At 41.1% G+C, this 124,244-nt stretch overlaps 1 protein-coding gene across 3 annotated transcripts; it reads right to left on the bottom strand.

Moving 5' to 3' along the window:
• Positions 1–12,433: 12,433 nt before the first annotated feature.
• LOC125452668 (cytochrome b5 reductase 4) lies at positions 12,434–117,533 on the bottom strand. 3 transcript variants are annotated; one of them, XM_048531337.2, is made up of 16 exons: positions 117,307–117,533; positions 103,335–103,488; positions 84,559–84,659; positions 78,341–78,425; positions 71,588–71,638; positions 61,991–62,042; positions 59,212–59,269; positions 49,752–49,845; positions 49,294–49,326; positions 48,659–48,781; positions 47,727–47,867; positions 46,779–46,928; positions 43,178–43,325; positions 36,961–37,047; positions 26,920–27,084; positions 12,434–13,062 (listed from the first exon to the last, which is right to left on the bottom strand). In XM_048531337.2, the coding sequence occupies exons 1-16, from the start codon at positions 117,376–117,378 to the stop codon at positions 13,008–13,010; spliced, it is 1,569 nt and encodes a 522-aa protein (XP_048387294.2). In that variant the 5' UTR covers positions 117,379–117,533; the 3' UTR covers positions 12,434–13,007. The 3 variants fall into 3 exon arrangements, with proteins under 3 accessions (XP_048387294.2, XP_059501246.1, XP_048387295.2); XM_059645263.1 differs by having other exon boundaries at positions 103,335–103,482; XM_048531338.2 differs by lacking the exon at positions 47,727–47,867.
• Positions 117,534–124,244: the final 6,711 nt, after the last annotated feature.

The following is a 124,244-nucleotide window of genomic DNA, read 5'->3' as shown; positions in this document are numbered from 1 at the left end:
AGCTCGTCCCCGCCTCCCTAACCTGTTCTTCCTCTCACCTATCCCCTCCTCCCACCTCAAGCCGCACCTCCATCTCCTACCTACTAACCTCATCCCACCTCCTTGACCTGTCCATCTTCCCTCGACTGACCTATCCCCTCCCTACCTCCCCACCTATCTTCTCCTCTATCCATCTTCGGTCTGCCTCCCCCTCTCTCCCTATTTATTTCAGAACCCTCACCCCATCCCCCTCTCTGATGAAGGGTCTAGGCCTGAAACGTCAGCTTTTGTGCTCCTGAGATGCTGCTTGGCCTGCTGTGTTCATTCAGCTTCACACTTTATTATTTCTCATCATGTGATAGTTCCTTTGAACTGGGCTTCAAACAGAAGTCCTACAAAAAAATGAGGTGCACAGCTTATTTAGTTTTGTTACAACATTGACCTTCTTTTTCAAAAAGAAACTGGTCTGCAAATATTTTAAAATGCATTAAAAGCATAATCATCTCTGACAAAATGTCATGTTGATTTGAGGGCTATAAAATGCCTCTATTGAACTTTCAATAACTAGAAACAATGATTATTGGAACAAAGGAACAGTTCCTTTCGATGAAAGTTTCAAACTTGGCTAACTGTACAAAAATCCCAACTCCTTTCCTCGTCATTTGATTGTTCCTCCCTCAATAGATGCCAATAAGACATTGGCAAATAGTACTGATGGACAGTAAGTGAAGCTTTTACACACTTGAGCCTTAAGTGTGGAATTTTGTGCAACAAGTAAACATTGGATATCTAGCTACAAAGATCAGTGCCCCTTACATTTGAGGGTGGCAAGACTGCAGAATGCTTGCTGGGTGGTAAACGTCAATGTCTGCCACCAAGAGTGACTCAGCAGCACCATTATGTATTGAACTGGTTGAGTTCTAAAAGGGAAGTGCTTTTGAGACCCCCACCATCCTCTAGTAATGAGATGTTACTGGGAGAACATCCCATTGATTTCTATACTTCTATAAATGAACGTATTTTGTCTGCCTGCACATAGGTATGCAGGCACTGCCCTGAAGCTTCCTGCCCAGCTAGGAATTCAGTGTAAGACTTTGTAACTCCTTATCTTCCCACACATCGGTATGCAGACACTGCCTTAAGCTTCCTGACTGAATAAAATTAGAATTAAACTGTCTCAAATAAGGTTAAGCGAGGAACATTTGTAAAAGTTCTGGATGTGAGTTTGCTCGCTGAGCTGGAAGGTTAGTTTTCAGACGTTTCGTCACCATTCTAGATAACATCATCAGTGAGCCTCCGATGAAGCTTCGTCGGAGGCTCATTGATGATGTTACCTAGAATGGTGATGAAACGTCTGAAAACTAACCTTCCAGCTCAGCAAGCAAACTAACTCACATCCAGAACCTCAACCTGAGCTACAAATCTTCTCAAAACTCGCTATTTGTAAAAGTGTGAGACTTCTGAAGTATGTAACTTCTGTCGCTGACAAAGGGGCCAGGGCACTGACTTTGTTCCAGCCAGACACATCAGTAACTTGAAATCACAATCTGTTCCGATAACAACTTGAAATCACCTCCTGCCATTAGCAGCCACTTCACGAACAATCGATATTATATCCTGGTCTTTTATGTTCTTAATGTAATAATTGTTTTGTATCCTGTCTTTGTCTGTTGTAATAATTGTTTCATGTATCATGTCATTGTGAGATGTGAAATTGTTTTACGTATTATGTACTTCGTAAAGTATAAAAAGCGGGGACTGTCCGCTGCTCGGGGAGAATTACTTGCGAGATTCTGCACTCTGTGCCGGGTTAAGTACAGTGATTCTCCACAGCTTGTACTTGCTTGGTAATAAAAGGATTTGTGTTTTTCTAAACAGGTCAGTGTCTTGTTATTGCACCAAGTCCATGAGGGTCTCCGAAAACGAACCTGACACCACTCTCTAGTTGAAAGATTTCTTCCCTCAAATCCACTCTGTACCTCCTGCCTTTCACCTTTAAAATTATTCCCCCTTGTTATTGAGCCTGTAACTAAGGAGAAAAGCTGCTTTCTATCCACTGTGTCCATGCTCCTCATAATCACATACAACTCTATCCGGTGCCCCCCCTTAACATTCTTTAATCCAAAGAATATGACCCGAGCTTATGCAGCTTTTCTTCATAGCTAAAGAGCACCATTGCAGGCAGCATTTTCTTCAGTGTAATTACATCCTTCCCATGGAGTAATGACCAGAACTGCACACAATAGCCCTGCTGTGGCCTAATGAAAAGTTTTTTTTATACAGCTCTCTGCTCTAATAATCTGTGCCTTGATTGATTTAAAAGCAGAAGACCCCATGCCTTCTTAACTCGCTCAAGATCCCTCTGAGCTTTCTACCATTCATTGAATAACCCCTAGTCTTGTTCCTGCTTCTAAAGTGCATCACTTCATGCTTGTCAGGTTTAAATTCTATCTGCCTAACTGATCACTTTGTCTATATCTTCCTGGAACCCAAGACTTTCTTCCTCACTGTCAAACACCCAGCCAATCTACGTATTATCCACAAACCTGTTTATCATTGCTCCCCATACTTTGCAAACCCCAACATTCCTATCTAGATCGTTTATGTACATCACAAATAATAAGGGACATGGCACCAATTCCTATGGAATACCACTGGACCCTGGCCTCCAGGGACACAAACAGCCATGTGCCACCACCCTCTATCTCCAATCCCTAAGCCAAGTTTGGATCTAACTTGCTTCCTAATCCCTAGTGCTTTTACATTCTTTATCAGTCTCCCATGTGGGACCATTGCAAAGACCTTGCTGAAATCCTTGCTAAACCACGTTAACTGCAGAACCCTCATCTACCCCTTGGTTACTCCTTCAAAATTCAACCAGATTTGTTATTCATGACAACCCTTTTTAACAAAGTCCTGCAGATTATCCCTAATCGAACCATGCTTCTTTAAATGGAGGTTAATTCTCTCCTTCAGAATTTTTTCCAATAACTTCCCTACCACTGATATGAGACTCACTGGTCTGTATTTCCCTGGTTGATCTGTTCTGCCCTCTTGAAAATTGAAACCACATTTGCTGTCCTCCAGTCCTTTGGACAGAGAGGAATTTAAAGTTTAGCTCAGGGCACTTCTGATTTACATCATTACATTAGTGTTCCCCACCCTCCCTTCTCCTCTGACGAAGGATGAAGAGGATGACTGGCTTGCTAAAAGTATAAAAGGGAGCAGCCATTGAGAGAGTGGGCCAGTGTTAGAACGTAAGCACTGATGCCTTTGCTGCACAGGTTTTGGTGTGGGAAGGCTGAGCAGGGGTACAAGTAAGGGCTTCTTAACTCTATCTTCAGGGCTTGTGGAATTCATTGCCACGGATTGCAGTGGAGGCCGGGACATTAGATGCCTTCAAGGCAGAGATCGACAAATTCCTGATCTCACATGGAATCAAGGGCTACGGGGAGAGTGCAGGGAAGCGGAGCTGAAATGCCCATCAGCCATGATTTAAATGACGGAGCCGACTTGAATGGGCCGAGTGGCCTTACTTCCACTTCTATGTCTTATGGTCTTATGATTTCCTCTCTCATGTCTCACAGCGGTGTGGAATGCAACTTGTGAAATGAGCTTGTGGCTGACTCAATAGACAGTCTAGTTTGTAGCTGAGATTGAGTCTGTATGATCTGTTGACTCCTGGATGCAAGGATTCAGGATAAAACAGAATGGCTGGATAAACCTTTATAAAGGGAGGGTGAAAAACCAGAGGATGTAGTTCATAGGGGGACCAGCAACATGGGGATGGAGAGCAGGAAGGATTTGCATGATCAATTTCAGCAGTATGGGAGTAGGTTGAAAGGTGGGACATCAGGGTAGGGAGCGCAGAAGCACTATCTGTGCCACAAGCTGCACCTTTTAAGCAATGGCAGATTGGGGGGGTAAATCTGTGACTTGAGGGATGATGTAGAAGGGAGAGGTTTAGATTTTTAGGATATTGGGATCATTGTTGCGAAAGTTATTCAGACGAGCTGGGCAGAAATGGAACTAATCCCCTGGCTGGAAGAGTGAATACTATATTGGGGGTGGACTCAAATTTGTAAGGCTTGGGGTGGGGGGGGGGGTGCAGGGAGTGGGGGTAAATGTGTCTATTTGATCTAGTTTTGGAAATGACAGTGAGAGCAGAAGATGGGGAAATGGGGGGAAAAGGAAATGAGGGAAAGTTTGAGTGTTGACAGTAAAAAAGAAATGGTTGCCTTCCAGTGGACGAGAAAGAGATAAGAGCACAGTTACATTCTATATATGTAAATACATAGAGAATAGAGAACAAAATTAGGCAACTGGAAGCAGAAATTGCTTGAGGGTCATATGATATAAAAGCGTTGACAGAAACATAGCCCAATATGGAACAGGGCTGGATACTTAACATCCCAAGTTATAAGACTTTCAGTAGAAACAGGCTGGATAAAAAGGAAGGAGGGGTATCAGTCTTGGTCAAAGATTATATCATTGTTCTTGAATGAGATGCAGTTCTTGAATCAGGATCTTTCTGGTTGCAGGTGAGAAACAGAAAGGGAGAGGAAGAAGACAGCAGTTGTAGGCAGATTATAGAAATCTGCAGGACAAGTTAGGTTGCGATAGTTCAGAGATAATGGGAACTGCAGATGCTGGAGAATACAAGATAACAAAGTGTGAAGCTGGATGAATGCAGCAGGCCAAGCAGCATCTCAGGAGCACAAAAGCTGACGTTTTGGGCCCAGAACCTTCATCAGGTTATGAAAGTTGGTGATTTCAATTGCCCTATGGTAGACTGGGAGAAGGTAGAATGTGGACATAGAAGGGGAAAAGTTCCTGTAATAATGTGTAGAAGAACTTTATAGAACTGTACAAATCCAGTCCGATCAGGAAGAGAGCTGTGTGGAATCTGGTCCTAGGAAATGAGACATGCCATGTGAAGAATGTCAGAGTGGAGGAAGTGTTTGGCAAATAGTGATCACAATATAATATTTGTTATTAAGTTTGAAAAGATAAATATCATTCAATGATTAAGGTCCTGGACTTGAAAAGAGCAGATTTTAGGTGTTTAAACATTGAACTGGAGCAGGTTGAATGGAAATCCATTTTGGTGGATAAAACAATGGCTGAAAAATGGAAAACTTTCTGAACAGTGATGAATAGGGTCTGAAAATAAATAAATACATGGTATTCAAAGCTAGAGAACCCTGGGTTACTAAAGAAATTGATGACAAAATAAGGAAGAAAAATGAGGTATGTACTGCATACCAGAATAATATCAGTAGCAATCAAGAAAAATATCTCAAGTGCAGGAGAGAGGCTAAGGCTGGAATACGGAAGCCTAAGGGGAAGCATCAACAAAGGATGGCAGACTGTTTTAAGATAAATAATAAAACATTCTTCAAGCTTAGTAATAATAAAAGCTTTGTGAAGGATACAATGGGACCTGTAAGGAACAAGCAGGGAAAGCTGCTCACTGAGACAAAGGGTTGTGACAGACATACTAAATGAATACTTTGCTCCTGTCTTTATGAAATTAGAAAATGATGGTAATGGCTCTGTTGAAAATGTGGATGTTGAGCAACTGAGCAGTACAGTGATAGGAGGTGCTAAAAATGTTGGCAGCACTCCAGGCAGAGAAGTCGCCAGGCCTGGACGGGATGTATTCTAGGTTGCTGTTAGCAGAAATGTTCCGGGCCCTCTGAACACAGAATTAGTTCTGGGGGACTGGAGGAAAGCACTGTTGTTTAAGATTCAGGCAAAGGAGAACCAAGGAAACCATCAATCTGACAGCTAGACATCAATACAGAGATAACTGAGGGAAGCCATAATATGGGTTAAAGTAAGTATATGCTTTGAGAAAAATAAGCTAACACTAGACAGTCAATGTGGCTTTGTCAAAGGCAGGTCATTTCAAAGAACTCCATTACATTTGTCAGACAAGGTGACACAGGCAATGTATGAGGCTAGTGCAGTGGATGTTGTAGATTTGGACTTTCAGAAAGCATTTGATAAAGTGCCAGGTTGGTTAACAAATTAGAATTGTTTGGGATCGATGGTTCTTTGGCAGCATAGATTAGATATTGGCTGAAAGACAGGAAACAGAATAGGTATAGATGGGCATTTGTCAGACTGCAGGCAAGCTGGAAAGTAGTGTTTCCCAGGGATTGGTGTTGGGACACTTGCTTTTTCTGATTTATTTTAATGAGTTGGAGATGGGTGTTGAGGGCACAATTTCTATATTTCCAGATAATACTAAGTTAGGGAGAATAGTCAATTCCGAGGATGATGCTGGGTGACCTCAGTGGTACATTGATAAGTTGGCCAAATGGACAGACACTTGGCAGGTGAATTTCAATGCACAGAAATGTGAGATAATTCATTTTGGTAGAAGAAAAATGGAGAGACAATACTGGCTCAACTTTGACAGGGGTAGAGTAACAGAGGACCTCTGGGCTAAGTACAGAATTCTCTGAAGGTGGCCAAGCAAGTTTAAACAGTTGTTAAATTAGGTTTCTAATTAGAGGCATAGAGTTAAAAAACAAGGAAGTGATGCCACACCTCTACAAATCATTGGTCAGATCACATTCGGAGAATTGTGTTCAGTTCTGGGCAACTTATCTAGGGAAGGATGTTAAAACCATGGAGACAGTACAAGGGAGATTTACTAGAATGATACCAGGAATTAGGGAATTTAGGTACAAGGAAAATCTAGAGAAATTGGCCTTATTCTCCTTGGAGCAGAGAAGATCAAGAGGTGTTCAATATTTGTGAACAATTTTCATGGGGTAAAGAAAAATATCCTGTTTGCACAAGTCTTTATGTCAGTGACTACGGGTCACAACTTCAAGACTGTCAGCAAGAGAGTTACAAGTGAGATGAGGGGAACTTTCACTCAGAGTTGTTAAGATTTGAATTCAGAGCTCAATGGATTTAGAGCTGAAGATTTGGACCACCCAGGTAGCTCTTGTGGAAGCCAGTTTAGATTCAATGGGTTGAATGGGCCTTCTTCTGTACTGTAAGATTCCACATCCCATCTTCACATTACGGAGAGAGTCTGCTCCATCAAGCAGCTAAATGGGATACATCTCAAGCAGATTTAACAACTCAGTTGGGAACCCATGACGATATCAATAGTGCTAAGATTCAGTAATGGTGGAGCCATTGAACCCCAAGGGTTGATGGTTGGGTTCTTTCATGTAGAAGACAGTCAGTAAAACACTGTTTGAAACTTGTCATTTCAAACCTCAAACTGTGCCATCTAGAAGTTGTTATCAAAGAAGTCTCGAAGAGTTGCATGAAACTTGTACGCTAGATTTAAATACATAAATGTTACATGGAAACATCTTAGATGAAATCCCAGATATACATAATACATAATACCAGGCTGGAAAGCACCGCTCCATGCAAATCACCTCTACCTATGTATGTGGGTGCACAGTTGTAAAACTTCTTTTAGATCTAATATGTTTTCCTAAATTCTTTGGTAATTGTAGTGATGCAATCAAAAAATAGTGAGCAGTGTTGTTAGTATTTCAACTAGATCCTTGGGATGAAAAATGTTGTCTGGATGATGAGATCCTCAACAAAATGGATCTATATTCTCTGCAGTTCAGATGATTAAGATGTGATCTCATTGAAAACACACAAGGTTTTGAAGGATCCAGTGAAAATACTAACAACACTGCACACTATTGACAGCAATAGATAGAGGTTGTTTCTGAGGCTAGGGAATCTAGAACACAAGGTTATAGTTTCAAATCAAGGAACCAATCACTTAGTGTTGAAATGAAGAGAAATTTGTTCAGTCAAGGGGTTAAGTGTCTTTGAAATCCTTTGCCTGAGGGCTCTGGATGCTGTACTGCTGACTGTATTTAAGGTTGCAATGGAGAGATCCTTGCCTTCATGGAATTGAGGGAAGTGGGCAAGAAAATTGTTACCTGAAAGGGGCATTCAAACCTTTTTACCCAGGTATTCTTCCCTCGAGTGACAGACATTAGACAAGGAGTCAATTCAGATGTCAATCAAATTATCATGGTAGCCCTATAGTGTGGCCATTCTGCTTAGAGAGTCCAAACCAACACTCTGAAGAACATCCCACCCAGACCCAATCCCTGTAATCCTGAATTTCCTATAGCTAACCCACCTAGCCTGTACATTAAGGGCAATTCATCATGGCCAATCCACCCAACCTGCGCATCTTTGGACTGCGGGAGGAAACTGGAGTACTCGGCATAGTGGGTGACTGTAACTTCCCTAATCTTGACTGGGACTCCCTGAGGGAAAGAGGTTTAGATGGGGCAGAACTTAAATGCATCCAAGAGGAGAAAAGAACTCAAGCAGGGAATTAAGAGGGCAAGGAGGCATCATGAAATGACCGTACCGAGTAAGGTCAAAGAGAATCCCAAAGCATTTTATATATACATTGAAAAAACAAGAGGATCATTAGGGATAAGATAGGACCACTCAAGGATAAAGAAGGGAACTTGTGCTTGGAGGCAGATGATGTGGGTGAGATCCTAAATGAGGGCTTTGTGTCAGTATTCACGCAGGAGAAAGACATGCAGGATAGTGAAATTAGTGTGGAGCATGCAAATATGCTAGGGCATTTTGAGATCAAGAAAGAAGTGGTATTGGGTTTCGTGAAGAGCTTTAAGATGGATAAGTCCCCAGGACCCAATTGTATCTACCCTAGGCTGTTGAGAGAGGCAAGAGAGGAAGTTGCTGGGTCATGATCAAGATCTTTGTATCCTTAGTAGCCACTGAAAAGGACCAAAGGACAAGAGAGTGGCTAATGTTGTTCTTCAGTTCAAGAAGGGAACTAAGAATAGACCAGGAAATGATAGACTGGTAAATCTCGTAGAGGTGTTTGGGAAGCGATTGGAGAAAATTCTTAGGGACAGGATTTATGCACATTTGGAAAAGCATGGCCTAATTAGGGACAGTCAGCATGGCTTTGTGCAGGGCAGGTCAGTTCTTACTGGACAAAAAGGAGGCTGGAAGAACATAGCAGACCAAGCAGCATCTGGAGGAAAGGGCGGACATGTCAGAGGAAAAGTGGCGGGGGGTGGGGGGGTAAGGGAGTTGAAATGGGCAGTGACCAGGAGGTTAAGATGGCCATTACAGGCCAGGCGAAATTCAGCGAAATGGAAACCGTGTCTACCTTTGGTCTTACTGATGTAGAAAAGACCATATTGGAAGCACTGGGTACAATAGATCAAGTTGGAAGAGATGCAGGTGAAACTCTGTCTCACCTGAAAAGACTGTTTAGGACCTTAGGTGGCCATGAGGGAGGGGTGTGTGGTCAGGTATTGCATCTTTTACAGTTACAGGGAAAGGTACTAGGCGGGTTGGAGAGGTTGGTGGGGAGTTAGGCATAAACTAAGGACTTACTAACTTGATTGAATTTTTCAAGGAGGGGATGAAAGTGATCAATGAAGGTAGAGCAATGGATGGTGTCTATGTGGATTTTAGTAAGGCTTTTGACAAGGTCCCTCATGGTAGGCTCATCCAGAAGATTAGGATGCATGAAATCCACGGTGGCTTGGCTGCTTGGGTTCAGAATCGGCATGCCCATGGAAGGCAGAGGGTAGAGGTGGAATGATGTTTCTCTAGCTGGAGGTCCGTGACTGATGGTGTTCTGCAGGGATCCATGCTGTTTGTTATAGGTAAAAATGGCTTGGATGAAAATGCAGATGGGTGGATTAGTAAGTTTGCAGATGATGTAAAGACTAGTGGAGTTGTGGATAGTGTAGAAGGTTGTCAAAGGATACAGTGGGAAGTAGATCAGTTGCAGATATTGGCAGAGAAATGGCAGATTAATCCAGGTAGGTGTGAAGTACTGCACTTCGGGAGATCAAATGTTAAGGGAAAATGTACAATTAATGGAGAACCGTGAACAGCACTGATGTACAGAGGGGTCTTGTGGTTCAAGTCCGTAGTTCCATGAAAGTGACCACACATGTAGATAAGGTGATAAAGAAGGCTTGCTTGCCTTTATTGGTTGGGGAATTGAGTACAAGATTCAGGATGTCATGTTGCAGCTTTAAAGGACTTTGGTTACACCACACTTAGTATTGCGTTCAGTTCTGGTTGCCATATTACGGAAAAGATGTAGAGGCTTTGAAGAGGGTACAGAAGAGGTTTTACCAGCATGCTACTTGGATTAGATGGTATGACCTATAAAGAAAGGCTAGAAAGACTTGGATTGTTTTCTCTGGAGCTCCAGAGGCTGAGGCGAGACTTAATAGACGTTTATAAAATTGAGATGCATAGATAAAGTTTATGAACAGAATCTTTTTCCCAGAATTGAAACGTCTACAACTAAGGGGCATGCATTTAAGGTGAGAAGTGTCAGAGTTCAAAGGAGATGGAAGAGGCATTTTTTTTAAATACAGAAAGCAGTAGGAGTCTAGAACACACTGCTGGGTTGCTGGTAGAGGCAGATATGATGGGGTGTTTAACAGATTCTTAATTAAGCACATCAATATGCAAGGAATGCAAGGATATGGACCAAGGATTGGCACAAGGGTTTAATTTAATTTGGCATCATGTTCAGCACAACATCGTGGGCCAAAGGGCTGGTTCTTACGAAATACTGTTGTATGTTTTAAATGGTGATCTCGAGAGCTCACTCCTGTAAAATTCTTTGTGCTGGTAACTTTTATCCCAAGGTGTGCTCATTTGCCAGAAACATTGCTGTGATTTAAAACAAAAATTAAGCTATTTTTCTAATCAACCTATTACACCCTTCTGGGCTTCCTGATCCAGGGGTAGGAACACTACCACTGCATCACAAGAGAGCCCCAGAAACACTTCTGGCACTCAATCAGTGAATTGACCAGGTCTGATCACAATGTTCGATCCTAGCCAATAAATATTACTGGCAAGCAACTCACGAATGTTCATGTCCAGTCGTAAACAGTCACATACTCTACTCTGTATAAGTTAATAGTGGTGCCAGTATGTCTAGTTGACACTTCCCTTATTTGGGCAACAAAGGAATCTGCAGCTTACAGATTACAGGACAGGTCTGAAAATATCCTGGCTGCAGTTTTAATTTAGATCAGAGTTTAAACCAGCTTGACAAAAGTTTCCTGCATTCTTGATGGTAGCTCTTAACCAGTCTCGTAGCAATTTTTCTGCTGGCCACCTGACCTCAAAATGAAGTTGAAGCTTAAGATTAGCCATAACCATGTCAATGGTGCAGCAGATTTGTAAAGAGAGTTGGTGTATTCATGCTCCTTCCTCTTATGTTGTGTTTCCAGCTCTGGGTCATTTTTATTCTGAACTAAAAAGAGGATAAGGATGACATCTACTTGCCCAGAAAGTGGAGAATAGCCTCTTAAGGCCACACAGAACAAGTAGTCTGGGATTTTCCTGTCTACTTCCGGGCATGCTACTGGCTCCGAGACATGGCCCAAGATCGAACAATCTCCCAGCAGCTCAGTGGGATGGAGAGGATGTGTGTGCAAATGCTCCAATCCACCTGGGAACATCACCACCTCTCACATTTCTCACAGCCATCAAACCATAGCTGCGGCCTCTGTGGTGTTGCCCCTCCATAATGAGGATCTAGCAGCCTTAATTAAAGACAATATATTACCCTCTCCTCAGAGAGTTACTTCATCTAAAGGGACTCTCCTATTTGCATGATTCAATCAGCAATTTCCACCTTGGACAGTTTGGCTGTCAATATGTCATTGCTAGAGGGTCTCCACTGGCCCTCCAGCCTTGAGGGCCTGCTTATTATACTCAATTGGACAGTGAGCGCACTCCCTGGCTAAAAATGAGCCATCTCAATAGAAATCTCGTCAGGTATTTCACATCACTGACAGAGGGCCAGGATGTAGATATTTACCTGACTTTGGACTTCCAGTCCCGAACAAAATTTCTCCCGATCAGCTAATTTTTCTGATTTTTCAGCATTTTGGTTTTATTTCCGATTTCCCAAAATCTGCCATACTTTGCTTTTGTTATGGTGCATATTAGGATGTGTCTGAATTAAAAAGAAACAATCCAGTCCAAGGGATCAATTAATATTGCCTACTTTGTATGCCCACAGCTGAGTTGAACAAGTAAAACCTAGCTACCCTATTCCGTATATAAGTTACGGTTTTTTTTTAATATCACTGGCTTTGTCATTTTTCATCCAATTGGTCTAAGAATTTAGTTGCCAACTTTGTGATTTCCTTCAATGAAATTTTATTTTTTGTTCTGAAAAGAAAGAATTTTTTTCCACCCTCAAATCATGATGTTCACTTCGTGGGTACAGTCAAAATTAAAATCTGAATTTTCAGCCTTGGAAATGTCAAACCCTGTTAAGGCATTCTATTACAAGATGTTTTTATACAACTGGCCTAATGTTTCAAACATAGCTATAGGATTCACTGCGACAAGGCTGACATTCCTCCACTGTGACACTTGGAAAAAAAATGTGCAACACTGTTCAGGTTTGCATAAATATTTTATTGTACTTTTAAGTTTTCAAATTATAATGTTTGAAGAAATGACATTTGAGAGATACTTTATCTAGCCTGCAGTACAAGATTTGGATATCAGTGCACAGTCTAGGCTCAGTTGGGAACATTCTGATATAATCTTCTGTGAAATATAACCCCCTTGTCAGTAGTTTTTCTTCCCCAAAATACAGTAGAAATCTGTCTTAGGCCACAGAATACTGCATCATATTGCATCCTACTGGTCTTTAGTTACTAGTGGTACAATTGGTAAAAACCTACCTGTACATTTAACATAATACAAGGCAAAAATGTAATCCTTTCAAGAGTATCAAACATCATTCTCATGGGTATAAATTATATGTGCAAGTCCTTTTTTTAAAAAAAAAGTTAACGCATTTACAATAACTATATCAAATACAGCACGCAAACCAAAACTAAGGCAGGAGATATGCATAGCGCAGTATGCCAATAATATTTTAATAATTTTTACCAGAACCTGCACAGCAGGTTTTTATTTGCATCAAAAATGACTTTTTACCATTGCAAAATTGTTGCTGATATTCCTGGATGTTAACCATTGAAAACATGAATTTCTTCATTGTTAAATCCTAACTGTTTGCAGAAACTGTAGGGGAAATAAAATGTGTAACAATTAATGTTGTGAATATTTTAGTACTTGGAATAATCAAAATATCACAAGTTTGCAATAGCTTTCTAGCATCTCTGTTGAAAGCACTGGGAGAATGGAACACTGCTCTATTCATAAAACATTGGTTTAGCATTGAGCTCTCTATCTCTGGATAACACTTTATGTATTATATCTCTATTATAGTGTTCCCCACAATAATAATAAATAACTAACAGAGTACAAACAGAAGAGACCAGGTTATTGACGTTATTAGAATTGGACCGATGCCATATTTATCATTTTTGAGCTTAAAAGGGATGAGAATTCTAAGCAACTCATCTTCTCTGAAAATCTTCCTGTGTCTAACACCAGACATAGAGGTAAACCACTGATAAAATTGAAAAGGTTTAAGTATGGATTTAATATTCCATTACAAAGGAGGCAAGGTATAAATTATTTAGGACAGAAACAAAGCATTTTAAACAAAATGAGAAACACTCCTGCTGACTGCCAAACACAGGCCTTCTCCACCACTTGTTTCTAACCCTACCCTCAACCTCATTCTTCATTTATCTGGTGCCATTAACTGTGTGGTTATCTTGGCTGTTCCCACTGACACTGTCGACTTCACTTCTGCTTCCACCAAACACGCCCACTCCTCAGACAGTCTTTATCCCTAATCCCAGCTCCAGGCCTGCTGGGTATTCACCATTTACCCCCCACCCAGACGCCCCTCTCACTGAGGATGAATGGTTAGTCCTCAGCAAAGGCCTCACATTCATTCCCCTGTGCCCACACGTCAACAAATTCCATACATGTCTACCGACTCTTTCTCCCACCTCCAACAAACTCCATCCTCCTGGACACTAACCCACAGCCTCCTACCATCTCTCAACCCCTTTATCTCCAACTGTTGTCGCGACATCGATCGCCTCGATCTCTCCACCCCTCTCACTCACTCTGGCCTCTCCCCACTGGAACGTGCATCCCTCTGCTCGAATCCTAACCTCACCATCAAACCCGCATTTAAGGGGTGTGGGGTGTGTGGTAGTGGCATGGCACATTGACCTCAACATCACCGAGGCCAAGCACCAGCTCTTCCACACCACCTCCTACCGCCCCTCTATTATGACCCTGATCGCCAAATAATCATCTCTCAGACTATTCACAACTACTTGACCTCAGGAGACCTCTCACCCACAGCCTCCAACCCCATTATTCCCCAATGCCGCACAGCTCCTTTCAACCTCCTTCCCAAAATCCAAAAACCTGACTGCCCCACTTGACCCATTGTCTCTGTCTGCTCCTGCCCCACTGAACTCATCTCCACTTACCTTGACTCTGTCGTTTTCATCCGGTCCAGGAACTCCCCACCTATGTTCAGGACACTATCCATGCCCTCCACCTCTTTCAAGACTTCCAATTCCCTGGCCCCCAAAACTTCATCTTCACTATGGACATCCAGTCCCTATACATTTGTGACCCCATGTGGATGGCCTAAATGCTATCTGCTTCTTCGTCTCCCACAGGCCCAACCACCAATACCCTCATCCACCAACACCCTCAGCCACCTAACGGAACTTGTCCTACCTTGAACAACTTTTTCTTTAACTCCTCCACTTTCTACAAACTAAGGGGGTGGCTATTGGCACCCATATGGGTCCAGGTTATGCCTGTCTCTTTGTAGGATATGTGGAACAGTCCCTCTGCATCTGTTACACTGGCACCATCTCTCACCTCTTCCTCCACTATATTGATGACAGTATCAGTGCTGCCTCCTGTTCCCAGAAGGAGATTGAACAGTTCATCAACTTTACTAACACCTTCCACCCCAACCTCAAATTCACTTGGACCATCTCCATTACCTTCCTGGACCTGTCTGTCTCTATCTCCAGGAACCACCTCAACACTGACATTATTTTAAAACCACCAATTTCTACTGCTACCCCTCCCTTACCCAACCTCCTGCAAGAATGTGATCCCTTACTCCCAATTCCTCCACCTTGCCATATCTGCTCCCAAGATGGAGCGTTCCACTCCTGGACATCCCAGATGGCTTCCTTTTTCAAGGACTACAATATCTCTCACCTCTAGCGATTTAAAAAATGAGCTCAACCACATCTCTTGAATTTCCCGCACTTCTGCCCTCAAACCCCCCCCCCCTAACAAAAACAATGACAGTCACCTGGTCTTCACATATCACCCCGCCAACCTCAGCATCCAGCCTATCATCCTCTGCTACTTCTGCCACCTACTATCCGACCTCACCACCAAAGAGATATTTCTCTCACCAACCCTATCTGTCTTTTGTGGGGATTGTTTAGTCTGGAACTCTCTCGTCTGCTCCACACTCCCCACTGACCCCACCATTCCCAGCACCTCTCCCTGCAATGGCAGGAGGTGCTACACCTGCTCCTACATCTCCTCGCTCACCTTCAAACTTTCCAAATCTGACAGGGATTCACCTGTACATCCTCCAACCTGGTCACCTGTACCTGTTGCTCCCAACATGCTCTCCTGTACATCGGTGAGACCAAGCGCACATGCTCGGTGACAATTCATGGAGTATCTACAGTCTGTACGCTATTCTCATCAACACCTTCCAGTCGCTGACCATTTCAACTTCCCCTCCCACTCCCTGGGTGACATGTCCATCCTGGGCCTTATCCAGTGTCATGATGACACCACATGCAGACTGGAGGAGCAACACCTCATATTCCACCTCGTGAGCCTGATGCCTAAACATGGAATTCACAAGTTTTAAAATCTCCCCAACCCCGGCCTCATCCCATGTCCAACTCTCCCTCTCATTCCCGCTTCCTTGACCTGACACAACCTGTACATCTTCTTCCCCACCTATCCACCCAATGACCAATCCCTACGAGCCCCTACCTGCATCCATCTATCACCATCCCACCTACCTTTCCCCAGCTCTATCCATCCTTCTATTTCTCAGCTCCGTTCCCCCTTCCCATTTCTCAAGGAGGGTCCTGAGCTGAAACATCGACTTTCTTGTTCCTCTGATGCTGCCTGGCCTGCTGTGTTTTTCCAGATCCACACTGTGTTGACTCTGACCCCAGCACTAGCAGTTTTTGCTATCGCTGAGAAACATTGCTTACGTGACCTTGGAGAGATGTGAACAGTAGCTAATCTGATCAGGATCTGAATGAGGCTGTAGCCTCTGTTTTAAATAAACATATGAACCTTTGAACAAGGAGAAGAAGAATCCATTTAGCCCTGCTGATGCTGCATTGTCATTCAACAAAATCATAGCAAACTGAAGTATAACTACAATTCCATATTTCCATTTATCCTTGATAAGCTGTCACCTCTTGATTATCAAGGATGTAACCATTTCTAATTTGAAAACAAAACAGCTAAGGACTATGCTTCCACCATCTTTTCAGTGAGAGAGAGAACTCCAAAGATTTGTGATGCATTATGAGAAAGCAAATCACTTTATCCTTGTTTTAAATGGGCACCCCCTTATTTTTAAACAGTGACGCCTTTTCAGATTTTTCAATGAGGAAACATCCTCATCTATGCTGCCAAGATAACTTAGGATTTTATATACTTCAATCAGATGAGCTCTTCCAAACTCCAGCAGACATAAACCTAGTCTGTCCAAACTTTCCTCCCAAGAGAAACTGCCCATTTCCATGTATTAGTTTGGTACACCTTCTCTAAACTGCCATTCATAGGACTGACCTCTGATTCTGTAAGTTGCTATTGTGCACAGACCTCAGAAGTCCATGCACAAGGGGAAAAAAAAATTAACAGGAATACTGCTTGGTCACTATTCTTTAATTTACCAAATCTTGCCAAGTTTGATTCCTTGCACCCACTAGTTAGCATAAAATCCTCTCCCCTTCACCAATTATATGAGTCCCAAGAATATGGGCCCCAACAGAGTTTGGACATAGACTGTCCTGATGGTACAGATCACACTTTCCCCAGTATTGGTGCCAGAGATGCGCAAATCAGAACCTAATTCTCTCATATTGATCCTGGAGGTTACCATTGACCAGAAACTGAACTGGAGTCACCTGACTGCAGTCTTCGTCTCAAACTGCACAGAAGTGAAGAGTATACATGACTAAGAATGCAACATTTCAAACAGTCTCGAGACAGAATACCCCGTAGCCGGTAGCTTCAAAGAGGCCAACCTCAAGAACGTGCTTGTAAAATACCATCAATATGTCTCCTGACCCACCAGAGGTCCAAACATCCTTGACCATTGCTATACGACCAAAGACGCCTAGCTCCCTCTCCCCTGTCTGTATTTTGGAAAATCAGATCACAATGCTGTGCTCCTTTTCCTGCTTACAAGCAGAAATTGGAGCATGAGGACCCAGTACAGGAAGTAGTGCAGTATTGGTCTGAGGCAACAGAAAGGCTTCTATGGGACTGCTTAGAGTTGGAGGACTGGGCCATTTTTTCAAAAACTCCATGGCCAACCTAAATGAGTATGCCACTAACATCACAGACTTCATTAGTAAATGTTTAGAAGACAACATGTTGAAGAGGTTAATCTGAACACTCCCTAAATGGAAACCATGGATGAACTGGGAGATACACATCCCACTGAGGTCCAAGTCTGGAGGTGGAAAGATTGGGCAACCCTGACCTATTCAGAAAATCCAGGTACGGCCTTCATAAAGCCATCAGAGACACCAAGAGGCAATACCAAACTGTTGTTTGTGGCAGGGCTTACACAACCATAATGGAATACAAAGCGAAATTGAAGAGAATTGCCGGCAACAGTATATCCCTAGCCAATAAGCTCAGTGCAATCTATGCTTGCTTTGAACAGAAGGTCAGTGAAATGATATTACCTATGCCAACATGGACGTACCTGTACCGACTGCTGCAGATGTTAGGTTGGCCTTCTTGAGAATGAAGCCAAGGAAAACAACTGGCCTAGCTGGAGTCCTAGGCCCCACACTCATCCCTGGGTAACAAGGATACCTATGTTAGGTTCTTGCTTATTGTCTACAATTCTGCCTTCAACATCATAATTCCAAGCGAACTCATCTCTAACTTAAGAACTCGGTCCTCACTCCCCACTCCGTAACTGGATCTTCAACTTCCTGGCCAACGGACTTTAAGAACAGGCAACAACAATTCCTCCACCACGATCTTTAACACTGTGTCCCCTATTATACACCGGCACGGTGGCTCAGCGGTTAGCACTGCTGCCTTGCAGCACCAGGGACCCGGGTTCGATTCCATCCTTGGGCAAGTATCTATGTGGAGTTTGTACTTTCTCCTCATGTCTGTGTGAGTTTCCTCCGGTGCTCCAGTTTCCTCCCACAATCCCGAGATGTGCAGGTTAGGTGGAGCGGCCATGCTGAATTACCTGTAGTGTTCAGGGATGTGTAGATTAGGTGGATTATAGGGGGATGGGTCTGGGCGGGATGCTCCGAGTGTCGGTGTGGACTTGTTGGGGCGAAGGGCCTGTCCCCACACTGTAAGGATTCTATGATTATACACTCATGACTGTGTAGCCAATTCTGTCCCAACTCCATTTGCAAGTTTGCTGATGACATCACCGTTGTAGGTTGGATCTCAAACAACAATGAGACGGAATTACAGGAAACAGATTGAGGGCATAGCAGCATGGTGTAAGCACAACGATCTCTCTATCAACATCCACAAAATGGAGGAGCTGGTCATTGACTTCAGGAAGTGGAGTGGAGGGCACGCCCCTGTCTGCATCAATGGTGCTGAGGTGAAGCTAGTCAACAGCGTCAAGTTCCTGAGAGTGACGATCACTAAAAATCAGTGCTGGGTCACTCACATCAACTCGATGGTCAAGAAAGCACAGCATCTCTAGTTGCTCAGGAAATCTGGCCATGTCTATAGACACTCTTACCAATTTTTATAGATGCACCATAGAAAGCATCCTAACTGGATGCATCACAGCATGGTGTGGCAATTGCTCTTCCCAAGACTGCAAGAAACTACAGAGAGTCATGAATACAGCCCAGTCCATCATGTAAACATGCCTTCCATCCAGTGACCCCATGTATATTTCCCATTGCCTCAGGAAAGTAGACAACATAATTAAAGATCCTTCCCACCCCATACTGTCTTCAAACCTCTTCCATCGGGCAGATGTTTGAACATGTACAAATAAAGAACAACTTTGCCTCCTGCTGTTATCAGACTTTTCAATGGACCTCTCAAACTTTAATCTGATCTCTCTATCTTTGCACCTTTTTTGTGACTCTGATACTGTATTCTACACTCTGTTCTGCTACCCTGATGAACGTTGTTATGTATGATCTGCCCATAAACCATGCAAAACAATATTTTTCACTGCATCTCGGTACATGTGACAGCAATCAATCAACTCCTTTCTCAACTGTACTCTAAGGTGTTAGCTAGACCAGATGGACTGCAGCAATTTAAGAAGTTAGTTTACCACAAATTTCTTAAGGGTGATTTTGGTTTAGCAGCAAGTACTGGCCTTTGCAGTGATTCTCCAATCACATGAAAGAATTTTAAATTTGTAATCATTTCTGAAATATTAAAATAAGTAGCAAATTTGCAAATGCAGTTTCCATAAACAGCAAAATGGCAGTGATCAGTGAATCCTTGTTAACACTATCACAGATGGACCGATTCACTTAATTCATTTCTAATCGGCAGTGTGTTAGTATTAAAACACCTTACTTGTGTAAGAGACCTGTCCTTTTGTTCAGATTTTTTTTTTGCATACTTTTCTAACAAATATTTTTCATATTTGCTATTCCAATGACTAGTTATTCTGGTATACTCAACTGCTGGAATATCATTGCTTTACAGCACCATGCATTGGGAAGGATGTCAAGGTGCTGGAGAAATTGGAGATGAAATTTCCTGGAGTAGTACTAACGCTGATAATTTCAATAATGTGGAAAAGCTAGTAAAGGCCAGAAAAGAGAAGGTTAATGGAAAATTTAATATAGATGTTCCAAATTATGAAAGATTTGGTGGCAGTAAATTTGAGAAGTGTTTACTCAGTAACCAGCAAAAACAGATTCAAGCTAATTAGAAAAAGGTGAGATGAGAACTTGTTTTACTGAGCTAATTTCTATGTCGAATACAAGAGAGGTGGAAGCAGATTCAATAGCAATTTTTTAAAGGGAACTAAAAATATATTTAGACAAAGTTTGTAGAATGATGGGTAAGCATAAATTATTAGATGAATCCTTCAAAGTGCCAGTAAAGGCATATCTTTGATATGATACCTAATATAAAGTCTGGGTAATAGAACAGTGTGATACAGGTTGGAAACTGACCCTTTCGTCCAACTTGTCCATACCAACCAAGTTTCCCAAACTAACCTAGCTCCACTTGCCTGCATTTGGCGCATATGACTCTAAAACTTTGCTATTTATCTACCTCTTCAAATGTATATTCAATGTTGTAACTGTACTTGCATCCACCGCTTCCTTTGGCAGTTGGTTCCACATATGAACCATGCCTCACCCTTTCCAAATCTTTCACCTCTCGACTTAAAAATACATCCCCTGGTTTTGAGCTCTCCAGCTAGGGCAAAGACCTTTGCTGTTCACCTAATCTATGCCTCTCATGATTTTATAAACCGAAGGGAAGGAAGTCCTGGCCTATCAAGCCTCTCCTTATAACTCAAATCCTCTAGTCCTGGCACCATTCTAGTGAAGCTTTTCTGAACCCTCCCCAATTTAATATATCCTTCCAATAGCAGAGCGACCAGAAATGCACACAGTGCTCCAAAAGTGACCTCATCAACGTCCTGTACAATCTCAACATGATGCCCCAATTTCTAAACTCAATGCTCTAACCAATGAAGATAAGCATGCTAAGTGTCTTCTTAGCCACTGTATCTGCATGGGACATAACTTTCAATGAGCTATGTAGCTGACCCTCAGGATCTCTGTTTGACAACATTACTCAAAGCCCTACGATTAACTGAATAAGTCCCACCCTTGTTTGTTTTACCAAAATGCAGTACCTTGCATTTATTCAAATTAAACTCCAACTGCCATTCCTCAGTCCATTGGGCTCATCTGATCAGGTTCTTTTTGTAATTTTAGACAACCTTCTTTCCTGCCGATTTTGCCACCAATTTTGCTGTCATCACCAGCTTAATAACTATGCCTCCTATTTTCTCAATCAAATTGTTTACATAAATGACAAACAAAAGTGGACCAAGTACCGATCCCTATGGAACACTGCTGGTCAGAGGTCTCCAATCTGAAAAATAACCCTACATCACCAGCCTGTGTCTCCTGCCATCAAGCCAATTTGTATCCATTGGCAAGCTTGTTCTGAATCCCGTGTGATCTAACTTTACTAACTAGACTGCCATGTGGAACTCTGCCAAAGGCTTTGGTATAATTCATCAATCTGTCTCTGCCCTGATCAATTTTTTTGGTTACATCTTCAAGAAAACCTAATCAAGTTGGTAAGACACAATTTCCATCGCACAGAGTCATGCCAACTATCCCTAATAACTCATTGCCTTTCCAAATGTATATAAATCCTACCTCTCAGAATCCCTTCCAACAATTTATGCACTACTGATGTCAGACTCATAGGTGCATAGATCCCAGGCTTCTCCTTACAGCCTTTCATAGATAAAAGCATAACATAATGGATGAAGTTAAATATAAAAACAAAGAAGGTAAAGGAAATTATTAGGAGAGCTAAATCAAAATGTGAAAATGGGTTAGAGTGAACGTTTAAAGTGATCTAATGCATTATAAATGTATGCACAGCAAGCAGCAAAAAAGAAAAAGAACAGACAACTGAGAAAGGAAAGAAATCTCATGTATTCATTGTCCAAATTAGGACTTCTTAAAAATGTGGTCATTTGCCATAAGATAGAGAAGTCTGTTGAACAGTTTGTTCTTAATAAGTGTGACATACAAACGTAAGAGAAAACACCAAATTATTTTTCAGTAATGTTAGTTCAGAGATGAATATTGAGCAAGTTAGCATACCCCTTCAAATACTATCACATGATCTTTTAAGTACTATCAAGGGGATAGATGGGACCTCAGACTAATGTCTCATCTGAAAGAGTTCCAACTTTATAGCATTCCCTCAGCACTGCATTAAGGCCCCAATCAAACTTATGTACTCATGACATAAGCCTGCGACCTTCAAACTCAGAAGTGAAGGGATGTAACTAAACCACGGATGGGGAAGTGTAAAAAAAAAATCACAAAAATAATATTATTGCAGAAAAAAAACATGCACTCTATAATATGATGCTATAGATCTATACTTACATGATATCAGTCAAACAAAACCAAGATAACAAAAACAAAATTAGATCAATTTTTCATGAGATAATTAAACTTGTGCTATTATGGTATAGATCTAAGATATTGATCCGCCTTTTTACAATTATCCAAGAACCACAGATTCATCTTTTATTAAATCACTACCTTCAAACCATCATCATCTAAAGGTTGAGAGATGTCTGATTTACAACACTACCAGATAGAAACATAGAAACATATAATCCTACAGCACAGGAACAGGCCCTTCGGCCCTCCAGGCCTGCGCCGATCAAGATCCTCTGTCTAACCTGTCATTTATTTTCTAACGGTCTGTGTCCATTTGCTCCCTGCCCATCCATGTACGTGTCCAAATATATCTTAAAAGACACTAATGTGTCTGAGTCTACCACCTCCGCTGGCAACACGTTCCAGGCACCCACCATCCTCTGTGTAAAGAACCTTCCACGCATATCTGACCATCAACAGTTTTTAAACAGCACACTGCAACTCCAGAAAGGACTACCAATAGCAGAACTTGAACCTTATAATTTAAGAGCTAATCAGAGATAGAAAGAAAATGAGGGTCTGAGGAAAAAGTGCAAATACAAAAGAAAGTGAAAATTTGCAAAGGATATAATGTAAAGGTCAAAGTAATAAAGTCCACATACTTTCTAATAAATATTTCACTAAATCAATCAAGTATTAATGAATGGCAACAATTTCTGGTTAAATTTGTATCTGATATCTTGAATGGTAACAGGCTGATGGCGATGAAAGGAAGTGCTTCAGATATAAGATACCAAAGTGTGGAGCTGGATGAACACAGCAGGCCAAGCAGCATCTCAGGAGCACAAAAGCTGACGTTTTGGGCCTAGGCCCTTCATCGGAGAGGAGGATGGGGAGAGGGTTCTGGAATAAATAGGGAGAGAGGGGGAGGCGGACCGAAGATGGAGAGAAAAGAAGATAGGGGGAGAGGAGAGTATAGGTGAGGAGGTAGGGAGGGGATTGGTCAGTCCAGGGAAGATGGACAGGTCAAGGAGCCGCCGCCATTGACCATGAGGTTGCCGGCCATGTCCTCATGGTCAATGGCGGCGGCTCCTTGACCTGTCCGTCTTCCCTGGACTGACCTATCCCCTCCCTACCTCCTCACCTATACTCTCCTCTCCCCCTATCTTCTTTTCTCTCCATCTTCGGTCTGCCTCCCCCTCTCTCCCTATTTATTCCAGTTCCCTCTCCCCATCCCCCTCTCTGATGAAGGATCTAGGTCCAAAACGTCAGCTTTTGTGCTCCTGAGATGCTGCTGGGCCTGCTGTGTTCATCCAGCTCCACACTTTGTTATCTTGGATTCTCCAGCATCTGCAGTTCCCATTATCACTGCTTCAGATATAATCTTTGTACAGTACAAATGTGTCCGGGCAGGGAGAAAGGTAAATTGTATTATGTTATTTTTATCCTCCTTTGTTGGTACATAGTTTTTAAAACGTATTTCTTCTTTTCTCTTCTGAATTAGGCTGCTATGTATTTTCCCCCAAAACCCTCCATTGGTGAAGTCCAATTTTAAATTTTGAAAGGGAGGCGATGGCCCAGTGGTATTATTGCTGGGCTGTTAATTCAGAGACCCAGGTAATGTTCTGGGGACCTGGGTTTGAATCCAACAGCGGCAGATGGAATTTGAATTCAATACTAAGCATTAAGAATCTAATGATGACTGCAAATCCATTGTCGATTGTCAGGAAAAACCCATCTGGTTCATTAATGTCCTTCACAGAAGGAAACTGCCATCCTTACCTGGTCTGAACTACGTGCGACTCCAGGCCCATAGCAATGGGGTTGATTCTTAACTGTCCTCTGGGCAATTAGGGATGGGCAATAAAATTCTGCCTGGCCAGTGATGCCCTGATCCCATTAATGAATGAAGAAAGACGTCAAACAAGTGTAACAGTGAATAATCTGTACCTGTCGAGATGGCTATACAATCACTGAACTAAGACCAACTGTCAAAATTCTGAAGCATTATATTGAAGACTTTACTGTTAATTTGTAAACTTTGTCATTTCACTAATTATTCATTCAAACAGGTCAAACAATGTGTGCCCATATGCAACTATGTATTTCTGGTTGGGATACGATTTATCTTTGAGAAAATGCAGATATTGTACTATTTCTCAAAGACAGTATATCTTTAAGAGACATGCTCATAATGTCATTGCTGTATTGCAGCAAGTGAATAAGGATATAAAAGTCTCAAATATCATGTTAATTGTGATCCTTTAGGGAAGGAAACCGCCATCCTTATCTGGCGTGGCCTACATGTGACTCCAGACCCACAGCAGACTCTTAACTGCCCTGTGGACAATTAGGGATGAGCAATAACTGCTGCCTAGCCAGTGACACCCTCATCCCGTGAATGAATAAAAAAAACAAAACAAACACATTTCGAAGTTCAGCATATCCATGCATTTAAATTCAAGTGTGATTAATAGAACACAGATGCATGCAAGAAAGAATCAAAAGAGGTCAAGGGTGTAAAATTAAGAACAACAACACAAGGATATGGGTATTAATTCACATGGTTTTCAACTGAGTTTAGAAAGCTGGTGCCCACTGAGGGCTCTTTTGTCTAAGGATGGGTTCAAATGGATGCATTTGCCAGCTGTTTCAGAAATCCTTTTGAAGTTGACCAAGATGCAGCAAGATTATGTTGCTGTATGGATTTGATCCACTTTTCAACAATAATAAGAATCTTTCACTGAAGTGGTTTTGAGGAGATATCAGACTTGAGGGAGGGTGCACTCAGCCTGGAGTCTGGTTTTCTGCTGGAGGGTCTTGGTCTTAAACAGTGGACTAGATTTTTTTTAAAATCAGACTGAAGGAGAGGTTCAAAAAAAAGTAAAATTAAACCTTCTGTTAAATGACCCGAAGTTTTGTTCATGGGATAATCCATGAATGATGAGTCACTTTAACTGATGGGCCAGATTTTATACGTCTGCGAAACACTGTTGTTAAATATAAACAAGAATTACACATCATGCATAATGTGTATTGATAACACCCTGTTATTAACCAAATCAAGGAGAGAGACAAATGTCTACTGTTCTTTTACATTGTTTTGACTGCAATTACCATGTAATGAAAGTGACAGATTTCAGAGTAGATCTTTCTGAGTTATGTCCTGGCAATTGATAGGTGAAAATTTGCAGACATGTCGTCAACTTGGATCATTTAATCAGTGGCAGATTGGCACATTCCAAGGTCCAGGATTATGTGCTGAGGGATGCACTAAGGCATGGGGAGCTGCTGCTGCTGCCAAGGTACAGTGGGGAAAGACCACTGTCTGCCGTCTTTCTGCCGAAATTATATGGGGATCCACTCAGTTATCAGACCCTCCTAATGCTTCAAAAGCATGTAAGTATAGTTTTGCAGAATTAAGAAATGTCTTTGGCTTGTTTGTGCTCCTGAGATGCTGCTTGGCATGCTGTGTTCATCCAGCTCCACACTTTGTTATCTTTGGTTTGTTAGTTGGATAAAGTCAAACTCCAATGTTTGTTTTCTTCACAACAGAACTGAACTGCTTTAGTAACTAAGTATATACATACATTTTTTATGAATAAAGTATTTTTCGAAATAAGAAAATAATCAGTGGCCAGGTTCTGGGCAAAATTTTAAAGTTTAAATAAGAAAATACATCTATTAGAAAAAAATTATGATCCCTTTCCGGTCTTGGCGTACCTGATAACAAAACTGAAAATCTTTGACAGTAACTCCTAAAAATTAGGCTGTGTTAAATCAAGGAGATGTTGAGTGACTTTGAGCCAATGCAATTTGTAAAAACAGGAATGACAATTCTGCAGGACGCATTGCTGGATAGGATATAGACAACAATGATTTGGATGAGTTGAAATTTGGATGATAGCCTTGCTGAATAGAATTGGAATAATAAAAAAAAACAAAGTTGTGGATTCTGAAGATATGAAACAAACTAAAACAGAATCCCTGGAGAAACTCGGCAGGTCTGGTAGCCTCTGTGAAGCGAAAACAGAGTTAACGTTTTGAATCCAGTGACCTTCCGTCAGCGGAGCCTTGAAGAAAGGTCACTGGACTCAAAACTTTTGCACATGCTGCCAGACCTGTTGAGTTTCTTCAGTGATTTCTGTTTTTTGATTGGAAACTCAATAGGTCTGATAGCATGTGCGAACGTTTTGAGTCCAGTGACCTTTCTTCAAGGCTCTGCTGACAAAGGGTCACTGGATTCAAAACGTTAACTTTGCTTTCGCTTCACAGAGGCGGCCAAACCTGCTGAGTTTCTCCAGTGATTTCTGCTTTTTGATAGGATTAGTCAAGTCTGGAGACGACAAAGGCATAGATAAGGATTTTTGTAGCAGATGGGCCAAGGGAGGGGTAGAGGAAAGCGATATTACAAAATGGGAGCATGGGTTGAAAGAAATGTATAGGATGCAGAGATCAGGATGAGGCAGTCTGCAAAGAAACGATATGCAAGATAACAGAAGCACAGAGCTGGAAGTTAAATTAGATTATGGAAATCTGCTTTGAAGGAGCAGAATATCATCCTAGATAAACTGATTATCACAGTACATACCTAACAGCTTGCTCAGTGAAGGAAGTTGGACCACAAATACACACAAGTGTTTTCAACTCTTCAGCATGCTCCGTCAAATATTCTGAACAAAGGGACATCTCAATCTTTCCACGTTTCCCCATCCATTCGGAGTGAGGCTCTGAGAGGATATATTCAACCTTAAACCTAAGAAGACATATAAAAACATGTTAGACAATGTCATTCAGGGACCTTCCACTGCAGTGCAGAGTTAAATTACTTTTTCGTTATTTTGTATCATACAATTCCAAATTGTAGCTCATTTTACAGCTGTTGCTATAGTTTCTTGGCTGAGCAGGTGCTCCAGAATTATTGCCTTAAGATTATAGTCGGGTATTATTCACTGCACAATATAATGAGCCTATGGAGAATTTCATGGTTGACTACATTTACAAAAACAATAGCCTGTTCACCCTGCAAGCTTACCAGCATCCCCTGGACCCAGAAACAAATCCCAACCCAAAAAATGCACTTTTGTGACACCTTAGTCATCGTACTTTTGTCTTTTTGGCAGTAGCCAGAGCCTTCTGCAAAGTACTGTTAAGTTTGAGTTTACAGGCTTCTGACCAACTGGCAGCTCTCATCGCTCACGTTTCTCCCATAGTCTTCAATATCTTCACCTGTTGATGCAATTTCTCCTCAAATGATTAGAACATGAAATGAGTTAAAGATTCTTTAACAGAATTCCTACATGCACCTGAAAGAAATCCTTTGTTTCTGATTTTCTAATCAGCAGCAAAAATGTTTTCACTGATGAACCTAACTTATTTTAAAAACTGGGATATTTCTGTTAGACTGCTTAACTACCCAGTCCAACATCTTACACTAGAGGTTTCAGATACAAACGTATCTCTGTTTTGCTCTGCCTAAACACAGTATTTCATCCCATTCAAAAGTAAAACTGAGACGTTCTTAACAGTGAGATGGGCAATGTAGATCCAGATAGGACAGTACAAGAAGTGAAAGGGAACAGACACCAGATAATTGAGTGTATGAGAGAGAGATAGTGGGCACCAGATAAAGCAATGTGAGAGAGAGAGATAGAGAGAGAGAGAGAGCAAACATCAGATAAACAGTGCAAAGAGAGAGAGCGCATACTGGATAAAACATCATGCGTGAGAGAGAGCGAGTGAGAGAGCAAGCGAGAGAGAGAGAGCGAGAGAGAGAGAGAGAGAATGGACATCAGAAAAAACACTACACAGAGAGAGTGTATCAGATAAAACATTGTGAGAGAAAATTAATCCCAGGTCAAACATTAGAGGGAGAGAACAACCGATTAGAAAAAAAAAGATAGAGAAACTGCAGACACCAGATCAAGCAGTGCAAGCAGAGAAGTTGGGGGCTGTGTTTGGAACCTTCTGACTTTGGAAAAGGTAACTTTCTAAACTAGCACGGAAAAAGTAAGAATTTATAGGCACATGAGAGGAAGATGATTTGTGAGTAAAGGTGAAAGTGTTCTACTTTCCAGTAATCTCTTTGTAGTTAACGGTAAAGAATAAGGGTAAAGTAAGTAAAACAAAAACGATAAAATGTAAAGATGTGTAACTTCCAAGTTGAAGGTTAAAGTATGGCTGGGCAGCTCAGCCAAGCAGAATGCTCATCTGAGGCATGTAGGAAATTGTGGGTGCTCCTAATGACCAAGATGAGCCTATGTACAGGATGCGCCACTCACTACCCAAGTTTCAAATTTAGGTTTCAGAGTTCAATCAGTGGCTACAGTGAAAGTGCTGCATCCACACTTTGACAGCACATTCACAGAGCTGGTCACAATGCAAGTGAGGAGCAATCAAGTGTATAGCGAATGGGTGACCACTAGGCAGTCCAAGGGAACAAGCAGGTAGTTCAAGTCACCAGATGTGCTGCTCATTAACCACTTTTATGACCTTGATATTGATGAGCGATGGATCCTTGGGGGAGTATAGCAAGAACCAAGCCATTGGCAGAACAGGTGACCAAAATGTACAGGAGAAGAGGAAGAGTGGAAAGGCAGTAGTGACAGGGGATTCTTTCATTTGGGGAACAGATTAGAATTTCTGCATCTACCAGTGTGACTTCAGGATGTTGCGTTGCTTCCTTGAATTTCCCACCTCTCCAGTCGGGGCAAGGATGCCAAAGACAACTGCAGGACATCTTTCTGGGGGAAGGATGAACAGCCAGAGGTTACGGTCCACTTCGTCATCAATGACAACCGTGGCAGACGCAATTTGGTCCGTAGGGAATTTAGGGAGCCAAGTAGAAAATTAGCAAGCTATCTAAAGTGGTCATCTACAGATTACTTCCAGTGCCACATGTCAGTGAGTAGAGAAACAGAATAAAATACATGAATATGTGGCTGGTAATACAGTGCAAGAGGGAGTTCTTTAGACTCCTGGGTCACGAAGAGTGGCTCTGGGGAAATGGCACTTGTATAAGCTGAATGGGTTACATCCAAACAGAATCTGGACCAGGTCCTTGCAGGACATTTTGTTAGTGCTGTGGGGAAGGGTTTAACCTAACTCAACAAGGGTGTAGTAACCAAGAGAAATATTAGAAAGCAATATCAGGGTGCATGAAATGCTAAAGAAAATATAACACTAAAATAGAGAATACCAAGTTATGAGGAGTTGGAGTAAGGGAGAAAGTAATGAATCAGGGTTACATTGAATGGAGTATGTGGATGCATGGAGTATTATTGATAAGATTAGGAACTTTGTAGGATTATGATGTTGTGGTGATAAAGGAAGCCTGGCTTGAAGTAGAATAGGTCTAGGAGTGAAATGAGCTACATGTTCAGCAAATACAGGAAAGAGAAAAATAGGAGGGATCGCACTTTTGGTTAAGAAGAGTTCTGCAGTCCTCAAGAAAGAGATGTTTCAGATGGTTAAAGAATGGAGATAGTTTTGCCAGAGCTAAGGAATAAGAAGGACAGAATTACATTCCTCAGTGTAACGTACACACCAACAACTGGAAAGCATGTACAGGAACAAATCTGTAAGGAAATAACACAGCTGTATAAGCATCAGAGAGTAGATAATATTGGGAGACTTTAATAACCCATCTATAGACGGGACAGTGTCAGTGTCAGTGTAAGAGGTAATGAGAGGACAAGCTTTTGTAGATTGTATTCAGGGGAATTTCCGACAGCAGAATGTGTCCAGCCCGACATGAAAGGAGGCACTGCTAGACCTGGTTCTTGAAAGCAAGGTAGGCAAGTAGATCAAATAATGGTGGGGAAATGCTTAGAGGATTTAAGTTTTACGATGATGGTGGAAAATGACTTTGTTCTACTCTGGAATGATCAATCAACCAGCAGACAGCAGACTTTAATGGAACAAGAACTGCACAAGGATGGACAGACTTGAACCAAAGGTTGGTAGAAAAAGAAGTATCTGAACATGGGCTACCTTTGAAGAGGAGATGTTTCAGGCACAGTAAACATATATTCCCTCAAATGGGAAAGGCAGGCCAAACAAATCTGGGCTCTCTGGAGGTCAGTGGTGGGCAACAGCATTTCCTCTAATTTTCTCGCTGGCTGCGCAGGCCTCTAAGCTTTAGATGTAGCATCTTAGAGCAACTGCATGTTGGTACAGCAATGCAACTTTAGTGGGAACTTTGCAGAAGCTTAAAAGGATAGAATTAGTAGTTACATAGAGAGAAGTGTGAGGTGATACATTTTGGTAGGAAGAACATTGAAAATCATGTAAAACAGGGAGCATAATTCTTACGAGGGGTGCAGAAAGAAAGGGCCCTGGCTGTATATGTGCATAGATCAGTGAGTGAGTGAATAATATTGTTTAAGTGGTTAAGATAGAAACTGATTCGTAATTAAAACAAATAGAATAATAAAAATTAGAAACTGACTTTGACAGGTGGAGTGCACTAGTAATAAAGCTTCACTACTCCACAAGTCCTCCAAAGCTCTTAAGAAATAAACTCATCTCTTATGTCTTAATTGTTGAACACCAGTTTGTAACAAAAACCTTGGATTCACGCTGAAGTTTGCCTTGCAACAGCCTCTGAATTAAAATTGCTTTTTCACTTCACATTTACGTATGGCAGTTGTGCGCAGGCTTGCAACAAAAGAGCAGTGTTCACTCTCTTTCTCTGTCAGCAAGAGGAAAAAAAGCCTTACAACAAAAATCAGTCAAAAAAATGTTCTCTCTCATTGAAGTAGTTTGAAAGAACATGATAAAATTTCAATTGTCAATTGTAACTGTTTCTCAACTGCTTTTGAAATTGGGTTTGAAGATCATCCATCCATCAGTCACTATCAGCAGTCGAATACATTGACTAGAAATAAAAGATCAATTCATATTTATCCACTAAATCTGAAATCTCAATCTACATGCACATTTTTGTTTCAGCCTATTTTTCAAACCCTTGATACATTTGTGCTGAGATGTGCTGTGTTGGCTTGTCTGACTCTGAATGTGTGGGGGAATACATGGAAATAATTTAAAATTACAGAGTAATGTTAGTTAATAAACCACTTTTGCTGTTTGTTTAAATAATTTCTATTTTTAATTTAAAAAAAATTGATAAAACCTGGTGAACAATTTCTTTTTTCAAGATAACAGTGCTAAAGAGAAAGAAGTAGATGACTTTAGTGGTAAATAAAACATCTGCACATTTTCAATGACTTGTAGAATAGTGAGGATTAATTACCAGTGTACTCCTACCATCACAAACAGTTTGTTGTTTTCAAACTTGGATGAAGCTCTGGAGAAATGGTTCAACCCACTAATTGTGACCTTTGGTTCAAAAAGATGAAGAGCTACAATGTACTCAGAAATGTCTTAGATGCTGATACAAGTGTCCTCAATGAAGCACTAGACTTTGATGGAAATTGTGCAGTGTCGAAATACCAGGAGTTGGGGATTGCCATGAATTAATCATAGAAACCCTACAGTGTGGAAGCAAGCATTTTGGGCCATCGGGCCCACACCGACACTCTGAAGAACATCCCACACAGATCCAACTCCTTACTCTATCGCTGTAACCCTGCATTTCTCACAGCTAATCCGCCATAGTCTACGCATTCTGGGACACTGCAGGGCAATGATCCATTGTTCAATCCACCCAGCCTGAATAACTTTGGACTGTGGGAGGAAATCGGACCAACCAGAAGAAACCCACACAGACATGGGGAGACTGTGCAAACTCCACACAGACAGTCTCCTGCAGGTGGAATCGAACCCGAGTCCCTGGTGCTGTGAGACAGCACTGCTAACCACTGAGTCACCGTGCTGCCTGTGTATGCAACCTACTGCACAGCTCAATTTATGGTGCTGATGTCAAAATGGTTATCCGGGCAATGGCTTGAAACCTGGGCCCTCAGATTGAAAGGCTGAAGCTCTATCGACTGAGCCACCCTGGCTCTTATGGTGAGTTTCTACCTTAATCACAAACAGCATCATTCCTTCACTTAATGATAACATTTTATTCTGGTTTTCACAAGTGTTTATTCCACCTTTGAGTTCTGTTTTTGTGAAGTTACCACAAATCTATTGGTGGAAAGATAGATCTTGTTTGGAATATGCGTAACACGTGCATTTTGCAAGTGCATGTGCTACTTGCAGGTTATTGCAGGTAATTTTCAGATGTCAGTGGGCAAATTATTTTCACTATTCACTTTAAAAGGGTGCAGGTGTGTTAATTAACTTTTCAATATCTGGGCGATGAAAACAGCGGCAAAAGAAGTTTTGAAGTGGCCTTTATGCTGTACCTTCTAGGGGCATTTGAACGGAAAATCTGGCAATTTGCGGTAACTGTCACGTTATAATCAAGTAACTCCTGAAAAAAGTCTGGGCCTTGCCTCAGTAGGGTAGAAAATAAGCAAAATAAAACTCTGCCACAATCTAGTAGTATACCCACCATAATGGTAACAAACATTGTGACCAGCAAAGAGAATTTCTTTTACTTAAACCTGGTAATCACATGGTGTACTCACTGAGCAACATGGAGGGAATGTTGACTATGATCACTATAATGGAAATTCTCAGTCATTCTGTTTAAAATAAGTTTACAAAACAATTCACCTGAAATAGAATTTAATTTCCAAATAACACAACAATTTCTGATGGACAACTTTAGAAAAATAATGAGATGGTTAATTTGGTCTCACTGATGCACAGTGGTATGGGCTTCTTCTGGTTGGTCCTGTTTCCTCCCACAGTCCAAAGGTATTACCCTGGGGTCAAAACATTTGCAACTCATTAGCAAACGTCAACCTCGGGGAAGCTTAAACTCAATGGGAGAACATTGGAATTGAGACCTGAACCCTGTCCACAGGTCTGGCGTTACACTTGTATTGATCATTTTGACAGAAATAAGTTTAAAATTAGGTCTTGCCAAACCTGCCATTCCCCTTGGCATAGCAACATTTTGCAAGCTTTCGTGAACTATTTCGTCTGTTAATGACAGTATCAGGAAACATACGTGCTAGGCACTTAAGTATTCAGCATTGCAAAATTATATACTTTAATTGATTGAGCATTCATCAAACAGAATGAAGTCAGGAGTGGGATATAGACAGATAGTATGACAGTACAGTGGCAGCTCTGATAACAATGCATCACTAGGGGTTGCATGATTTGCATTCCAGAACACTGAAGAAAGCTAGACTAATTATATTCTTTTGAGACAGGAATTGGCTAAAGGACTGAAGAGTTACAAATGCTATCAACACTTCAAAAAAAGTTTGACAAAGGATGAGATGCTTTTGGTTACCATTTATCTCTTTTTAAGTCATTGCTGCTAACTTCAGCATTTTGAAATGCTAAAGTAAAATGTGCAAGCAATTTGATTGATCTTGATTCTAAACAATATTGTAAAATTATTTTCCTTTCCACATGAATTGATGGGCAGCAGGAAATTCAGACTGAATGGAGGAAACAAGGGACAAACATTTAAGGATCTAACTACAACATTAAAAACTAGTTTGTGGTGCAAAAGGTTATAAAAATTTGAATGCGTTACGGGCTGTCATAAAAATAAAAATGCAAAATTAAAATACAATGAGTAAATTTGGACCTATATAGAGCTTTGTGCTTCTTATTTAAAATATTGCGTTTGAATGGGGACCAGATTTATTTCAATACTTTGAGATTTCATTACCTGTACATGGAAAGAAAGCAGTAGCAGAGAGCGTCATTGTTATCTTTTCCTCGTGTTTGATCATACGTTTGCTAAACTTCCTTCCATGGGCACATCTCTTCACAGCAACCAAGTCCAAATCTAACTCATTCCAAATTGATTCCAGTTTAAATTCTAAATTTCTGATTTGGATTCACAGCTAATCAGTGTTACTGCTTTCATCATTTTGAGATTCAGCTGAGTCATTACTTGATTTGCTGACTTGTGGCCAAACAATGGACTATCAGTAGCTTAGCCAGGATCCTGTGTAGATGGCTCAGAGCATTGAAGTGATGTGCAGAATTATTGATACAGATAGGTTTATAGAGAGGCAGAACGAGAGAGAAAGCCACTGAGTGAGGCAGTGGATGAGGTAAATACAAAGGGTGCAATATGAGATAGATGGAATTGAAAAGGAAAACAGAAAGATTGACAGAGGGTGCAGTCTTTTTTTTTGCATTCTGCTATACTAATTTTAGTACAAATAAACTGGTATTCTACAAAGTTTTTTCTTTTCATAATGATAGAAAAATGTGTGCTGTCTGTCCCATTGATTCTGATGATGAATCATTCTTTTTATGAGTCACAGTTAGTATGATGACCTTTCCATCTGCAGTTCAGAATTAGTTCTTGCACTCTGTCTCCAAGCAATAAATTTCAATTTAATTTTACAGACAAAGTAAGCAGCAACCAGATGTATAGGAGATCAGCATGTTAATCATCTTGAATTGTATGTAATGAACCAAGTACTTTTCTGTGACAGACTGATAACTAAAATGGAGTACGTACATTGCAAGATAACATCTTCAGTTAACAAGCACAACTACAAACATCTTATAAGCTACACAGAAAACTGCGTCTTATCAAACATACCACAGCTCCGATTTAAGATTATCTGTTACATGGCGATCATAGAATTTTCAGTCTGCAGAATGAATACAAAATTCAACCCGCAAAGTAATATTAAAATATCAGGCTTTCCTGCTGTACTCTCTCTATCACCACTACAGGAATTGATTATACCAGTACATAGTAGTGCAAGGAAATCACAGAATTAAACAAAAAACAAAACAGTTCAAATGCAAAGAGTTTAGACCTCAATTGTTTACAATTGAAATCTGTACTTCTGAGCTCAATTTACCTCTTGACCAGCATATTTACTTTTATTTCCTCGTGAGGCATGGGCTTCATTAACTGGACAGCATTTATTGCCCGTCGCTAGTTGTTCTTAAGAAGGTAGTGACAAGCTGCCTTCTTGAACTGCTGCAGTACATGTTCTGTAGGTTGATCCATTATACCCTTAGGGAAGGAATTCCATGATTTTGAGCCGGTGAAACTGAAGGAACTAGTGAAATTTTCCAAGTTGGGATGGTGATTGGCTTGGAGAGGAACGTGCAGGTGATCCAATGTATCTGCTGCCCTTTTCACTCTACATGGAAATGGTTTTGGGTTTGGAAACACTGTCTAAGGGTCTTTGCTGAGTTTCTGCATCTATCACATAGATAGTATACACTGCTGTAACTGAAAATCACTGGTAGAACGAGTGCTTGCTTGTGGATGTTGTATCAGTCAAGCAGGCTGTTTTGTCCCGGGTGGTGTCAAGTTTTTTGGGTATTGTTGGAGCTGCACCCATCCAGGCAGCTGGTGAATATGCCATCATACTCCTGACTCATGTCTTGCAGTTGGCAGAAGGGCTTGGGACAGTAAGCAGGTGCAGTACTCAGGGCAATATTCCTAGACTCTGATCTGCTCTTGTAGCCACAGTGTTTATGTGGTAAGTCTAGTTGAGTTTCCAGTCAACGGTAACTCCCAAGGATGTTGATAGTGGGGGAATCAGTGATGGTAACACCATTGAATATCAAGGGTGGCTGTTAGATTGTCTCTTGTTGGAGATGGTCATTGCCTGGTATTTGTGTAGCAGAAATGTTACTTGCCACTTGTCATTTCAAACCTGGATATTGTCCACATCTTGTTGCATTTGAACACAGGCTGCTTCAGTATCTGAGGAGTTGTGAATGGTGCTGAACATTTGCGAACTTCCTCATTTCAGACTTATGATGGACGGGGGTGGGGGGAAAGCAGCTGATGACGGTTGGGCTTAGGATATTACCCTGAGGAACTCCTGGAACTGGGATGTCTGACCTCCAACACCACAATCAATCATTGTCCTACATGCCAGGTATAACTCCAACCACTGGAGAGTTTGCCCCCAAATACTCTTTGATTCCAGTTCTTCTTGGACTCTTTGAAGCCGCACTTGAATGTGGTGTGCATGTCAAGGGCTATCACCCTCTAGAATTCAGATCTTTTGTCTATGTTTAAACCAAGGCCATATTCAGGTCAGGAGCTAAAAGTGGCTCTAGCAGAACCCAATTTGGGCATCATCCAGCAGCTTATTGTTGAGCAGGTGCTGCTTGATAGCACTGTTGATGATATTTTCCATTTCTTTAACAATGATCGAGAAAAAAACTGATGGAGCAGTAATTGGCTGGGTTGAATTTGTCCTGCTTTTAGAGTACACGACTTACCTCAGCAAATTTCCAAATTGTCAGGTAGGAGGTTGAATAAGTTTTTTTCCCTCTTGTTGGTTCCCTCACCTGCTGCCACAGACCCAGTCCAGCAGCTGCGCCCTTCAGGGCCTGACCAGCTCGATCAATAGGGCTGCTGCGGAGCCACTCTTGGTGGCAGACGTTGAAATCCTTCACCCAAAGTACATTTTGCACCCTTGCCACTCAGCGCTTTCTCTCAATGTTGTTCAGTTACAAGTACTTACGTTAAAAAAAGTCAACATATATTCCGTAACAATAAAACATAGGCCCTGACTATTTGTTTAATCTCACACTTAGAAATACAGAAATACGCCACTTTCACTCGACTGACAAAGATACTTTGGTGTAAACATTTTGTTACCTTTTGTCTTTTAAAGCTAACTGGTCTAATTGATCCCTCCACAATATATCCTTTTCTGTCTTGTTGAAGAACATCAATTGCACTTTCCTGAAACAAAACAAAAGCACCATTGAACAATTCCACTTTGTATAATCAATGAAAAAGATTGTTTGATTGAAAATAAGCTTTTAAGTCTAAAAGGTTAGTTTGAACAATGTTAGCCCACTGTCAGATCCAGTGATTCCCAAGGCAAGATGTAATTTCTGCTCTGCTAATAATAGTGAAAGCTCCAAATGCATTCTTGTGTGTGCGTGCATGTGTGCGTGCGTGTGCGTGCGTGCGTGTGCGCGCGCATCGGGAGGGGGGGAACCTTGGAGGGACATGGAAGAATGTGTAACATTTAACTGTTCTCAATGCCTGACCAGCTGCAGTATGGATTTTTGAACAATTAACAGGAAACAACAAAATGGGGAAATCCCCTGTTGCTCAATAATTCCAAAATATTCTTCATACATGATATCTACTTCAAGGGAACAAACAGGCAAGAACTGGGAACAGGAATAGGCCATTTGGACCCTCAAATCTGTTTCATTACTCAATATTATCATATCTGAGAGGAACTGGAGCCACAATTCCATTTTCATGTTATCATGATTCCTTTGTCATCAAATGTCTAACTACTTCAGCCTTATGTGGATTCGACTACTCTCTGGGAACAGAATTCCACAGATTGATAACTGTGATAGAAAATGTTTCTCTTCATTGCAGTCTTAAAGGGGAAACCTCTAATTTTTAGTCACTGTGGCGAGTCTAGAATTAGGGAACGTACGGATAATTAATGCCAGCATCCACACTTTCAAATTTCCTAAGCATCTTATGTGATTCAGTAAGATAAAATGTTTGCTTCTAAACTCCAATGTGTACAGGTCCACCCTGCTCATCCTTTTCTTATAACTCCTTCATTCCAATTAGACAAATAAAGCCTCTCTATGCTTATTGTTAAATACAGTTTTCTTCTTTGCTAAGGAAGAAGACCACAACTGTATGCAGTATCTCAGAAGTAATAATATTTTCCAATGTTTTTATTCTATTCCCCTTGCAAGAGGCGTCAACATTTCATTTGCCTTCCTGATCACCTATGTTACCTGTAGACAATATTTTTGAAATTTATGGACCAGGACACCCAGATGCTTCCATACCATGAAGTTCAACACACTCCCTCTCCATTTAAATAATAATGTTAACAAAATGTTCCTTTCTATTCTTTTTCTGCCAAAATGGACAAGTTCACATGTTGCCTTACTACATTCCACTTGCCAAGCCTTTGCTCATTCACTGAACCTACCTAAATCCCTTTGAAGACTCTACATCCTTTCACCAATTTAGTTTCTATTTCCGTGAATGGTCAAATCTAGCAATTGTACATTTGGTCCCTTCACGCAAATGATTAAATTAAGGAGATAGGAGTTCATTGCTGAAATATTTTCCTATATGGAAAGTCACATCTGATTTAGGACTGGCATGTGTCCTTGACGCAAACCAAGAGACAACTTTTCATCTTCAACTTTGGGAACTAGAAACTTGACCATTTCCTGGCATTGTGTTCCCAACTTCTAGAAGCTGGCCCACATTCACACAGAATTTTGGTTTCCAGAAGGCTGATGCAGGCTGGAATGAGGCTGCTGCACCCTGAGGGAGGTGAATGGTGAAGCTGGCAAGTTAGAATGCTTGGTTGTTTGCTCAAACATCAGGCCAATTCTATTCATGGTTGGTAGGCTCTCCAGTGCTTACACCTCAGCTCCTACTCACGTTTATACCTTCTTATATCTCCCAAGTACGCTCAATGCTCCCCTCCCCCAGTAAGCACTAGATACACAATCAAATCACCACAAACCTTGGCATGTCTTGAAAATGCTCATGGAAGAATAATAAGCAACCAATCAAAAATTGCTTGGAAAAACAGCGTTCCTCTTACATTCTACTCCCATTCTCATAAAATTATCAATCAAACCAAAATCGAGCCAGCTGTTCAGTCTGTTTCTGCTGATACAGTTGAAAAATGGTTCCATTATGAATGCTTGTTTTAGGTTCAAGTTGCATCAGGCAATCACCTACTTGGTAACTGTTTACACAACTTGGAAGACACTGATAGTTTTGTTTAATTTGCAGGTTTACCAGCTTTTAGTAGGTTTATATTTGAATTGTTTTTCAATGCTCATATATTTCAACTAAATTCAAGCATATTAAAGGTTTCTTCAATGGAAACTATACCACATATGTTTATTTAACCACTTTATGAGAATATGAGGAGGAAACATTTTTGAATGACTGATTTTTTTTATTCAATGACTGTCAAATTTTACCAGCATTATTATATGATTCTTGCATTCTGCACCTATTGCATAATAGTACCTTGAAGACTCAGCAGATGACAGGACATTAAATCATTGTGCTAGTCAAACCACATATTAATGTCAGATTTTCCACAAAATAGAATGCAGAAGAGCATCAAAGAGAAGAATCTAATGTGTCCGTAAAACTCTAGTGTTGGTATACTTAATGATCTCTTCTACTTTATCGACAGAGCCCCATAATCAATCCCTGCATTGAAAACATATTGATATCAAACAAAGTGTAAAGCTGGATGTGGAAATGGTTCAACTCCCCCTCCCATTCCTCAGACGACATGTCCATCCTGGGCCTCCTGCAGTGCCACAACGATGCCACTCGATGGTTGCAGGAACAGCATAACGCATATTCCGCTTGGGAACCCTGCACCCCAATGGTATCAATGTGGACTTCACAAGCTTCAAAATGTCCCCTCACCCTACCGCATCCCAAAAACAGTCCAGCTTGTCCCTGCCTCCCTAACCTGTGTTTCCTCCCACCTATCCCCTCTTCCCACCTCAAGCTGCACTCCCATCTCCTACCTACTAACCTCAACCCGCCCCCTTGACCTGTCCATCCTCTGTGGACTGATATAGCTTCTCCCTAACTCCCTACCTACACTCATCTTTACTGGCTCCATCCCTGCCTCTTTGACCTGTCTGTCTCCTCTCCGCCTATCTTCTCCTCTATCCATCTTCTAACTGCCTCGCTCTCTCTCCCTATTTATTTCAGAAACCCCTGCCCCCCTTATTTCTGAAGAAGGGTCTAGGCCCGAAACGTCAGCTTTCATGCTCCTCTGATGGTTCTTGGCCTGCTGTGTTCATCCAGCTCTACACCTTGTTATCTCAGATTCTCCAGCATCTGCAGTTCCTACTACCTTTGATATCAAACAACTTCAGTTCTGACAGCTTAAATTGGCAAGGGCTTTCAAAAGTTACCAAAGAACTCCTGCGTCGACAGCAGCCATTCCCTAGGATTCACAAACAGACGTATCTGGCACAGAGGTTGCAAATCCAGGAATCCACCCACTTCCAAAAACAAAGGCAATGACAGGGAAATTCAAATTTGCAGCAGGTATTCAAATCGCGAACCTGAATCAGGTCACAACCTGCCACTTTCTCAACCTACTAAAAACGGCAGGTGAATGAAATTAGTGGTGAAATTTAAAAGCGTGGCCCCACATTACCCCTGTCGCATACTCCCAATTCCTGTTCGCTCAGCACCAGGAGATGAAAATCTAGCTCTGCGTGGCACTTACTAGTAACTTGAAAAAGTTCAAAACCTTAGCAATAAATTTCTTGGTTTCAGATATTAACAGGTGTGATTGTGAGAAAGGGTATTTTTCTAAACATTGAAACAAAAAGCACATTTCCTGCAATATATTTCAATTTGAATATTACTAAATAAATTATGATTATAAAGACAAGGAAGAAAATTGAAGACTTTTATAATAGATATATTTTCAAATTTCCATTTACAAGCCAACAAACATGGAGGTGTTTGAAATCGCACAGGCAAAAACACCTCTTAAAAAATTGAGAAAAGTTTGTATTTTGGTAATTTGAATCAGAGCTGAAAAGCTAGAGAGATAGCAGGAGCTGCAGATGCTGAAGAAGTGTCTAGGCCCGAAACGTCAGCCTTCCTGCTCCTCTGATGCTGCTTGGCCTGCTGTGTTCATCCAGCTCTACACCTTGTTATCTCTGAAAAGTTATAGAGCTCCCTTTGTGAGGGAAAAGTGAAGGACAACAGAAAGAAGGATTGACTTAGGTGTAGGTTTATCATATATGTCACAGAGCAAGGAACAACTGGGCTGCAGCAACTATCTGAGGATGTCACAAGAATCAGACATGTGCGCCATACCGTGACAGATTTCCTGGTAGGTTTACCTACGAGCAGAAGCATACCATCATTAATGAACCATTATTGGGCTTCCATGGTAAATCAAATCTTCATTACATAAAAACACTGCCATGCCACCATATAGGTTTTATAACTGGCAGCATAAATCAAACCATTTATTTCAATACTTATTTTTGGAAAGGAAGGCTTTTAACTTTGAAATAAGAAAAGGTTATATTACATTATTATAATTACAAGAATTATATTACAGAGCAAATTTTAAAAAAGCTACTTTTATTGTGAATGCCACCACTAGCCGGCACATTGATGGCACACATTCACAAACACAGCTTTGCAACTGGCTGGATCAAGATGACATTATTCACATAAACACAATGGAATCAAACTTCTGCTCATCAGCTCATTGAAACCAACAGATATATCATCTCCTGCTGCAATGATTGTTAAAGATATTTCAATACAAAATTTAGAATTAGATCTTAAAGATTTGTGCACGAGATATCACCCTGATTTTACTGAGACTCTTTCCCATGATCCAGTTATTATAAATACCAACCGGAAACAATCATCTTCACATTACATGCTACTCTGTTAGATTAATTTATTTCTGATGTCTGTGTTTAAAAAGCTTGAGTGAAAAATCATGGGCTGTCTGTGTCACTAGGGACAGAAAGCTCTCTTTCTAACAGGAAGAACACTCATCAGAGCAAATACAGTTTAACAGATTGACCATAACATTTGCAGATCCTGACAAAGGCATCGTATCACTGTAAAATGACATCACTGACGCTGGTGACTATTTTATTGGGGAAAAGAAAAATATTATGAAAGAATGAGAGTAGGCAGAGTGCTTTTGGTTTATGTAAAATTGTGTTGAACTTAGTAATTTAGTTTTAACTACGCTTCATGTAATAAAGATATTCCAGAATAGTCAGGGTAAGAACATTTGTGAAAATTATAAAAGTAACTAACTGACTGAATTTCACAAATGGTAACCCCCGAAAATATCAGACCCATTACTACAGAGTTTCCAACATGGTGAATTCTATCTCTGGCAACTGCACTAAGAGGGTTTTTTTTAGATATAGTTTTAAAGACCAACAAATGTCTCATAAATGTCTCTTAAACATCTCTTAATCATCTCTTAATATCATATTCAAGTTACTAGAGAGATGATTGCTTGGTTACATCCATTATTTTGTGTTTCAACATAGTAATTGAAAACAATGAGGATTTTGGCTAGAATGTCATTCCTTTCTACTAGTATATAGAAAACCTGCCTGTTAATTTAAACGCTGAGAGAAAAGTATGTGAACATATCAGAAAAAACAGTGGCTGCGTGAAATTGTGTTGCAGCCATGAATTTAAAAGATATTCTTGCATGGGTCAAACTATTATTAAAATTTTGAAATACAGTTTGTTCAGATTGAAGGCCATCTACCTGAAACATTAACCATCCTTTTGAAAGGATTTTTTACAATCTGCTGAATGTTTCCAACATAACATGGTTTTATGTTAGATTTCAGCATCTGCAGTACTTTGTGCTTTGTTTAATTGATTTTTTAAAAATTTCTGCCTCTTCTAAGAAAACTAGGAACTATTTATAACTATATCACTATTCCCTCACTGTTGCAGAGTCAAAGTCCTGGAACTCTCCTCTTAACAGCATTGTATGTGTCCCACACACCATGGTAGCAGCAGTTCAAGGAGGCGTTCCAGTGCCACTTTCTCCAGGACAACTAGAGATGGACAATATATGCTGGCTGAACAGCAACATCCATATCCCATGAATGAATAAAAAAAAAGTTACCCTGGTAGATCTCCAAATTATTATAAGAAGTTATACTGGATTTTAATCTCACAAGCATAATATCACATCGATGTAGATTGGTCTGAACAAAGTGAAACATGCAGAGGCAGCATTCTTGAATACCTGAAATCGAATACAGCTTCAATTAATAATCTAAAAAATCAAACTGATGGAACTTACCTGAAAGAAGGAATTTTCAAAGCAAGGTTTATAAGTTTGATCATTGGAGTGAAGCCTGTACCAGCGGCCAATAGGATAAGCTCAGTTATTCCTTCAAGTTGTGAGAGTTTGAAGTTACCTTCTGGGCCACTCACAGATATACAGTCTCCTTTAGATAAAATAGAGCAACAAATTACTAAGGAAAAGTATTATCATGTTAATTGTTAATTTGGAAATAACTGCAACTTCCTGTCTTCTGAGGTAAAGCAAATTCATGAAAGAACTAATTGTGATTAATTTCGGTTAAAGTTTAATCATAATTATTCTTGATTTAATCACATAATTAACATAATTGCTGTATCTAGCACATTTGCCTGTTTTATCATATGGAATTGAAAAAAATGGAAAAATCCAAACTGAACTATTACAAGTACTTTTATTATTTGTTTATGGGACATGGGTGTCACTAACTGGCAAGAAATTTTTTTATTACTCATTCCAAGTTGCCCTTGAGCAGGTGGTGGTGAACTGCCTTCCTGACCAATGGCAATCCACGTGCTGTGGGTTGACCCACAATGCCATTAGGGAAGGAATTTCAGCATCAGTGATATACTTTCAACTCAGATGGTACGTGGTTTGGAGGGACTTGGAGTGGCTTCTGTTATATGGCAGGCCAGATTTTGCCTTCAGGAATTCGAATTTGGAGGTATTTTCCATTCTCTCCCTTCCTTTGTCACCAAGCTGCCAAGAAATGTGATTTTCTTGCTCAAAAGCCTCAATTTGTGTCAGAGACAGATCTGCTGTCTCATTTGTGGATCCGAGGTGGGAACCAAAAGGAGGATGGCATCATAACTGATCTGCAGAAGGATCTGTATTGTAATTCTTAAATAACTGGCAGCCCCCACCCCCCTACCCCATAAGAAACCCTTACAAGTGCTGCTAACAGGTCAACAACTTCCCACATTATCATCTGATTTTGTAGTGATAGTATTGCCTCTAACCTCTCTCTTATTGACCTTCCTCAACATTAACTTGTCCCCACTGTCACATAGATGACCCCCAAAACCCCATAATTTATCTTTCTAAAGTTTCCTGAACTTTTGACCCGTTTTTGTGGCCGTATCTGATCCTGCTCATTTTGTGGCATGGCAGAAAACTTCTGAAACTTGCCCACTTCGCTGAATATCCCGTAAGGCCTGACTTTGAGTCTTTCGATTTGTCTTGTTGCCTGCACTCTTCAAAATGGCAACAAACAAAAAACAAGCTCTTCCCATCCCTCTAACTCCTGATTTACAACTATTGTTAGGATGATCATTTGGTACAACAAAACTTCAGAGTTTTGTGAAGGATGACAGATATTGGCAACACTCTTCTTCTTGCACTCATTAGGGCAATTCTGAAGAAATACCAAAAGGAGGCAAAATGTAAAGGGTACATTTCTACCAGAATGCACATGCCAATCTGTTAGCACTCTCCTCTCACGTAAGATAATTGTTATTTTCCTGTTATATTAGTATTCTTATAAATTTTCCTGATGAGTGCAAGATGAAAAGCTATAACAAAACATGTATGTTTATCAGTAATATTAATGGAATGTATTTTGTATCCTCTACAAAAGCAAACAATTTGTTTACTTCATTTATCATTTCTTTATTAGCTACTATTAATGCCCCATTCTGACTCTCTACAGGACCAAAACTTACTTTTACTAGTTTCAAAAACTAGTGAAAATTCTTGCAATCTGCTCAACCATTCAAGGAGAACATATCTGAACTGATAATCCTCGATTTCGTTTTTCCACCTTTCCTTTTACCCTTAATTCCCTTACTGATTAAAGATCTATCTCAACCTTGAACATACATAGGCAATGCAGCCTCTACAGCCTTCTCCGATAAAGAATTCTAGAGACTCACTGCCCTCAGAAAATAAATTCCTCCTATCTCTGTTTTAAATTGGTGACTCCTTATTCTGAGATTAACCCCTCTGGTCCTATATTCCCCTCAAAGGAAAACAAATCTCATCAACTCTGTCAAGTCCTCTAAAAATCTTCCATTCTTCAATAAGGTCACCTCTCATTTTTCTAAACTCCAGTGAACACAGGCAGTCTCCTCATAAGAAAATCCCTCCATACCTGTCATCAACCTAGTGAGCCTCCTCTGGACTGCCTCCAATACCAGTATGTCTTTCCCCAGGTTAGGGGACTAAAACTGTTCACAGTATTGCAGCTATGTTCTGACTGGTGCCTTATACAGTTTTGACAAGATATCCTTATTTTCATAATCCATTCCCGTTGAAACACAGACCAGCATTCCATTTGTTTTCCCTATTAGCTATCTACGTTTCTGTGATTTATGTCTGAAGATTCACAAATTTCTCTTATCTAAAGGTTTCTGCAGTTCTTTACATTTAAATTATATCCAGCTCCTCTTTTATTCTTGTCAAAGTGTAAAACGTCACATTTTCTCACATTATATTTCAAGCTGGTTCTCTGTCTTTTTTTAATGTTTTGGCAAATCACTTAACCAGCCACTCATTTTTACAGTTATAGCATACATAACCAACCTTTTCATCGCTACAATAACTTCTGAAGAAGGGTACTGGACCCAAAACATTAATTCTGCTTTCTCTGCACAAATGTAGCTCGACCTGCTGAGATTTTTGCAGCAATTTCTGTTTTGGTTCTGAGTTCCAGTACCCACAGTTCTTTTTTTGTTTGTTAAGGGTCAAGGGAATTTGGACAAGCTGAGTGAGTGGCCAGGACCCTGGCAGATTGAATACTGGATGAGATTATCCAACTTGGTAGGAGGAACAAATACAGATTATGTCTTAAGTGGTGAAAGACTGGAAAGTGTTGAATGCCCAAATGGACCTAGATGTTCTTGTTTTTAAGATATTACAAGTTAACATGCAGGTGTAACAAGCAATTAGGAAGGTTAATGGTACATACAGGGATATTGTAAGAGGATTTCAGTATCAAAGCTCAGTCACTGAGTATGTTCAGGAGACAGTGATTGATAGCTTTCTAGATAGGTCTATGGGAATAGCTTGGGTACCTAGCCTTTAGCTGGAGGACCAGTCATTATATGGAATGGAAGAGCAGGCTTGAGAGCAATGAATGGCCCCCTACCAACGCGATGCTGGGATATCAGTTCCACGTAGTCTGAATCCAGTCAGTAAACACAAAGATTCCTGCTCCTGAATCAATAACTGTCAGAAGAATTCCGTGACTGAGTCTTTTTTTAATTCGTGGACTGAGTGTTAATTCCATTTAATGTGACACTTATGACTGATTTTAGCAAGGAACCTTTATGCAAAGTGTTGAAGCATTTATTGCCCATAGTTACTTTCTAATTGTATAACATGCTTTAACTTGATATATCAAAGTACATCTCCACATACTTATACTTATTCAAAATTTCAATACATTTATTATCATTTCTCTCTGAGTCCACTCATGAATCACAATCAATCAGTTCATGGAGTATAATTTTTGTGATGCAAACAAAACTCACAATGCTTGCTAAATACAAAGATTTTCCAAAGGAAAGCTCACAATAAGCCAGCATCTAACTTAAAGGTAGAACAGTAGGATCACAACTAAAACCAAAATTCATTCTCTTACCGATTTGAAGCTTGTCAATAAGAGGTGTTAGCAATCCATCAGGGTAGATTTTGACCATTAAGTAGATACAAGTCCAAGTACAACTATCATCTTTTGGTTCTACATACAAGGTCGGCAGCACAGGTGTATAGGGCCTAACTACTTCGGTATCTGGTAAATGAGGAGAATGAAATGTAATATAACAAAATCATATCTCTCCTGAGAAATGGAGAACAAATAGATCAAATTAGCGAATAAGCCAGGTTTTCTGTTACTAGGCCTTAGGGAACACAACGCTTTAGATTCTTCACTGTGCTTTGATAACTGCAGCGTGAACTATATTTGTCCATTGCTTCTCAAGGTTGAGGGGATCAGCAATGTGCAGTCAGCATTTTTAGCTCTGCTGGAAGTGTACGGATACCAGGTGAGGGTATGTTTGACTCAGCTGTGATCCTAGGTTCAAGCATGTAAAATTAAGTGTTAGGGAAAGTCACCAGCCAAGACGCTACACCAGCTTGACTAACAGTCCGTTAGAAAATCAAGGCTAAAGTGAGAAAAATAAAAATGAACTACAGTTGGAATGTCATCACTGTAGTGCCTTACAAAAGCTCAGTTATTCTAAGAGCACACATTTGTAAACTTCTCATGACTTAATAGCATAAAATTGTTTGGAAGATCCTTCAATTAAAACCAAAAATCACCAGGCAAAATGTTCCTGTAGGACAACTTGCCTTGAGTATCTGCATCCACTGGAATCCACATCCTCCCAGTGGAACAATCACTCACTGGTAGATTTTTGTGAAAAGGAAACCTAATAATTAAGAAATTATTCAACATATCTTCATGTTTAACTGTTGCCCCTTAGGTATTTCAAAAAAGTTACAAACTAATCATGTTAACTCATGTAAAACTGTTTTGCAAGTCAAATGTTCCTAGCAATGATGAATGTGTGTAACTATATTGTTGTACCTTGAATGTTACTTTTGAGATAGATGTGCTGTCCAATCGGTATTGTCAAACAACACCCAACAGGTAAGTGAAAGCACAATAATCTAGTGTCATGTGACACATCCATCTTCGACAGTAGGGTGCATTTCCTGTAAAAAAGACCTAGAGGCAAGTGTGAGGAGTGGGAGAAACAAGACATTAAAAATGTTAAACAAAATGACTTAAATTTACAACTTTGATTGTTTTTCTTATTATCATTATAATGTACCACTGGATTGGTACAAATGGAATGTCTAATATGCTTCTATAAACCCCCATGTGATCAGAATGCTGTTCTATGTAACAACTGTCACAAACCGATGAATAACTACCTTAACATGCTTTAAAAGACATGCACTGCAGCTTGTGTCACATTATTCAATTCAATGTTTAAACATCTACAGGTTTATTTACCACCAAGAAATGATTATAGTCTTCAGACATAAGGCTTTGGCAAGGAGGTCTGTTAATGAGGAAGTTGATTTAGTTACAGGTCGACGTCAACCAAAGTTTTCTTTCCAAGCAGTCATTTACCTATCATGGAATGAGACCTGCCTCCTATTCTAGTTTCATATTCTGCACATGGATTGGAGGAGCCCTTTTGCTGCAGAACCATAATTCTAAATCAATCTTTATCGAGTGAGGTTTGAAAAATGATCCTCAGAGCATCGCTATTTCCGAAAGGAAATGGTATAGTAACATAAAAAATACGATTCCACACAATGTGGGAGATGGGATTACATGCAACTCTACCTGTCTGAAAGATCATGATAACATTTCTAACTATATCCTACACAATGGTTTCCAGAGAACCTTGCATTTTATATCTTTCACTCAGATAACAATGAACCCTTCAGATGAAAAAGAAATCTTTCAACATGTAACTCAAATGATGAAAGTATACATATTCATACCTTGATCGGTCCTTCTTTTGTATGAGTTATGAAGCTCCCGAGGATGTCCAAGATCACTCCAAACTATATTGTTACACTTTTTCAAATTCAGTTCTATTTTTCCCACCCTACTGGTACAGTGAACTTTAAAAAAAAAAGGGCAATTTATTTCTAATTAACTGGAAATGGTGCAAATGAATTCAGAACAGTATGAAAGTTGTAAATTAAATTGCTAATACAATATTAGGCTGTAGCAAAGATTGTAATTACAATAATATATTTTGTTGTCAGGGGTGGTGGTTAAGGCTAATTTTGCACGATGAGAACATAGCAGGAATTCCACACCTAAGTTTCTGACATATTGTGGGCAGAATGAAAATCAAGTCAGTATCATGAACTTGGAAAATTATCTTTGAATTTCAGGTGAAAATCAGAGATTCCAAAATGTAGTTATATATTATTGATGCGGTTTCCTAGAGTCATATTAATAGGATATTTAATGAGTTATTGATGTAAACATACAACTACAGTCTAAGAAAATAAATGCAAAAATATTATCTTGTATTAACGAAAAATTCATCTGCAAGTATGAATACTTGTGAATGATAATTTCATTATTCTCTGAAAGTAGCCAATTGTATTAAAATTTTACATACCAGAAATTGCCTCTTGGACTTCATGACTTAGTTCTATACAAAAACAATGTATTTGTTAGTATCAAAAACCATTTCAAAATATATGAAGTAACAGAAAATCAGAAATTTATACAAATAACAATCAGACAGTAAGAACTTGATATTCTCTTAGGGTGAACAAAGACCACAGCTGGCTGAATGAGCAAATAGCAACGCATTGAAGCACACCATATATTAATTGTGTTATGATCGCTGCTGATGTCATGACTGGATAAGTCATATCCCAGAATTAAATCTGGTGTGATAAATCCTAGTTTGTATTACTTATAACTTAATGAGACGGTCTTTCTCTTAAACATAAGCACACAAGGCTGCCAATTTTAAATTAGGAACAAATAGAATGTTTTGCACAAACGAGAAAAACAACCAAGCTACCTACATTGAACTGCTTGGCCAACAGCAAAGAACCTCCTACATACCCAGGTGAAGGAAATACGAATATTCTGGTTGACGAACTTCTGTTCTCAGCACACCACCTTCCAAGTCTACAATTATGGAATCCGAGTTGGTATCCTTTGAAAGAATTTTAGTTCAATTAAGAACTGCTGCAAATTCTACGCTACCAAATATTAACAGTTTTAGACTATGAGATATTTAAAATTGCTCAATTCTTACACATATTGAGCTTCAATTACTAACGCCATTGTACATATCACATAATTGTAACAGATCCTTCCTTTAAGGGAGGTATTAACGTATAATTTGAGAGCTGGTAAGAGAAAAGATGGCCATTGAAGCTGGGCATCCAAAATGCTGAACTAGTCCATTGATGTCTGACAGAGAAGCAATTTTGTCATTCCTGTGCTAACTGGCCTCAACTTAACATACACCTGACCAAAAGTTCAATCTTCACTGAGTGTGGCAGCATCTGTGAACAAAAAATCACAAGTTAACATTTTTGATCCGGTGATCCTTCCTCAGAACAAAAATCTTTCAATCTTTCCTCTGAGGAAGGCTAACTGGACCCGAAAGTTAACTCTGATTTCTTTTCTTCACAGATGCTGCCAGACATGCTGAGCTTTTCCAGGAACTTCTGCTTTTGTTCCTGATTTACAGCATCCGTAATTCTTTCAGTTTTTCGTCCACTCTTTATTACATGGCAACATGTACACTTGTACAAACATCTCAATTAAGGACAGGCAATATGACAAAAAAAAAGTAATCACATTCACTTGAGCACATAAGACTCTGGGGTGATGCAGGTGAACTGTTAAAGATGTTTGAAGAACCTTATTGAGTTGATCGAGAGGAACTGCTTTCTCTGGAGTTCCGAGGAAGGAAACATAACCTTAAAATTATAGTTAGGCCATTCCAGGGAGGATAATAGAAAGTACTTTTTTGAAAAAAAAAGACTGTTGAGGCTAAGCTAATTTAAAATTTTAACATGTAGTTAACAGATTTTTGTAAGGCTAGGGTACTAGGAGTTACAGATCCATGGCTGGTAGATGATGTGTTATGATACAGGTCAGCTGTGATCTTATGCAATGGCAGAACATTTTTGTGGGGATGTATGATTTCTTCCAGTTCCCAAAACAGAAACATCACCTTTCATTTAGAGACGCTACTTTTGGAAAAATATATCAAAGTTAAGCTTGTAGTCTTTAGGAAAGACTTGATTCCTTCATGTAAAAGCCTTAATCTGACATTAAAGACACTATTAATGAGTAAAATGGTAATTCCTAAGTCAAAAATGATTTTCAGTCACTGCATTCATTATTTAATCTTATTTGCAAAAGCCAGTTATTTTCTGGTTAAGTATAAAGACCTGGCGAGTGTTTTATTTTAACTTGAGTTCATTGAGGTAATTCGATTAAATTTTGTCAGTTTAGCTGTGGTTTATCATTCGATTAAATTTTTTCACATTTGTAACAACTCTGTGAATAATGGCGGCGATGTTTCTACTGCACTACCCCGATGGGTCATGCATGACACTGTACAGATATCATTCCATAAGGGCAACTAGTTCTTCCTGCAACGCAACCAAGGGAAGGATGGAGAATAGTGGAACAGCAGAAGTGGTGAGGTGTCTCCAGTGAGCAAGTAGAAACTATAGAGGGCAGGAAGGATTAGAAATCTGGTGGGATGAAGTAGGTGAAAGTCATTCAATGGGCATGATACATACAATATTGAGAGTTGCAGTCCATGCATTCTGGTGAGAGGCATGTGTTGTGGCAGAATTTGAATGACTGGTGGCCCTGAGAGAATGGGGTAGCAGAGTGAATGTGGCAGCACTTACCCTTGCAGATAACTTGAACTTCTTCATGCATTGTTGTGCATTTGTTTCCAGCTGGGATACTGCACTGGCCTCAGCCACTGCCTGGGTTCAGATTGGCTCAGTCTGGTGGCATGGCCTCCTTTTGGGATCAGTAGAAGAAGCAGTGTCTTTTGCAACACCTCAAGATGCTTTTCAGTGAACCAAGCAGTTAACTTCCCTGTCTGAGCCACTTGCCTGAGGGTAATGCTGCAGAACCGGAGCATGAACAGCAGTTCCTAGTATGCAATGTCTGAAATGGTGTGCAGCTGGGATTGAAATATGGCTCTGGCAGCATAAATGTCGCAAAGCCTTAGCAGGCCAAAGCACTTCCAGCTCTCCTGTCACACAATTCCATGGGATCGGCATAGAGGTGGCTGGTTATGTAATTAATGGGATGAAAAGTAAAAATATTGAGAGAGAATAGTTGCCATGGGCCAAAGTGGAGCACACGCCATGAATCTTACTTGTGAAAACACTTTGCTTAAAAATTGGAAACCTCAGTTCTATGTTTCAGAACATAATATACTGAAGGTCAGTGATTTTCTGTTTTCATGGAAAACTATATGGGTTTGTGCCTTCCAAAAGCCAATAAAATTCCACAATCATTTTTAATTAAAAATGACTTATTCAAACATGTTACCTTGAAGGATTTATCTAGACTACATAAGGAGAAACTATTTCCAATTATCCAGACACATTGGTAGCCTGAGGGCATGGGTTCAAGGCAAGAACATGCAAATAGTTTTGCTCTCCCATTAACAGTTATAAGTCCTAAAGAAGAGCCTTAGAAATCAAAATGTTGTACTTTCTGCATATAAGGTATAACCGCATGACCACAGCTAAACTGACAAAATTCTTTGGTGAAAGAATGAGATAATTGTTAAAAGAAGAACACTTGCTGTTATGAAAATATACTTTCAAAAATGTGCATGGCAATGTGATAAAGTTACTGACAAAATTAAAGAGATTGAAGGCAGTGTTGGTACAAAATTAACTGAGGGACAGAAAGCAGGGAGAAGTGATGACTAGTTTTTTTCTTGAGTGGGAAATATGCCTCATGCTATTTGAGGAATCAGTATTCAGCCGATTGCTCTTTCTAATATATGAATTGGATATACAGAGTATAATTTCTGAGATTGCACAGAACACAAAATTCAAAATTAAACAATGAAGGTAAACTTCATGAGACATACACATAAGTGAGCAAACACATCACAAGTGAAATTTAAGACCGAGACGTATTGAGTTTCATATTTTGAGAGGAAGAATGAAGAGTGGCAATATTAAATAAATAAAATAAATTCAAAGTGGATGCTGTAATAAAGAAACCGCAGGTGTAAATAACTCTAAATATACGAGATGCAGTTTCACTAATGCCTTGTACTGTTGCAGCGTACTTCTCTACATTATTCCTTTAGTGAGAAATGCCAAAATTCATTTCCCTTATTTCCTGCTGCACCTGCAAACTAGTTTTCTGCGATTCAGCTTGAGGACACCCAGATCCCTCTGCACCGAAGCATTCTGAATTCTCTTTTCATTTATATATTATTGCTTTTCTATTTCTCCAACCAAAATTATTCTGAAATAGGGTTATTGGACTCAAAGTGTTAATTCTGATTTCACTCCACAGATGTGCCCAGACCTGCTGATTTTTTCCAGAAATGTCTCTTTTTGTTTCTAATCTCTTTTCATTCTGTCTGCCACACTGGCTAGTGCCTCATAGCCTTCTCAATTTATATTATCTGCTCCCTCCAATCTGGTTCTTTTGATCTATTTGTGAGTGTTGGATAAGGGTGTCATTGTATGGGAGCTTGCATTCTTGTTCTATGCAGCAGGCCTTTGCAATTTGGCTTTCACAAATTTCATGAAATTGGGCCAGCATCTCCATGACTCCCTAGTTCATAGCACCTCACAGGAGTCATTTACCACAGTCTGGATTTGGTAGCCTTTTGAAAGGTAAGTTCAAAAGTTATTATATATTCCATCCATACCTCTTCCATATTTCTTACGCCTTTCCATACTATCACCATAACACTTCCATACCCATTAAGGCAATAAGATGTAGGAGAAAGGGTACACCTTTCAGTCCAACAATCTCATGGATAGGGGGAGTGGACTATCCTCAATTCTACTTTCCCTTACCCTTCTGTAACTACCACTGAGAAAAAGAAATTCTCCTCCTCTCTGTCTTAAGTGGATGACCCCTTACTCCAAGATTCTCCCAGAAAGGGAAACAATTTCTCCACATCCAATCTGTCAAGCCTTCTCATAATCTTATATTTTTCAATCAGGGCACCTCTCAATCTCATAAACTCCAATGAGTACAAGCCCAACTTACTCAACAACTCTTCACAAAAAAATCCCTCCATATCCAACATCAGACTAATGAATCTTCTCTGGACTGCCTCTAATACCAATATATCTTTCTCTAGATAAAGGGACCAAACCTGTTCAACAGTATTGCAAGATAATAAAATGTGAGGCTGGATGAACACAGCAGGCCCAGCAGCATCTCAGGAGCACAAAAGCTGACGTTTCGGGCCTAGACCCTTTATCAGCTCTGATGAAGGGTCGAGGCCCGAAACGTCAGCTTTTGTGCTCCTGAGATGCTGCTGGGCCTGCTGTGTTCATCCAGCCTCACATTTTATTATCTTGGATTCTCCAGCATCTGCAGTTCCCATTATCACTGATACAACAGTATTCCAAGCTGTGATCTGACTAGAATCATAGAGATCAACAGCACAGAAAAACGCCTTTCAACCCATTGAGCCTGCATTGGTCAAAAGTAACCACCTAACAATTCTAATCCCATTTTGCAGCACTTAGCCCATAGCCTTTATGCTTTGACACCTCGAGTGTACAGCTCAGTACTTCTTAAACGTTATGTGGGTTTTGGTCTCTTTCACTCTTGTAGGCATGGAGTTCCAGATTCCCACTACCCTCTGAGTGAAAACATTTTTCCCTACATCCTCGCTATACCACCTGCTCCTTACCTTAAGTCTGTGCCCCCTAGTCCCTGAGCCCACCATCAAGAGAAAATGTCTCTTTCCTATACATGCCCCTCATAATTTTATTCACCTCAGTCATGCCCCCTCTCAGTCTCCTCTGCTCCAAGGAAAATAACTCCAGTCTATCCAATCTCTCTTGATAGCTAAAACTTTCTAGCCCAGGCAACATCCTGGTAAATCTCCTCTGCAATCACGTTCTTTCCATAAAGTAGATTCCAGATCTGCAAATAATACTCCAGCTGTGGCCTAACCAACATTTTATACAATTCTAGCATTATCTCCCTGTTCTTAAACTCTATTCTACTAATAAAGAAGAGTATTCCATATGCCTTCTTAATCACGTTATCTATTTGCCCTTCTATTTAAAGGGACTAGTGGACATGCACACTAGGGTTCCTCTGATCCTTGGTGTTTCCCAGCTTCCTACCATGCATTCTGTTATCTTGTACAGTTTTAGCAAGATCTCTCCACTTTTACACTTCATTCTCTTAGAAACAAAAGGTCAACATTCCCAAGATCCCCAAATCCTTCTGCACTTCAGCGTTCTGCAGTCTCTCCCTGTTAAATTTTTGGCTTTTCTGTTCTTCTTGCCAAAGTGCATAATGTTATATATTCCATTGTTATAATCCATCTACCGCAGTTTTTTTCCCCACTGACTTAATTGCTCTGTCAATTCCTTGTGTAGTCCTCACTATTTGCCTTCTCACCTGCTTTTGTGTCATCTGCAAACTTGGTGATAATAGATTCACGTTCCTTACCCAAACCATTAAAATACATTGCAAATAAGCATTGCCCCAGCATTGACCCTGTGGCACTGTACTAGTTACAGGTTGCTGTCTTTAAATTGCCCTGCTTATCGCAACTCTTTGTCTTCTATTTGCTAACAACCCCAACATGATGGGCTCTCATCCTATTAAGTTGTCTTAGGTGCAGTATTTCTTTGAATGCCTTTTGGAACTCAAATATATTATACCCACTCTTTTCCCTATCCTGCTTGTTACCTCTCCAAAAAATTCTAATAAATTTGCTAGGGATGAAGTTTTTGTGAAGTCTTGATGACACTGTTTAATGTATTTCTACAACTCTGCTATATATCTTTTATAATAGACTCAAACATTTTCTCGAACAATGTCAAGCTAACTGGCCTACAGTTACCCATGTTTTTGCTTCATATGGGAGTGTTACATTAGCAGTTTACCAATTCTCTGGGTACTTATCCAGAATCTATGTATTCTTGGATGATTACTACTAGTGCATTCACTATTATGTAGTTACTTCCTTTAAAATTCTAGGTTGCAACACATCAGGTCCACAGATGTTTTGATCTTTAGCTCCAATAGTTTCTCTTATACTTTTTCTCTACTGATCGTTATTGCCTTCATTTCCTCCTCCACCCACTACCCGTTTACTTCCTTGATTATTAATTCTTTTTGAAAGGCTATTAGCTCTCAAATGCAAAGCATTTACTCAAATCTGCCATTTACTGGGTTCCCAATATTATTTCTTCAACCTCACTCTAAGAAGCCTACATTCACCGTTGTCTTTCTTTCTGTTTATATATGTAAAGAGTAATTTCCTTCTTTTCTGTTACTTCATTGTTTGTCCTCATTCTTAACATTCTCTCTCCATTTTCTGATGGCCATTTTTTGTTGGCTTTTAACAAGGTTTTAAATTTCACATTCCTCTGATTTGCTACTAATTTTTGCCACAATGTATGTTTTCACTTTCAATCTGATGCTATCGCTATCTTCCTGGCTAAGCCTGGTCAATTTATCCCCTTCCTGGAATCCTTATTCCTCAGTGAGATTCTATCTTTGCTGCGTGTCATAAGCTATTTTCTTAAATATCTGCCATCATTCACCAACCATCTTTTCTGTTAAACATCTTTGCCAGTTCACTCCAGCCAGGTAGGCCTTTCCATGTAATTACCTTCATTTGCATTTAGAATAGTTGTTTCAGATCCAAGTTCCTCATTCTCAAATGGAATGTTATTTCTACTTTAATGGTCACTGTTCCTTAGGAGATTACTCTGACATCTTCTAATAAGCCTGCCTCATGATACATAGCCAGATTCAAAATAACCTGATCCCAGGTTAAATCCACAACATATTGCTCTAGGAGGGTATTCTGAATATGCTCTGTGAATTTTTCCTACAGCTACCTGTGCCAATTTGATTTTTCCAATCTACAAGTCTAAAGTCACCCAAGATGAATGTACTGCCTTTTTTATTCTCCCTCATTCTCTCTTGAGTTATTCACTGGATCCTACAGAGCAGCATCTATAGAACAGTTACCTTTAGGGCCTTACAGACTACTCCCATTAGTTCTGTCTTCCCATTGTCTTTGCTTGCCTCCACACATATGGATTCTACATTATCCTATCTAACGTCACTTAGACTAGATATCTCACTCCACTGCTGCCAGAATCTGTGGTCTTAGACACACCGATAACATTTGGCTGGATCATGGGCAAAAAGCACCAGGGTAGGAGGGGTTTCATGGTATTTTGTCGTATTCTGGGATGGTAGGAATCAAGGGGCTTTAATGCTTGTTTGCTCCTGCCTACTTTATCCTATATTTCCTCAGTTTATGCTGATTTCTTCTCTAGCTCTTCTTTCGACTTTTATTCCATTCTATGATTCTGTTCTGTGTCGTGCATTTTATTTGCACTAAGCAAGTGCAGCAATCTTCCTATTTAAGGAAACTGGAGTGGTGTCTTGGAGTTAGTTAAGACTTAGCTTAAGTTACTTGGGCTTGACAGCAGTGCAAAGCTGATGACTGCAATGATAGGAGATTGAGATGATTTAGTAAGGGGGTGTTTGGATTGAAAGAGTCAGGAGTGGAAGACAGATGAGCAGATAAAGGACTAGAGAGAAGAGGTGCAAAGAAGATAGCAGGCTAAAGTGGTATGGGTAATTATAAATTAAGGGGAAGAACAAAAGAAGCTATGAGATGATGAACATGAAATCTGGTATTATTCTAGTAGAGGAAATAGTACAGAATTGGCAGCCTGCAGGCTTAATTTATCCTAGGTTTGTCCCTCATATTTGTTTCTTTTTGATTCCCTTCACCCACTGTTCCTTCCCAATTTCACCCTTCTTTTCCATTTTTTCCTTCACTTCTATTCACACCATTGCTCCCCTCTTTACTCACACTTTCCCCACTCCATTCCTATTATTCTTTCACAAAGATTTTAACTGCAAAGTCAGTTTTAGGCTTAACATGCATAAAAAATAAGGTCAAATTTTGCATAAACTTGATGGCATCCGGTGGTAGCTCAGTAAACACTAATGATGTCGTGGGAGAATATGGGCATCACTGAATAAGCCAGCATTTAATGACTATCCCTGGTTGCCATCAGGGAAGTGATGGGAAGCTGCCTTCTTGGACCACTGCAGTGCATTTGCTGTAGGCAGATTTACAATGTTGTTAGGAAGGGAGTTGCACGAGTCTGCCCCAATGACACTGAAAGAGCAGTGAAGGTGGTGAGTGGCTTGAAGGAGAACTTGCAAGTAGTGGTGTTCCCATATGTCTCCTACTCTTGCCCTTCTAGGCAGAAATTATTGTGGGCTTGGAGGTGCTGTCTAAGGAGATTAGTGATTTTCTGCAGTGCATCTTATAGATGGTGCACATTGCTGCTACTAAAGGTCAATGATGGAGGGAGTGAATGCTTCTGGACAGTGCCATTCACATGGACTGATTTGTCCTGGATAATGTGAAGTTTCTTGAGTGTTGATGGAGCGGCAGTCATCCAACAATTGGGGAATATTCCATCACACTCCTGACTTGGTCTTGTAGATGGTGGACAGGCTTTGGGGAGTCAAAGGATAAATTATTCCCAGTGGGATTCCTAGCCTCTGGCGTGGTTGATAATAAAAAGTATTTTACAATATTTTCAAAAATATTAATTAAAGAAATTCTGCCCTGAATGTTCTAGAAGTCTTCAACTGATGCCTGTATTTCATACTCAGAAATAAGGAGGCAACATCAGTAACGACTGGAGAATAAAACTTGAGTTCAGAGGCAATCAAGATTAAAATAAATAGTTTATTGTTCAGAAAAGCTAAGTGGAACAAATATTATATTTAAGAGAATTGTGTGTACAGGCTTTTAATCACAAATATTTCAAAATAGAAACTAATGGATAATGAGATGCTAATAATAAATTGATTTCAAATGTCGAACCAGATTTTTCAAAGTTATCAAACTTTGGATTCACAAATTTTAAATCCCAGAATTACTTCTAAAACTTTGTGGAAGAATTTCTGAAAAGACAACAGAGTGAGAACCAATCTGCCATTTTTTTATGACAGAAACATGACAGATCTCAATTATAGCCAATGTTATAATTTGTCAAAATATCTTTCAGGGTTAATTTTGCTGTATATTTGTACATCTTTTTGAACGTTCAATTATATACGTTTTCAAAAAAGATGACAGCTGCTTAATTGAGAAGTTAAATTGACCTTCAGAATTATTCAAAGTCTGAGGTTCTCCTCTTTTCTCTGCAGATTTCTCGACATGTCTATGATAAGCAACACTATTACAGCCAGCAAAGACTACTCATTAGTTTATCTAATGTTAGTTCTAGAGGTGCTTTTATTCTTGAACACATACCTTTTGTTTGGTGTAAATAACAACAGTGATTGCGTCCTCTGTCTGAAACCATTCATATCTGGTAAAATTGTTTAAAAGAGAGAATTTGAGTTGGATGGCAATACCTTTTGAATTCAGCATATAAAATACATTTTCATGGCGAAACTGAAGTAGCATTCATAGCCTCAAAAGAGTTTTACATGAGACAGAAAGCCTGTGAAATGAGATTCTTCACATGAAGTTGACAGAGGAGATTTAGCAGAAGGATACAAGATACTGAGCAATAGAGAAAAGACAAATACAAATTCTATATCATGGCAAGCCATTGGTGTAGGTCATCAAGCAGTACAGCACAACACGATGAGAGGCACAAGTGTACTTTAGCGAAGAGATGATGGTATCTTTACCCAGATTTCCCCATGCAAATTCAGTCCTTATCAAAGTGCACAAGTTTTAAATGCCTTCTGAACAGGCAAAACAAATCACTCTGCTTTATCAGGCTACAATGTGATTCAAAAATAAAGTCAGCCAATACCTTATCAGGTTAAATTAAGGCTTGCATTAGTGCCCATTCCTTCCACCCACATCACAAGAACTAACTTCCTTCCTACCTATTTCTGTGCCATTCATAAACTTGGATATAATACTTTCCTTGTCCAAGTCATTAATATACTGTAAATAACTGTGACTCAGCACTGATCCCTGTAGCACTCCACTACTTACAGGTTGTCATCCTGAAAATGCACCACCTTATCTCAACTCTGTCTTAACTATAATATTCAAAATATTCACAAGGCATAGAAGCAGAAATTAGGCCATTCTATCATGGCTGATAAGTTTCTCAACCCCATTCTCCCATTTTCTCCCTGTAACCTTTGATCCCCTTGATAGCCAAGAGCCTATCTATCTCAATCTTAAATGTAATCAATGACTTGGCCTCCACAGCCTTCTGTGGCAGTGAATTCTATAGATTCACCGCTCTCTGGCTGAATAAGTTTCTCCTTATCTCCATTCTAAAATTCTCTTACTTTAAAGCTGTGCCCTCGTTTCTCCTACCAATGGAAGCATCTTCCGAACATCCACTCTGTTCAGGCTATTCAGTATTCTGTAAGTTTCAATTAGATTCCCCCTCATCCTTCTAAACTCCAATGAGTATAGTCCCAGAGTCCTCTAGTTAGTCAAACCCTTATCCAGGCTAGTATATTAGCTTCAACAGAGTGGCTTCCTATCTTATTAAGTAGCCTAATGCTTTCAGAAAATACAAATATATTATATTTGCCGTGTCCCCTTTATCTATCCTGCTTACTGCCTCCTGAAAGAATTCTAATAAATTTTCTATGCACGGCTTTCCTTCATGAAGCCAAGTAAACTCTGTTTGATCATATCAGACATTTCTAAATGGTCTGCATTATAATGTACTCTACCATTTTCCCAACAGAGGTTAAGCCAGCTAGCTATAGTAGCTCATTTTTTTTTTGTTTTGCCCTGCACCATCAACCCCAAACCTTTTGAATAAAAATGTTGCATTGGCAACTTCTGATCCTCTGGGACTTTTCCAAAATCTAAGGATTCTTGGAATATTACTACTGGCGCATCCACTACCTCTGTAGCTACTTCTTTCAGTATCCTAGCATAGATCCTATCAGGTCCAGAGGACTTATCAGTCTTTAGTCTCATTACCGCCCCAAGAACTTCTCTCATGATAAGAATTGTGTTAATTTCCTGTCCTCCTTTTGCCCCTTTCTTACTTAAGTTTACTTAGTAATGGTCTGGACAAGGACTTCTGATAAATTGGTGATGAAAACCAAGTCCTCTCTCCTAATGTCTTTGTGCTTGCTGGCCTTTGTTGGCTTCTGGTCATACAATTTAAAATTCTCATACTTGTTTCTAAACTTGTTATATACTTGTCTCCTAGACCTCGCACCATCTTGGCCCTGTAACTCTCCGAGATAGCTAAGCTCTTTAATTCTGGTGTTGTGTATGCCTGATTTTAACGGCTCTACCAACAATAACCACACCTTTAATCACGTAGGTTCCAAGCTTAAGAATACCCTCCCTACTCCTTTCTACCAAACTTTCTTCTTTTAAGACAGCTCCTTTATGATCAGTAAAAGAACAAAGGGAGGATCCAGGATTTTCTAAACACAGAGCTACTAGAAACAAACAGTTGTTGATGCTCGATCAGTTGCTAATTTTAAATCTGAGACAGGTAAATTTTTGTTAAGCAAAGGTCTCAAAGGCATATATGCAAAAGACAGGTGTATGCAGTTGGGCCATAAATCAGCCATGATCTCATTGAATGGTGAACAGGCTCAAGGGGCTGAACGGCCCACTCCTGTTCATACATAAACAGCAGTGGATATACAATCCATGGCAGCTTCTGAAAATTATGGGAGAACTAACTGTAAAAAAAATTAAAATAAGAGGAAACAGCTGAACAATGATCTAAATTGGAGAGCTTTTCCAGACATACCACATGAGCAATGGGTCAAACAGTTTCCTGCTTTGACAAAAAATTCTACAGTTTAAATGGTTAGTGTAACATTTCTGTGTGTAACTTGAACAGAGCAACTAAATCATTTAAAATATACAGGTTAATATCTTAGGTCAACGTATGAGTCAAAGGAATGCAAAATTTGTTATTCTGCTCATTTACGTATCCAATAACATTACTGACAAACATTTTTCAAAAAGATATGAAGTACTGAAACTATATGCGTAGACACATTAAGTCACTTAAGATACAAAACTGCTAAGACTTAGTGTCAATTCACACAATCAAAAGAACTATAACATTTACCTCAAAGGAATATTTTTTGATTGTTTTTCAAACCTATCTGGAACATTTGTACCTGTGAGAAATATTTAGAATTACAAAAATATATGATCTACATAAAGCGGAGAGTTGTGTAAAAATGACGTTACGATCACATTATGCTCTACATTTCCAAGAGATTGTGATGCCTGTCAATTTCAAAGTGAAGATGGTTTCCATAAATTCCTCCAATCTGTAAGGATAGTGCGGTTGTACTTTTACGTTTTTAAAACAACGGACTCCAATGAAAAAGAACTGCTTTCAAAAATAGGGATTTACCAGGATGGCTGCATAATTTTACAGCAAGGAGTTTGGTACCTTTCATGAACTCTTTTGGTGGGTAAAGGTTCCTGCAACTTGGTGATAATCCAAAGCTGAGCAGTTGTTTACAAGTGAAGCTGACTGGTTCTCAGTTAACTGAGTAAGTTGTAACTGGAAACAACAAAGACATTAACACATAGAGAAGAAAAGATACAGAAGTGTGTACAGTTGTTTTCCCCAGCAGAAGCTACCTGCTCTCTGCAGTAAAATGCTCAATTAAAATACAGAGCAAACTAATTACCTTTTCTGCAGCCGTTACAGGGAACTGTGACTTTTGAAATAATGTATAGAGACATTTTACAAGTGAACTATACACTCTGTACAACTTACAAACCAATGAAAGCATTCAGAGAAAGATAACCAAGCAACATGGGCCAGGCTAGCTAAAGTAGGATTGTCTCAACATTGAACCATGAAGCAAAGGCCACAGCACTGACTTTGCAGTTCTTCCACCTCTGTGCATGTGAGCATGTGTGCTTGTGAGGAGTAGTTTTTAACAAGATGAGACTTTTTGGGTTGTAGTGTTATATACCAATGATTTGCCTGTTTAAATCATAATCAGTTCAGTTTATCTGTAGTTATGGTCTAATAACTCGTAATAGACTATGATTCTTGCTTAGCACAGAAAACCGCGCTATGTTTTCCATCAACCTTGGTCTAAAAATCAGGTAAATTAGGCAAGAGTGCACATTTTTTTTAAGGAAAGTTAATATTTGGTACAACTGTGGAAAAAGCAAATCTCAACTTATGGCACACTATCCTAATGGGTCGTCACAGACATTTCCTTTGTAGTATACATGGGGGGGGGGGGGGGTGTCTTGTGGGACAGTGAAAATGTCTCTACCTCTGAGCAATGAGGCTGGGGTTCAAGTCCCACCTGCTCCAGAGAAATACAATAACATCTGAGTGGATTTATTAGAGAATATCTACAAGTCAGATAATTAATTTGACTAACTGCAAGTGAACCTAAGTGCCTTAGTGAATGACAGAGCAAGCACCATAAACACTGTGCTTATATGGGTGCCAAAGTTAACAAACTTACGAGCGACCTTGTTAAATAGCATAATCATTGTCAACAGGCCCAATGATCAAACTGTTCCAGGTGACACCAACGTTTGGAGAATTCTTTTTGGAATTCATTCACGGGGATCTGGGCATTATTGGCAGGGATAATACTTATTTCCATCACTAATTGCCCTTGAGGAGCTGGCAATGATCCACTATCTTGAACTGCTGTAGCCCATAAGGCAAAGGGTGTAGCAGTTTTGATTCAACTGAATGATTTAGTAGTAATTTTAGAATCAAATACATTATTGTGGAACCAGGCAGCGGGGAGAGGGTGCAGAAACAAAGGTGGTGGTTGGGAGATGGTAGGAAGAGGTTGGTGGTTAGATGAGGGAAATTGATGGTGGTCAGGGGTGTGAGAAGGATAATGGTGTAGCTTGTTGGCTCTGAAGAACTGCTCCTCCCTTATGGATTAAGTGCTGCTAGACTGCTTTTAGCTGCCAAATGTTTTAGAACTTGGGACATGCTGCCAACAAGAGTTAAATGTAGAAAAACAACTAAACAGAAGACCATTAGTTCCTTAAATTATTTTCACTTCCCTCCTTTCTCCTCCAGACTGTCTTTCATCCTGCAGATTTTAAAACTGGAAGTGACCAAGTTCAAGATGGGTTGAATCCATTTTAAAATTATTAACTTGCCACCTGAACAAAATTCATTCATTTTGGAGTTAAAACTGTCCCTAATTTACATGGTCAATGGCCTTTAATCAGAACTGGCAGAAGGTCTGCAACTTTTGATCTCTCTATTTACGTTGGAGAGTTTCCAGAATTTTTTTGTATCATTTCAGATGTATATCACCTATAGTTTTGTTTTGTCCTGCAATATATGGCAAATTTGGAAAATTTTGATGAGATGGTGATGAAAACCTATTTATTGCTGATACTCAGGTTAAAAGAAGTATTTTATAGCTCCACTTTAAAAGGGCTTAAACAAAGGAAACAAAAAATTACTAACCACAAACTCTCCAACTGTTCTTCACTTACAGGATGATTATATCATATTTCCAGCTGCTGGCTACATATGGATAATATTGTGATATTAACGCGGTCTAGTGGTATTATTGTCAAATTAGCAATCCAGAGAAATGTTTCAGAGACCCAGGTTCGAAACCCATCATGATAGAAGGTCGAATGTGAATTCAAAAAAAAATCTGGTAAAAGCATTCAGCTACAGATACATCTGTCTGCGATAATTACCCTAAAAGTGACCGACACAGTCCTTGTTCAGATGAATCCTGACTTCAGATTGGAAATATCCTCCACCATGTTGTGCGGCACTATCAACATGCGCAATTCAAAGAGTGTATCCACGTGGTTTAACAGCAGCAGCAGCTGAATCATGCTCCAACACAATTTGTGGCCTTGTGGCTTGGTATATCTCTCACTCTGCCACTACCAACCAACCCTGGTTCAAAGAAGAGTGCATCACAACATGCCAGGAACTATATCAGACATACCAAAAATGAAGTGTCAATCTTGCGAAGCTACACCATAGGACTACCCGAGTACCAAATACAAAAGCAGCAAGTGATAGCCATTACTAAGTGGTTCCAACCTGTCACATCTAATTACGAATGGCAGTGGACAATTAAATACTTGCTGGAAGAGGAGGCTCCACAAATTGTCACAAACTCTCTGGAGAAAAAACTCCCTGAGCCTTATTCATCATGGCAGGCAACTTCAACCAAGCCAACCTCAACAGAGTGCTGCCAAAATACTATTAACACATCTCCTGCCCCACGAGAGGACTGAACATCCTGGATCACTGTTATACAGCCAAGGACGCCTACTTCTCCATCTACTGTCCACACTTCAGAAAATCAGATCACAGTGCTGTGTTCCTCCTCAAAGCTTACAAACAGAAGCTGAAACAGGAGGATCCTTCACAAAACGAAGTGTCATGCTGGTCCGAGGCTACAGAAAACTGTCTCTAGGGTTGCTTGGAATTGATGGACTGGGCCATATTGAAGTACTAAGAAAATCTAGATGAATACACTGCTACCGTCATGGACTTGATTAGCAAATGTGTCTAGGACTGTGTGCCAAAGAAGTCAGTCCAGGTGTTCTCCAGCCAGAAACATTGGATGAACCAGGAAATCCATTCCCTCCTGAAGACCGGACATGCAGCATTCAAGTTAGATGACACAGACCGATTCAGAAAATCCTGATACGTTCTCCGCAAAGCCAGAGACATCAAGGGGCAACACTGGAGCAAGTTAGAGGCCCAAGCCAACCATACGGACTTTTGCCGCCTGTGGAAAGAAAGTAGGAAAACACATCCCCAACTATATCAATGGAGCAGAAATTGAGAGGGCTCAGAGTATCAAGTTCCTAGGAATGATGATAACTGATGACCTGCCCTGGAATTCCCACCCAGATGCGATGGTCAGGAAGGCGCAACGCCACTTCTTCCTCAGGCGGCTCATCACCAACTTTTACAGGTGCATCACACTAAGTGCAAGATAGCCTGGTACGGCAAGGTCTAAACAACATAATGGGATACAAAATGAAGCAGTGCAAGATAACAGACAAAGGCACTTCCCTCCCTGATGCATTCAATACTTTCTATGCTCGGTTTGAGTAGAACGCCAGCACCTCAGTATCACCTGTTCCGACGGGCCCAGGCACATCTACTTCATCTGTCACCACTGCACACGTCAAATTAGTCTTCCTGGGAGTCAACACAAGGAAAGTGATGGGCCCGGACAGAGTTCCCAGCCATGCACTTAGATCCTGTGTGGACCAGCTGGTGGAGGTATTCACTGACATCTTCGACTTCTTCCTCTTACAAGCCAAAGTGCTTCACCTGCTTCAAGAAGATCATCATCCCAGTGCCTAATAAAGCACATGCAACGTGCCTTAATGACTACCACTCAGTGGCTCTGACCTCGATAATCATGAAGTGCATCGAGAGATTGGCCATGGCCCACATCAACTCCAGTCTTCCAGCCTGCTTCGATCCTCTACAATTTGCCTCCTGACATAACAGGTCCACAGTGGGCCCCATTTTCTTAGCCCTGCACTCATCCCTGGAACATCTGGGCCACAAGGCAACCTATGTCAGAGTCTTGCTCATCGATTACAGCTCCGCCTTCAACACCATTATCCCCTACAGACTAATCTCAAAATTCTGAGACCTAGGTTTCAGCTCCACCCTCTGCAACTGGGTTCTCAGCCTTCTGTCCCACCAACTGAAGTGAAGATAGGCAACTCCTCCACAGTAGCACTCAACACTGGAGCCCCACAAGGATGCGTTCTCAGAACCCTACTGTACTCCCTGTACACTCACGACTTTGTAGCCAAATTCCAAATGATGGTTGCTGACGACACCACTGTGGTAGGACAGATATCAAACAACAATGAGTCCGAACGCAGAAAGGAGATAGAGGGCTTGGTGATGTGGTGCATTGACAATAACCTCTCTCTCAATGTAGGCAAAACTAAAGAACTGATCATTGTCTTCAGAAAGAAAGGAGGAGAACACATCCCCATCTACATCAATGGAGCGGAGATTGAGAGCGTCAAGTTCCTAAGGAACGACGATAACTAATGACCTGCCCAGGAGTTCCCACATAGATGTGATGGTCAAGAAGGCACAACACCTCTTCTTCCTCAGGTGGCTCAGGAAATTTGGCATGTTCACAAGGTCCATCACCAACTTTTACAGATGCACCACAGAAAGCAAACTACCCTGTGGATGCAAAACGGCCTGGTACGACAACTGCTCTGCCCAGGAGCATAAGAAACTATAGAAGGTTGTATGCACAGCTCAGCTCATCACGGAAGCCAAGCTCTTATCCCTGGATTCTATTTACACTTCTCGTTACCACGGAAAGGCTTCCAACATCATCAAAGACCCATACCACCCTGGTAATGTTCTCCTACAACCTCTTCCATCAGACAGAAGATGCAGGAACTCAAACACATGTACTAGCAGGTTCAAGAACAGCTTTTTCCCTACTGTTATTAGACTGACGAATTGATTCTCTAACCTCAAATAATGTTGATCTCACCTCGTGCATGTCCTTTGTGTTGTAACATATGTGTCAATGCCTTTTTTAAACCCTATTATCTGTATGTTCTTGCTTATAATGATTTGCCTTTATTGCTCACAAAGCTTTTCACTGTTCTTAGATAAACTTGGCAATAAGTCAAAATCAATCAATCTATCTATCTATCTATTAAATATTCTCATCCTCAGTAATGGGGGAGCTGAGCACATCTGTGTAAGAGGTAAGGCTGAAGCATTTATAACAATCTTCAGCCAGAAGTGCTGAGCAGCTGATGGAATTTAACATTGATAAATATGGAATTTTATTCTTATATATGTGAGGTGATGCACTTTGGAAGAAGCAACAAGGTGTACTCAAATGAATGCAGAATACTACGAAGTTCACAGGAGCAGATTGATCTTGGGGTGCTGTTCCACTAACCTCTGAAGGTGGATGGACAGTACGGTAGTTAGGATGCTTGCCTTTATCAGATGAGACATAGATTATAAGAGCAGTGATGTTATTTTGGAGCTGTTCGGAACTTTGGTTAGGACACTGGGGAGTAGTGCGTGCACTGTATGTAGGAATGTGATTGCACTGGAGATGATGCAATTGAGATTAACCAGAAGGTTGACTGTGATGGAACATTTCTGTTATAAGACCATAAGACATAGGAGTGGAAGTAAGGCCATTCGGCCCATCGAGTCCACTCCGCCATTTAATCATGGCTGATGGGCATTTCAACTCCACTTACCCGCACTCTGTTTAAATTTACAGGGTGAATAGTCAAAGGTTCAGGAACAAAGGGACACACTTCTGAAGAGAAAGGCAGGAAATTTAGATGGGCTTTGAGGAAAATAAATTTCCCCCCGAGGGAGGCGGGTGAGCTGGAATGTATTGCCTGCGAGGTAACTAAGGCAGGTAAGTAAACTCACAACCTTTAAAAAGTACTTGGATGAGCATTTGAAGTGTCATGCCATTCAGCCAATGGACCTAGTGTAGTAAAGCGGAACTAATGTATTTTTAGTAGTTGTCGTACTAGTAGTAGTGTATTTTTTAAGCGTACAGGTTCAATGGGCCGAAAGGCCTCATCTGTACTGTATGAATCTATGATCTATTTTGACATCCTCCAGGTATCCCCAGCATCAGAAATGCCAGTCTTCAGCCAGTTTGATTCAGTCCATGTGATAACAAGAAACGGCAAGTGGCAATGGATACTGCAAGGGCTATGAGCTCGGGCAAGTGGCAAGTAACATTTGTACCATATAAATGTCAGGCAAAAGAGAATCTAGCCATCATCGCTTGGCAGTCAACAGCATTACCATCATTGAATACCCCCCATTAACATCCTAGGGATCACCATTGACCAGAAACTGAACAGGGCTAGCCATATACATATCGTGACTACAACAGCTAGGCTAAGAATCATGCAGTGAGTAACTCACCTCCTGACTCCCTAATGCCTGCCCACAAGGTATAAGTCTGGAATACAATGGAATAGTCCAGTTTGGTTGGATGAGTACAGTTGCAACAATCCTCAAAAACCTTGGCAGGACAATGCAGCCCGGTTGACTGACACAATATCCACAAATATCCATTCTTGTTACTTCCCACATTCGGTAGCATTTATGAGAAGCACTGGAGAAATGCAGCATGCCTCTTTGGCAGAATCTTCCAAATCCAAAACCACTACTATCTAGAAGAACAAGAGCAGCAAATACATGGGAAAATCAACATCACATATTCCCCTCCAAGCTGCTCACCATCCTGATTTGTAAGTATATCACCATTTCTTCAGAGTTGCTGAATCAAAAACCTGGAACTCCCTCCCTAACAGAAATTTGGGCCTATCTACACCAAATGATCGCAGACATTCATTAAGACAAGTCAACTTCTGAGGGGACTTAGAGATGGCCAACCCAGCAATGTTCACATCCCAGCAGCCTGGTCAAAACACTGTCAGAATTCTGCTTTCCTGATGCCTAATGTGCTTCAATACAGACTTGTTGAGATTGCACCTGAGTATTGTGTACAATATTGGTCTTTTTACATAAGGAACAATGTTGCATTTCCTCTAAGAGACGTACAAAGACTCAAGACAAATTCCATAAGATAATACTGGAGCAGAATTAGGCGATTCAGCCCATCGAGTCTGTTCTGCATTTGATCACAGTTGATACGTTTCTCAAATACACTCTCCAATCTTCTCCCCATCACCTTTGATTCCATTACCAATGTAGAATATATCTATTTCTGTCTTAAATACACTCAATGGCTTGGTCACCACAGCCTTCTTTGGCTCCACAGATTCACCAACCTCTGGCTGAAGAAACTCTTCTACATCTCAGTTCTAAAGGGTCATCCCTTCACCCAGAAGCTGTGCCAACGGGTCTGGGTCTGTCCTACTAATGGAAACATCTTCTCCACATTCACTCTATTCAGATCTTTCAGTATCTGTAAGTTTCAAGGAGATCCTCCCTCGTCTTTCTAAACTCCATCCAGTGCAAACTCACAGACTTCAACTGCTCCTTGGTATGGCAAGTCTTTCATTCTCGCAAATTTCCTCTGAATCATGTTCAAGGCTGGCACATGCTTCCCTCGATACGGGGCCCAAACCTGCTCACAAAAATGCAGTCTGACCAGAACCTCATACAGCCTCAGCAGTACATCCCTGCTCTTGTATTCCAGCCCTCTCGAAACGAACGCTAACATTGCATTTGCCTTTCCAACTGCCAAATGAGCTTGCATGTGGATCTTAAGAGAATCCTGAACTAGTATTCCCAAGTCCCTTTGTGCTTCAGATTTCTGAAGACTTTCCCCGTTTAGAAAATAGTCCATGCCTTTATTCTTCCACCAAAGTGCTTTAATTAATCTTGCAATATATTCCATCTGCCACGTCTTTGCCCACTCTCCTAGCCTGTCCACCACCTCAACACTACTTGTCTTTCCACCTCTCTTTGTGCCATCTGCAAACTGAGCAACAATGCCTTCAATTCCTTTGTCCAGATTGTGAATGTACAATGCAAATAATCGTGTGCCCAACACTGACCTCCACAGAACTCCATTAGTCACTTGGTGACAACCTGAAAATGACTCCTTTATCCCTACTTTCTGCCAATCAGCCAATCCTGTGTCCATGCCAGTATCTTCCCCTAAGACCGTGAGCTCTTATCTTAATTAGCGACCTCCGATGCACCACTTTGTCAAAGGCCTTCTGGAAATCCAAACAGATCATGTCCCCTGGCTATCCTTTGTCTAACTTGCTTGGTACTTCTTCAAAGAATTCTAACGAATTTGTCAGGCATAGCCATGTCAGCCCAATGTATCATGCATTTCCAAGTACTCTACAATCTCTTCCTCAATAATGGACTCTAATCCAGAGAAATCAGGATTGTCCTATGAAGAGAGATGTAGGAAACTGGGCCTATAATCTCCAAAATTTATTTACCAGGAGAAGTGATTGAATGAAGCACATAAAAGTATTAGAGTTGGGCAGGGTAAATGCAGGAAGAATGTTTCCCCTAGTAGGGGCATCTTGAACTCAGGGATACAGTCTCAAAAAATAAGGGGCAAACAAGCTTGGAGTGAAACATGGAAGAATTTCTTCACTCAGAAAGTGGTAAAACTTTGGAATCCTCTATGCCAAGGGGTTGTGTAGGCTCAATCTGTAAGTACATTCAAGGCAGAGTCAGTTAAATTTATAGATACTAATGGCATCATGGAATATGGGGATAGTTGTTTTGTTTTATTCACTCATGGGATGTGGGCAATACTGGCTGGGCTAACATTGCTTTTGGCAACAAGGAACCACCACTTATTAGTGAATAAAACAAATAAAGTTAAATGGTAAAGCAGGTTTAAGAAGCCAAATGGCTTTAACTTGCACCTATTTTCTATGTTGCTATGCACAAACCCATTACTTTTTTTAAGAAGTCCCCATATATATTTATTGAATGAAACATGTGAAATTTTAATTTGAATTCTTCTATAAACTATTCTGAATTTCAGAGTAAGAAAAAAGAATTCAATTAGTTAATTCTGAAAAATAGTACTAAACGCACTTAGAGTGCAAGGCCTGCATTAAGCTGTCAGAAACGTCAGCTTGGGGTAACAACATCAAATCCGAATAGAGGACTTTATGAAGCACAAAATAAAATGATGAACTGGTGATTGTTGTGTTTGGGGACAAGTTTTTTTTTACATACCATTTAGTAACTTCTGCTTTGGCGCTTTTAAACCAGACTGATTTTCAAAAACTACGGAGAAAAATAGAAAGATAAAATTATTCATAGCTTCACATGAATACAATGACATACAGAAAATTGACATTGTACATTATTGCTGTAAGATATCAGTTTTAATTAATTCTGGAAACAAAATCTGAAAAATATATAAAGAAGGAAATTTCTCAGAATTATGCTGTTTTCCTTGAATGTTCCTCAAATTATTTATTTGATGTTTCTTGCTGCTCAGGAGGTTTCTTGGGTGAAAGTAGGCGGGAGTGCTGCTAATCATGCTGTTAGGCTACAATGTGTCTGAGTAAGCACAATCAACAGACCTACTTGTCTCATTCTAACCACTGTTGATGGGTGCTGGAAACAGCACAATAGCATAAGGTTACACACAAAGCTGCTACAAGTTGAAATAATGAAGCATACAATGAAGGGTCACTTGTAAAATTAAATATCAGTAAATTCCATTTGCAGGCTGTTGTCTCTTGCCCGTTACCTTGCCACTGTTTGAGATAAACCAGACCATTTACAACACTGGCTTTCTATTTGACTCCAAATTGAGCTTCCAATCTTATAGCCATTACAATGTATAAAAGACATTTGGATAAGTGCATGAATAATTAATGTTTCGAGTAATATGAGACAAAAGCCGGCAGATGGGACTAGTTTAATTTGAGATTATGGTCGGCATGGGCTGGGTGGACTGAAGGGTCCGTTTCCATGCTGTATGACTCTATGACTCTATAACTACTACACTATCAATAGCAGCTACTTCAGCTTCATAATATCACTCAACTTATTTCATTTGTTGTTTGCCTTCAATATCTTTGGTGTCAGGACTTTACAGGCTAACAGACATTGATATGTTTCAAAAAGGTTTAACACTTAGAATGCAAAGAAATTAATACATGAAGGCATAGCTGCAGCACTGAATTATAACAGGATAACGAGCTCAGATTCACATCATAGGCACATTCACATGGGGTCAGGGAAGCAATGGAGTCACAGCATGATTCAAATTTTTGAAATTAATGAATTGAAAACCTAAAAGGTATCACCATCCACTCATACAAATACAAATTCGCTCACCCACAAACAGATAACCTGTGTCCCTAGTGCAAATTTTAACTTTGATATGGACCATTAGAAATATTGCGTGCATCCAAAAATTGCAATCTCTCTGATCTTTGAACAGGGTAGCTATCACTATAATAACTGGAGTATAACAATGTTCCCAGAAACCTACCATCGCAACTCAATTGAGCAGTGCACTGGAGAGCATGCCGCGCCATTCCTAGAGTTGAAACAAACTTGCTTAAAGCACCAAATTACCCAATTTTACCTGATCATCTAGTTCAAATTAAAAGACCACCCACATCAAGTTTTTATTAATAAGAAACTGTTTATTGTAATTAATCTGTTTTCAATGGCAAAAAAGAAACACGAATTGCTAAGTTATACCACTACACTTAAACTTCACTGCTTTATAAAATTCCCACATACATATAAACAAAAGCATGAAGAGACAGGGCAATTTTTTATCGGTGGAAAAGAAGGGGGGAGAAAACAGGGAGAAAGTTTGATCACACCAATCTGGACCACATGAGCTGACATGTTGTCTTCTTTCAGTTCCTTCTGCTTCCTTTCAGTTCTTTGATGAGTTGAGATTGCTAGCATATCAGTATTGCCTTTCATTCACTGGTTATGAATTTGCCACTGGTTGTGAAGGTATATTTCCCACATTTTCCTGTTAGCTGGTAAGCTGTAGTTCATAATGGTATCTGGGAGCAGTTAATGGGAAACTTTAATCTACACTGGAAGGGGACAGAGAGTTTGAGGCATTTTCTGTTTGTAGACTAGATGTCTCTGCTCTATTGTCCACATGCAAGTCTTAAGCTGCTGGCTGAGCAATCTATCAAGAAGTTGTCAATATGCTTATCTCTCAAAGCCACGAAACTGGTCAAATGAAAAACGAAAGGATATTCTCTGAGCAAAACTGCCCTGAATAGGAGCCAACATGTCTAGCATCCACCTTCACTGCTTAAATAAGTCAATATTGTGCATATAAATAACTCACAATGAATTCAAGTAACTTGTGTTTTAAAACCGTGAATCTTCTTTCATAACTTCTTTGGTTTAAAACTGCATCTTTTCCCAATTATTTTGTTTCCAGTTCAAAAAGTAAAAATAAAAAATACAGTTCATAAAAATAAAACCAATAAATGTTTTATCTCAAGATATATGACACAGACAACAAAGCAGGGAAGTTAAATCTATTCATCCTTTATACAAGTCTACTCGATCTTTTTCATTGTTCTTTAAATCATAACTTATTCCATCATTTTTACATTCTGGACAATGTGTCTACTCCTGCATTATTTTTACCAGTAATATGAACAATCTTTACATCTAATGGAAGAACTAGTAAACTCCATCTAGACAACATCATATTTTTGGGTTTAAAACATTTCAGTGATTACAGTCAGTTTAGATGATTTTTTTTCATTATAACCCTGCTGTGCATAATCTTCAAAACATTGAAGTGCCAATAATAATACCAAAATTTACTTTTCTGCTAGAGAGGACTTTCTCTGACATTAGCTTAATTAATTAGAAAAGTACACCACAAGTTTCTCTGTTTAATACAAATGCACCTACCCCCATTGGCATCAAATGCTCTTTTAAAAAGTTTGGTAAAGCCAGGGTGGCCAATACTGGCACATTTATTAGGATGCTTTAGGTTTCTCATAGATAGCTTGGCATTCTGACCATATTACTTTTGCCGATTTCCACAACAAATGTATTAAAAAGTAAAACTATAGTGCTGAATTTAGACACAAATTTCAAATAAAACCCGGACTTTCCTAAAAGTCTCATGGTTTCTGTTTACTTTTAGGAGTAGAGGATTCAATCAGAGCCTTCATTGGATGTGAGTTTGCTTGCTGAGCTGGAAGGTTAGTTTTCAGACGTTTCGTCACCATTCTAGGTAACATCATCAGTGAGCCTCCGACGAAGCGCTGGTGCTATGTCCCGCTTTCTATTTATCTGGTTAGGTTTCCTTGGGTTGGTGATGTCATTTCCTGTTCTTTTTCTCAGAGGATGGTAGATGGGCTCCAAATCAATGTGTTTGTTGATGGAGTTCCGGTTGGAATGCCATGCTTCTAGGAATTCTCGTGCGTGTCTCTGTGTGGCTTGTCCTAGGATGGATATGTTGTCCCAATCAAAGTGGTGTCCTTCCTCATCTGTATGTAAGGATACGAGTAATAGTGGGTCATGTTGTTTTTGTGGCTAGTCGATGTTCATGTATCCTGGTGGCTAGCTTTCTGCCTGTTTGCCCAATGTAGTGTTTGTCACAGTTCTTGCACGGTATTTTGTAGATGACGTTCATTTTGTTTGTTGTCTGTGTAGGGTCTTTTAAGTTCATTAGCTGCTGTTTTAGTGTGTTGGTGGGTTTGTGGGCTACCCTGATGCCAAGAGGTCCGAGTAGTCTGGCAGTCATTTCGGAAATGTCTTTGATGTAGGGGAGAGTGGTTATGGTTTCTGGGCCCGTTTTGTCTTTTGTTTGGGTTTGTTGCTGAGAAATCAGCAGACTGTGTTCATAGGGTACCCATTCTTTTTGAATATGCTGTATAGGTGATTTTCTTCTGCTCTTCGTAGTTCTTCTGTGTTGCAGTGTGTGGTGGCTCATTGGAATAACGTTCTAATGCAGCTTCGTTTGTGGGTGTTGGGATGGTTGCTCCTGTAGTTCAGAGTTTGGTCCGTATGTGTTGTTTTCCTGTAGACGCTGGTTTGAAGTTCCCCATTGACTGTTCGCTCTACTGTGACACCTAGGAATGGCAGTTTGTTGTTGTTTTCCTCCTCTTTTGTAAATGTTATGCAAGTAAGCGTATTCACTTCCTTCACTTTTGCCTTTCTTGGCAGTATCTACATTCATCTCACAATGTGTCTTGGGTAAGTTTTTCTTGCTTTTGTGAATTCACTTTTGCTCAGATTGATTCCAAAGCTAGTAACTGCAATTTCTTGGACGGGTCCTCCAGTTACCATACATGCTCTTCCCATGGGTATATTAGTGTACTGTATAGTATGACATTCCTCAAATAAACTGCACAGTTAGATATTCCATCTACCTGGTTCATAAATCTCTGGAATGTAGCTGAGCCATTTCAAACTAAATAGCATCAATTGACATTCTTTGGATGGAACGAAACTGGATATTTCTTCAGTGTTAAAAATGAGTGATATTCACCAGTACCCCTTCAATGAATAAATTTTTACTAAAAAAAGGCACTGCCGACTCTGTCAATACAATGTTCTAATTGAGGAATTGGACAGGAATTTGATTGCTTTACTTCATTTATTTTCCATTAGTTTGAGAAGAAGCTAGTTGATCCATCAAGTTGAGGAACTGGTGAGCCCCAGCTGCTTTGGGTAGGCTCAATTAAGCAATTTTCCAGCATGTATTGAATCTTCATATCCAAATGAGCTTGTTCACCTGGCTTAACTGATTAAGAGTTCAATGCTGATGAAACAATGTGCTTCTGTCCACATCATGTCCAGCTAACATTATACATCCAGGTATCTTGTTACAGATTTCCTGATACTCCAGAGTAGACTTATCGGATCTTCCCGTTGTCCTTCCTCGAAATCCGAGAACACCACGTCCACACAACACACTATTTTCATATCGGCTAGTCAAACTGCAGCTTGCTTGGTGAATTGATTATTTTTCCTTCTACCTCACTCAGTGTCCCGCTCATCCTCCACTACTCTAACCACTTGACACACTTGCTCTTTCTTATCTTCTTCCCTGCGATGATATAGCTTCAACATGTTCACGTAACAAAATTGATTTTTCTTCCTGCAATCAGGAGAATAAGATAAGTTACATTACTAACCCTCCAAACTAGCTTGTCGAGAACACTGAAGTTTGTTTTCCAAGGTGCACTTTCTGAGGAAGGGTCACCAGACACGAAACATTAACTCCATTTTTTCCTTACAGATGCTGCCAGAACTGCTGGGCTTTTCCAGCAACTTTGTTTTTGCAGCCTTCTGGCATGCCCATTGAAACAACAAGTTGCAATAGTTGAACATTGAAGGGGTGAGGGAAAAAGAATAGGGGAAAGGATGCTGTGCCATATTAGAGAGTACGGTAGAGAAATGGGAAGTAGAGATCGGTAAAATTTAGAAAATACATAAAAATATGATGAAGGAAAGAATAAATAATTGGCATTAGGGAAGCTTATACAACATTTGTAAAGCTGAAAATCTAAAGTAAATCATAAGAAACATGTACAATTTATACCGTAAACAACATACCTATTACAACATTTGTGTACATTCAGATATCATTAGTTCCTTCAGTAATAGGCTGCTCTGCTGAACTAAAGGTGTCAGTACAGGACATTTAATGATTCCGTTCACAGTTTAAAGAAGATCTAAGCTTTGACAGTGATGCAAACTCTTATCCAACCACTAATGCATCCTCTCGACTTCAAACTCCCATGTCTCTTGGTTAATATTTACATAGGAAACAAAAAATAACTAAATTAGATTAAAAGAATGAGCCAATGGTGTAATTAACACATTGTAGCTGGGGATTCTGGCAAATTATATTACCAGTAAAATGTTTAAGACAAACAGTTTTGAGAAAGAAAAACAAGCTTCTTATTTATGAGCAACTTTATTATTGGTAGTGTGGGTAATATTTAACCCTCAATCAACATAAGAAACATTATCTAACAACTATCACATTGTTTGTTTGTGGAAGTACATTGTGCGCAAATTAGCTGCTACATTTCTTATATTATAATAATGACTACAGTTCAAAAGGAGTCAAGTGACAGTAAAACATTTTGGGATATCCAGTGGTCTCTCTCTCTTTGATAATTATTATAGTTTTAATGGAGTAGACATCCTCACATGTTGGAATAGATACTCAGCAGTAACTTGTGCTGTGCTCATTGCTGCTCTCGGATGTCTGTAGGAAATCATATACCAATAGACCCAGGTACATAAAATGCACAGTAACATGAATATTTTAAAAATGTATTTATTCAGGTGACATGGGCATCTCTGGCTAAGTCAGTATTTGTTGTCCATCCCTGTTTGACTTTGAAATGGTGGTGAGCTGCCTTCTTGAACTACTGCAGTCCACTAGGTTGTAGACAGAGCCACTATGCCATTACAGAGGCAGTTCCATGATTTTGACCCAGAATGGCAGTAGTCAGGATGGTGAATGGCTTGGATGAGGATTTGCAAATGGTGGTGTTCCCACATATCAACTCCCATTGCATTTCTAGGTGATAAACGTCAAACATTCAGAAGGTGCTGTCAAAGGAACTAAAGTGACCTGCAACACTGCACCTTGAGGATGACACACACTGTTTCAAGTGAACATTCGTGCTGCAGAGTGTGAATATTTGTGGATGTAGTGCTAATCATGTGGGGTGCTTTGTCCTGAAGGTACTGAGTTTCTTCACTGTTGTTAGAGCTGCATCCAGCCAAGTGGGGAGTATTCCATCACCGTCCTATCTGTGCCTTGTAGATGCTGGACAGCGTTTGAAGAGTCTGGAAGTGAGTTACTCGCTGAGGGTTCCTAGTCCCTGACCTGCTCTTGTAGTTACAGTCAGCGGGACACTTTATTTCTTCATTACTTTAGTTTTTTATGCCATGGTTTTACTTTTGAGAGTGGTTCAATTTCTAATACAGTAAGAAAATGAAAACTACCTTCAGCGACAGCTTTAGGTTTTGAAGCCATTCTTCCTACAAGGCATTCTTTCAGCATAGATTCGTAGTTGACCCAGCTATGAATCTAAAATATGAAGAAAATAGTCACTTCAATTGGTTTGCTTGAGCTTGCAAGAATTTGTCCATACTTTAAGCAAATATAAAAACTCCTGAAAATACACAGAAAATATGGGTGAAATCTTCCCCAGCTGCTGAATGACATGGGTAATGATGTGTTGGTCGGGAAAATATAGCAAGGATGGAAAAGTTAGATTTTCAAAATCATGAAAGAAAAGTCCAATTTTGCACAAAAGGTTTTACCCAGCTTGATAAAAATGTCACTAGTGAGTGATGAGATGCCTATGTGATTGCATTAAAATTTCATTATTACCTAATTCCACTTCACTTATATCTAGTTTGTTACCTTCGCAGGAAGTGGACAGAAACGCTACAGTTCTCAACTTTGAAGTCTGTATGGGCACCTGGTAGCTGCAGCTCGCCAGCACCTTCTCCAGGCCTCCACCATGTTCAAAATCTTCCAACATCTCAGGGCATGCTCCATGACCGCCTGCATCCTTCATCCATGAAGGTTGACACTGGACAAGCATCAGCTGTATGGCTCAATAATGTTGTTCTACTACTCCAATACTGCACTTTGTAACTCAGCGTCATCACTCATAACGCTGCTGTTGCCGGGCCACTTTTGTGCAGCGACAGACGCCCATCTCATTCACAGAACATGGTGCATCTCATGGTTCTTTACTTTCTTTCTTTGCCCCTACTCACATTGCATATGCCTGAATGCTCAAAGCATCTTTCCTTTCCCTTGCCTTTGATGCCTCAGTCAGAATCTATCGGTTCACAGTACTCTATCCTGACTTTCTTTTTAGCATAAACACAAAGCCAGGCAGCAAAAGATGTCAGGAAGGTGCACAGCACTGTGTTATGTCAATGTCACAATTGCAGCCTGTGCAAGCAGCTTCCACAGCAAGCACAATTCATGCACCCCAACCAAATTGCAGAATTGTTCTGGGGCAGAAGGATGACATTTGACCCATTGTGGCTGTACTGGCTTTCTCAGCATTTTAACTTAATGCTAAACTCCTGCCTTTTTTCATTAATCCTGTACAATGTGGCAGCATGGTAGCTCAATGGTTAACATGCTGCCTCAGCACCAGGGATCCAGCTTTGATTCCAGCCTGGGGATTGTGTGGAGTTTACACATTGTCCCTGTGACTGTGTGGGTTTCTATCGAGTGCTCTAGTTTCCTCCTACAGTGCAAACAAGCGCAGATTAGGTAGATTAGTCATCGTAAATGCAGGGTTCTGGGGATAGGATGGGTACTGACCTGGGTGGGATCTTCAGATATTCAGCGCTGGCTCAATGGACTGAATGACCTTTTTCTAAACTGTTGAGATTCTAATGGATTATTATTTAAATAGAAATAATGTGTGGTTGAATGCCTCAATAGAACCACCCTTCACTACACTTGCAGGCAGTGCATTCCATATTGTAACTACCCACCGTGGGAAAACATTTTTCTCACCACGTGCTTACTTCTTTTACAGTACAATTTTAAAACTGCCCTCTGGTTCTTGATCCATTTTTTTCCCTATCAACTCTGTCCAAACTCCTCATAGCCTTGTGAAATATTAAAACCTCTTCAGCCTTTGCCTTTCCAAAGAAAACAGACCCAACTTCTCCAATCTTTCCTCAAAAATGTAGCGTCTCAATCACTGGGGCCATTCACTTAAACCTCTTCTGTACTCTTGCCAACATATTCACATTCTTCCTATAGTGACACCCAGCATCATTCATAATATTCCAGCTGAGATCTAACCCAAGTCTTACACATACTTATAGCCTTTTTGCTCTAGTACAATATGCCCTGATTAATGAAGCTTGAAATGCTGTCTGCTTTGTCAATAGTTACTTGCATATATCCTGCTGTCTTAAATGACTTATGTACATATGCACTCAGGTTTCTCTGCTGCTGCACAACCCTGAGAATACTATCCTTTAGTTTATACCATCTTTTCATGTTCTTTGTATCTCTAATGCATCACCTTTCACTTCTCTGAAATGAACTTATTCGGGCACATCGATCCATTTCAACAAAGTGTCTATGCTGTCCTCCTCACAATTTCCAATTCTCCAAAATTTTGCATAGTTCACAGGCTTTGAAATTGTCTGCAACACACCAAGATCTAGATTATTAACACTTAACAGGAGAAACAGAGGTTCCAACACAAACCCTAGTGGAATTCTGCTGCAAACCTACATCCAGTCTGAAAGCAGACATAAGTCTCTGTTTCCTATCCCTCAGCCAACTTTGTACTCTCCCTTTACTTCTGCTGACCTATAAATTTCCTCACAATTTTGTTGTGTGGCACTGTAATCAATACCTTTCAAAAGCATGTACACTCCATCAACAGCCTTACCCCCCATCAACCCTCTCTTTTATGTCTTCTAAAAAAGTTCAACAACTGAGACAGATAAAATTTTCAGTTAACGTAGCTTTGCCAACTCCTATGACAGGCGTTAGGTAGTAAATGCAGTTCAGAATAAGCTGGCTACAGAAGGTGCAGAAGGGAGATGGAGACAATTAGTGAGAAGTAAAGACAGATTATGAAAGAAATAACGAGTAGTTAACATAAAAGGAAATCCCAAAATCCTCTACAGGTGGACCCTGGCTTACGAATGTTTGTGCTTATGAATGAAATCCCATTTTAGTTTTAATTTTAAGGAACCAACATGCGAACATTTGGTCATACTTACAAATGGATATTTTATACTGTACTGTATTCCAAATTAATAAAAATCGACTTACAAATATACTCAAGAACAGAGCCCATTTGTACCATTGGCTGTCTGTATATGCACGTTGATAATGAAAAAGTGGTAAAAGGAGAAGTAGGACCAACTGGGGACTAAAACTTGGATTCACATTTAGAGGCAACTGGCATGGCTAAGTAGTTCAAATAATACATTACAAGCATCTTTATATATGACACGAGCGCTGCCCAGGCCATGATGGCAGGGGAGAAAACACGCTCATTAGAAAGATTTAAAATTAATATGGAGGCAGTATTGAATAAGCTGTTGGCACTTAAGCGCTTGGATGAGATGTATCCAAGGGTTTGAAAGCCACTAAGAGAAGGAAGTAAGAGTGGAAATTGCAGAGAAATTAACAATAACATTTCAATTTTCTCCAAATCCAGGTGTGGTGCTGGAAGACTGGAGAATTATAAACATTATGCTCACATTCAAAAAGATTGTAAAAATCTGCCCAGCAATTATAGACCAGTCAGTTAACTTCAGAGGCGGGGAAACTTCAAAAAACAATTCTTAGCAATAGAATTAATAGTCATGTGAAAAAATGTAGATTAATTCAAAATGGATTTGATGAAGAAAAACGTTGTTCAACATGCTAGAGTTGTTTGAAGAGGTGACATGGAGTGAGTGGAGTAAATTTATTTTAAATTTCACAGGAAGCAGGCTCGACTTGTCAGCGACGTAAGGCTTTCAAGGAGCATTAAACAGACACACAGACAGTACAGGTTAAAGGCATCTGTAATCACTTATCTTGACAGCAAGGTTGATCTCTTTTCTGGAATATAGTTACAATTGTCAGAGGAAATTTGAAGGAAATCAACATTATAAAACATTCTGAGAAAATAAATAACAAGAAGCTGTTCGCCATACAGACACAGATAATGCGAGCCAATTGACAAAAAAAATACAAAGTTGCTTTATGCATAGACAGTGAGTTGCTGTGATTTGGAGTTCAGGTTTGGAAAGGTAGCAAAGTTACATGGATAGGTGGGTCTTGCTGGGATGCTCATCAGGCAGTTGATGCAGATGTTATGGGCCAAATGGCCTCTAACTACTCTGTAGGGATTCTATGATTCTAATCCTATGATTTGAAATGCAAAGAAATAAGTCCAGCACTATCTTTTCAATGACAACAAGGGACGGGTAATGAATGTTACCAATGCCAGCAACATCCGTATCCTGAGAATGATTACAAAAAAATGATTTTTTTTGAAGACATCATAGAATCTCAAGATGGATGCAAACATGCGAGCACCCAGCGAAGAGTTAGAAAAGGGGGGGGCTGTTGTAAACAGAAACAGGGGCAGTGCATCTTGACCTTTTACTGCACATCATCTCTTTTCCTTGGAATTGTGAATCACAGAGCTTGTGAATGCTCCGATCAGTAGATTCAAAACCAAATCAATAATTTTTTGATCAGGTGATATCAAGAGTGACCATGCAATTAGAACTGACACAGCAAATGGTATTGGATGGTGCAGAAGGCTTGGGGGACAAATGATCCGCTTCTGCTTCTATTCCTCAGTCTTTACACTGTCTATTTTCAAAAGTCAAGATTTCAAATAACCCAATAAAGGTTACATTAAAGCGTCTCTATTAGGCTATATTGTCAATGAGATAAGTGGAGCTTAAGAAAAGATCTCTGGATTCAATTTATTGGAGTGTGGCCACCTGCAGGTTTGTTGAAGTTTGAATTTGTGAAAGCAGACAAGTGGTTTCAGCCACATTAGCAGACTCTAAGCAGCTGGGTCAGGAAAAGTGCCTTGAAGTCATTGACAATTCACTGCAGCTGAGACGGAAGGAAGCCCACAAGTAGTATTTGCTTAATGTAACTAGAAAGATTGGAGCTTAGAGAAATTCAGCTGTAGCTTAGTGAAACTAGCTGTTTGATTAAAGCTGAAATTAGGTGCTTTGGAGCAGTTTCAGGAATCCTATGGAAACTTGGTCTCAGGAGAACAGACCAAACTATCAATACACGGGCTGTTGTTGAGGACGTCTGAGTTGGAGAGTTTTGTTTGTTCAAAAATGGGGAATTTTGTGGCTTTATTCTCTTAGCAAGTCCCAGTGATCTCAAATTGTAACAAATGTAAACAATAAGAAATATTATTCATCCTTGACCAATGATCATAAACTAAGTTTGGTGGTTTTGTGTGGGCAGATAATGAACTATAGTGCAAGGAAATCTTTATTACTTTATGTGCACTGGCACTGACACACAGTACCTATTCAAGACAGATACCTCCCATAGAGGAACGGGGGTACTTTCAGTTATTTGATATGGACTCTTCTGAAGAAGAGTGATACCAGATTCAAAATATCAACTCTGTTTCTTCTCCACATATGCTGCCCAGACCTGCTGAGTTTCTCTGCATTCTCTATGTTTGTAATAAAATTTACTTTCTTAAATCAAAATGTATCTACATCCTCAAAATATAGTACAAGAATACTAATTTCATCACAATACTGTCAGATTGCTAAGAGGTTAAAACATTTTTTATGCATTCCAAGATGGAAAAATGCATTTGCTTTCTAGTACTTAAAAGAAGAATTTGAAACAGTGGATTGCTGCTTGTTACACAATTGCACACTCTAAAACCTGATAATCTTCACATCAGTTTAGTTATTCCTACATGACAGGAGGATTTATGGCTCTCACCCATATACAACGACCACCTAAATCTACTTGGGTACGTTATCAGTGGATGTCAACCTAGAACTCAGAGCTGGTACTCAGGGTTGTATTCAGTGGGACCGCCTAAGTGTAGCCTGACTTTGCATCTACTGACTCAGACATTGTAATGATGGGATTCCCAAACTATGGGTCATGATCACTTATGTTATCACATTACAAGCATTTGGGATTGTAAGCTCAGGCAACAATGGTGTCTGGTAGGCCAAGGCCAAAATGAAACAAAACTAAAGAAAAAAAAGCTTCATTACTAAGTTGACAGTATCAGGTTTATAAAATAGAAATAGTTTTGAATGTTCTATCATGATAATTTTAGTTTTTTAAATTGAAAAAGAAATCAACGTTGGATTGTCAAACAGCATTTTCAATGTGGAAATGGCAATTTCTGCAGATTGAATATAACGACAAGAACAAATTAATTCATTAAACTGCACAAGCTCATTTAATTAAAAGTGAATGTGCATTAGTGACAAGACAGTACGTTCAGGAGAGGCTACAGAATCTCCAGAAAGGCCAAACATTACAACAGTTGAACATCTGAATTACAAATAAAATGGTGATAAATCAGACTGGAATTTCAAAGATGGCATCTCAAATTTTCTTTGCAAAATGTAGTAATAATGACTGACAAAAAACAAAACTCACATCCAATTTCAGTCCAAAAATTTTGAAAAATAATCTCCAACAAATTCACCTGATCAAATAATACTGTTCCATCAGCTCCTGCACCTCTCATGAGCTCCTCCTCTCCTCCAGGGTGATATTCCAAATATGGTGTCATATTGTAAACCATGCCTACAAAAGCAAATATTGTAAATTATTAAGACTTAGGCACACATGTCATAATCAACTTTCTTGGGAACTGCCCCATTCAAAGCAATTTTTTACAATAAAGCTAGCAAAAAAAATCGTGAGAGTCTGGAACTGGTCTAATAAAGCAAGAGGGATGTGATAAAAGATGTTCATGTACCCATCATTTGTGAAAGCTGTTCAACATTTCGAACACTCAGGGTAAAATTCTGCCTGCATCTATCTCACTGTGCCTTTAAGTATTTAATAATTTTCAATGAGATCACCTTCTATTCTCCAAACCTAGAGAATATAGAGCAGTTGCCCCACTCTTCGTACGACAATCTTATCATCTGGGAAACAAGTTTGGTGAACCTTTGGTTGTATTTCCTCAATGGCAGCAATATCTTTTCTGAAATGAGGCTATCAAAATTGCACACTTGTATTCCAGCTGCAATATAACCAGGACCCTATTCAACTGAAGCAAAACTTTACTATTCTTGTATGCCTCGCAATAAAGTTCCATTAACTTTCCTAATTATTTGCTGTTAGCCTTTACCCCTTGGTTCCTTTGTATACCTACACTTTCCAACTGCTTAAATACTCTACATATCTGTTTCTCCTACCAAAGTAAATAATGTCACGTTTTTCTGCATTAAATTCTAGCTGCCATGTTCATGCCCATTCACCAAGCCGATCTAAATTCTCCCAAAGTTGCTTTACATTTTCTTCACAATACATATTCCCACTCACCATTCATAAATTTGAAAAAAATTATATTCGGTTCCATATCAAAAATCATTGATATAGATTTTGAACCACTGAGGTTTAACCACTGATCCTTGCAGTACCCCACTTGTCAGTCTGCCAAAGTGAGAATGACCCATTTATTTCTACTCTCTGGGAAATTAAAATGGAGGGTAGAGTTCATGGTGTAAAGTTGTTGAACTCAACGTTAAATCTTGAAGGATGCAAAATGCATACAAAGAAAATGAGGCACACGTCATCCAGCTTGAGTTTAAAAGATCACTGCATGAGAACAAGATGGTGCATTAAAATGATAAATAAACAGAAGATCTGAGTCATTCTTGCAAATAGGGTGTGGTTGATCTCAGCATGCAGTTGAGACTTCACTGCAAAAAGCAAATGCAGCAGTCCAGATTTAAAGACGTACAAGTAAATCAGTGGGATTGGGGTCTGAGTGTTTGAAACAACGGAAGGTGAGGAGGGAGGAAGTAAAGGGGCAAGTGTTACACTCTTTGCAATTGCATACAAAGATGCCACGGGGAGTGAGAGATGTTGGGAGTGCTGGAAGAGTAACCTGAACAATGCAGAGAGAACTGGCCCTCTGAAATGCTCAAAGGGGAAAAAGGGAAGATGTGTTTGGTAGGGTCACGCTGCTAAAAGTTTGCAAGAATGGCCAAGGATGATCCTTTGAATACAAGTTTGGTAGAAGGCAAGAATAAGCAGAATTGTCTTGGGTCTTCTGGGAGGTAGGTGACAGGGTGAGGACTGAAGTGCAAGAAATGACTGAGAAACAAATGGATTTCAAACAGCTCTTAAAAGGTAGCACTCAACATCGCAGAGCTTTCCTACTCAAGAAAGGGGCAAAACACATCCTGCTGCTTGAGAGCCTGTAGGTCTCAAAAATATAGTCTGAAGTCATTATCTCATTTCACAAAAAAAATTCATGAGATGTGGTGTGTCACTGATGGAACAGGTAATTTATAACGTACCCCTAACTGCCGAGATTGCTGAGCCTTTAGCATTGATCTTTAACTCGTCATTGTCTACAGGAATAGTGCCAGATGACTGGAGGATAGCAAATGTGGTTCCCCTGTTCAAGAAGGGGAGTAGAGACAACCCTGGTAATTATAGACCAGTGAGCCTTACCTCAGTTGTTGGTAAAGTGTTGGAAAAGGTTATAAGGGATAGGATTTATAATCATCTAGGAAAGAATAAATTGATTAGGGATAGTCAGCACGGATTTGTGAAGGGAAGGTCATGCCTCACAAACCTTATTGAGTTCTTTGAAAAGGTGACCAAACAGGTAGAGGAGACTAAACCGGTTGATGTGGTGTATATGGATTTCAGCAAGGCGTTCAATAAGGTTCCCCACAATAGGCTATTGTACAAAATTCAGAGGAATGGAATTGTCGGAGATATAGCAGTTTGTATCGGAAATTGGCTTGATGAAAGAAGACAGAGGGTGGTAGTTGATGGGAAATGTTCATCCTGGAGACTAGTAACTAGTGGTGTACCGCAAGGGTCGGTGTTGGGTCCACTGCTGTTTGTCATTTTTATAAATGACCTGGATGAGGGCGTAGAAGGATGGGTTAGTAAATTTGCAGACGACACTAAGGTCGGTGGAGTCGTGGATAGTGACAAAGGATGCTGTGGTTTGCAGAGACACAGATAAGCTGCAGAGCTGGGCTGAGAGGTGGCAAATGGAGTTTAATGCAGACAAGTGTGAGGTGATGCACTTTGGTAGGAGTAACCGGAAGGCAAAGTACAGGGCTAATGGTAAGATTCTTAGCCGTGTCGATGAGCAGAGAGATCTCTGTGTCCATGCACACAGATCCTTGAAAGTTGCCACCCAGGTTGACAGGGCTGTTAAGAAGGCATACAGTGTTTTAGCTTTTATTAATAGAGGGATTGAGTTCCGAACCAAGAGGTTATGGTGAAGCTGTACAAAACTCTGGTGCGGCCGCACTTGGAGTATTGTGTACAGTTCTGGTCACTGCATTATAAGAAGGATGTGGAAGCTTTGGAAAGGGTGCAGAGGAGATTTACTAGGATGCTGCCTGGTATGGAGGGAAGGTCTTACGCGGAAAGGCTGAGGGACTTGAGGCTGTTTTCGTTAGAGAGAAGAAGGTTGAGAGGTGACTTAATTGAAACATATAAAATAATCAGAGGGTTAGATAGGGTGGATAGGGAGAGCCTTTTTCCGAGGATGGTGACGGCGAGCACGAGGGGACATAGCTTTAAATTGAGTGGTGAAAGATATAGGACAGATGTCAGAGGTAGTTTCTTTACTCAGAGAGCAGTAAGGGAATGGAACGCTTTGCTTGCAACGGTAGTAGATTTGCCAACTTCAGGTACATTTCAGTCGTCGTTGGACAAGCATATGGACGTACATGGAATAGTGTAGGTTAGATGGGCTTCAGATCGGTATGACAGGTCGGCACAACATTGAGGGCCTGTACTGTGCTGTAATGTTCTATGTACTCTATGCCCTGGAGAATGTGGTTGTAGATTGCTTTCTTGAACCACTGTAGTCTTTGGATTAATTGGATTAAATCCTTGGAAAACCATGGCAATTCATACAAAATAGAGCTCCTCCAAATGTCAAAAATTATACACAAAGAAGGTAGTTTATTTAAAAATTAAATATACAGAAAAACAAGCAACAATCGTTATGGTGACATAGAGTCATACTGTCATTTAGCATGGAAAGAGACTTTTTGGCCCAACTTGTCCATGCCAACTAAGTTTCCCAAACTAAAGAATCCCCACTTGCCTGCATTTGGCCTGCACTTAGCCTGCACACCTCTAAACCTTTCCTATTCATGTACCTGTCCAAAAGTTTTTTAAATGTGCAATTGTACCTGCATCTACCACTTCCTCTGATAGTTCATTCTACATATGAACCACACTGTTGTGTGAAAAACTTGCTCTTCAGGTCCCTTTTAAATCTTTCTCCTCATTTCTTAACGTGCTGTCTAGTTTTGAATTAAAAGACCTTTGTTATTCACCTTATTTATGTCCCTAATAATTTTATAAACTATAAGGTCAGCCCTGAACCTACTATGGTCCAAGAGAAATTGTCGTAGCCTATCCATTTAAATCAAAGCCGCCAATTCCAGCAAAATCCTGGTAAATCTTTTCTGTGCTCTTTCCAATTTAATAATATCCTTCCTATAACAGGATGACTCGAACTGTACAGAGTACTCCAAAAAAAGAGGCCACACCAACATCTGTACAACAACGATATGACATCCCAACTCCTATACTCAATGAGCAATGAAGGCAAGCATGCCAATCATCTTTACCACTCTATCCACCTGTGACATAACTTTTAAAGAACTATGTACCCAAACACCTAGGTCTTTTTGTTCAACAACACTCCCCAGGGCCCTACCATTAACTGCGTGAGTCCTGCACTTGCTTATCTTACCAAAATGCAACACCTCACATTTATCCAAATTAAATTCCATCTGCCTATTGGCCCAATTGATCAAGATCCATTTGTAATCGTAGAAAGCATTCTTCAGGTGTGCATTATGTCACCAATTTTGGTGTCATCTGCAAACTTACCGACTATGCTTCCTAAATTCTCCACCAAATTATTTATATAAATAACATACAACAGTGGGGTCAGCACTGAACCCTGTGGAACACCACTAGTCACGGGTCTCCAGTCCAAAAACAATCCTCAATCACCACCCTCTGTCACCCACCGTCAAAAGTAATTTTGTATCAATTGGCAAACTTTCCCAGAATCCCATGTGATCTAACTCAATTAACCAGTCTACCATACGGAACTTTGTCAAAGGCTTTACTAAAGTCCATGTGGACAGAAGAACAATGTCTACCACTCTACCCTCATCTAGCTTCTTGGTCAAATTCTTAAAAAAACCCAGTCATGTTAATGACACATGATTTCTCCATACACAAAGCCATGCTGACTATCCCTAATCAGTAGGGATTTCTTTTCCAATGCGTGTAAATCCCATCCCACAGAATTCCCTCCAACTTACCCATCACTGATGTCAGACTCACCGGTCTTTAGTTGCCAGGCTTCGCTTGTTTAGTTTCACAAGGGAAAATAGGACTCTGGTTGGATACATGTTTTGGGAAATCTATCAAATTTGCCATGAACACCAAATGCGGTGCACAGCTAGTTGCTCTGAATGGTTTGGTCAATCTTTAGGTGCTTATGGAAAGCTTTTTGTTGAGACGATGTCTAATACAATCAAGGATCAATTGGGATGGTGAGTAATAGATTCCTTAAGGCCTGCTGTCCTGAAAAACAAAGCCCTTTGGCCATCCAGTTTGCATGAATCAAAAGCAAGCACCTAACTGTTTGTATCCTAATGTTCAGCATCTGGCCCATAGTCTCGATGGCCATGGCATCGCACAGTGCACATCTAAATACTCCTTCATGAGGGTTTCTGCCTCTACCACCCATATGAGCTGTGAGTAGAACAAACAAGTTTCCTCTCATCCTCTCCAAACCTCTCGTCTATTTCCTTAAATCTGTGTCCCCTCTGCTTCCCCATCCCCCCACCCCTCCATCAATAATCCATTCAACAAGGGGAAAAATTCCTTCCTTTCTAACTTATTTATGCCCCTTATATTTTTATATCCCTGAATCATGCCACCACCCCAGTTTCCTCTCCTCCAAGAAAAATAAGCCATTCAAAGCTCTCTTGCTATCTAAAATTCTCCAGCCCAGGCAAATCCTGGTAAATCTCCAAAGTACCCTCTCCAATGCACTCACAGCTCTCCTGTCATGTGGATTCCAGAATTGTATACAATATGCTAGTTCTGATCTCTCTACTCATAAACTCTGTGCCTCAGCTAATAAAGGCAAGTATCCCATATGCCTTTTTAAACACTTTATGTACTGCCCTGACACCTTAAGGGACCGCTGAACATGCACACCAAGGTCCCCCTGATCCTCGATGCTTCCCAGAGTCCCACCATTCATCATGCATTTATACAGACCACAAACTGCAAGGGTGCCAACACAGAGCCCTGTGGAACTCCACTGGACACAATATACCAGTCACAAAAGCATTCTTTAACCTTCTGGTCACTCATCCAAATCTCAATACAATTAGCCAAATCTCCTTGGATATACTCTTACCTTTGCTATCACTCTGGCATGCAGGATCTTAAAAAATGCCTGGCTGATCTCTAAGTAGATGATGTCAATACATTGCATTGTGGGAAGGAACTAAATCCAAGATAGGAGGGATTTGGAGCGTTAAATTTATAACCCAAAAATAATAAGAATTCGTGTGAAGTCCGTAAGTATATAGAAATGTAAGTATATGGAATGGTTGTCGAACAACATGTTATCTAAGAGGGAAGAATGCGCAGGCAAAGCATAAGGCAGCGTCACAGTGCAAATTGCTCTTTCTGTGAAATAGCACACAAACTAGGGACATGGCTGTCTTTATTATACACAGCACCAATTCATTAATATCAACCAGCATTGCATCCATTGGTCAATACAGTACAACACAATATCCTTTATTGTTACACGTACTCCATTGTAGCCATACAGTGAAAAGGTTTTACAACGTCTACCTTCTTATGGTGACATCTTAGGTACAAGTACCTTGGTACAATTCTTGGATACAGCAGAGGAATAAAAGGAGTTGCTTATCAAAAGAGTTGAGAATAAGTCCAAGATACAAAAACAAAAATATTAAAGGCTAACATTACAGTATTCCAATATAACTTCTAAGGTAAGGATTGTCCCCCTCACAGCGATCTCCATCCATTGCTGCTGGAGCACTGCTCTGGGGTTGCTTCCCCATGCTGCTGTGAGCTCACAACCCATGTGCTACTCCAGGGCTCACTGCTCACTGTGTTCTGGGGCTCAAGGGGTGTTCAGCAGTTTCATTCAGTATTCAACTGTTACTTTAGACAAGTTTACAACTGCTGTGATTAGAATGAGGTCAGGCTGGTGGACATCATAGAATATGGGTTCTCTGATTGGACCAGACTAACAACCCCAATCAGAGTGCCCTGGCTGACAGATATAAAAAGAGTGTCACTCTAGGAGCTGGCAGTGGGCTAGCTGGGTAAGTGCCAAGTTCTAGATGCATGTAAATGTTTTTGTAAATCTTTACAGTCATAGAGGTTTTCAAGAATGGAAACAGGCCCTTTGGCCCAACTTGTCCAAGCTGCTCCTTTTCACAACTAAGTTAGTCCCATTTACCTGCTCTTGGTCCGTAACGTGCCCCCACCACCCGCCCCGCCCCCCCCCCCCCCCCCCCAACCCCATACCTATCCCATCCATGCACCTTTCCAAATGTTTCTTAAATGACCAAATTGTACTTGCTTTGACCATGATATCTGGCAGCCCACTCCAGGCACTCACCACCCTATGTGTCAACAAATTGTCCTTCATGTCACTTTTAAATCTTCCAGTTCTCACCTTATGCCCACAGCATCTCAGAAGAAATACATGTTCTTCAGGCAAAACAGCGTTGAGGCTGTGACACTTGCTCTGTTTATTTTGTCCTCTGGTTTCTTCAACGCTGGATGGAGGGGGGGTGGAGACAAGAGCCCACGGGTTCTGACAGCCTTGCCAGGTGGTCTGAGGAGCCAGGAATATTTTGTTCCTGGCTGGTTGCGAGATTCCTGCTCTCATGTGGTCCAGGTGCTTGTTCAGGACCACCTCTACTACACAAACTTTTTATGTCATGGGAGGTGACCTTGCATCAGCCATGCCTCTTACCAATTCAGGGCCATTCCCACGGTTTCAATACTAAGCTTCATCCCCTGGAGTAAACTGTCTCTGTCGCTAAGAGGAGGGTTGTGTCTGGGTACTGGTGTTCCTGAAGCTGTTTCACCCTCCCCCTCTGGTCCAGGAAGATCCGATCTAACCTGGTGCAGAGTCTTCTCCCCATGTGCAACTCTGCTGGAGCTATCCCTGTAGTTGCACGAGGGGTAGTCCTATAACCAGACAGGCACTAGGACAGTTTGTTATTGAATGACACTGTAGGCTGTTTCTTTAAGCCTGCCTTCAAAGTCTGGACTGCTCTTTCTGCCAGGTTGTTAGTTGATGAATGGTACGGTGCTGTCCCTTCATACCAAATGCCATTTCGACTAGAAAATACGCAAATTCCCTGCTGGTAAATGACGGCCCGTTGTCTGTGACCAACACTTCCGGGAGTTTGTGTGTTGCAAACGATGCTCACAGTTTTCAATTGTCATCCCTGTATTTGATGAATGAAGTCTATGCACATCTGACCACTTTGAATGGGCATCCACAATGACTAAAATAAAACTGAGCCCATGAAAGGACCTGCACAGTCAACATGTAACCTGGCCCAGCGTTCACCTAGCTATTCCCATGAATGTGGAGTAGTTGCTGGTGATAAGTTTTGTCCTTATTGGCACTCTGGATACTGCCTCTCCAAGGAAGCTATATCAGCATTCAATCCTAGCCACCAGGCATAACATCTCGCCAACCCCTGGAGGAGTTCAGTCAATATCTAGTAATGACCCTGTGCTCAGAACAATCACTCTTGCGCCCCATAATAATGTGCTGCCCTCTTCTGGTGATCTGGTCTTGTTGGATCTGGAAAGGTTTCACTTCTGGTTGTGATGGCCCTTTATTTTCCCGCAATCACCATCAGTTTTTTTAATTTTGCCAGGATAGAATCTTTTTGTGTCCACAATCTCTTACTGTCAGTGACGGGAGGGTGTCCAGAGAGTTTAAAACCAGAATGGCCTCTTCCAGTGGTGGCATCGCCGGTGGTATATCTGTCAGCAGGAGGCAGCATAAAGTGTCTACAATTGAGCTTGGCCTCCCAGACAGTGTTACAACTTGTAAATGTACAGACTTAGAATGATATCCCACTGTTGAATTCGACCTGAAGCTCTGGGCAGCATGGCCCTGTGCTATTTAGGTAGCCCTTGCAGGGGTTTGTGGTCCATTACTATGACAAATTTATGTTGTAAAGGTACTTTCTCATGCCAAAGATGATCCCCAAACCTTCCTTCTCTATCTACCTTCGCTTGGCATCAAAGTCTGGGAAGCATACACTATCAGGTATTCCTCTCCACTGGGCCACAGTGAGCCAATGCTACCCTGATACCGTATGGGAGGCATCACATGTCAGCACCACATCTTGCCTGGGATCATAGTGGATCAACACCTCACACAAGGTGTACCTTAAAGGTACTTCTCGACACAAGACCAATTTCAAGGCTAACCTCTTTTCAATAGCAGGATGGATGCCAGGAACTTTCTATAATAATTCACCAGCCCAAGGAAAGACCTCAGCTCTAGTACAGACCTGGGAGCTGGCACACTTTTGATCATCCTCACTTTATCTCCCAATGGGTGTAACCTCCTCTTTTCAATTCTATAGCTAAAGTAGGTCACTTGGGGTGTCTGAAACACACATTTTCCCTCCTAAAGCATACACCTGCCTTGGAGAAACATTTAAGCACTATGTCCAAATTCAGATAAATGGTGGTGTGAGGGAGACTTTGTAAAATGTTCTCCATCATCTGCTGGAAAATGGCACGTGCTGATGATACTCCAAAAGGCAGTCTCATATGTTAGCACAAACCCTATGGGTATCAATTGTAACATACTTTTGGCAATCCCCATCTAATTGCAATTGCAGGTACACATGGCTCACATCCAGCTTCATGAAGGACAGTCCCCCCCACCAATTTTGTGCATAAGTCGTCTATGCAAGGGTTTGCATATCTATCTGGTTGTGAAAAGCAGTTTACTGTTTATTTGAAATCCCCATTAAGACAAACCAACTTGTCAGGCTTCACAATCTGTGCTGCCCATTCTGCAAACTGTACTGGTTTGATAATTCCTTCGCTTTCTAGCCTTCTAATTTCTGCCTGTACTTTTGCACATAAAACAAATGGCACTGGGTAGGCCTTGCAGAATTGTGGAATTGCTTCTTGGTCAACATGCATGGTGGAATTGACCCCTTTGATAGTCCCTGGACCTCCCTGAAAAAGTTCCATGTATTTATTTCAGATCTCACTCAGGCAACCATTTTCTTTTTGAAAAATGTTGAGCCAATCAAGTTGAACCGTTCTCAACCAATTCTGGCCCATCAAGCATGGGTCTGAGTTGTTTACTACAATTAGAGACAACTGAACATTCCGGTCTCTTCTGAAAAGCAAATTGAAGTTATATCCTTAATCAGTAGGGGTTTGCCAGTATAGGGTCTGAGCCTGGCGAAGGTCTTATGGAAATTTAAGGGTTGGAATCCAGAGCAAATTTTGGTAAAGTCTAGTTCTACAATCACTGACACAGCTTCATTCATACGCACTGCCACGAGAACAACGTGACCATTTAACCGATGTTTATTTTGACTAATTGTGATACAGATGTTGCTGAGCAATTCAACTGTTCCAAACCAGCTGTAGGTGGACTTTGTAGGGTGTGCACTCTCCTGGATACCAGTCTATGAGTTCTCTTACTTAATTCAAGCATAGTGGGTCTCCCTGGCTGTCTCAAGTCCGCATACTGGCAGTAACCTCAATGGCCTGCTGGCCCAGATCCTCAAGAGCATTTTACTCCTTTGGCTCAGGCTTGGTTTTGTTTTGTTTTGTAGTTTTGCTGTGGGCTGACCTGGAGGCCATCTGTTCAAGATATGTCCTGAGTGATGTTATACAATTGCCTTCACTCAGGTGGCATTCGCCAAACTCAGTTGGACTAGTGAGGGTGTCCACTTCCATTGGAATACTCTAACTCATAAGTTCCACTTGTCGCACTTTCTAATGACAAAATGGTGACGGCAGGGGTGGGGGTGAATCTGGGTGGGATGTTTTTCAGAGAGTCCGCGTGGACTTGTTGGGCCAAATAGCCTGTTTGCACACTACGGACTCTATGATTCTGTTATCTATGACAAAGCCAGTTGTAGGGCCTGTTCAACATCCAGTTGGGCTTCAGCTAGTAGGCACTTTTGCATGGTCACGTCATTAATCCCAATCTCGTTGCCACTGAAATAACTTCAGAGGCATCACCCTTTAGATTTAGAATTAGGTTTAGGTTTAGGTTTTATTGTCACATGTGCTCAAGTAAGGGGTACAACAGTACAGTGAAAAGTGCACAATGTCACCACACACAGCACCAGCCTGGGTACAAAGTATTTAGGTACAAAAAAACTTTTGTTATAAAAGTAGAAAAATAAAGAAATAAGTCAAAAGTACAGTCTACTTAGTGTAAAGTAGAAATATAAAGGAACAAGTTAATAGGTTCAGCACTACAGTCATCTTGGTAAAAAAAATGGAATGTGAAGAAGAGGTAAAATATCAAAAATTACTGTTCTTTATGCCTTGGGAGTACTCCAAGCTGAGCTTTCCCGAAGAGAGTTTGCTGTCCCTTGCGCTGAGCATACTTTCACTGGTGCTGGATTAAGACCCACCTTGGGTTCGCCAGCCACCTTCACTGATTGCTGGTGCTGACCTCCATCGAGCACTCCAGGCCTTGCTGCTGCCACCCTCAACGTTCTCACTCGGCTCCAGCCGCTGCCACGCTTCATTGCCGCTGCATTAGCCACCTTGCTGCAGAGTCCCACTCTGGTATGGATCCAGGGACAGTGACGCTGCTAACCACTAGACTTCTGCCTCGGCACACCGCCCGCCTCACGGCCAACCGTCAAAAACCCCCAGCTGCTGCCCTCTCCGCTGCGGTCTCCATGATCAAGCTCCCTCCAGAAGATAATTTGAGAAAGAAAAAGAACTAAAGAACTAAAAGTCCTAAACTAAAAAGAAAAAAAAAATCTACAAACGAGTTAGCCAACAGCTTTTCCCCGGGTAGGGAAGTCTAAATATAGAGGACATAGCTTTCTACAAACTAATTTCAAATTCAAGGTACTTCATGAAATTAAAATCAAAAGAATCCTTTGCTCAACTTGTACTTGCACATCATCTATAAATATAGTGAACCTTCCCAAAACACTTCACAGAAATATATCAGACAAAACTGGAGACTGAGCAACACTGCTCATTCAGTTACGACAAAATCATTTCAGTTTTCATAAACATATTTACAACACAAGGTTAGACAGGGACAAAGCTAAGTAATTCTAAACGTGAGGCATGCTTTGCTTGAAATCAGCAACAATACTCCAAACTGCAGGGGATAAAGAACAGGACTCAACATGACTGTTATCGAAACTAATCACAGCAATATGCAGCACACAGTGCAATGCTTTTTTTCAAACAATCAGTCAAATGAAAATACCACTCTGGAATGAAATTTTCTAGTCACAGTCACAGTTTGTGCATCGACCCACTCATACTCTGACAGTAAGTTTTCTCTCCTATTAATAACTTCTAAGAAACAAATCTAAAACCCGAAAATAATGCAACTAGTCTTAGGACGTCATTTTACAAACTCCCTTGATCCTGCTTACATCCAACTTCTATTTTATTTCAAGATTATTTGCATATTTTCCAAAAGCCGACATGTTATGGATGCATTCATTTCCGAGAGTTTACAAAGCGACCTAGTCAAGATCAGTGAAAATGTGAATGGTTTTCAATAGGCCATTTAGAACACAACTGCATATTCACTGCTAAAGGAAACCAGTGTATTCCATGGTCGCAAATGCCCTCTTGTGTTCACAATACAGAATACAGGGACATATAGAAAAAGTGCCACATTGCAGAAGCCTATAGTGAAACCTACATCTGGGCCGAGAACTTCACAGCAATGAAAGTCAGCTTGCTCCTGGGCATAAATGTTCCTGTGAACTGATGCTAAGGTCTTTCAATCCAATGGACTTTACAGAATAGGTGAGCAAGTGGATGTGTGAATGAGTCAGTGGACAATTAAATGAATGGATAATTGGGTGGATGGATGAGTGGAAGGCATTTAAGGTGGATATGATGCATACAGTAAGTAGGGCAGATAAATGAGTAAAAAGATAGGTAGAGAGGTTGATTGAGATGGGCGAGTGAGCAGATAGTTGAGTCATTGGGTTGGGAGGGTTGCACTGCAGGAATGGGGTTAGTTGTGAATGGCCTGGAGGGTGGTCAGAGGGGTGATAAGGTGTAATTGGATTGGGAGGACAGTTGTCAGGTAGGCAGGGAGGGAAATAGTCACCTTGGAATTGGATGAAAGTCTGGTCAGATCAGGAGTACTAGAATTGAATAGGGAGTGGGGGAGGGTTTGGCTTATGTAGTACCTATATGTCAGGCTGAATTTGATATTTTGATGTTTCTTGGGTAGCTACCAAAACAAGTAGAACTATCCAAAGTCACTTAACCTAGTTCATGAGCTGAAAACATTCGCAAAGAGCAGAGGAATTGCCCAACGGAAGGTTAAACTTCCCAAGTAATTCCCAAATAGCTCTGTGCGGTAAGATATCTACGGATTCCCACTGTGTATCTTTAGTTACACATCTGGTGTCCAATTATCAATGCATTGAAAAATTTGGTAACAAACATTAACATCTCAGAGCTGATAGTGTGTTGTTTGAGCTAGAGCGGTAACAGGAACTTTTACACACAGGCTTTAGTCTGAAGAAATGGATAGTAACAGTCATCCCAAGTCTGACCAGGAATCTCTCCTGATCTTATCGTCTGCCACTGGTCACGTTAGAAGGATTTGCAGGTAGATATTGCCATGTTGTGAGTATAGCTTCCTTGGCCATCAAGGCAGGATGCAAACCTGGAATTTTCTAGATCAGAAGCAGAGGGTCACTTACTGTGCCACAAAACCTCAATTTCAAAAGTATCTCAAATCTATTTCAAAATGTCTCAAATTTGCATGGTTAAATCAATCTTTTTTCCATCAATTTCAGTAACGAGGAAGTAGAAATGTAACTGTTTATGTCCTTACATCGAGTCAAACGATATATTGTTTGATGAGGATAAGACCATTAAATAGAAAAAGGGAAAATATATAATTGCAATAAATGCCGGAACTATTCATAAAACCTAGGGCAGTAACAATTTAAAATAATGCAAAAGTATAATAAAAGTGATATCAGTGGTGCAAAGTTTCAGAAGGAAAGTTAAGTATTTCAGAGAATTAAATACTAATGAATGTAAATTAATGCCATTAGGTCCGCACAAGAAGCAGGCAGTTTGGGCTGTTATAATTACATGAATAGTTGGAAGAGGAAGAAAAGACAAAATCAATGTTGGAAACTGGGGAATATTTGTGTTATGTAATGTTTACATAGTTTTGATGCTGTTAATGGTTATGCTAATAGTCCAGAAAGCACAACTCAAAACCCAACATAACATTAAGATTTTGAATAGTGTTTTAAAACTTTAGAAACAAAAGCATTGGCCAGTATAACATGTGGCACAGTTAAAAAATTACACAGTCATAAAGCTTGCTTGAGAGGGGACAATTAAAATTCATGATGCAACACATGGGAATGATAAGCCAAAATATTAATAAAAATTAAGTTTGGAAAAAAAAAACAGCAGGTCAGCCAGTATCTGAGCAGGAACACAGGTTCCTGTTTTACATAATGCGAAGGGAAGAGCTATTACTTAATGAGCGAGTTAAACTTTCAATTAAACTGATGGACTATGATCCAAGTTCCCTGGCATCTACCCAAAAGAAACAGTGCACTTTAGATGATATAACAGGCAGCATAGAAACTGGCATTAAATACATATGTTGGTGGTTACTGGTTTTCAGCTGACATAAGTGACTGACCATTTTCAAAATATTCAAAATGAAATATTAATGAACGGAAGTTAATGTAATGACTTCTGCACAAGGAAAGAAGAAGCTTGTGCTTTTATAATTATGAGAGTATTAACTGGGAATACTTGGAAAAAGCAAAAGCAAAACAAGGTTGGAAATATGGGAAGACTAATGTTGTGTGATGCTCACATAGTTATAACACTGTTAGTGGTAATGCTTATGGTCCAAAGAGCATAAACTCAAAACCCAACATCACAGTTTTAAGATTTTCAATGGAATTTTAAAAATTTAGAAACAAACAATAACCAGAATAACGTTTTCAAAGGTGAGTACTGCGTTAGTAAGAGTAACCATGAGTGAAATCTTGTTGAGGCACTGGAATCCAATCTGCCAGGTGCTGATCAGGCAAGAGACTCTTTCCTCTTCCAGGAAAGTCTCACTGAATCCAATCATGCCAATTATGCAGTGAGGCTACTGGTGGACATCCCCGAGAATCAAGACCCAGGGGATCGGAGTTTCACACAGCAAGAGGTACCTGCCCATCAGAGGTTAATAGCCCGTGCTCTGCAGCACTATTAAGGAACCGATGGGTTCCAAGCTTATCCCCTCTAGCAACGGAAGATTTCATCCAATTAATTTGTTGGATTATCCAAAAACATCCAATTGATTTACCTATAGTAGGAACTGAAGATGGGTCCAGACCCAACACATCAGCTTGCCTGCTCCTCTGATGCTGCTTGGCCTGCTGTGTTCATCCAGCATCTGCAGTTCCCATTATCAGCTCTACACCTGGTTGTCTTATAATTAATTCACCAATTCTTTTAGGGCAAGAACACTGCAGTCCTTACCTAGTCTTGCCTATCACTGACTCTAGTCTCACATCGATGTGGATGATGTCTTACTTCTGCTGAAGAGTCAGAGAAAGTCCCTCAGCTTGATCAAAGACTATGAGGGATAGTACAGTGTTTGAGTAGTCAACCCACCACCAACTTCTTAGCACCTAGGATGAGAAACAAGCATCAAACCTGCTGGTGACTCCCACATGTCAACAGAAAATAAAATGCTTTAAAAATGCCAGGAATACATCAAAATGTAAAGAATAGGAATAAAAAAGAATGGGATTGAGTAAAAAAACTGCAAGAATGAAAATTATAAACACTGCAAGTGAAAATGAAATTCCAAATTAGGAATGGAATTGAAACAAACAGAAATGCTGGGAACTGGGTTTGGTAAAAATAGATAAGCTTCAAATAGTATTAAAAGTACATGCTGGAAGTAGCAGTAAGCTAATAGTGCACATAAGGACTTAAATGAAAATGCAAGAGCAAACCAGGAACAAACTTGTACTTAGATTTGTCACTAGGAACAGGACAGCACCTCGAGCCTGTTCCGCAATTAAATGGGATCATAACTGATTCACCATTCCTCAAGTCCACTTTCCTGCCCTTTCCTGTAACCCTTGATTTCCCTACTGATCATGAATGTATCAATCTCAGTCTAAAATACACAAAAGGACTCTTCCCCCAAAGCTTTCTGTGACATGGAGTTCCGAAGATTTTCAACCTTTTGAGAAAAGAAAGTCCTCCTCATCTCAGTCTAAAATTGGTGCCATTTATTACGAAATGGTGCCCTCTGACCTAAGGCTTTCCCACGAGGCGAAACATCCTCTCAGCATTTACCCTGTCAAGCCCCTTAAGAATCCTATATGCTTCAATGAGATCATCTCTCATTCTTCTAAACTCCATTGAGTACAGTCTGAACCTTAATAATCTTTGATCATAAGACAGCTCCTCTGCACCAGGGATCACCCTAGTGCAGCTTCTCTGAACTGATTCAAATTACATGATATCTTTCCCTAAATAAAGCAAACTAAAACTGCTCACAGTACTCCAGATAATATCTCACTGGCACCCTGTACAGTTGCAGTAAGACTTCCTTATTCTTATACCCCAGGCCTCTTGAAATAAGGGCCAACATTCCATTAGGTTTCCCGATTACCCACTCTCTGTATGGTAGCTTTCTGTGCTTCATGCACAAGTACCTCCAGACGTTTGTTTCACAGCTTTTTGCGGCTTCTCTGTTCAAATAATATTCTGTTCTATAGCTCTTCCTTCCAAAATGAACAACTTCATGTTTTCCCACATTATACTCCATCTGCCAACATTTTACCCACTTACCTAACAATATCACACTGTAAACTGTTTGTATCCCCCTTACAACCTGTCTTTCCACCGAATTTGGAGTCATCTGCAAGTTCAACTACATTCACTTCCTTCAAGTCGTTTTTGCCCACTGAAAAAGAACCCCTCATCACAATTCACTGTCTCCTGCTCATGAGCCAATTCTCAATCCATGCCAACATACAACCTCCATCACCCTGGGTTCTGATCTTATGATTTAACCTTTTGTAAGACACCTGGTCGAACTTAAACACAAAAACATTGTAAATTTAAACATTGTTCAAATTCTAGGAGTCAGATTAAAAGAAATACAATCTAACTGTTCTGATTTTATTGCCAAATAGCTAAATGTGGTCAGACTGATATTTAGCCAAAATTATATCCTAAGGGCAAGAATGGCAAAGTGGATAATTATGCTTCTTTTTGTATCTCAGAATTGTTACAGTGCAGGAGACCATTCAACCTGTTCTCTTACACCTGTTCTTCAAACTAACGTCATTACTTAATGCCAATCTACCATTTTTCTCCATAACTTTGCACACTAATTCTATCCAAATAATCATAGATATCATAGAATCCCCACAGTGTGGAAACAGGCCCTTTGACTCAACAAGTCCACACCAACCCTCAGAGCATACCACCCAGACTTATATCCCCTTATAACCCACCCAGTCTACACATCCCTCAACACTACAGGCAGTTTAGCATTACCAATCCACCAAATCTGCACATCTTTGGACTGTAGGAAGAAACCGGAGCACCTGGACAAAATCCACACAGATACAGGGAGAATGTGCAAACTCCACACAGACTCGAGTGGAATCGAGCCCCTCGTCTCTGCTGATGCAAGGGAGCAGTGCTAACCGCTGAGCCACTGTACCCATATTATGGGATCACTGGCCATGAGGAAGAGAACAGTTGAATGTCTTAATGGAACCTGCCTTCATCACACTTTTAAGCAGTGTATTCCATACCCTATCTACTTGCTGATTTTTTCCCCCCCCCTCACATCACTCTTGCTTCTTTTGGATATCAATTTAAATGTATGCCCTCTTGCTCTTGTTCCTTTTACAAAGGGTAAAGCTGTTCCCACATCTGCTCTGTCCAGACAACTCATGGTTTTGGTATCTACTGAATCTCCTCTCAGCCTTCTTCTCTCAAAGGAGAACAGTTCCAACTTATTCAATCTTTCCTCATAACTAAAGTTTCTCATTCTGGGAGCCTGTCTTGAAGATTACTTTTGCATATCTCCAATGTATTCACATCTTTGCTACAATGTGGCATCCACAACAGTATACAATACTCCAGCTTAATTTTAACAAGAGTCTTATGCAAGTTCACATCTCCTTGCTCTTGTATTCTACGCCCCTATTAATAAAAGCCAAGAACACTGTGCATTTTATTAATTGCGCTTTGACTTGTCTCTGCTACAAACCTGCCTGCAGACCGCAAGTTATCCATTGACCATTACTGTTTGTTATCACTCACCTAATTTTGTTGCTATTGTCTCTTTTATACCATCACCTGTAAGCTCACGTGGCCAAACATTCAGAATTCACAATATAACAAAATTTATTGGCACTTAGCCGTGTTCAGATGAATTAAGAAATTTAGAATGGCATTGGAGTATGAGGATTAACATAAAAGACCTATTCACATTGATGTCCCCTCAGACCTCAGTTCAATTATCCAGGTTATTGGGGCTGGAGTTACATATGGGGCAGAAGGAGAAGGCAGCAACATCTTCCTCTCAAGAAGGCATTGGTGAAACTATCAGTTTTTTTTACATAATACAACAGGCAAATAGTTACTGTTGGTAATATAAACTACCAATTAGAATAGTAAATGCTTACCAGCTCATAGATTTACTATTTACTCAAACAGTCATGGTTTTGCCAAAAGACCCATTTCCAACGTGTTGGATTGTTATCTAGTTGGATCAGTCTAGAACTAAAATTGTGAATTTATCAAAAACATTTTCACTGTTTTTCGTTTTAAAGTGAAAACAAGGCCATTAAACAGTCCTGTTCATCATCTTCAATTCCAAGACTGATAACTTAACTTACATCTCTTATGTTTTGGCTGTCAACCATCCTGCCCTACCTCTGATACACATCCAGCAGTCAGTCTTCTTATTGTGTTTAGCAAGTTCTTCCTCCGTTACCACAATAAGCCTCCCACACAATCCTGTCATATCCTGTCCGCTCTTTGTCAGACGGATCCAGTCCATCAGACTTCGACCTGGTTTCAGCTGCACCTTTTGGAGATGAAGATCACCAATTAATAAAGGAATTGTAGAAATGGCACTTAGCTTCACCTGAAAGTTTAAATACTTAACAAGTTTAATATGTAGAAACAGGACATATCCATGGAATTAATTAATGTGATATTTATATGATATAATTTCTGTTAGGATCAGCAACTTGTTAAGCCATCTCCAATAATGATACGAAAAGCAAGTTGCAGTCAATTGTTGAAGTGCATTATATACATCCTTTAATACATATAAAACTTGAGATTTCAAATCAGCGTTGGAAATACACAGGCTGTAACAGATGAATTCAAAAATGAAAGTCTGCAAAATGCCCGTGAAAATTCAACCAGAGTTAACCAGTTTGAGAAAGTTCATGTGGCAGGTGGTTGGAAGTAGCAGAATCTGAAAGGTGTTGATCATCCAGTCACAGGTCATATCACTCCTGGACTTGGTGTGCGAAAGTGAGACACAGTAGCAAACTTATGAGAGAAACAGCCTGTGATTGAAAGAGCTGCAAGCAGTGGGATCATAAGTGCTGGTGCATCGGACTGAACACCAGAGTAGCGATGGTGGGAGATTGCAAAGAAAAAAGCCTGATGGCGACTGGGGGAATGAGAGGGTACAGGGGGGTTGATAGACAGCTGAAGAGGCAAACATGATTCTGCAGCAGGGGGCAAGAGGCTGCTGGGTAAACAGCAAGTGGAAGGGAGTGGGGCAAGGCTGCCTCGCAAGGGAGGAGTGGAAGTTGGGTTTTAGAATCCTAGCAAATGCACAAAGGAGATGTATCATATCAGGGAAGATTCCCTTGATGTGCATAGAGCAGTGCTAAAGGAGGAAATCTCCTTCCTTGTGGCTTTTTCAATTCAAATGGGGATTTTAAAAAGAAAACATGTTTCCCACTTCAATCCATCTTCCAATGTCCAGCATATTATGGAAATTAAGGCCCTTAATTGGGCAGTTAAGAGCATTAGAATGCAACTTAGTAGGCATCCTGCCCAATTACAGAATCATGGAGAATGGGATGGGAGGTGGACAGGAAGACAATGGACTAATTATCTGCTGGGTATATATGCAACATATTTCACGTGCCTCCCTGACTGCTCATGAAAATACCTCCAGCCAAGCCCATAAAGTTCACCACAGGAAAGACTTCGGCAAGTTTGAAATTCTCTTCTGCAAACAGCAACTCATGTGAGAACGATATCAATGCAGATCAACATATGAACTTAAACCTGAAAGAGATCTGAAATACAGTAAAAAGGGTAGTAATTGCTGGTAAATATGTTCCATCTTTAGACATATGTATTTTGAAAAAAACTTAAATGTTAACATGCATTGTCGTGTAGTGACTATTTAAATACTGTGGCATTTTGAAAATGAATGTTTGCCCATCTGCTGTGACTTTAATTTTAATGGAAGATTGATAAAATCTGATGATATTGATTAATTCTTGGCGTCACACAGAAGCATAATTACAAGCACCCCATGTGTCAATACAAATCTAATAAATGATGATAGTACACGACTGCACCGTGTTGCAAAGAAGTTAGTGAGAATGAAGAAAGAACCTTGGAAAATCAAACAGTAGTTCTCAAAAGCAAAAAATCCAACAGGAACCTTGAATTTTAAAAAAAATCAGCCTGTTTCTGATGATCTCACAGTTCAATTCAGATGTTACAATTCAACTCGGACGTAATCATTTCATTTGTTCCCTTGCCATTTATCTAGCATTACTTCATACTCAAATTGGTAGATCATAAGCCTAAGAAAATTTATTTATAACACACAATAGTGTTTTGATTAAACGACATCCAGTCAGAGACATAGAGTCTGGAAACAGACTCTTCGGTCTAAACAATCCCTCCAGAAGATAATCCCAAACTAAATTAGTCCCACCTGCCTGTTCCTGGCCCATATCCCTCCAAACCTTTCCTTTTCAATGTACTTGTCCAAATGTCCTTTAAATGTCATAATTGTACCTACATCCACCACTTCCTCAGGAAGTTCATTCCCCACATGAACCACTGAATAAAATATCTGCCCCTTTTTTTTTAAAACAATCTCCCTTCTTACCGTAAAAAGATGCCCCCTTCACTTTAAATTCCCCATTTTAGGAACAAGACCCATCACCTCTACCTATGCCCCTCGTTATTTTATAAACTTCTATAAGGTCACCTCTCAACCTCCTACGCTTCAGCGAAAAAAGTCCCAGCCTAACCAGAGTTTCTTTATAATTCAAACCTTCCACACTCAGCAAGATCCTAGTAAATCTCTTCTAAATCATCTCCAGCTTAATAATATCCTTCTTGTCACTGGGTGACTAGAACTGGACACAGTATTCCAGAAGAGGCTTCACCAATACCCTGTACAATCACAATGACTTCCCAACTCCTATACTCAAAAGGACTGAGCACTGAAGGCAGGTGTGCCAATTGTCTTTTTAACCACCCTGTTTATATGCGACAAACTTCAAAGAATTATGAGCTTGCACTGCTAGGTCGCTCTGTCTACAACATTATCTAAGGCCCTACAATTACTCCTATAAGCCCTACCCTTGTTGTTGTACCGGCATGCAATCCCTCACATTTATCCAGATTGAACTCTGCCTGCCATCTTTCAGTCCACTGACCCTTTTGATCACTTTGTAATCTTAGAAAACCTTCTTCACTATCAATTATACCACCAATTTAGGCGTCATCTGCAAACTTACTAACTATGCCTTCTATGCTGTCATCCAAATCATTTATATAAATGACAAACAAAAGAGGACCCAGAACTGATACCTGTGGAACACCACTAGTGACAGGCCTCTAGTCCAAAAAGCAACCATCCACCACCACACTATCTCCTGCCATTAGGTCAGTTGTCTATCTAATTGCCAAGCTCACCCTGTATCCCGTGAGACTTAACTTTATTAATTTGTCTACCATGTGGAACCTTGTCAAAGGCTTTACAAAAGTCCAAGTAAACAACTTCTCCTGCTCTGGCCCTTACCAATCTTTTTGGTAACTTACTCAAAAAAAAACTCAATCAAGTTTGAGAGACACAACCTTCCTCGCACAAAACCATGCTAACTATCCTTAATTTCTGCCTCTCCAAATGTCCATAAATCCCATCTTTTATAATCACCTCCAACAATTTACTCACAACCGATGTATCAGTTTTGATCACTGAAAGAGGAGTGCCATAAAAAAGAAGAAAAAGATGCTGGAATAGGCCATTTGGCCTTTTAAGCGTGCTCTGCCACACATTGTAATGATGACTGAACTCCTACTTCAATTCCATATTTCCACATATTCCCATATCCCTAGAATCCCTTAATATCATTTTAGCATCCAAAAATCTATCAATCTGAGTCTTGAATATACTCAAGATCTGAGCACAGAATTCCAAAGATCTTCAAATAAAGAAACTCCATCTCAATTCAGTCTTATATAATTGTTATACTGTAACGTCTTATATTGGACCTGAGAGTCATCACTCTAGATTTCCAGACCAGATGAAACATCCTTCCATTCCAACATTGCCCTGTCAAGCCTCTTTACAATTTGATATGTTCTACAGCATTCTAATTTTGCTAAATTTCATGTAATATGGCCCCAGGGTCTTTTATTTCTCATCATGTAGTGATCTCCACAGACCAGAAATTTACTGAACTTTCAAGGCATTCCTTCTAAATCAAGTACAACCTTAAGTTAAAAAGCCCCAAAATTACACCATTCTCCACATACAGTATGGTCTCACAAAAAATTCTATACAATTTCAACATTCTCATATTCTAATCCCTGTATAATAAAAATTAACATAAAAGTTGCCTTCAAAATTGCTTGCTATACTTGCAGTTTTATCTTCTGTGGTTCACGTGGACACATGGGGCATGAATATCCCAGCGTTTGTAATGTATTACGACTTTCATTTTTCCTTTCAAAGTGGATAAATTCACACTTCCGAACACTATAATCCAACTGTCATGTTTTGCCCACTCACTCAACCTGGGTATAAAGTAACCTTAGTTTTTTCCAGACTGGGGGGGGCTCTTCTCTCAATACAGACATAACTGGTGGTGGTTTAACCTGAGGGTTACCATGCCTCAGGTGGGATAAGAGGTCGAGGAAGAAAATTCTTCATGGTAACCTCAGCCAGCATGGGAATTGAACCATCACTGTTGGCATCAATCTGCTTTGCTTTCCAGCCAACTGAGCTAGCTGACCCCCTCTCCCACCACCCCACAAATCTGGGTAAAAGAGGGCCTCAATTCTTCAAGGACTGTGATTAACATGAGATACTGTGTCCATGCTGTTCCTCAATGATATCACTAGAAGTAGTTCTATACAAATTTATTTTCCCCTCAGACACATCTTCAGCCTCTCTGACCCTCCTCTCAACTTAATTTCCCACCTACTTGATGTCATAAACATCCCAAAGCATTTCATAGGAGCATATAGTGTTACAAACACCAGAAAGAGTAATAAGGAAAAATTTCAGAGCTTAGAATCTTGCCAAAGACAGAATATTTAAAATTAGGGGTATGGAAGAGGCAACAATTAAGAGTACTGCTGAGATTTTTCAAATGACCAATTGAGCTGTAACTAAAGCTAACTGGATATTATGCTGTACTTATTCATCCATTCACTATAAGTTCAAGGACATTATTTTCTCAATATATAGGCCGCTAAATTGGAAAGACAGTGCCTAATTTTGATCACTTCAAGTGGTGGATCATATACTGAAAAGGCAACAGGAAAACTACAAAAACAATTTCAGGATTAAATAATCTCAGCTACTTGAATAGGTTCAAGGACCTTTGTCTTTACAGCCACATTGATTCTGAGGTGAACAAATGAAGGTCCGTAACATAATCAAAGGCCTGGATAGTTGCTAAGTTATTTCAGTTAACACACTGTTTTAACTGTTGTTCCTTAGTCACCTGTTCAAAAAACACTACTAGATTCATCAGGCATGACCTACCTGTCATGAATCCATGCTAGCTCTCCCTGATTAACTGAAAATTTGGAGGTGTTCAGTTCCCCTATCCTTGATAATAGACACAAAACAATTTCCTAGTCAGAGATGGTTAGGCTAATTGCTCTTCAATTCCATTGATTTCCTCATCATAAATGTTTTCCTTACATTAATAGTGGGTTGGGAAATAAAATTAATCTTTTGATTCTGAGATTAGAGTCCTCAATCTAAATAAGAAAAACTACAATGGTGTGAGGCATGAGTTGGCTATAATGGATTGTTACTGAAAGGAACAGCAGTGGATAGGCAATTGCAAACATTCAAGGAGCAAATGTGTGAACTACAAAAATTGTTTTTTCCTGGCATGGCCAAGGATACAAAGAGGATGATGGTCAAACCTTGTCTTTCAAGGGAAATGGGAAACAACCTTACATCCAAAAAAGAGGCACACAAATTGACTGGAAAATAGCAACAGACCTGGAGGATTGGAAATAGTTTAGAAGTCAAAAGGAGGACAAAGGGACTGATTAAGAAGAGGAAAGTATATAGAGTATGGAGTAAACTTGTGGGAAACCTAAGAACTGACTGTAGAAATTTCCAAACGTTAACAGACAAAGATTGGTGAAAACTAACATATGTCCCTTGCAGTAAGAAACAGGAATTTATAACAGCGAAACAAAGAAATGGCTAATGAACCAAATTCATGAAAGTAGACACAAATAATGCAACAGAAATTTCAGGGAACACAGGCTTTGGCTAAGGGAGGAGCTGAAGCAAATTTGCATTCGTAGAGAAATGGTGTTGAAGAAATTGATGGGATTGAAGGTTGATAAATCTTCACGGCCTGATAACCTACATCGCATAGTGTTTAAGAAAGTGGCTGTACGGATAGTAGATTCATTGGTGGTTACCTTCCAAGATTTCTTAGAAACTGGAACAGCTCCTACAGATTAGAGGGTAGATACTTTAAATGTCACTATTTAAAAAGGGAGCTGGAGAGTAAACAGGGAAGTATAGGCCAGTCAGCGTGATGTCAGTGATGGAGAAGATGCAAGACTCCATTATCAGATCAGCACACTTAGAAAACAGTAGCATCAGACTATAAGATAATAAAATGTGAGGCTGGATGAACACAGCAGGCCAAGTAGCATCTCAGGAGCACAAAAGCTGACATTTCGGGCCTAGACCCTTCATCAAAGAGGGGGATGGGGAGAGGGAACTGGAATAAATAGGGAGAGAGGGGGAGGCGGACCGAAGATGGAGAGTAAAGAAGATAGGTGGAGAGAGTATAGGTGGGGAGGTAGGGAGGGGATAGGTCAGTCCAGGGAAGACGGACAGGTCAAGGAGGTGGGATGAGGTTATTAGGTAGATGGGGGTGCGGCTTGGGGTGGGAGGAAGGGATGGGTGAGAGGAAGAACCGGTTAGGGAGGCAGAGACAGGTTGGACTGGTTTTGGGATGCAGTGGGTGGGGAGAGCTGGGCTGGTTGTGTGGTGCAGTGGGGGGAGGGGACGAACTGGGCTGGTTTAGGGATGCAGTAGGGGAAGGGGAGATTTTGAAACTGGTGAAGTCCACATTGATACCATTAGGCTGCAGGGTTCCCAGGCGGAATATGAGTTGCTGTTCCTGCAACCTTCGGGTGGCATCATTGTGGCAGTGCAGGAGGCCCATGATGGACATGTCATCTAGAGAATGGGAGGGGGAGTGGAAATGGTTTGCGACTGGGAGGTGCAGTTGTTTGTTGCGAACTGAGCGGAGGTGTTCTGCAAAGCGGTCTCCAAGCCTCCGCTTGGTTTCCCCAATGTAGAGGAAGCCGCACCGGGTACAATGGATGCAGTATACCACATTGGCAGATGTGCAGGTGAACCTCTGCTTAATGTGGAATGTCATCTTGGGGCCTGGGATAGGGGTGAGGGAGGTGGTGTGGGGGCAAGTGTAGCATTTCCTGCGGTTGCAGGGCAAGGTGCCGGGTGTGGTGGGGTTGGAGGGCAGTGTGGAGCGAACAAGGGAGTCACGGAGAGAGTGGTCTCTCCGGAAAGCAGACAGGGGTGGGGATGGAAAAATGTCTTGGGTGGTGGGGTCGGATTGTAAATGGCGAAAGTGTCGGAGGATGATGCGTTGTATCCGGAGGGTGGTAGGGTGGTGTGTGAGAATGAGGGGGATCCTCTTAGGGCGGTTGTGGCGGGGGCGGGGTGTGAGGGATGTATTGCGGGAAATACGGGAGACGCGGTCAAGGGCGTTCTCGATCACTGTGGGGGGAAAGTTGCGGTCCTTAAAGAACTTGGACATCTGGGATGTGCGGGAGTGGAATGTCTTATCGTGGGAGCAGATGCGGCGGAGGCGGAGGAATCAGGAATAGGGGATGGAATTTTTGCAGGAGGGTGGGTGGGAGGAGGTGTATTCTAGGTAGCTGTGGGAGTCGTTGGGCTTGAAATGGACATCAGTTACAAGCTGGTTGCCTGAGATGGAGACCGAGAGGTCCAAGAAGGTGAGGGATGTGCTGGAGATGGCCCAGGTGAACTGAAGGTTGGGGTGGAAGGTGTTGGTGAAGTGGATGAACTGTTCGAGCTCCTCTGGGGAGCAAGAGGTGGTGCCGATACAGTCATCAATGTACCGGAGGAAGAGGTGGGGTTTGGGGCCTGTGTAGGTGCGGAAGAGGGACTGTTCCACGTAACCTACAAAGAGGCAGGCATAGCTGGGGCCCATGCGGGTGCCCATGGCCACCCCCTTAGTCTGTAGGAAGTGGGAGGAGTCAAAAGAGAAGTTGTTGAGGGTGAGGACGAGTTCAGCTAGGCGGATGAGAGTGTCGGTCATCCCACCTCCTTGATACCTACTAACCTCATCCCACCTCCTTGACCTGTCCGTCTTCCCTGGACTGACCTATCCCCTCCCTACCTCCCCACCTATACTCTCTCCACCTATCTTCTTTGTCCTCCATCTTCGGTCCGCCTCCCCCTCTCTCCCTATTTATTCCAGTTCCCTCTCCCCATTCCCCTCTCTGATGAAGGGTCTAGGCCCGAAACGTCAGCTTTTGTGCTCCTGAGATGCTGCTTGGCCTGCTGTGTTCAGCCAGCCTCACATTTTATTATCTTGGAATTCTCCAGCATCTGCAGTTCCCATTATCTCTGCATCAGACTATAACTCAGTTTTTTGGGAGTTTCAGAAGGAATTTGACGCAGTCCCACATAGGAGATTGATGTATAAAATTAAAGTGTATGAGGTTAGGGGGTAGTATACTGAGATGGATGGAAAATTGGTTAGCAGAGAGGAAATGAAGAGTAGGAATGATTGGGTCTTTTTCTGAATGGCAGGTAGTGACTAGTGGGATACCAATATACCTCTGTGACTTAGATGAGGGAACTAAATGTAATATCTGAAAATTTGATTTTTCGTAGTTTTTCACATAGATTTAAGGGGTTATTTCAGAATGCATGGGTCCCTGACTAATAAATGTACAACTTTCAAACACCTGTACTCACAAATGTGATCTCATATAGCGTTGTAATTTAAAAGGTCTGACATATATGAATGTTTCCTGTACTGACAAATGGCTATTTATGTTGTTTTACACTCCCATTTGTGCGCAAATCAACTTTTGAAGAGACTACTACTTATTGTAAAGAAAAATTCTAAAGGGTGGACCCATCATCAGCGCTTACATGAAGAAATTAGGGGCAACATCAAACTTTATGTTGGTTCAGGGATTAGCACTGCTGCCTCACAGTGGCAGGGACGCAGGTTCAATTCTAGTCTTGGGTATCTGTGTGGAATTTCCACATTTTCCCCCCCGTGTTTCTTCCCAGATCCTAAAGATGTGCAGGTTAGGTGGAGAGGCCATCTAAATTGCCACAGTGTCCAGGAACGTGCAGGCTAGGTGGGTTAGTCATGGTAAATTTGGGGTTATGGGGATGGGGAGGCCTCGGTAGGATGCTTTTTTGCCATTATTCACAGCACAAATTACTTCAAAGAGCTCCAGAAAATTGGACAAACATGATTTCCCTTTGTCAAAACTATGCTGGCTCTGCTTGATTGGATTTCATTTTTCATGATGTTAATTCTCTTTGGCACTAAGACAAAAAAGATGGAGGATTGGTATAGATTCATCAGGCTAAACAAACTCTTTCTGCACTGTAGGATTCTATGACTAAAGGAAAAAAAGTGCAACTAAGAGTGACAGGTCAGTTGATTGGCAGAGAATGGTTAACAGCTTAAATCAGAACGAAGAAATTAAGGGTATAAGAGGACGCTAGCTAGGAATGTTAAAACTGATTGCAAGAGTAAAAGATAATGAAATGTGAGGCTGGATGAACACAGCAGGACCAGCAGCATCTCAGGAGCACAAAAGCTGATGTTTCGGGCCTAGACTCTTCATCAGAGAGGGGGATGGGGTGAGGGTTCTGGAATAAAATAGGGAGAGGCGGACCGAAGGTGGAGAAAAAAGATAGGTGGAGAGGAGAGTATAGGTGGGGAGGTAGGGAGGGGATAGGTCAGTCCAGGGAAGACGGACAGGTCAAGGAGGCGGGATGAGGTTAGTAGGTAGGAGATGGAGGTGCGGCTTGAGGTGGGAGGAAGGGATGGGTGAGAGGAACAACAGGTTAGGGAGGCAGAGCAAGGTTGGACTGGTTTTGGGACACAGTGGGTGGAGGGGAAGAGCTGGGCTGGTTGTGTGGTGCAGTGGGGGGAGGGGAGATTTTGAAACTGGTGAAGTCCACATTGATAGCATTGGGCTGCAGGGTTCCCAAGCGGAATATGAGTTACGTGCTGTGTTCATCCAGCCTCATGTTTCATTATCTTGGATTCTCCAGCATCTGCAGTTCCCATTATCACTGATGCAAGAGTTTAAGATTGTTTGAAGAGAAGAGTAAGAAAAATGAGATAACAAGGTGCAGAACTGATGAACACAGCAGGCCAAGCAGCATCAGAGGAACAGGAAGGTTGACATTTCAGGCCTAGGCCATTTCTGAATAAAAGTCTACGCATGAAACGTCAGCCTTCCAGCTCCTCTAATGCTGCTTGGCCTGCTGCCTTCATCCAGCTCTGCACCTTGTTATCTCAGATTCTCCAGCACCTGCAGTTCCTACTATCTCAGCAAGAAAAGTGAGGCCATTTATTCAAAACAAGAGGGAAGCAGAAAGCAAGAAACTACAGGCAACTTAACATGTGTCATAGGTAAACGTTAAAAGCTATTATTAAACACATTACAACAGGGCATTTGGATAAGTTCTAGGTAATCAAGCAGAACCAGCATAGTTTTGACAAAGGGAAATCATGTTTATCCAATTTGCTGGAACTCTTTGGAGTAATTTGTGCTGTGGATAATGGAGGACCAGTGCATGTATTGTACTTGGATTTACAGAAGGCAGTTGTAAAGGTGTCTCATCAAAAGGTTATTGAGGAAAACAAAACCTTACTGGTGTTGGGGTATCAGAGTGGTGTCAAAAGATGATTGGCTGGCTAATTACAGGAAAAGGGTAGGAATAAGTGGGTCTTTTTCAGGTCCGCAAGATATTACGAGTGGTGTGCCGCATGTATTCGTGCTGGGCCTCAACTCTTCACAATTCATAAAAATGATTTGGGCATGGGAACAAAGGGACCAAAATTTTCAAAGTACACAATGCTCTTCCATGTTCTGAAAAAGATTCATGTTAGACTCGAAACATTAATTTTGGTTCTCTCGCCACAGATACTACCAGACCTGCTGAGTTTCTCCAGCCCATTTTATTTTTATTTCAAAATTACAACATCTGCAGTACTTTGTTTCCATTATTATGATTCTTTGCAATGTAACTTTTGAACAGCAGCCAATAAAAACCCTGCCAAGCAGTACGCATTTGTCACAGGGCATCTGAAACAGGCAATGACAACTGAAGTAAGGTTTGGCATCAGTGTCAACTGCGGTATGACATGAGCAGCCTAATTTTATGGTTAGCTTGCCACTAACCTCAAAGCGAGCCACAAAGATCTAATGACCTGTAAAACGGATTTCATTTTTCATGATGTTAATTCTCTTTGGTGCTAAGACAAAAAAATGCAGCAACAATTGCATTATTACGATTAAAAGGAGGAGATCAACCTTCATTCAATGAGAACTGAAGGAGGGCACATCACAAGCAACCTAGACAGTATTGTGTCAATCTGGAGAAGCCACAACACAAGATTATTTGCATGCCAAGCCACAGAAGCAGCGTGCAATAGACAAGGCTAACTGATTCCACAATCTCAATCAGATTCTAGCCCAGCTGTACTGCCATATCCTAGCAGAAACAAACCATATAGCTTTATCAGAGATAGTAGAAACTGCCGATGCTGGAGTCCAAGATAACAAGGTGCAGAGCTGGATGAACACAGCAGGCCAGGCAGCATCACAGGAGCAGGAAAGCTGACATTTTGGGTCTGGACCCTTCTTCAGAAATGGGGGGTGAGGGGAAGGGGACTCTGAAATAAATGGGGGGGGGGAAGAAACAATGATGATGAAAGGTGGATAGAGAAGCAGGTAGGTGGACAGAAGACAGTCAGGTCAAGAAGGTGGGATTGGAGCCAGTAAAAGGTGACTGTAGATAGAGAGTTGGGATGGACATTGGTCAGGAGGGATGGAGGAAGGGGCCGGTAGGTAGGAGGAAAGATGGACAGGTCAAAGAGGTGGGGATGAGGCTTGTAGGTAGGAAGACAGGGTGAGGGTTGGTCAGTGAGGTGGGAGGAGGGGATAGGTGGGAGAAAAGACAGACAGGTCAAGGAGGCGGGGACGAGCTGGGCTGGTCTTGGGATGAGGTCGGGGAGGGTGGGAGGACGATTTTGAAGTTTGTGAAGTCCACATCAAGACCATTGGGCTGCAGGGTTCCCACGTGGAATACACGTCCTCTCACCCACCTTCCTGCAAGAATGCCATCCCCTATTCCCAATTCCTTCACCTCTGCCACATCTGCTCCCAAAGTTGAGGGCATTCCACTCCTGGACATCCCAGATGTCTTCATTTTTCAAGGACCACAATTTCCCCTAAAGTGGTCGTAAACACCCTCTCATGTTTCCTGCAACTCATCCCTCACACCTTTTCCCCACAATAAAAACAAAGAATTCCCCTTGCCCTCACATATCACCCCACCATCCTCTGGATTCAATGCATAATCTTCTGCCACTTGTGCCACCTGCAATCTGACCCCAGTACCAAAGATATTTTTCCCTCCCCACCCTTATCTGCCTCCCAGAGGGACCGCCTGCTCCATGACTCCCTAGACCCACTACCCCTGCCACTTTTCCCTGAAATCGCAGGAAGTGCTACACCTGCCCCTCACCCCCTTCCCAGACCCCAAGAAAACCTTCAGCATTAGCAGACGTATAGGTGAACATCTGTCTAACGTGGTACATTGTATCCACTGTAACCCGACGTGGCCTCCTCTATATCAGGGAAACCAGGCGGAGGCTTGGAGACCACTTTGTGGGGCACCTACGCTCGGTTCATGACAAAACGACTGCACCTCCCAGTCATGAACCACTTCAACTCCCCCTCTCACTCCTTGGATGACATGTCCATCCTAGGCCTCCTCCAGAACCACAAGGATGCCACCCAAAAGCTGGAGTAACGGCATCTCATGTTCCGCTTGGGAACCCTGCAGCCCAACAGTCTCAATGTAGGCTTCACAAGCTTCAAAATCTCCCCATCCCCCGATCTCATCCCAAAGACCAGCCGAGCCCATTCCTGCCTCATCTCCCACCACTTTTTGCACATCACTGACCAACCCCCATCCCCACCACCTTGACCTGTCCTTCTTCCCTCCCACCTACCCACCCCTCCCAACTGACCAACCCCCATCCCAACTCCCTACCTACGGTCACCTTTACTGGCTCCATCTCTGCCTCCTTGACCTGTTTGTCTTCTCTCCATCTATCTACTCCTCTATCCACCTTCCATCATCGCCTCCCCCTGTCTATTGATTTGAGTCCCCTTCCCCATTTCTGAAGAAGGGTCTAGACCCAAAATGTCAGCTTTCCTGCTCCGTTCATCCAGCTCAACACCCTTGTTATCATACAGCTTTATCAGCTCGTTCCACCATTCAACACAAACAAATATCAAAAAGAGAACAACTTATGGACTTCCACATTTCATTTCATTTCTCACGTGAATTCTCGTTGTCAATGACAGTGGGAATTTTCTGACAATTTTTGACATCTTTAATACCGTTAAAACCACAAAACCAGGTGAGTGAAATAGAGATAATGGGAACTGCAGATCCTGGAGAATCCGAGACAAAGTGTGAAGCTGGATGAACACAGCAGGCCAAGCAGCATCTTAGGAGCACAAGGAGGGTCTAGGCCCAAAACGTCAGCTTGTTGTCTCTGGTGAGTGAAATATGTGCAATGAATGCTGGCCTTGCCAGCGGAAGGTATTATGCACAGCAAGTTCCACCTGAAAGAGGAAGTGCCTAACAACTTGCCAAAACATGGTATTTGTAACAATGTCAATGCTCATTGCTTCGGCACAGTAGTTTCCTTTAAGAATACGTTTGATGTTATTTCCAGCGTTCATGAGTGCGATGTTAACCACAGCAAACCCGAAGAGTTTGTAACTGGAGATTGCTACTTTCACTTCCTGTTTAAATGTAACATTGAGATTTCGCATTTATTATTAGCCCTGCCCACTGGGTGAGGGAGACTCCGAGAATGGAACTGTCCACACGGCGCAATGTGAGAGCAAGTTTTCCTTTTCGTTTCGCAAGCTCCTCTCCAGTCGTCGCGCGATCCCACGGAATGAGCGTCACGTGACAGCGCGGACCCGTTTGATTGACAGCCCCCACCCCGGGTCCGGGGCCCCAGGTCCCGTCACTCAGACCCAGCCTGACTCCGCTGTGGCCCCTAAATTCACCCACCTTCTTCCGGCCGCCCACCGAGACCCGCTGCTGGGAACGGGGCGCGGGGAACTGCGGCGCGGATTTCGACATCTCCGACCCCTCCAGTAATGCCTTCGATCGCCCGAAAAGGAGCCGGGGAACAGCAGTCCGGAGTTCAGCCGTTCTGGTCGGCGGCTCCCTACTGCCCGGGGCCGGCGTTCAAAACGCGGCTAGGGCCCTGGTTTTCACTGAGCATGCGCCCTGCCGAACAGCATCACGGAAGTTGTAGTCACACGTACGCACTGCCTTGTAGAATGTTTCCGGCCGTGAAAGAGGTTGCGGGAGAATCCGAGGTAACGAAGTGTGGAGCTGGATGACCACAGCAGGCCAAGCAGTATCTACTGAGCCTGTGGTGGTGGAACCGGTCACGTTTTTTTTTCATCCCTACAGCTTCGCTAGGGAAAATACTCCAACTAACTATGAAAGCCTCAATTGCCCTTCATCCACGTTACATTCCAGGTGTCAACCATTGGACAAAGTCAAGTCACACGAAACGTTTGTTTGAAATCACAAGCTGTCGAAGCGCTGTTCCTTGGTCACCTCATCTGATGAAGGTACAGCACTTCAAAAGCTTGTGATTTCGATGAAAACGTTTGAACTATGACCTTGGTTGTCTTGCTACTTCTGACTTTGTACACCCTCGACCATCTATCAGGTCAGCCATTGGAAGTAACTTAATACTCACATATTAACAGTTTAACCCAACAATGTGTAAAAATCTTTAAAATTCATTTTTGTCACAGAGCCAGTTTGATATTCATTTTACTTCCATTTATTTCATTGGAACGAAGAGTGAGCCTGTTACAGACAGCAAAACCATCTTCTTCCTGACTTTAACAAGAGGGGTTTGGAAAGTCTTGCCAGGTTTTGGAATACTGGTTTTTAAGGAAAAAAACATTGACCATTGATTAAAGGATGTGCATAAAATTGAATAAAATATCCCTGTGTGATTTTGACAGGAAAATTATTAGTTGTCATTGAGAAATAAATTTTCTGTAATTTAACTGAAAAATGGTTAGCTGTCATGGAATGATTTTCCAATTTGGGGACACTACACATGTTTGGCTCTTATTGAGTCCCAAGGGCTATGGCACAATGATAACTACTTTTTTACAGGGTGGAGTCAGGCTGTTCACCCCATCAAGTTCACACATCCTCTGAGCAGCCTCCTATCTGTAATCCTGCATTTCCCTTGGCTAAGTAGCCTGGTCTGCAGATTCTTGGACACCAGGGGCCATTTAGCATAGCCATTTCACCTTGCCTGCACACTTTTGGACTGTGGGAGGAAACTGGAGCACCCAGAGGAAACGCATGCAGACATGGGGAGAATGTGTTGAATTTGCATAATCAATTTGCCAAGACTGGAATCGAGCTGGGCTTTGGCACTGTGAGGCATCAGTGCTAACCACTGAGCCACCATGCCGCCTCTATTTTTTGATCCAGCCCGCACCATGCCCGTCCTGCCCTCACTCCTGACCTTGACCCGACATCGGAGGAACAAATTATTTTAAAAATCTTTTATCCATTGAAAATCCCCACAATGTAGATGCACGGGTCAGTTGATGTTTCAGTGGTAGAAGCAAATATAGCCCCTTTTTACTGCCACTGGATATTCCAAATTTCCAAAGAAGAGTCATGCTTCATTTGAAATACTGAGTTGTTTTTGTCTCTTTAAAATTGCAGTTCAATTTGTGTATTTCTCCAGAACGTTAGGGAATCAATGTAGATTTGCAATCACAGGGCCAATTGGTGACTGGGACACGGGACAAATCAGGATGTTGGCTGAAGAGTTTTGGATAAGCTGAAATTTACAAGATCATGCAAAATGAGAGATGGATCAGGAAAGGATGGATTAGTTAAGTTTGGGACTAAGAGATGGATGAAGATTTCAGCAGCAGATGAGCTGACACTGTGATCGACTTTGTCACTGTTATAAAAAAATGCGGTCAGTATTTGCTTGCTTTTCTTTCCTTCCTCGCAACCACTCCCCCTTGTCGTTGAGATATTGTGATTCAAAGGATGATGAAGCTTGATAGTTAAGTTGTTCTTATTCTGAAAGGTTAGTAGCAAGAAATTAAAGTCAATGCTTTGCACTTCATGGAAAGCTTCAGCGACTTTGAAGTGTTTTCTTTGTCTACTCCTTGAACATTGATAACAAGAATTGGAAAAAAAAACAGGATCTGGTGGGAGAGACGTTCTTTCACTGGCTGAACATAGTGCCCAGGCATCGAAGTTGATTTTACAAAGGTCTTGGCTGAATGCTGTGGGCTGGCTTCAAGAAGTGCACCAATGTTGACTTTTATGATTCTTCCACTTCATTAGGAGGGTATAGTGGAAGCACTGGTGCAGGAATTTCTCTCCCACTTTAGTTGCTGTTGCTGATTTCAAGGTTTCAATGAAGTGCGGGAATGTGGTGACACCAAGTCTTGTGTACTCGAGAACTTTTGATGAATTGTGGACATCCTTGTCAAATATTTTGCTGTTGTAATTTGTAGAAGGCTGATTTGACAGAATCCGGTGATGGGTCTCTTCGTCATTGGTGACCTTCAGTGAGAGTTGATTGACAAGAGAAGTGCTTAGTATAGTCTTGGATCTTTCCTTCCACCTATGTAGGAGGTAGAATATTTGGCTGACCAGGTATGAGTGCATCATCATGTCTGTTTTGCACATCATTTACATGACCACTTATTTCACTAATATCATGCCCAACTTTTTTCTGCAGTTACTGCATTTAAGTCAGAGTGATGGCCAATTGATTTTATTACAAGACGATTAATCCAAAAACCCAATATTGTATTAGGGACTGGGTTCAAATCCCATCATAGCAGCTGATGGAGTTTGAATTAAATCTAAAGGAAGATATTTTGAATTCAATTTAAAAGGGAAAAATCTGCAATTAAAAGTTAACTGATGACAATGTAACCACTAAATTACAATGAAGAAGTGCGGATGCTGAAGATCTGAAACAAAAACAAAATTGCTGGCGGAACTCAGCAGGTTTAATGAAGAAACTCTGCAATGGAGATGTTAATTCTGCTTTCTTCCCACAGATGCTGCCAGACCTGTTGAGTTTAGCCAGCAATTTCTGTTTTTTGCACCATTAAACGATGAATATGTCAGATACTTCAGATATGACAAAGATACAGCCTTAATTCTGGGATCTCTAAATGAGATTGTATATCAAATGGAGCCACAGAGTCATTAAGCTTGGAAGCAGAATCTTCGGTCCAACTCATCTGCGCACACCAGACATCCCAATCTGACGGAATCTTGTTTGCCAGCATTTAGCCCATATCCCTCCAAATCCTTCCTGTTCATATACCCATCCGGATGCCTTTCAAATGTTATAATTGTATCCGCCTCCACCACTTGTTCTGGTGGCCCATTCCATATACGCACGACCCTTTGCATGAAAAACTTACCCTCAGGTCCTTTTTAAATCTTTCCCCTCTGTCCTTAAACCTATGCCCTGTAGATTTAGACTCCCCTATTTTTGGGAAAAGACCCTGGCTATTCACCCTATCCATGTCCCTTGTGATTTTATAATCCTCGAAATGGTCAGCCCTCGGCCTCCAATGCTACAGAGTAAAAAGCCCCAACCTATTCAGCCTCTCCCTATAACTCAACACCTTCAAATTCCAGCAACATCCTTGTAAATCTTTTCTGCACTCTCTCAACTTAATAACATCCTTCCTACAGAAGGTCAACCAGTATTGTGCGCAGTATTCCAAAAGTGCCCTCTCCAATGTCCTGTACAGCCGCAACATGACGTGCCAACTCGTTTGCTCAAAGTACTGATTAATGAAGGCAAGCACATCAAATGCCTTCTTCACCACCATATTTTTGTGAGAGCAAATGTTTCAGTTCTTGGATTTGCCTCCCACTGGATTGACAGAGCTTCCGTATCTATAAAACCTCTAAGTTCAAGCAACAATCAATCACTGTTAAATTTGGCTGTTTGTTGCATTTGTAAAGATGGACCAAAGTATGTTCAGGGTCTTCCACCTCTATTTCATTTGCATTCTCTCACCCACTTTTGTTGCGGCTTGCACTCATGGCTCCCTTCTGGTGATAGTTCTCCCAATAGTTGATTTTTGTGATGAATAACAAAGTAGATCAGTTTTCCACATGTTTTACTTTGTTTGCCCACAGTAGGACCTATTGGTATGGGTAAGAATTGCCACAGTGGCAGCAATGTTTGGAAATATCACAGCTATTTGAGATAACAAGGTGTAGAGCTGAATGAACACAGCAGGCCAAGCAGCATCATAGGAGCAGGAAAGCTTGGCGTTTCGAACCTCGATCCTTCTTCAGAAATGTGGGAGGGGAAGGGCATTCTGAAATAAATACGGAGAGAGGGGAAGGCGGATAGAAGATGGATAGAGGAGAAGATAGGTGGAGAGGAGATAGAACGTCAAGCTTTCCTGCACCTATGATGCTGCTTGGCCTGCTGTGTGCATCCAGCTCTACACCTTGTTATCTCACATTCTCCAGCATCTGCAGTTCCTACCATCTCTGAAACAATTTTAACCCCACTGCAAAGCCTCTTCTAAGGATGCCTACCCTGAAGAAGTTACCCTCCGGAAAAACCTCAGTGGATCCCTCTCCGACTGCAACTCTCTCGTAATCTCTTCAGCCTTGAAACTGCTCGACCACGTCCTGAAGCAAACCAGGTACTACAGCCACATCACCATTTTTAGTACCTGCCTATGGAACCAGATCATTCCCAATGGACTACAGTCCACATTCAAGCCTTCCCAATTTGGCCCCAACCGTGACAATATTTACATTCAGACCATTGAGACCCTTCAGAAGCGTTTCTCCCTGCGACTCCTGAAACACACACTCGCAGCAATGTGCTGGCATCTCCAGGCACTACCATCAAGCCCATCCCAGCTTAGAGCCTCCCTCTCCCAGACCCGCAAAGGACCTCTCCTGTTTTTTCATTCTTCGTAAGATCCACAAGCTGAACTCACAATTCTTCTCTGCTTTATTCGCACAAAAAAACATACGTACAGTAAACTTACTGGTGCCTGCTGCCCAAAACAGGCTTCCTCCACCTCCCAAAACCCAGCCCTAACCAGGACCTTCCCCACAATGTGCCCCCCCGCCAATGGTCATGTGGCCACTGTCGGAGCAACCACGGATGACATCACATCCTCCGCTGCTGGGTACACCACTTCCGGGACAGCGAATGCCACCACCTCCATTTCCGAGTCCAACACCATGGAAACTGAGGATGCAGCTATCGTCACTGCAGCTGCTGCCTTCTACCCCGCTCCGCCCACCGGCGATGCAACTCCGCCCACCGCCAACACAACTCCGCCCACCACCAATGCCGATGTTGCTCCACCCACCGCCTCCACAGCCAGCAGCTCCAGAGGAGACAGCAACACCCAGGCCTGCCGAGTGTTCACCATCCCCCCCAGACCTCCCCCTTCCTGAGGACGAACAGTCAGTCCTCAGTAAAGGGCTCACCTTTGTCCTCCTCCACCCACACATCAATGAATACCAGTCACACTTGGACGTTGAGCAGTTTTTCTGCCCCTGCCACCTCCACCTCCAAGCTTAGTTCTTTAACTGTGAGCCTAACCGAGCCTCTACTGACCCCTTCTCCCGCCTCCTACACATCCCTCCTCCTGGACACCACCCCAAGGTCTCCTACCCTCAACCTCTTCATCTCCAACTGCGTTGTGACATCAATCGCCTCAACATCTCCGCCCCTCTCACCCACTCCAACCTCTCCCCCGCAGAACATGCAGCCCTCTGCTCCCTCCACTCCAATCCTAACGCCATCATAAAACCCGCAGACAAGGGTGGCACAGTGGTAGTATGGTGCACTGACCTCTACATCACTGAGGCCAAACGCCAACTCTCCGACACCTCCTCCTACCGCCCCCTTGATCATGACCCCACCCCCAAGCACAAACCATCATCTCCCGTATCATCCACAACCTCATCACCTCAGGTGACCTCCCACGCACAGCCTCCAACCTCCACAATCCCCAACCCCGCACGGCCCGTTTCTATCTCCTTCCCAAAATCCACAAACCTGACTGGCCTGGTTGACCCATTGCCTCCGCCTGCTCCTGCCCCACCGAACTTATCTCCACCAATCTTGACTCTATTTTCTCCCCCTTGGTCCAGGAACACCCCACCTACGTCCGTGACACCACCCACCCCCTCCACCTCCTCCAGAACTTCCAATTCCCCGGCCCCCAACACCTCATTTTTGCTATGGACGTCCAGTCCCTATACACCTGCATTCCCCATGCAGATGACCTAAAGGCCCTCTGTTTCTTCCTGTTCCGCAGGCCTGACCAGTTCCCCTCCACTGACACCCTCATCCGCTTAGCCGAACTCATCCTCACCCTCAACAACTTCTCTTTCAATTCCTTTCACTTCTTACGGACAAAAGGGGTGGCCATGGATACCTGCATGGGCCCAAGCAATGCCTGCCTCTTTGTAGTTACGTGGAACAATCCCTCTTCTGTACCTACACTGGCCGTAAACCCCACCTCTTCCTCCGTTACATTGATGATTCCTCCCACCTCAAGCCCCACCCCCATCTCCAACCTACTAACCTCATCCCGACCCCTTGACCTGTCTGTCCTCCCTGGACTGACCTATCTCCTCCCTCGCTCTTCACCTACACTCACCTTTACTGGCTCCATCCCCGCCTCTGACCGGTCTATCTCCTCTCCACCTATCTTCTCCTCTATCCATCTTCTACTCATCTCCCGCTCTCTTCACATTTATTTCAGAACTCCCTTCCCCTTCCCCAATTCTGAAGAAGGGCCTAGGCCTGAAATGTCAAGCTTTCCTGCTGCAATGATGCTGCTTGGCCTGCTGTGTTCACCCAGCTCTACACCTTGTTATCTCAGATTCTCCAGCATCTGCAGTTCCTACTGTCTCTG

Source organism: Stegostoma tigrinum, chromosome 4 (assembly GCF_030684315.1).
Source record: "Stegostoma tigrinum isolate sSteTig4 chromosome 4, sSteTig4.hap1, whole genome shotgun sequence".
Taxonomy (NCBI): domain Eukaryota; kingdom Metazoa; phylum Chordata; class Chondrichthyes; order Orectolobiformes; family Stegostomatidae; genus Stegostoma; species Stegostoma tigrinum.
The sequence above is the reverse complement of the archived record's forward strand: the minus strand, read 5'-3'. Positions and strand labels throughout refer to the sequence as shown.

What these genes read in the sequence shown, in the direction of transcription:
- LOC125452668 (XM_048531337.2), bottom strand. Translation starts at nt 117,378, where the DNA reads ATGTCGAAATCCGCGCCGCAGTTCCCCGCGCCCCGTTCCCAGCAGCGG. An exon ending in TTCGTATTTCCTTCACCTGG is followed by an intron (nt 49,327 to 49,751) that starts GTATGTAGGAGG and finishes GTTTTTGTATAG; the next exon opens with AACTAAGTCATGAAGTCCAA. An exon ending in TCTCAAAAGTAACATTCAAG is followed by an intron (nt 46,929 to 47,726) that starts GTACAACAATAT and finishes CTCATTTACCAG; the next exon opens with ATACCGAAGTAGTTAGGCCC.